Source organism: Anomaloglossus baeobatrachus, chromosome 8, assembly GCF_048569485.1.
Source record: "Anomaloglossus baeobatrachus isolate aAnoBae1 chromosome 8, aAnoBae1.hap1, whole genome shotgun sequence".
In the NCBI taxonomy this organism is placed as follows: Eukaryota; Metazoa; Chordata; class Amphibia; order Anura; family Aromobatidae; genus Anomaloglossus; species Anomaloglossus baeobatrachus.
In genome coordinates, this window is record NC_134360.1 from 85335865 (window position 1) to 85480043 (window position 144179).

The 144179-nt window shown below is 51.3% G+C and overlaps 1 protein-coding gene across 1 annotated transcript; it reads right to left on the reverse strand.

Moving 5' to 3' along the window:
- Positions 1-7222: 7222 nt before the first annotated feature.
- DDX17 (DEAD-box helicase 17) lies at positions 7223-81022 on the reverse strand. Its single transcript, XM_075321860.1, has 13 exons — positions 80796-81022; positions 67557-67692; positions 42319-42415; positions 42091-42224; positions 40448-40513; positions 40222-40363; positions 38801-38961; positions 38441-38613; positions 38233-38343; positions 38087-38148; positions 18621-18680; positions 15914-16150; positions 7223-8498 (listed from the first exon to the last, which is right to left on the reverse strand). Exons 1-13 carry the CDS (start codon positions 80828-80830, stop codon positions 8101-8103), a joined length of 1812 nt encoding a protein of 603 aa, XP_075177975.1. The 5' UTR covers positions 80831-81022; the 3' UTR covers positions 7223-8100.
- Between the last annotated feature and the right edge of the window lie 63157 nt (positions 81023-144179).

A 144179-nucleotide genomic window follows, 5' to 3' on the forward strand; every position in this document is an offset into this window, starting at 1 on the left:
AGCTCCAATTGGGAGACCCAGACAATTGGGGTGTATAGCTTCTGCCTCCGGAGGCCACACAAAGTATTACACTTAAAAGTGTAAAGCCCCTCCCCTTCTGCCTATACACCCTCCCGTGCATCACGGGCTCCTCAGTTTTAGTGCAAAAGCAAGAAGGAGAAAAGCTAATAAACTGGTTAAAGTAAATTCAATCCGAAGAATTATCGGAGAACAGAAACCCTTCAACATGAACAACATGTGTACACGAAAAAACAACAGCCCGAAGGGAACAGGGCGGGTGCTGGGTCTCCCAATTGGAGCTAGAAGAAAAGGAATTTACGGTAAGTAAACAAAATTCCCTTCTTCTTTGTCGCTCCATTGGGAGACCCAGACAATTGGGACGTCCAAAAGCAGTCCCTGGGTGGGTAAAATAATACCTCGTAATAGAGCCATAAAACGGCCCTTTCCTACAGGTGGGCAACCGCCGCCTGAAGGACTCGTCTACCTAGGCTGGCATCCGCCGAAGCATAGGTATGCACCTGATAGTGTTTGGTGAAAGTGTGCAGGCTCGACCAGGTAGCCGCCTGGCACACCTGCTGAGCCGTATCCTGGTGCCGCAAAGCCCAGGACGCACCCACGGCTCTGGTAGAATGGGCCTTCAGCCCTGAGGGAATCGGAAGACCAGAAGAACGGTAGGCTTCGAAAATTGTTTCCTTGATCCACCGAGCCAGGGTGGATTTGGAAGCCTGTGATCCCTTACGCTGACCAGCGACAAGGACAAAGAGTGCATCCGAGCGGCGCAGGGGCGCCGTACGGGAAATGTAGATTCTGAGAGCTCTCACCAGATCTAACAAATGCAAATCCCTTTCACATTGATGAACTGGATGAGGACAAAAAGAAGGTAAGGAGATATCCTGATTGAGATGAAAGGTGGATACCACCTTCGGAAAAAAATTCCGGAACCGGGCGCAGTACCACCTTGTCCTGGTGAAACACCAGGAAAGGAGCTTTGCATGATAGCGCTGCTAGCTCAGACACTCTCCGAAGTGATGTGACCGCAACTAGGAAGACCACTTTCTGCGAAAGGCGAGAAAGAGAGATATCCTTCAAAGGTTCGAAAGGTGGCTTTCTGAAGGGCCATCAGAACCCTGTTTAGATCCCACGGTTCTAACGGCCGCCTGTAAGGAGGGACTATGTGGCAAACCCCCCGCAGGAACGTGCGTACCTGAGGAAGCCTGGCTAGGCGCTTCTGAAAGAACACAGAGAGCGCCGAGACTTGTCCCTTAAGGGAGCCGAGCGACAAACCTTTTTCCAATCCGGATTGAAGGAAGGAAAGAAAAGAGGGCAAGGCAAATGGCCAGGGAGAAACTCCCTGATCAGAGCACCAATACAAGAATATCTTCCACGCCCTGTGGTAGATCTTGGCAGACGTTGGTTTCCTGGCCTGTCTCATAGTGGCAATGACCTCTTGAGATAACCCTGAGGACGCTAGGATCCAGGACTCAATGGCCACACAGTCAGGTTGAGGGCCGCAGAATTCAGATGGAAAAAACGGCCCTTGGGACAGTAAGTCTGGTCGGTCTGGTAGTGCCCACGGTTGGCCCACCGTGAGATGCCACAGATCCGGGTACCACGACCTCCTCGGCCATTCTGGAGCGACGAGAATGGCGTGGCGGCATCTGACCTGATCTTGCGTAACACTCTGAGCAACAGTGCCAGAGGTGGGAACACATAAGGAAGTTAAAACTGCGACCAATCCTGAACTAAGGCGTCTGCCGCCAGAGCTCTGTGCTCGTGAGACCGTGCCAAGAATGCTGGGACCTTGTTGTTGTGCCGGGACGCCATTAGGTCGACGTCCGGCCTCCCCCAGCAGCAACAGATCTCCTGAAACACGTCCGGGTGAAAGGACCATTCCCCTGCGTCCATGCCCTGGCGACTGAGAAAGACTACTTCCCCGTTTTCTACGCCCGGGATGTGGACTGCGGATATGGTGGAGGCCGTGGCTTCCACCCACATCAAAATCCGCCGGACTTCCTGGAAGGCTTGCCGATTGCGTGTTCCGCCTTGGTGGTTGATGTAAGCCACCGCTGTGGAGTTGTCCGAATGAATTCGGATCTTGCTTGCCTTCCAGCCACTGCTGGAAAGCTTTTAGGGCAAGATACACTGCCCTGATCTCCAGAACATTGATCTGAAGGGAGGCCTCTTGCTGAGTCCACGTACCCTGAGCCCTGTGGTGGAGACAAACTGCTCCCCACCCTGACAGACTCGCGTCCGTCGTGACCCCCGCCCAGGATGGGGGTAGGAAGGATTTTACCTTCGACAATGAAGTGGGAAGAAGCCACCACCGAAGGGAATCCTTGGCTGCCTGAGAGAGGGAGACGTTCCTGTCGAGGGACGTCGACTTCCCGTCCCATTTGCGTAGGATGTCCCATTGAAGAGGACGCAGGTGAAACTGCGCGAAAGGGACTGCCTCCATTGCTGCCACCATCTTCCCCAGGAAGTGCATGAGGCGCTTCAGGGTGTGTGACTGACCTTGAAGGAGAGATTGCAACCCTGTCTGCAGTGACCGCTGCTTGTTCAGCGGAAGCTTCACTATCGCTGAGAGGGTATGAAACTCCATGCCAAGATATGTCAGCGATTGGGCCGGTGTCAGATTTGACTTTGGAAAATTGATGATCCACTCGAAACACTGGAGAGTCTCCAGAGTAGCGTTGAGGCGGTGTTGGCATGCCTCCTGAGAGGGTGCCTTGACAAACAGATCGTCTAAGTAAGGGATCACCGAGTGTCCCTGAGAGTGGAGGACCGCTACTACCGTTGCCATGACCTTGGTGAAAACCCGTGGGGCTGTCGCCAGGCCGAAAGGCAGTGCCACGAACTGAAGGTGTTCGTCCCCTATGGCGAAACGCAGGAAGCGCTGATGCTCTGGTGCAATCTGCACGTGGAGATAAACATCTTTGATATCGATCGATGCCAGGAAATCCCCTTGGGACATTGAGGCGATGACGGAGCGGAGGGATTCCATCCGGAACCGCCTGTTTTTTACGTGTTTGTTGAGCAGTTTTAGGTCCAGGACCGGACGGAAAGACCCGTCCTTCTTTGGAACCACAAACAAGTTGGAGTAAAAACCGTGACCCGGTTGCTGAAAAGGAACCGGAACCACCACTCCTTCTGCCTTCAGAGTGCCCGCCGCCTGCATGAGAGCATCGGCTCTCTCGGGAGGCGGGGATGTTCTGAAGAATCTAATCGGAGGACGAGAGCTGAACTCTATCCTGTAACCGTGAGACAGAATGTCTCTCACCCAACGGTCTTTTACCTGTGGCAGCCAGGAGTCGCAAAAGCGGGAGAGCCTGCCACCGACCGAGGATGCGGCGTGAGGAGGCCGAAAGTCATGAGGAAGCCGCCTTGGTAGCGGTACCTCCGGCGGTCTTTTTAGGACGTGACTTAGACCGCCATGAATCGGAGTTCCTCTGATCCTTCTGAGGTCTTTTGGACGAGGAGAATTGGGACCTGCCCGCGCCCCGAAAGGACCGAAACCTCGACTGTCCCCTCCTCTGTTGGGGTATGTTCGGTTTAGCCTGGGGTAAGGATGTGTCCTTTCCCTTGGATTGTTTGATGATTTCATCCAATCGCTCACCAAACAAGCGGTCGCCAGAAAATGGCAAACTGGTCAAGCACTTTTTGGAAGCAGAATCTGCCTTCCATTCCCGCAGCCACAAGGCCCTGCGTATTGCCACCGAAGTGGCGGACGCAACCGCCGTCCGGCTCGCAGAGTCCAGGACAGCATTAATGGTGTAGGACGCAAATGCCGACGTCTGAGAGGTTAAAGACGCCACTTGCGGCGCAGACGTACATGTGACTGCGTCAATTTGCGCTTGACCCGCTGAGATCGCTTGGAGTGCCCATACGGCTGCGAATGCTGGAGCAAAAGACGCGCCGATAGCTTCATAGATGGATTTCAACCGGAGTTCCATCTGTCTGTCAGTGGTATCTTTGAGTGAAGCCCCATCTTCCACTGCAACTATGGATCTAGCCGCCAGTCTGGAGATTGGGGGATCCACCTTGGGACACTGAGCCCAGCCCTTGACAACGTCAGAGGGGAAGGGTAACGTGTATCCTTAAGGCGCTTGGAAAAACGCTTATGGACAAGCTCGGTGTTTCTGGACTGCCTCCCTGAAGTCAGAGTGGTCCAGAAACGTACTCTATGTACGCTTGGGGTACCTGAAACAGAATCTCTCCTGCTGAAAAGCTGACTCCTCAGCCATTGGGGCTGAGGGAGAAATACCCAACATTTGATTAATGGACGCTATAAGATCATTCACTATGGCGTCACCATCAGGTGTATCCAGGTTGAGAGCGGCCTCAGGATCAGAATCCTGATCAGCTACCTCCGCTTCATCATACAGAGAGTTGCTGAGACCCTGAACAATGTGATGATGTCCAGGGAAGCTCCCAGCGAGCTCGCTTAGGAGGTCTGGGACTGCGGTCCGTGTCAGAGCCTTCACCCTGGGACCTATGAGACACCCCGGGAGCACATTGTTGGTCCAACGGGGGGGGGACCAGGGTGCAAGATTCAACAGTGCCCATGGTCTGAGATACCGGTCTGGACTGCAAGGTTTCGAGCATCCCAGCCATAGTCTCAGAAAGTCTATCAGCAAAAACTGCCAACTCCGTCCCCGTCACCTGGACAGTGTTAACAGGTGGGTCTCCCTGGGCCACCATTAGCAGAGGTTCCGGTTTAGTAAGTGCTACAGGGGCCGTGCATTGCACACAATGAGGGTCTGTGGAACCTGCCGGTAGTATAGCCGTACATGCGGTACAGGCAGCATAGTAAACCTGTGCTTTGGCACCCTTGCTTTTTGGGGACAACATGCTGTTATCTCCTCTGAGCAATCCAGGAGGGTATATAGCCAAAAATCAATAGTGCGACCGTACAGTGCAATGTATAGCATACAAGCATATAAATATATATGTACACTTCGGCACTAGTGGGGTCAGCACCTCAGGTGCTGCTTATGTGATCACCAGAATCCCTGTCTGGGACCCCCAGAGCTTGTCTCCCCTCTCCAGCAACAGAAAAGCTGACAGGAATGGCTGCCGGCGTCCTGTGGAGAGGAGGGGGCCGTGGGCGTGCCCTAGAAAGTGCGGGAATCCGGCGTCCCCACTGTGCTCAGTGAGAGGGGTGGAGTATGCAAAGCATGCTCCAGCTCTCAGCGCTGACGTCCTGTGCAGCGTCACGCCCTTCCCCTGACTGGCAGGCCTGTGGGCGGGAAACAGTGAGACTAGGCCGCAAAAGCCGGGGACTAAAGTGATAAGCGCGGCCGGCGTATAAGCGCGGTCGGCGCGGAAGTCCCCGGCGCACTAACAGTCCCAGCCGCGCCGCAGTGTAAAAATGGCAGCGGCGGTCAGCGCGGCAGTCCCCAGTAAACTAACACACCCAGCTACGCTGCAGTGTGTAATGGCACAAGCACGGTCAGTGCCGCCATCCCCGGTGCACTAACACACCCAGCAGTGCTGCAGTGTGTCTGTGCGCGGTCCCCACGGGGACACAGAGTACCTCAAAGTAGCAGGGCCTTGTCCCTGACGATACTCGGCTCCTTGTCCAGCAGAATCCCCAGGGGCTGTGGATGGAGCACGGTCTCAGTGCCTGGAGACCGATTAGGATCCCACTTCACCCAGAGCCCTAAGGGGGATGGGGAAGGAAAACAGCATGTGGGCTCCAGCCTCCGTACCCGCAATGGGTACCTCAACCTTAACAACACCGCCGACAAGAGTGGGGTGAGAAGGGAGCATGCTGGGGGCCCTTTAGTATGGGCCCTCTTTTCTTCCATCCGACATAGTCAGCAGCTGCTGCTGACTAAACAGTGGAGCTATGCGTGCATGTGTTCCTCCTTCGCACAAAGCATTAGAACTGAGGAGCCCGTGATGCACGGGAGGGTGTATATGCAGAAGGGGAGGGGCTTTACACTTTTAAGTGTAATTCTTTGTGTGGCCTCCGGAGGCAGAAGCTATACACCCCAATTGTCTGGGTCTCCCAATGGAGCGACAAAGAAAATAAGCATGTTCCTACAAAAGACCTCCATACAATTTTTTATATGAATCAAGCTACAGAAATGTATCAATTTTATAATAAAAATACACTTTATTTCATACCGCGACTAAGCGGTAGCGAAACACGTCGAGGTGCAGGGTGGTGTCTGCACGGGGTCTCTAGCAAACACCTGGGTACGTTATTTGAACCATATTGGTCCTGGGTGAGGTCGCACCCCTCCTCATCTAACAGGCTTTGGCATGTCAGCAGCCTGTTAGTGGGTCACCGGTTAGGCTCACATTCCTATCGGCCATTTGAAATGGAATATACCAATGTTCTGCATATCAATTTGATTCATTTGTGATGTGTTATAACTACTATTATGACTTATGAGTTTATATGCTTACCTGGTGATCTATTCTTCATTTATGGAGGGCTGTGATGGTCATTATTGAGACATTATTAATTCCCTTAGACGCTGTGATTTGGACACCCCCCCCTGCAATTTGCAGTTTTAACATGTGCACGTCTTTGTACTTTTTTCTGCTCAATTTTGTATCCCTGTGAAATCATGTTATTATCATGTATGAAATAAAGTGTATTTTTATTAAAAAATTGACACATTTCTGTTACTTGATTCATATAAAAAAATTGTATGGAGGTCTTTCAATGTGCTCTTAGGACCCTTGAATTCTGCAGAAATTCTTTTGTAACCTTGGCCAGATCTGTGCCTTGCCACAATTCTGTCTCTGACCTCATGATTCTCATTAGGTCTGACATGCACTGTGAGGTCTTATATAGACAGGTGTGCGCCTTTCCAAATCAAGTCCTATCAGTTTAATTAAAACACAGCTGGACTCCAACGAAGGAATAGAACCATCTCAAGGAGGATCACAAGGAAATGGACAATATGTGACTTAAATATGAGTGAGCAAAGGGTCTGAATACTTATGACCATGTGATATTTCAGTTTTTCTTGTTTAATACATTTGCAAAAAATTCTACATTTGTTTTTTTTCTTTCAAGATGGCGTACAGAGTGTACATTAATGAGAAAAAAAAACTTTTGAATTTATCAATTGTCTGCAATCTAACAGAGTGAAAAATGTAAAGGGGCCTGAATACTTTCATTACCCACTGTATATTACATGCCATATAGTTCTACCTACCTGACATGATTTTTTTTTTTTTTTTTAAAAGAAAAGCAAGTAGACCGTTCTTTTTTGAGACATTTTTATTTACAAAAACCAAATGGCACCAATCGTGGAATTGGTGTGGGAGGGAGGAGGGGAACAAAGCTTCACTCTTAAAGCAACGAAGACTGCACTAGCAATATGATTACTAGAATGTGTCATTTGTGAGCAGAAAAAAAAAAATATATATATTTCTTTAAAGTAAGGTAAACCTTCACTAGTACGAATGTAACCACTCTAGGGAGATGGAACCTACCTTTATAAATTAGATTTCCAAAACCCACACCCTATTATCACCTGAGATTTTGGTGAAGGCAGCAATTCTATGGCAGTATCGCTTCAAGAGATTAAAAACCGACCAAGCTAAATAGTGGGCAGCTTGGAACAGGAATGAGATGGGTTAAAAATAGGCAAAATCTACATATGAACAATGGAAATAAACACTGATCAATAACAGCTGAAGGATGGGAATATAGGCTCATATTCAGGATATTTACCTACCTGGAAAAAAAAAATGTAAAACAGAAAAAAAAAAAAAAAGTATTTCTTGTACAAAACATCAATACAGCAACAAATGTTTCAATGTCTCACAGATGGAAATGGCTACACGGAGGTAAAGGGATGTTTTCACACATGAAACAGAAGACCAACTGCTCATCCGATCTCCCCCATCATAGGCCTCCACACAAGAAAAAAACTAAAAAAAATCATGGTCCTAAAATAATGTCAACAGTATAGAAACTGAAGATGAGGTATTGTGAGATTGAAGATTTTACCTCAAATTCGATTTCTTGCAGTTGACAAAAGCAAATCTGAATGAAATTCAGTTTAAAAATAAAAAGTATCTGGCATAACAAACAGCTAGAATAAAAAAAAGAAAGTGAGCCAACTAACTAAAGAATCATTTTCGTGCAGGGGGTGGTGGGGGTGGGGGAGGGGGTGGGTATTGATAACTAGCTGCTTGATTCATATAGTTCAGTAAAGGAGTACCGGGCGGGGCGAACTGCTGGGACATCAGCGGCTGTGGTGCTTGGCCATATGCTGCTGCACCATAGCTGCCAGTTGCCCCTGCTGTAAATGCGCCCTGCCCGTAGCCATACTGGCTAGGCTGGAAGTTGGAATTCTGGCCTGTGTAACCATATCCCTGACGACCCCCAGTTCCGTTGCTGGTCATTCCATCACGGTTATTTCGTCCGTCGCGTCTACCATCTTTGCCACGCATTCTCCGGTCACATTCTTCTTGGTACATCATGTTTGGGTTATTGTTGCTTGGAATAGTACGGTATCTAGATCGACCTCCTAAAGATGAGATGAAGACACAGAGCACTTAATATTTTAGCTTTTAAAAACGATCCGAATCTATATTGCAGGTCTACTAGACCTGAAATTATAATCTCTGGCTCATAAAACAATTGATAATGGCAGGCACGGCTAACAATACTGCAGCAAATAGCCCAATAACTGACCGCTGGAATCAGAATCTAAGCCATTACACTATGCTTCTCTCAGATTAGGTGGCAAAAGACAGATTCCCTTTAAATTTTTTTAGTTCCTATGCATTATAAGGCCTTGGTAGAATGTTTACCTTAGGCTACCCCTTCACACATCCGTGCATTAAACCCATACGTGTAACGGTCCATGGTGCAGGTTCTGCATAGCCGTCTGTGTGTCCCTAACCAGATTTTATACAGGAGATTTTTAACCCAGATTCAGCATAGTGTGTAGGTGCCCAGTTACGAGATATATCGTGAAGGGGCAACTGGGCAGATATACAAATGGCCATTTCTATATGATAAATATCTAATTTTTCTTAGATTTTCCTTGGCAGTAATGCAGGTCCATGTGCACACATTCATGGTTTCCATACTTCAGCATTATTAGAGTGCAAACTGTCTTTTTTCTGATTTTTATACTTGTCTGTCTCAGACAATGCGGTCTCCAGTGCTGCTGTTGCTTCTGGGTCCCGCTCATGATACCTCATTAATTATTCATTCCACTGACTGCAGACCCAGAAGCAAGTGTGACAGCAGAGACAGGTAAGCATACAAATTTATGCTGTCAGGGTGCTAGCCGGATGTTACACGGATAGTGTTCTCCGTGTGCTATCCATATAGCACACGGACAGCATGAAGTTGTATAATTACCTGTCTTCGGCACTGCTGTCGCACATGCTTCGGGGTAAGCAGTCAGGGTAGTGAATATTCATGAGGCATAATGGGTGGGACCTGGAAGCAACAGCAGCAACAGCAGCACCAGCGACAGAGAAGTATAAAAGAAGGGAATTTTGTTTACTTACCGTAAATTCCTTTTCTTCTAGCTCCTATTGGGAGACCCAGACAATTGGGTGTATAGCTTCTGCCTCCGGAGGCCACACAAAGTATTACACTTTAAAAAGTGTAACCCCTCCCCTCTGCCTATACACCCTCCCGTGCATCACGGGCTCCTCAGTTTTGGTGCAAAAGCAGATAGGAGGAAACTTATAAATTGGTCTAAGGTAAATTCAATCCGAAGGATGTTCGGAGAACTGAACCATGAACCAAAAGAACAATTCAACATGAACAACATGTGTACACAAAAGAACAACAGCCCGAAGGGAACAGGGGCGGGTGCTGGGTCTCCCAATAGGAGCTAGAAGAAAAGGAATTTACGGTAAGTAAACAAAATTCCCTTCTTTGTCGCTCCATTGGGAGACCCAGACAATTGGGACGTCCAAAAGCAGTCCCTGGGTGGGTAAAAGAATACCTCGATAAAAAGAGCCGAAAACGGCCCCTTCTTACAGGTGGGCAACCGCCGCCTGAAGGACTCGCCTACCTAGACTGGCATCTGCCGAAGCATAGGCATGCACCTGATAGTGTTTCGTGAAAGTGTGCAGACTCGACCAGGTAGCCGCCTGACACACCTGCTGAGCCGTAGCCTGGTGCCGCAATGCCCAGGATGCACCCACGGCTCTGGTAGAATGGGCTTTTAGCCCTGAAGGAATCGGAAGCCCAGAAGAACGGTAGGCTTCAAGAATCGGTTCCTTGATCCACCGAGCCAAGGTTGACTTGAAAGCCTGCGAACCCTTACGCTGGCCAGCGACAAGGACAAAGAGCGCATCAGAACGGCGCAGGGGCGCCGTGCGAGAAATGTAGAGCCGGAGTGCTCTCACTAGATCTAGCAAGTGCAAATCCTTTTCACATTGGTGAACTGGATTAGGGCAAAATGAAGGCAAGGAGATATCCTGATTGAGATGAAAAGGGGATACCACCTTAGGGAGAAATTCCGGGACCGGACGCAGAACCACCTTATCCTGGTGAAAAACCAGGAAGGGGGCTTTGCATGACAGCGCTGCCAACTCCGACACTCTACGGAGCGATGTAACTGCCACTAGAAATGCCACCTTCTGCGAAAGACGTGATAGAGAGACATCCCGCAGTGGCTCGAAAGGTGGTTTCTGAAGAGCCTTTAGCACTCTGTTAAGATCCCATGGTTCCAGCGGCCTCTTGTAAGGTGGGACTATGTGGCAAACTCCCTGCAGGAACGTGCGGACCTGCGGAAGCCTGGCTAGACGCTTTTGAAAAAACACGGAAAGCGCCGATACTTGTCCCTTGAGAGAACCGAGCGACAAACCCTTGTCCATTCCTGATTGAAGGAAGGAAAGAAAAGTGGGCAAGGTAAACGGCCAGGGGGAAAAACCCTGATCAGAGCACCAGGATAAAAAGATCCTCCAAGTCCTGTAATAGATCTTGGCGGACGTTGGTTTCCTGGCCTGTCTCATAGTGGCAATGACCTCTTGAGATAACCCTGAGGACGCTAGGAGCCAGGACTCAATGGCCACACAGTCAGGTTGAGGGCCGCAGAATTCAGATGGAAAAATGGCCCTTGAGACAGCAAGTCTGGGCGGTCTGGGAGTGCCCACGGTTGACCCACCGTGAGGTGCCACAGATCCGGGTACCACAACCTCCTCGGCCAGTCTGGAGCGACGAGGATGGCGCGGCGGCAGTCGGACCTGATTTTGCGTAACACTCTGGGCAGCATCGCCAGAGGAGGAAACACATAAGGCCGTCGGAACTGCGACCAGTCCTGAACTAATGCGTCCGCCGCCAGAACTCTGATCTTGAGACCGTGCCATGAATGCCGGGACTTTGTTGTTGTGCCGAGACGCCATGAGGTCGACGTCCGGCGTTCCCCAGCGGCAACAGATCTCTTGAAACACGTCCGGGTGAAGAGACCATTCCCCTGCGTCCATGCCCTGGCGACTGAGAAAGTCTGCTTCCCAGTTTTCTACGCCCGGGATGTGAACTGCGGAGATGGTGGAGGCTGTGGCCTCCGCCCACAGCAGAATCCGCCGAACTCCTTGGAAGGCTTGACGACTGCGTGTGCCGCCCTGGTGGTTGATGTACGCAACCGCCGTGGCGTTGTCCGACTGTATGCGGATCTGCCTGCCCTCCAGCCACCGATGGAACGCCTTTAGGGCTAGATACACTGCCCTTATCTCCAGAACATTGATCTGAAGGGAGGACTCTGTCGGAGTCCAGGTTCCCTGAGCCCTGTGGTGGAGAAAAACCGCTCCCCACCCTGACAGACTCGCGTCCATCGTGACCACAGCCCAGGATGGGGGCAGGAAGGATTTTCCCCTCGACAAAGAAGTGGGAAGAAGCCACCACTGAAGAGAGGTTTTGGCTGCCAGTGAAAGAGAGACGTTCCTGTCTAGGGACGTCGACCTCCTGTCCCATTTGCGGAGAATGTCCCATTGAAGTGGACGCAGATGAAACTACGCAAAGGGAACTGCCTCCATAGCTGCCACCATCTTCCCTAGGAAGTGCATGAGGCGCCGCAAGGGGTGTGACTGGGCCCGAAGAAGAGAGTGCACCCCTGTCTGCAGCGAACGCTGTTTGTCCAGCGGAAGCTTGACTATTGCTGAGAGAGTATGAAACTCCATCCCGAGGTACGTCAGTGATTGGGTCGGTGTCAATTTTGACTTTGGGAAATTGATGATCCACCCGAACCTCTGGAGAGTCTCCAGAGCAATGGTCAGGCTGTGTTGGCATGCCGCCCGGGAGGGAGCCTTGACTAGGAGATCGTCTAAGTAAGGGATCACTGAGTGGCCCTGAGAGTGTAGGACCGCCACCACGGATGCCATGACCTTGGTGAAGACCCGTGGGGCTGTCGCCAGGCCGAAAGGCAGTGCCACAAACTGAAGGTGTTCGTCCCCAATGGCGAAACGCAGGAAGCGTTGATGCTCTGGTGCAATCGGCACATGGAGATAAGCATCCCTGATGTCGATTGATGCTAGGAAATCTCCTTGTGACATCGAAGCGATGACCGAGCGGAGAGATTCCATGCGAAACCGTCTGGTTCTCACGTGTCTGTTGAACAGTTTGAGGTCCAGAACAGGACGGAATGATCCGTCCTTTTTTGGCACCACGAACAAGTTGGAGTAAAAGCCGCGACCACGTTCTTGAAGAGGAACGGGGATCACAACTCCTTCTGTCTTCAGAGTGTTCACCGCCTGAAAAAGTGCATCGGCTCGCTCGGGGGGCGGAGATGTTCTGAAGAAACGAGTCGGAGGACGAGAGCTGAGCTCTATCCTGTAACCGTGAGACAGAATGTCTCTCACCCATCGGTCTTGGACATGTGGCCACCAGGCGTCGCAAAAGCGGGAGAGCCTGCCACCGACTGAGGATGCGGTTTGGGGAGGCCGAAAGTCATGAGGAGGCCGCCTTGGAGACGGTGCCTCCGGCGGTCTTTGGAGGACGTGACTTAGACCGCCATGCATAAGAGTTCCTCTGGCCCTTCTGAGGCCTGTTGGACGTGGAGGATTGGGACTTGGCTGAGGGCCGAAAGGACCGAAACCTCGACTGAATCTTTCGTTGCTGCGGTCTGTTTGGCTTGGACTGGGGTAAGGACGAATCCTTTCCCTTGGATTGCTTAATAATTTCATCCAATTGCTCGCCAAACAAACGGTCGCCAGAAAATGGCAAACCGGTTAGGAACTTCTTGGAAGCAGAGTCTGCCTTCCATTCGCGTAGCCACATGGCCCTGCGGACTGCCACCGAATTGGCGGACGCTTGGCGCCACGGTCGGCGCGGTAGTCCCGGCCGTCCTAAAAATACTGTACTGTACTGCTGTACTGTATACTGTACTGTACTGCTCGCAGAGTCCATACTGTACTGTACTGCTCGCAGAGTCCAGGACGGCATTCATGGCGTAGGATGAAAATACCGACGCCTGAGAAGTCAAAGACGCAACTTGCGGAGCAGAGGTACGTGTGACCGCATTAATCTCAGATAGACAAGCTGAGATAGCCTGGAGTGCCCACACTGCTGCAAAGGCTGGGGCAAAAGACGCGCCTATGGCTTCATAGATGGATTTCATTAGGAGCTCTATCTGCCTGTCAGTGGCATCCTTGAGCGATGAACCATCTGCCACTGATACTACGGATCTAGCCGCCAGTCTAGAGACTGGAGGATCCACCTTGGGACATTGAGCCCAACCCTTAACTACGTCAGCAGGAAAAGGGTAGCGTGTGTCATTAAGACGCTTAGAAAAGCGCTTGTCCGGAAATGCTCTGTGCTTCTGGACAGCATCTCTGAAGTTAGAGTGATCGAAGAACGCACTCAGTGTACGTTTAGGAAACCTAAACTGGTGTTTCTCCTGCTGCGAAGCAGACTCCTCTATAGGTGGAGGTGGGGGAGAAAGATCTAGCACCTGGTTGATGGACGCTATAAGATCATTTACTATGGCGTCCCCTTCCGGTGTATCTAGATTGAGAGCAACGTCAGGGTCAGAGCCCTGAGCTGCGACCTCCGCTTCATCCTCCAGAGAGTCCTCAAGCTGAGACCCCGAACAGCGTGATGAAGTCGGGGAAGGTTCCCAGCGAGCCCGCTTAGCCGGCCTGGGACTGCGGTCCGTGTCGGAGTCCTCCCCGTGAGACTCAGGTGTCACTCCAGGAGCACGCTGCTGCGCAGACCGAGAGGGGCCTGGGGGCGATGAACTCACAGTGCCCGAGGCCTGTGTAAGGACCGATCTGGACTGCAAAGCTTCTAGTATCTTAGCAGACCATCTGTCCATAGACTGAGCCATGGATTGTGACAGCGACTCAGAGAGTTTCTCAGCCAAAGCTGCAAACTCTGTCCCTGCCACCTGGACAGTGGAGGCCGGGGGTTCTACCCGAGCCGAGGGCCCCACCAGTGCCCGAGGCTCCGGCTGAGCGAGTGCAACAGGGGCCGAGCACTGTTCACAGTGCGGGTAGGTGAAACCTGCAGGTAACATAGCCGCACAGGAGGTACAGGTTGCAAAATAACCCTGTGTCTTGGCACCCTTGCTCTTTGCGGACGACATGCTGTTGTCTCCTCTGAGCGTGATCACTGAGGGTATATAGTCAATGCAAAAAACAATGCGGCCGAACAGATAAAATGTATACAGATATTATATAAATATATACACTTCGGCACCCTGGGGGGACCAGCACCGGTGACCGGTGTGGCTTATTGACCGCCCAAAGCGGTTGTGTGTCCACCAGATTCCCTGCCTTGGGCCTCCCAGAGCTGCAGAGCTCTTCCTGAAATCCTCCACCGGCAGAATGATTGTAAAAATAGCTGCCAGAGCTCTCAGGGGAGGAGGGGGCCGTGGGCGGCGACTAATAAAGTGCGGGAATCTGGTGCCCCACAGTGATCAGTGAGGGGGGAGGAGGACACCAAAGTATGCTCCAGCCCTCACTGTCGACGTCAGGTCGACCGTCCCGCCCTTACCCCTGACTGGCAGGCCCGGGGGCGGGAGTTATGGTACTAGGCCGCAGAAGCCGGGGACTAAATTTAATACCGCGGCCGACAAACAGGCACGGTCGGCGCGGTAGTCCCGGCCGTCCTAAAAATACAGCAGCCGCTGCAGTGTCAGTGACACGAGCGCTCCATACACCGTCCCCAAGGGGACACAGAGTAGCTTTTGGATGCAGGGCCTGTCCCTGATGATATTAAGTCTCCTGTCCGGCAGATTCCCACAGGGGCTGCGGAGGGAGCCCGGTCCCAGTGCCTGGATGACCAGTTAGGATCCCACTTCTCCCAGAGCCTCTAAGGGATGGGGAAGGAAAACGGCATGTGTCTCCAGCCTCTGTACCCGCAATGGGTACCTCAACCTTAACAGCACCGCCGACTTAGTGGGGTGAGAAGGGAGCATGCCGGGGGCCCTGGGGCCCTCTTTTCTTCCATCCGATATAATCAGCAGCTGCTGCTGACTAATATGTGGAGCTTGAGTGAATGTGTGCCTCCTTCAACACAAAGCACAAAACTGAGGAGCCAGTGATGCACGGGAGGGTGTATAGGCAGAGGGGAGGGGTTACACTTTTTAAAGTGTAATACTTTGTGTGGCCTCCGGAGGCAGAAACTATACACCCAATTGTCTGGGTCTCCCAATGGAGCGACAAAGAAAATGCATTTAATTTCAGTGAATAAGTGTCCTCCGCTTCGTGTCACAAGGATCACATCAGTGTACAGTCCATGTCACATCCGTGCTACCTGCCAAAAGGGACATGTTGCGGAGCGGCGCACACAAACACGTTAGTGCTTCACACAGACACACGGTCCGTGTCAAAACACAGATGTGTGAGCAAACCAATTGATTTTTGTCTACAGTTGTCCGTGTGGAACTGGACACCACACGTACCGGAAACAAAGACGTGTGTAGGGGGCCTGATCAGAACAAGAAACACCCTTATACAAACAAGAAACACTCACCTCCTCCACCACCACCACGTCCATGATCCACCAACTGCATAAGTTTAGGATTAATAGTCTGGTTAGCTTCTTGAAGCACCTTGACCAGCTCACGAGCTTGTTTAAGGTTTCCGGGGGTGAAGAAAGTGTATGCTGTGCCTTTATTTGTGCTACGGGCCGTGCGTCCAATACGGTGCACGTAATCCTCTGAGCTATTTGGGTAATCATAGTTAATGACGAACTTGACATCTTCCACATCTGTTCAGTGATCAGGATAATTGAGGTGTTGTGGGGAAAATAGAATATAATTGAGGAAAAGGACAAAAGAAAAAAAAAATACAAAGTTAGGGAATTTAGGCAACAACTAAAATAAAAAAACAGTCAAAAAAAATACCCCCCCTCCCACAATTAAAAGGCAAAATAAAAGGACATCGGGAGGGGTAAAAAAAAAAAACAACTAAATAACCAAAAAATCAACAATCAGATCCCTTCACTATGAATATTCTAAAGGATACTATGAATTGTATGAGTAGTCCCATATGATCCAACTTTTACAGGTCCAACCAATAAGTAAAAATTATAGTATCCTATTTTGCCAACTTATACTGTATATTCTTTAACAGGTCTATTTTCTAAGGGAAAGCTATATAACTTTACAGACATTAAATACTTAATCCAGTGTATGACTAGTTTTCTAAACCTCCACATTCAGTCCTACGCTCACACTAAATCCCTATAAGAAATACAGAGTTTAATTGAAATGCACACAACTTCACAATCATTTGGTTCCTTATTATGAAGCTGAAGTCGAGCTACTCCATGGGATTCATCCTCGGGTGAGCTGTTGTCCGGACCGATGCACACTCCCTCAGTGAGGTGGGGAACCAGCTCTGTCGCTAATCCCATCCTTTTGGCATTTAGCGGTCCTACCGCCCTCATCCATGGACACACGGCCACCGGAGCAGGGAGCATGCATCAATTGTCCAGGCGCAGCAAGAGGTCCCAACGCGTGCTCTGGCTTGGCTAGATGCTTCTGTGGGAGAACCACTAGCTCCAGCTCCAACTCCAGCGAGCCTGTTAATATGCGAAGAGAGAGCCAATCCTCCACCACTCATCTGCTGTGAACAGTTAACAAAGCTGTGAAGTGGGAGCCCCACAGTTTAATATGCCATTCCCACTATCATTAGAAATAACACAATAGTGGCCTTGTATAGGTCTGTTTCTTATTACAGGAGATTCATTTAGAAATGCTGCAGGCCATTTTAGCTTTGTGGAAGGAAAAAAAAAAAAGTAGGGGGAAAAAAAAAAAAAAAAAAAAAGTGGCTAGCGGCTTGAAAATAATGTGGGCTTCTTCAGGCTGGGAATTTGTAAATAAGGAAAAAGTTGATATAAAAGTGGCATCTGTTTCTTAAAGCCACCATGATAATAGACATCAAAACATACCTTGCAGCATTCTAGCTCATTTTAAGAGAGAGAGAGAAGGGCTAATACATTTGGAAATGGAGGAAGTCACAGGAGTCTGTAGAAAAATAATCAGCAGAAGGGGCTATTCTTCTGCTCGAAAGCCAAGTGACTTCCCATGTCTTCCTTGGCTTGGAACTTTCCCACAGTTGCTCAGCAGATAGCATAGTGGGAAGCACCAGGTGATCTCCCTTCTAGAAAGGTGGTCCTTCTACTGAATATGGCATCATACCAGCAGCCATAAGGAAAAGGGGGGTGTAGACCCATCTCAGCCGTCAGGGTGGAAAGCACACATTTTGCACCCCGATGTAGAGTGGGAAAGTTAGGGGGTGGAGATGCAGACCCAAAAACTGCCTCTTCAGTACAAGACCTTTGCGAGGGAAGAGTGTAAGAAGCCAGTGCCCTTTTAGCGGGGCAGCTTCCAGTGTTCATCCCCCCTCTATTTTCGACAGGCAGCTGGCCCTGTACTGAGAGTGATCTGCAGCCTCTGTCAAAAACAAACAAAAAAAGATAAGATTTAATATTACAAAACTACTTTAAAAAGTTATATATCTTATATATAAAATCCCTAAAAGTGAGCAGAATGATTTAACTACCAGTAACAAAAACTTACCTGTCACCTAAGGCAAAATGACATGCACAGCAGCTAGCCATGCACTGATGTACCAAATATTACTAAAAAGAAAGCAATGTATCTAATACTAAAGGCCCTATACATAAAAAAAATTACATATCGTCTCACTCTAGTGAACCACCTTTCCATTGGGGAGAAGGAGACCAGGAAGTTTTCGGAACATGATAATGTTTTGTCAGTTAGCCAATGGTGACCTTCCACCAGGAGCAAACTCTCCAATCCTCAGTACCATAACACATGCTAAAATCAGGCTCATCCTTCCATAAAGTAGGAAAATAATAGAATAAAACTAAAAAGACTAGAAAGTCTGTAAGTAACAAGAAACAGACTCATTTTTTTTAGGTTTTGATTTTTTTTGTAATATTTTTTTCTAAAATACAATAAAAGCATGGATGGGCACTGACCAGAAAAAAAAAAAAAAAAAAGTATGGGAAGATAGTAATATACCTCCTGGGTTATATAACAATTAGGCCATCCAAATAAAACTAAGACTCAAGTATAATAAGGAGGTCCTTCCTATTTGCTCCCTGTGACATATCCTAAGTCTTTATGTAGACTTAACGGAAGCGTCAACTCTATAGCTTTATCTGTCAGGGAATATATCAGCTACGTTCAACCTGTAATGTTACAAACCTAGACCTCGCGAGGCAACATCTGTGGCGATCAGAATCGGAGCTTTGCCAGAGCGAAATTCTGCAAAAGCAAAGAAGGAAAACCGTTACATATGATTCAACTTAAATATTGTTCTATCATTTGAGGCCAATATACAAAACCTCCACAATACAGATTTCTTCAACAGAAAAAAAAAAACAAAAATACAAGTGAACAGAATTCAACAAAGATATGATAAAAAAAGAGAATTTTGTTTACTTACCGTAAATTCTTTTTCTTATAGTTCCGTATTGGGAGACCCAGACCTTGGGTGTTTAGCTTCTGCCTCCGGAGGACACACAAAGTACTACACTTAAAAGTGTAGCTCCTCCCTCTGAGCTTATACACCCCCTGGTGAGCCAGTCCCAGCCAGTTTAGTGCAAAAGCTGAAGGAGAATAGCCACCCACAAGTAGAACAGAGCAAGAGCCGGAACAACCGGAGACTCTGTCCACGACAACAGCCGGTGAGAACACGCGGAACAAGAAATTGCCAACAGGCAACAGGGAGGGTGCTGGGTGTCCCAATACGGAACTATAAGAAAAAGAATTTACGGTAAGTAAACAAAATTCTCTTTTTCTTTATCGTTCCTTTGGGAGACCCAGACCTTGGGACGTTCCAAAGCAGTCCCTGGGTGGGAAATAAACAGAAGAAGGGAATTTTGTTACTTACCGTAAATTCCTTTTCTTCTAGCTCTTATTGGGAGACCCAGACGATTGGGACGATTGGGGTATAGCTACTGCCCTCTGGAGGCCACACAAAGCACTACACTAAAAAGTGCAAGGCCCCTCCCCCTCTGGCTATACCCCCCCCGTGGTATCACGGGTTCTCCAGTTTTAGTGCCAAAGCAAGAAGGAGGAAGCCAATAACTGGTTTAAACAAATTAACTCCGAATAACGTCGGAGAACTGAAAAACCGTTCAACATGAACAACATGTGTACCCGCAAACAACCAAGAAATCCCGAAGGACAACAGGGCGGGTGCTGGGTCTCCCAATAAGAGCTAGAAGAAAAGGAATTTACGGTAAGTAACAAAATTCCCTTCTTCTTCAGCGCTCTATTGGGAGACCCAGACGATTGGGACGTCCAAAAGCTGTCCCTGGGTGGGTAAAGAGATACCTCATGTTAGAGCTGCAAAACAGCCCTCCCCTACGGGGATGTCACTGCCGCCTGCAGGACTCTTCTACCTAAGCTGGCATCCGCCGAAGCATAGGTATGCACCTGATAATGTTTGGTGAAAGTGTGCAGACTCGACCAGGTAACTGCCTGGCACACCTGTTGAGCCGAAGCCTGGTGTCGTAGCGCCCAGGACGCACTCACGGCTCTGGTTGAATGGGCTTTCAGCCCTGAAAGAACCGGAAGCCCTGCAAAACGGTAGGCTTCCAGAATTGGTTCTTTGATCCATCGAGCCAGGGTGGCTTTAGAAGCCTGCAACCTCTTGCGCGTACCAGCGACAAGAGCATCGGAACGGCGTACGGGCGCCGTGCGTGAAATGTAGATTCTGAGTGCTCTCACCAGATCTAGCAAACGTAAATCATTCTCATACCGGTGAACCGGATGAGTGCAAAAGGACGGTAAGGAGATATCCTGATTAAGATGAAACGAGGATACTACCTTAGGGAGAAACTCCGGAATGATGCGCAGCACTACCTTGTCCTGGTGAAACACCAGGAAGGGAGCCTTGGATGACAGAGCTGCCAGCTCAGACACTCGCCGAAGCGATGTGATCGCAACGAGAAATGCCACCTTCTGTGACAGGCGAGAAAAGGAAACTTCCTTCAGAGGCTCGAAAGGCGGCTTCTGGAGAGCAACTAGAACCCTGTTCAGATCCCATGGATCCAACGGCCGCTTGTACGGGGGTACGATATGACAAACCCCCTGCGGGAACGTGCGCACCTTAGAAAGACGTGCTAGACGCTTCTGAAAAAACACAGATAGTGCTGAGACTTGCCCTTTGAGGGAGTCTAGCGACAAGCCCTTTTCTAACTCCTATTGTAGGAAGGAAAGAAAGATAGGCAATGCAAATGGCCAGGGAGACACTCCCTGAGTAGAGCACCAGATTAAGAAAACCTTCCACGTTCTGTGGTAGATCTTAGCAGACGTGGGCTTCCTAGCCTGTCTCATGGTGGCAACGACCCCTTGGGATAATCCTGAAGACGCTAGGATCCAGGACACACAAGCCACACAGTCAGGTTCAGGGCCGCAGAATTCCGATGGAGAAAACGGCCCTTGAGACAGTAAGTCTGGTCGGTCTGGTAGTGACCCCGGTCGGCCGACCGTGAGATGCCACAGATCCGGGTACCACGATCTCCTCGGCCAGTCTGGTACGACGAGTATGACGCGGCTGCAATCGGATCTGATTTTTGCGCAGTACTCTGGGCAAGAGTGCCAGAGGCGGAAACACATATGTGAGCCGGAACTGCGACCAATCTTGCACTAAGGCGTCTGCCGCCAGAGCTCTGTGATCGCGCGATCGTGCCATAAATGCCGGGACCTTGTTGGTGTGCCGAGACGCCATTAGGTCGACGTCCGGCCCCCCCCCCCAGCGGCAACAGATTTCCTGAAACACGTCCCGGTGAAGGGACCATTCCCCCGCGTCCATGCCCTGGCGACTGAGGAAGCCTGCTTCCCAGTTTTCTACGCCCGGGATGTGAACTGCGGATATGGTGGATGCTGTGTCCTCCACCCACATGAGGATTCGCCGGACTTCCTGGAAGGCTGCTGACTGCGTGTCCCTCCTTGGTGGTTGATGTATGCCACCGCTGTGGAGATGTCCGACTGGATTCGGATCTGCTCCCTTCTAGCCACTTTTGGAAAGCTAATAGGGTAAGATACCCTGCCCCGATTTCCAGCACATCGAACTGAAGGGTGGACTCCTGCTGAGTCCACGTCCCCTGAGCCATGTGGCGGAGACAAACTGCTCCCCACCCTGACAGACTCGTATCTGTCGTGACCACTGCCCAGGATGGGGGCTATGGCAATGAGGTGGGAATAAGCCACTATTGCAGAGAGTCCTCGGCCGTCAGGGAAAGGGAGACTTCCCGTCCAGGGAGGTTGACTGCCCATCCCATTGGCGGAGAATGTCCCATTGCCGTTGGCGCAGATGAAACTGCGCAAAGAGAACTGCCTCGATGGCTGCCACCATCTTCCTTAGGAAGTGCATGAGGCGCCTTAAGGGGTGCGACTGGCCTTGAAGGAGAGACTGCACCTCTGTCCGCAGTGAACGCTGCTGGTTCAGCGGAAGCTTCACTATGGCTGATAGAGTATGAAACTCCATGCCGAGATACGTTAGTGATTGAGTCGGAGACAGATTTGACCTTGCCAAATTGATGATCCACCCGAAAGTCTGGAGAGTCTCCAGCGTAACATTCAGGCTGCGTTGGCATGCCTCGAGGGAGGTTGCTTTGACGAGTAGATCGTCCAAGTACGGAATCACCGGGTGTCCGTGAGAGTGCAAGACTGCTACCACTGCTGCCATGACCTTGGTGCCCACCCGTGGGGCTGTCGCCAGACTAAATGGCAGAGCTACGAACAGAAGATGTTCGTCTCCTATCACAAAACGTAGAAAACGTTGGTGCTCCGTAGCAATTGGCACGTGGAGATAGGCATCTTTGATGTCTGTTGAGGCAAGGAAGTCTCCTCGAGACATTGAGGCAATGACGGATCGGAGGGATCCCATCCGGAACCGCCTGGCGTTCGCATGCTCGTTGAGCAGTTTCAGAACCAGAACAGGACGGAAGGAACCGTCCATTTTTGGAGCCACAAAGAGATTGGAGTACAAACCCTCGCCCTCGTTCCTGAGGGGGGACAGAGATCACCACTCCTTCTGCTCTTAGAGCGTCCACCGCCTGCAGCAGGGCATCTGCTCGGTGGAGAGGTGGAGCCGTTCTGAAGAATGGAGTCGGAGGACGAGAACAGAACACTGTCCTGTGCACGTGAGCACAATGTCCGTCACCCACCGGTCTGTGACCTGTGGCAGCTAAATGTCGCCAAAGGCGGGGGAGTCTGCCATCAACCGCGGATGCGGAGAGAGAGAGAGAGAGCTGAGAGTCCTGAGGAGACCGCCTTGGTAGCGGTTCCTCCGACTGCCTTCCTTGGGCGAGATTGAGCCCGGCCGGAATCTGAGCCCGTCTGAGGTTTTGTAGCCCTTTTGTACAAGGACAATTGGGACCTGCCGGATCTTGGGAAAGACCGAAACCTCGACTGTACTTTTAGGACAGCATTAACCGGGTAAGTCGCAGTGCAGACATTGCGGGTTACGGACGCCTCTGCGGTACAGATGTCCCTGCTCAAGGTCAGCTGCGCAAGAACAGCAGAAAAGGTTAGGTTGCCAATACGGCTGTGGATGCCGGAGCAACCGACACGCCGATAGCCTCCTAGACAGATTTCAACCAGAGTCCATCTGTCTGTGAATGGCATCTTGAAGTGAAGCCCCATCTCCAGCGCAACTATGGCTCTATATGCAAGCCTGGAGATTGGAGAATCCACCTTTGGACCCTGGGTCCAGCGCTGACCACGTCAGGGGAAAAAAGGGATAACGTGTATCCTAAAAACGTTTGGAGAAGACGCTTATCTGGTAAGCGTGGTGTTCCTGGACTGCTTCTCTGAAGTCAGCGTGGCCAGAAAAATACTCAATATCTGCGTGAGACACTGAGAAGGAACTTCTCCTGTTCGTCTCCTATCTCCACTGGGGGAGCCGAGGGAGAAAGATCCAACCTTCCATTGATGGACGGTATAGGATCATTCTGTATGGCGTTACCACCCGGTGTATCCGGATTGAGAGCGATGTCAGTATCAAAGCCCTGAAGAGCTGCCTTTTGTTCAAGTAGATTGCCCATGGGTGCAAGTCTCTATATTATGACTACTCCGTCCCTGTCCATGGACAGGGTTGACAGGAGGTTTCTTTGGCCACAACTAGTAGAGACCCCGGCAGACGAAGTGCTAGAGACCCCGGCAGACGACGTGCTACAGGGAGCATGCACACAATGGGACGGTGTCATGAACAGCATCCCATGTAGTAAAAACAGCGCTGAAATCTGTGTTGCTTTTTTGCCGCTGCCGACTAGATATCTAGAAGTATATAGCCAAGATTGGTGGCCGTACATTGCAATGTATAGCATACAGGCATAAAGTACAAATGACCACTGCAGCACAAGCAATACAAGCAGCATAGAAGCCTGTGCCCTGGCACCCCTGCTCTTCTGCTGCTGTATACTAGTCATCTAGGGGAATATAGCCCAGAAGAGTGACCCTACAGTGCAATGTATAGCATACAAGCACAAGTACAAATGAACACTGCAGCACATGCAATCCAAGCAGCATAGAAGCCTGTGCCCTGGCACCTCTGCTCTTCTGCTGCTGTAGACTGGTCATCTAGGGGAATATAGCCCAGAAGAGTGACCATACAGTGCAATGTATAGCATACAAGCACAAGTACAAATGCACACTGCAGCCCATGCAATACAAGCAGCATAGAAAAAAACCTGTGCCCCAGCACCCTTGGTTTTCTGCTGCTGTAGTCTAGCCATTCCAGAAGAATATAGCTAATACTAGCGACTGTACAGTGCAATGTATAGCATATCAGCATAAACACAAATGAACACCTCAGTCGTGCAAAACAAGCAGCCTAGAAAGCCTGTGCCTTAGCACACCTGCTTTCCTGCTGCTGATGTGTCGCTCCCCCAGCGGGCATATAGCGACCTATGTAGTTAAAAACAACACATGTATACACTGCAGTTATATCGTGGTCAGCACTATTGTGCCTCTTACCGCCCGCCTATAAGCGGGTGTATGATCGCCACTGTCCTGCCTTGGTGCCCCGAGCTCTGCAGTAATGGCTGCCGGCTTCTTCCCCAGCTCGTGTGAGTAGGGGCGGGCCGTGGGCGTGCCCCAAGGCAGCGCGGGAATCCGGCGTCCGACAGTGTGCAGTGAGAGGGCTGGAGCATGTAAAAAGGCTCCAGCCCTCGGCGCTGCTGATTGCTCAGCGCCTGTCCCCTTCCCTGAGTGACAGGGAGGGGGCGGGAACGAAGCGGCACTAGGCCGCAGAAGCCGGGGACTGGAGTTATAAGCGCCGCCGCCGTAAAAGCGCGGTCGGCGCCCAGTCCCCGGCGAACTACAAGTCCCAGCCGCGCCGCCGCTCCCGAAGCGTCCGGCGCGGTAGTTCCCAAAACACAAAGTCACTCAGCAAAGCTGCAGTGACTGTAACCCATTACTGTCCCCGGCGCACTAGCACACCCAGCAAGTCTGGAGTGTGCTGTGCCTGTGTGTACGGGGACACAGAGTACCTGTAATGGTGCAGGGCCATGTCCCTGAACGGTACTCCAGCTCCGTATCCAGCAGGTTCAAATGGGTCTGTGGATGGAGCCCGGCGTCAGAGCTTTGAGGCCGGCAGGATCCCACTTCCACAGAGCCCCCAAGGGGATGTGGAAGGAAAACAGCATGTGGGCTCCAGCCTCCGTACCAGCAATAGGTACCTCAACCTTACAACACCATCCAGGGGTGAGAAGGGAGCATGCTGGGGACACTATATGTGTCCTCTTTTCTTCCATCCGAAATAGTCAGCAGCTGCTGCTGACTAAAATCTGTGGAGCTATGCGTGGATGTCTGACCTCCTTCGCACACAAAGCTAAAACTGGAGAACCCGTGATACCACGGGGGGGGTATAGCCAGAGGGGGAGGGGCCTTGCACTTTTTAGTGTAGTGCTTTGTGTGGCCTCCAGAGGGCAGTAGCTATACCCCAATCGTCCCAATCGTCTGGGTCTCCCAATAGAGCGCTGAAGAAAAACTAAGAAGTAGGCAGAACCTAACTTCACAAATGGGCGACAGCCGCCTGAAGGATGCATCTGCCCAAGCTCGCATCTGCCGAAGCATGAGCATGCACTTGGTAGTGCTTCGAGAAGGTATGCAGACTAGCCCAAGTGGCAGCCTGACAGACTTGTTGAGCCGTAGCCTGGTGCCTAAAAGCCCAAGAGGCAGCGACAGCTCTGGTCGAATGTACCTTGATCCCCGGGGCGGGGGAGGCACCTGAGTACTCTGGTAGGCGTCCGAAATGGTCGATCTAATCCAACGGGCTAAGGTCGGCTTAGAAGCAGGGAGGCCCTTGCGCCGACCTGTGGTTAGCACAAAAAGAGGTGCACCTCCTGAGCGCAGCGGTGCGAGACACATAGATCCGGAGAGCATGCACCAGATCTAGAGTATGCAGCGCTTTTTCAAAGCGATGAACAGGGGCCGGACAGAAGGAAGGTAAGGTAATTTCCTGGTTAAGGTGGAAGGGAGAGACCACCTTAGGAAGAAAGTCCGGAGTCGGACGGAGAACCACCTTGTCTTGATGAAAAACTAAAAGAAGGGAATTTTGTTTACTTACCGTAAATTCCTTTTCTTCTAGCTCCAATTGGGAGACCCAGACAGTGGGTGTATAGCTACTGCCTCTGGAGGCCGCACAAAGAACTACACTTAAAAGTGTAAGGCCCCTCCCCTTCTGGCTATACACCCTCCCGTAGGAGTACGGATTCCTCAGTTTTAGTACCAAAGCAAGAAGGAGGAAAGCCAATAACAGTTTCAAAAACAAATTCAATCCGATAACAAGATCGGAGAACTTAAGAAACAACATGAACAACATGTGCACCCGAAAAACGAAACCCTAAGAACAAATAGGGCGGGTGCTGGGTCTCCCAATTGGAGCTAGAAGAAAAGGAATTTACGGTAAGTAAACAAAATTCCCTTCTTCTTTTTCGCTCCTAATTGGGAGACCCAGACAGTGGGACGTCCAAAAGCAGTCCCTGGGTGGGTAAAAAGATACCACATGAACGGGCTGTCAGACAGCCTCTTCCTACAGGTGGGCCACCGCCGCCTGAAGGACCTGTCTACCTAGGCTGGCATCTGCCGAAGCGTAGGTATGCACTTGATAGTGTTTGGTAAACGTGTGCAGACTCGACCAGGTAGCCGCCTGGCACACTTGCTGAGCCGTAGCCTGATGCCGCAATGCCCAGGACGCACCCACGGCTCTGGTAGAATGGGCCTTCAGTCCAGATGGAATCGGAAGCCCAGCAGAACGGTATGTGTGAAGAATTGGTTCCTTGATCCACCGCGCCAGGGTGGATTTGGAAGCTTGCGATCCCTTATGCTGCCCAGCGACTAGGACAAAGAGCGCATCAGAACGGCGTAGAGACGCCGTGCGAGAAATGTAAATCCTGAGTGCTCTCACCAGGTCCAACAGATGTAAACCCTTTTCAAATTGGTGAACTGGATGCGGACACAAAGATGGCAAAGTGATATCCTGATTGAGATGAAAGGAAGAAACCACCTTGGGAGAAAACTCTGGAATTGGACGCAGTACTACCTTGTCTTGGTGAAACACCAGGAAGGGAGATTTGCAAGATAACGCCGCTAGCTCGGACACTCTTCGAAGAGACGTGACCGCCACAAGAAAAACTACCTTTTGTGAAAGCCGAGAAAGGGGAACCTCTTTCAAAGGCTCGAAAGGCGGCTTCTGGAGAGCAATGAGAACCTTGTTCAGATCCCAGGGTTCCAATGGCCGTCTGTAAGGAGGAACGATATGACAAACTCCTTGGAGAAACGTGCGTACTTTAGAAAGCCGTGCCAAGCGCTTCTGAAAGAATACGGATAGCGCGGAGACTTGACCCTTAAGAGAGCTAAGCGACAAACCTTTTTCCAACCCAGACTGCAGGAAGGAAAGAAAAATTGGCAATGCAAATGGCCAGGGAGAAAACCCTTGAGCCAAGCACCACGCTAAGAATATCTTCCACGTCCTGTGATAGATCTTAGCTGAGGATGGTTTTCTAGCCTGTCTCATTGTGGCAACAACTTCATGAGATAAACCTGAGGCCGCTAGGATCCAGGACTCAATGGCCACACAGTCAGGTTCAGGGCCGCAGAATTCAGATGGAAAAACGGCCCTTGAGACAGCAAATCTGGACGGTCTGGTAGTGTCCACGGTTGGCCTACCGTGAGGTGCCACAGATCCGGGTACCACGACCTCCTTGGCCAGTCTGGAGCGACGAGAATGGCGCGGCGGCAGTCGGACCTGATTTTGCGGAGCACTCTGGGCAACAATGCCAGAGGTGGGAACACATACGGTAGCCGGAACTGCGACCAATCTTGAACTAAGGCGTCTGCCGCCAGAGCTCGGTGATCGTGAGACCGTGCCATGAAAACCGGGACTTTGTTGTTGTGCCGTGACGCCATCAGATCGACGTCCGGCATCCCCCAGCGGCGACAGATCTCCTGAAACACGTCCGGGTGAAGGGACCATTCCCCTGCGTCCATGCCCTGGCGACTGAGAAAGTCTGCTTCCCAGTTTTCTACGCCTGGGATGTGGACTGCGGATATGGTGGATGCCGTGTCTTCCACCCACGTCAGAATCCGCCGGACTTCCTGGAAGGCTTGCCGACTGCGTGTTCCCCCTTGGTGGTTGATGTATGCCACCGCTGTGGAGTTGTCCGACTGAATTCGGATCTGCTTGCCTTCCAGCCACTGTTGGAAGGCTCGCAGGGCAAGATAGATTGCTCTGATTTCCAGAACATTGATCTGCAGGGTGGACTCTTCCTGAGTCCACGTCCCCTGAGCCCTGTGGTGGAGAAACACCGCTCCCCACCCTGATAGGCTCGCATCCGTCGTGACCACTGCCCAGGACGGGGGAAGGAACGACTTTCCCTGTGACAATGAGGTGGGGAGAAGCCACCAACGCAGAGAGTCCTTGGCAGTCAGAGAGGGAGACAGTCCTGTCGAGGGACGTCGATTTCCCATCCCATTGGCGTAGAATGTCCCATTGTAGAGGGCGCAGATGAAACTGCGCGAACGGGACTGCCTCCATTGCTGCTACCATCTTTCCTAGGAAATGCATGAGGCGCCTCAGCGAGTGCAACTGGCTCTGAAGGAGAGATTGCACTCCAGTCCGTAGCGAGCACTGCTTGTCCAGTGGAAGCTTCACTATCGCTGAGAGAGTATGAAACTCCATGCCAAGATAAGTCAGAGATTGGGTCGGGGTTAGATGAGACTTTGGAAAGTTGATAATCCACCCGAAACTCTGGAGAGTGTCTAGTGCCACCTTCAGACTGTGTTGGCATGCCTCTTGAGAGGGTGCCTTTATAAGCAGGTCGTCTAGATACGGGATGACCGAGTGACCCTGCGAGTGCAGAACAGCTACTACTGCTGCCATGACTTTGGTGAAGACCCGGGGGGCTGTTGCCAGACCGAAAGGTAACGCTACGAACTGCAGGTGTTCGTCGTGTATGACGAAGCGTAGGAAACGCTGATGCTCTGGTGCAATCGGCACGTGGAGATACGCATCTTTGATATCTATTGATGCTAGAAAATCTCCTTGAGACGTTGAGGCTATGACGGAGCGTAGGGATTCCATCCGGAACCTCCTGACTTTTACGTGTCTGTTGAGCAACTTTAGATCCAGGACGGGTCGATACGATCCGTCCTTTTTTGGGACCACAAACAGATTGGAGTAAAAACCGTGACCTTGTTCCTGAAGAGGGACGGAGGTCACCACTCCTTCCGCCTTTAGAGCGGCCACCGCCTGCAACAGAGCATCGGCTCGGTCTGGTGGTGGAGAAGTTCTGAAGAAACGAGTTGGCGGACGAGAACTGAACTCTATCCTGTACCCGTGAGACAGAATATCCCTCACCCAACGGTCTTTGACGCGTGACAGCCAAATGTCGCCAAAGTGGGAAAGCCTCCCACCGACCGCGGGTGTGGGAATCGGAGACCGCAAGTCAGGAGGACGCCGTCTTGGCAACGGTTCCTCCGGCTGTCCTTTTTGGGCGTGACTGAGACCTCCAAGAATCTGAGCGTCTCTGGTCTTTTTGAGTCTTTTTTGACGAGGCGAATTGGGACCTGCCCGGTCCTCGAAAGGACCGATAACCAGACTGACCCTTCCTCTGTTGGGGTTTGTTTTGTCTGTGTTGCGGTAAGGATGAGTCCTTACCCTTGGAGTGTTTGATGATTTCATCCAAACGCTCTCCAAACAATCGGTCACGAGAAAAAGGCAAATTGGTTAAGCACTTCTTGGAATGAGAATCTGCTTTCCAATGTCTCAACCACAGGGCCCTACGCAAAACAACGGAGTTGGCTGACGCCACTGCCGTGCGGCTTGTAGCGTCAAGAACAGCATTAATCGCGTACGACGCGAATGCCGCCATTTGCGAGGTCAATGGTGCTACCTGCGGGGCAAATGCACGTGTGACTGAGTCGACTTGCGCAAGCCCGGCTGAGATAGCTTGGAGTGCCCATACGGCCGCAAAAGAAGGCGCTAATGACGCTCCAATCGCTTCATAGATGGATTTCAGCCAGAGCTCCATCTGCCTGTCAGTGGCATCTTTAAGTGCCGCTCCATCTTCAACTGCAACCAAGGATCTAGCTGCAAGCCTGGAAATTGGAGGATCCACTTTTGGACACTGGGTCCAACCCTTGACCACCTCAGGGGGAAAAGGATAGCGTGTATCTTTAAGCCGTTTAGAAAAACGCCTTTCAGGATAAGCGTGGGGTTTCTGGATTGCGTCTCTAAAGTCAGCGTGGTCCAGAAAAGTGCTTAATGTACGCTTAGGGTATCTGAAATGGATTCTCTCGTGCTGCGAAGCTGACTCCTCTACAAGAGGAGCTGGTGGGGAAATATTTAACATCTTATTGATGTTAAATATAAGATCATTAACTATGGCGTCACCATCTGGTGTATCTAGATTGAGAGCGGTCCCAGGATCAGAATCCTGGTCAGTTACGTCCGCCTCATCACCCATAGATTCATCTCGCTGGGATCCTGACCATTGAGATGAATGTGAAGGCCCGTCATAGCGAGCCCGCTTAGGCTGCCCTGGGCCATCGTCCGAGTCAGAGTCTTCACCCTGAGGTGTATATGCCCGTCCCGGAGCTTGGAGGTAATTCAGCTGAGGGGGACCAGGGGGCAATGATTGCACAGTGTCCGTGGCCTGAAGTACAGGCCTAGCTCGCAATGTGTCAAGAATTTGTGACATAGTGAGAGACATTCTGTCAGCAAAAGCTGCAAACTCAGTTCCTGTCACTTGGACAGCATTCACAGGTGGTACACCCTGGGTCACGTCCAGCAGAGGCCCCGGCTGTGCAAGCGCCGCAGGGGCCGAGCACTGCACACAATGGGGGTCCGTGGAGCCTGCCGGTAGAAAAGTCCCACATGCGGTGCAGGAAGCATATAATGTCTGTGCCTTGGCACCCTTGCGTTTTACGGACGACATGCTGCTGGCTCTCTGCAATGTGAGAGAGTCTATAGCCAAAGGGCGACCAGCGCTATGTAATACCAAGTATTTTACATACTAAGAATACTACTGGCACAAGAGGGGGTGAGCCCTGAGGGCTGCTTACCGCCCGCTGAATAGCGGGTAAGAGGCGAAGAATTCCTTGTCTGGGTCTCCCCGGCTCCCCTCTGCAGCTCAGCGTGTCAGCAGGAATGGCTGCCGGCGTCTGTGGAGAGGGGCGGTCCGTGGGAGTTCCCAAACAAAAGTGCGGGAAACAGTGTCCCCTCTGTGCCGATTGTGAGGGCTGGAGTATGTAAAAACGACTCCAGCCCTCGGCGCTGATGCACTGGCCAGCGTCCCGCCCCTCTCCTGACTGGCAGGTCTGGGGGCGGGAACGAACGGAAGCAGGCCGCAAAAGCCGGGGACTCGAGTTATCAGCGCGGCCGCCGTAAAAGCGCGGGCCGCGCTGAAGTCCCCGGCGCACCACAAGTGCCAGCCGCGCCGCAGTCCCAGCGGCCGGCGCGACCGATTCCCAGAAGTGTGCCTGCTTCAGCGAAGCTGAATGAGGCCATGGCACAAGCGCCGCAGCGCTGATGTCCCCCGGCGCACTACAACACCCAGCATGCTGCGGTGTGAGCGCCAAATGCACGGGGACACAGAGTACCTTGAGGAAGCAGGGCCATGTCCCTGATGTACTCCGCTCCATCCAGCATCTTCTCCAGGGGCTGTAGATGGAGCACGGTCTCAGTGCCTGGAGACCAGTAAATCCCACTTCACCCAGAGCCCTGTAAAAAGGGATGGGGAAGGAATCAGCATGTGGGCTCCTGCCGCCGTACCCGCAATGGGTACCTCAACCTTACAAACACCTCCGACATACAGTGGGGTGAGAAGGGAGCATGCTGGGAGCCCTGTATGGGCCCTCTTTTCTTCCATCCGACATAGTCAGCAGCTGCTGCTGACTAAAAACAATGGAGCTATGCGTGCGTGTCTGACCTCCTGCGCACAAAGCTAAAACTGAGGAATCCGTACTCCTACGGGAGGGTGTATAGCCAGAAGGGGAGGGGCCTTACACTTTTAAGTGTAGTTTTTTGTGCGGCCTCCAGAGGCAGTAGCTATACACCCACTGTCTGGGTCTCCCAATTAGGAGCGAAAAAGAAAAGGTGACTCCGAGGAGAGCGCAGCCAAATCAGAGACTCTCCTGAGAGAAGTTATGGCAACCAGAAAGGCCACTTTCTGAGAAAGACGATACAAAGAAACCTCCCTAAGAGGCTCAAAAGGGGGTTTCTGCAATACCGTGAGGACCAAGTTAAGGTCCCAGGGATCCAAGGGCCGCCGATGAGGCGGAATGATGTGAGATGAACCTTGCATGAAGGTGCGGACCTGAGCCAGCCGAGCGAGACGCCGCTGGAACAGAACTGACAGAGCTGAGACTTGTCCCTTGAGAGAGTTGAGGGACAGTCCTAGCTGCAGACCGGACTGTAGAAAAGACAGAAGGGTCGGCAAAGAGAATGGCCAAGGAGAATGGCCGGTAGAGCGACACCAGGACAGGAAAATTTTCCAAGTCCTGTGATAGATCTTGACGGAGGAAGACTTACGGTCCCGAGTCATAGTGGAGATGACTTCAGGAAGAATACCAGAAGCCGTCAAAATCCAGGACTCAAGAGCCACGCCGTCAATTTGAGGGCCGCAGAATTCAGGCGGAAAAACGGACCTTGCGAGAGAAGGTCTGGACGGTCCGAGAGATGCCACGGCATCTCTACGGACAGTTGGAGCAGGTCCGGATACCAAGCTCGCCTGGGCCAGTCCGGTGCAATGAGGATGACTCGACGGCCCTCCATTCTGATCTTGCGCAGGACTCTGGGCAAGAGAGCTAGAGGGGGAAACACGTAGGACAGACGAAACTGGGACCAGTCTTGAACCAGAGCGTCCGCGGCGAAGGCCTGAGGATCGTGGGAGCGAGCCACGTAAACAGGAACCTTGTTGTTGTGACAGGATGCCATTAGGTCCACGTCCGGAGTGCCCCATTTGCGGCAGATTGACTGAAACACTGCCGGATGCAGGGACCACTCGCCACCGTCCACGCTTTGACGGCTGAGATAATCTGCCTCCCAGTTTTCCACGCCTGGGATGTGGACTGCGGATATGGTGGACTTTGAGTTCTCCGCCCATTGAAGGATGCGTTGGACCTCCATCATTGCCAGGCGGCTGCGTGTCCTGCCTTGGTGATTGATGTAGGCAACCGCTGTCGCGTTGTCTGACTGGACTCGAATGTGCCTGCCCGCCAACAGGTGGTGAAAAGCTAGGAGAGCTAGAAGCACGGCTCTGGTTTCCAGCACATTGATTGAAAGGGCTGACTCGGACGGAGTCCAAGTGCCCTGCGCTCTGTGTTGGAGACATACCGCTCCCCAGCCGGATAGACTGGCATCCGTGGTGAGAATCACCCAGGACGGGGCCAGGAAGGAGCGCCCTTGGGACAGGGAGAGGGGCCGAAGCCACCACTGAAGAGAGCTCCTGGTCCGTGGCGACAGAGCCACTAACCTGTGTAAGGAGGAAGGCCGCTTGTCCCAACAGCGGAGAATGTCCAGCTGCAGGGGGCGCAGATGGAACTGGGCAAAGGGAACAGCCTCCATGGACGCCACCATTTGACCCAGCACCTGCATCAGATGCCTGAGGGTATAACGGCTGGGCCTCAGCAGAGCGCACCGCTAGCTGGAGTGACTGCTGTTTGATTAAGGGCAACTTCACAAGTGCCGGCAAAGTCTCGAACTGCATCCCTAGGTACGTGAGACTCTGGGTCGGAGTCAGAGTGGATTTGGGAAGATTGACAAGCCACCCGAATTGGGCTAGAGTGGCGAGAGTGAGCGAGACACTCCGCTGACAGTCTGCGCTGGATGGAGCCTTGACTAGAAGGTCGTCCAGGTAAGGGAGCACTGCAAACCCCTGGAGGTGCAGAACCGCAATCACTGCTGCCATGACCTTGGTGAATACCCGAGGGGCCGTGGCTAACCCGAAGGGGAGAGCCACGAATTGGAAATGATCTTCTCCTATTGCAAAACGTAACCAACGCTGGTGTGAAACTGCAATTGGCACATGCAGATAGGCATCTCTGATGTCGATGGACGCCAGGAAATCCCCTTGGGTCATTGAGGCAATGACTGATCGCAGAGACTCCATGCGAAAATGCCGCACCCGAACATGCTTGTTAAGAAGCTTGAGATCCAGGATGGGCCGGAAGGTACCGTCCTTTTTGGGAACTAGGAAGAGGTTTGAGTAAAAACCTCTGAACCGTTCCCGAGCGGGAACTGGTACAATTACTCCATTTGCCTGCAAGGATGCCACGGCCTGTGAGAAGGCGGAGGTCTTGGAGCAGGGGGGAGTTGACAGAAAAAATCTGTTTGGCGGGCTGGAAGAGAATTCTATCCTGTAGCCGTGAGATATGATATCTCTCACCCACTGATCGGAGACTTGTTTTAACCAAGCGTCGCCAAAGTGGGAGAGCCTGCCACCGACTAAGGACGTTGCTGGAGCGGGCAGAGAGTCACGAGGAGGCTGCCTTAGTGGCAGAACCTCTTGCGGTCTTCTGCGGACGCGCTTTTGGGCGCCAGTTGGATTTCTGGTCCTTAGCTGAGTTAGCGGACGAGGCGGAGGGCTTAGAGGACGACCAGTTGGAGGAACGAAAGGAACGAAACCTCGACTGATTCCTACCCTGGGCGGGTTTCCTGGTCTTGGTTTGTGGCATGGAAGTACTCTTCCCGCCAGTAGCTTCCTTAATAATTTCATCCAGCTGTTCACCGAACAGCCGGTAACCAGCAAAAGGGAGCCCAGCAAGGAACGTCTTTGAAGAAGCATCTGCCTTCCACTCTCGAAACCACAAGATCCTGCGGATAACGAGGGAATTAGCCGAAGCCACCGCAGTGCGGTGAGAAGCCTCTAGCATGGCAGACATGGTATAAGATGAAAAAGCTGAAGCTTGAGAAGTTAAGGCAACCATCTCAGGCATAGATTCCTTGGTGAGGGAATGCATCTCCTCTAGAGAAGCAGAGATGGCTTTGAGAGCCCACACTGCTGCAAAAGTCGGGGAAAACGCGGCCCCCGCCGCTTCATACACAGATTTGGCCAGAAGGTCAATCTGACGGTCAGTGGAATCCTTAAGTGAGGTGCCGTCAGCCACCGACACAACGGTCCGGGCTGAGAGCCTAGACACCGGGGGGTCTACCTTTGGGGAGTGAGACCACTCCTTGACCACCTCAGGTGGAAAGGGAAACCGGTCATCAGAACCACGCTTTGGAAAGCGTTTGTCAGGACAGGCCCTGGGTTTGGTCACAGCGGTCTGAAAACTGGAGTGGTTAAAGAACACACTCTTTACTCTCTTAGGCGAGGTAAACTGGTGCTTTTCTGCCAGAGAGGGTTGCTCCTCTGATACTGGCGGATTGAGATCCAGCACAGAATTAATAGAAGCAATCAAGTCACTAAGATCTGAGTCACCCTCGGAAAGTTCGATGGGGTACATGGAGTTAGCCTCCGAGCCCCCCGTAAGGGCATCCTCCTCATCTTGCGAGTCAGCTCTTGAATCAGAGCCGCGGGAGGAGGAGGGGGAGGAAACCCTGCGCCTTCTCTTAGGAGGACGGGGTCTGGGACCTGATGATGAATCCCTCTGTGAGCTCCGATGGACGGAGGTCAGAGGATAGGGATCCTAAAGGACCCTTAGCAAGAGCATTAGAGGCACCCTGTGAGGAGGGCTGATGCATATTCATCAAAGTCCTGGACAAAAGTCCCATGGACTCAGCAAATGACTGGGATATAGACCTAGAGAAGAACTCTACCCAGGCCGGGGGTTCAGCCACAGGTGCAGAGGCAGCCGGAGAGACCACTGGGGGCGAGACTCCAGGCTGTGGTACCGCCAAGTTAGAGCAGACATCACAATGTGGATAGGTGCTCGGCTCAGGCAGCAGGAGCTTACATGCAGCGCATACAGTATAAAGCTTTGGAGCCTTGCTCCTCGTGTGAGACATGCTGCTGGAGTGGGGGCTCTGCAAGAGAATGAACCCCAGGGAGAATATACAGAAGTCCACAACCAGAGACCGGCTGTGGCTTACCAGACCGCTGGAAGCGGTGTTGTGTGCCCTCCAGATCCCGAAGCCCGGACCCCCAGTGCACAGCACCTCAGCAGGGATGCAGAGTGCAGAAAGGCCCAGTGCAGAGTGAACTCTGCCTAAGAAAATGGCCGCCAGAGCGAAGAGAGGGGGCGGGACTTGGGGGCGTTCCTGTAGGAGAGCGGGAACTGGAAGGCCATAGAGACCTGCAGGGAAGGAGACCCGCCCCAGCAGTGGGGAGTGTCCCTCCCCTGTGCAGGACGGCCGCCGGGAGGAGCCGTGCCTGTCCCTCTGCATGAGTGACATGCGAGGGTAGTTAACAGAAACTAGGCCTCCGGCAAAGCCGGGGCCTAAATTTAAGCGGCGAGGCCGACGCGCAGGCACCATCGGCGCGGTTCTCGGGCGAAGGCTAGAGAACCCGCCGGAAATGCCAAAATAAATACATTCAGCATACTCTCCCCATACAATAAAGAACAGGGACCCTCAACACATAAACGTCTCAGGTACTTAGCTGCTGAGACGCAGGGCCAGGTCCCTGGGGATGAGTGCTCCGGTCCTGCAGAATCCTCAAGGGGCTGTGGATGGAGACCAGTCTCCTGCCAGGCATGGAGACCGTGCTGGCTCCCACTTCAAGCCAGAGCCCAGGAGGGATGGTGAAGGAGCACGGCATGTAAGGCTCCAGCCTTGGAAATCAACCTTACAACACCGCCGACACAGTGGGGTGAGAAGGGACATGCCGGGGGTCCAGACGTGGACCCGCACTTCTTCAATCTCTTCCAAAGAAAAAAATCATGAGAATGCATGTGTGGATGTATGCCTCCTGAACACAAAGCGATAAACTGGCTGGGACTGGCTCACCAGGGGGTGTATAAGCTCAGAGGGAGGAGCTACATTTTTAAGTGTAGTACTTTGTGTGTCCTCCGGAGGCAGAAGTTAAACACCCAAAGTCTGGGTCTCCCAAAGGAACGATAAAGAAATAACTTTTTATAATGTACTGAGCAACGGAACGTGGCTTTGTCATAACTTGGGAATGAAACAAGAGCTAGCAGTCTACCACCTGTCCTCTGATCAGCTAGTCCCCCCTGGTGTGAACAAGTAATTGAACTGGTACATCTGCTGGAAAGCAGACACAAATAATGGGCTCTGTATGTACCAACAGCTGAGAAACGACAAATATATCACCTCCAGATTCAGCTCTACCTGGCTTGAAAAGACTGCAATTAAGACTTCCGAGCCGATGTCCAGTTATGAATAGCTTTTTTTTTTTCTTTAAGTTTTTTACATAGTGTCAACCTTGTGGCAACAGCAGCATATACCCATGGTCCTGTGTCCCCCAATAAAGCAAGAGAGAAATTGGGGCTCTTGTGGCAGGTATAGTTATGGGGTATATTTTCCTGCGTTGTGACAAAGTGGTGAACATAATGCACCTACTCACAGCACTGTGAGGCTTTTGCTTATGAGATACAAATTAAAACCAGGCAGATGGATAATGATACATATGCCATATTTCCTATCTATGGAAAGCTAAAATCATGATAGGAGATATGGAATTAATATCTCTGGCCTGGGACCTTCAGGGGGAAGATAGCCTCAAAGTAAGGTATCCATAATGTTTTACTATTACTTTGAGAGACACTCCCACAAGAGAAATATTTGAAACTTAGATCATGTTGCAAACTGCATATCTGCAAATGAATAAAGGACCAAAGATTGCAGACAAACTTAGTCGGTGCCTTAAGTTAATAAGATTGCACTAACTATTAAATATAAAATATTTCCCCCCTATGTCATGTGTGTCCATAGCCTTTAATTCTGTGTGAAGAAAAGTATGGCTCTGAAGTTTATCTATTAACACGTTGGTACAGCATTTAGGCCCATTTGGATTTTGTAAACAAAAAAAAAAAAAAAAAAGTTAGGTACTGTAAAACCTAATTAAAAATAATCTTTTAGCACTGAAACCCACCTATTCTAGTCATCTGCAGCCACAACAAAAACATTTGCATTCTTCTATAATTATTCCTACTGAAAATTCCAAAATTACCCAGTTTGTTGCATAATGGATTCCAGTATGACTCCTTGACTATCATATACCTGAATAGTTTTAGGTTATAAAATGACAACTTACCATTCAAAACCCAGTCTCGCTCCTGTTGACTCTTGTCACCATGGATACACATTGCAGGCCATCTATAAGAATAAGCAAAAAAGTAAACTTTAAAAGGCCAAGCAGAAAATAAAACAAAACCGTACTAGCATCTTTTTGTGGCTTACCCATCTCGCCTCATTCTGCGGGTGAGATCATCACAGCGACGTTTGGTTTCTACAAAAATAATAGTTTTGTTTTCTTTTTCTGCCATGATTTCTTCCATTAGCTGAATAAGCCTGAAAATAATAGCGCATAAACACATTTTAAATAATTATACAAATCCAAGCGGGGGGGTGGGGGTGGGGAAATAAAATATAATAAGGAAAAACCTACTTGTGATCTTTTTCACTCTCCTGGCAAACATCAACGATTTGAAGGATATTATGATTGGCAGAGAGCTCCAAATTTCCCACATTAATCTGCACATAATCCCTCAAGAAGTCTTCAGCTAGTTGACGCACCTCTTTGGGCCACGTGGCACTCCACATTAAAGTTTGCCTGTCGGGCTAGGCAGAATAAACGGGCTCAATTATTACATGTTAAGGGATAAAACCTTTTCAGGATATTTGGACAAGTCATATACAACAGCGACAAGTCTAATAGAGGATTACGTCTAAAATTGCAAAAAAATAAAAAAAATAAAAAAAATTAATATATTTATTTTCACAAAACATAATATATACATCTAAGTACCCTGATCTGGTCCACAATCTTGCGTATCTGTGGTTCAAAACCCATGTCAAGCATTCTGTCGGCTTCATCCAGCACTAGGTAGGTACAGCGCCGCAGATTTGTTTTCCCAGCTTCCAGAAAGTCAATGAGCCGTCCTGGAGTGGCAATGCAAATCTCCACACCTAGGTATAGGACAGAGGAAAAAAACAAAAAGAAACCAATTATTACATGTAGTCTGTGGGTATAAGTAGTGGAAAATGGAAGAAATACTGAAAAAGTTGTATAAAAACAAAAAACACTTAAACTAATGCCAATGTGACCATTACCTAAATTACAGGGCACAGTACAGAATAAGAAGGATTGCAGTCTCCAGATAGAAGATACTTTAAGACCTTGATCACATGAACGGACAAGTGCAATGAAGCAAAATCTGATATTGAATGTTAATCAATGAGGCCGAGCAAATCAGCGATTTTTTTTCTCATGATTTGAGAAAACAGTCGCAGCATGCTGCAAGTGGATGCGTATATCGGATGAGACTCGCCAATACAAGTCTATGGACGAGAGAAAAAAAAACAAAAACGGACAGCACACAAACTATCCGTATGGAGTCTGTTTTTAAGGATACATCACCATTCTGTATCCTAGAACACTGTATATGGTCCTGAAAATGACTATAATAATAGGTACTGAGAAAAAAAAAACGCATGTCTTACGGATGCTAGGTAGGGAAAAAAAACAAAACAAAATAGCAATCACATGGCACTCTCATGACATATGAAATAATCAGATTCCCCTCGTCCAGCATGAAAATCGGACCAATATTTTAAACGCTGGTGTGACTCCATCCTAAACAGTGAAGGGGCTGAGCTCAGCCTGTGTCTGCCTCCTTCAGACACTAAGCTAAAACTGACCAGCTTGACTCTGGTTAATGGATGCATCCTACTGAGGAGGAGCTAACTGTTTTTGCATAGTGTCAGCCTCCTGGTGGCAGCAGGATACACCAATTTTTCCTGTGTCCCCCAATGAAGCGATAGTGAAAGTGAACCAGTCTTGAGACTCATGATGTCTAAATGCCGGGTAACATGAGTTAGAGCCTGGCTGCACAATTGCTACAAGGTATCTTTCTCTATGAAGCGGTCCAGCAACTGTAGGGAGAAACCAGACTAGTCCGATCACGTCTTCTCACCCTGCTCCAGTTGATTGATAGATCTCTCCTTATGTACAGAGACCTCTCAATCAACTGTGAGAAGTCAGTCGGGGACCACATTAGACTAAGGTCTCTTCCTATTGTCACCAGACAACTTTTCAAACTTTGTTCTCTCTGAAACCCACCATGTTTGAGGGAAGAACATAAATGTTTGCAATCACATAGGCTGGCAGCATGAATCTAACAAAAGATTCCCTTTAATACGAATATTTTCCCTCTATACTTTTATTACCTCTTTCAAGATCACGTATCTGTGGACCCTTAGGAGCGCCACCATAAATGCATGTGCTCTTCAGCCGAGATGATTTCCCATAGTCATCAGCTACTTGCTGTACTTGCTGAGCCAATTCTCTGGTTGGTGCAAGGACCAAACACTGCAAGCCACAATACATACAAAAATAATTATCTCTAGGATTTGTCTCACCATTAGAAATATTGTAAGGGGGCTATTTACGTACGATTGGCCCATCTCCTCGCTCCAGATAAGGCTGGTGGTTGATGTGCACCATCGCTGGCAGCAGATACTTTAGAAAAATAAAATTAGTAGTTCAGAAAAACAGAATTTAACCACACTATACATATACACATTGGATATATAGAATATATTCACCAAACTAGTAATATCTATAATACCGTGATGCCTAGTGAACCTGGCCCCACAGCTCTGCCAAGATAGCCAACACTAAAGACCATACTTTCAATTAAATAATTGCATTAGTAACCCTAACAGACAAACCCATTTTACTTTAATATCCAATGTGATTTTTCATCCTTTTACGACCTATGACATACTGGTACATCATAGGTTGTTTCCCAGCCTTTGATGCGGGCTCGTACGCTGAGCCGGCATATTTCTTTGCACATGACGGCTGATCTGATTAGCCGACGTGTGCCTCCAACAGCTACGGGTGGATAGGAGATCTGCTCCACACTGTTAATTAAATCTCATTATCAATTTCTGACAGCAGAATTTAACACGTGCTGGAAGGGAACGCGTCATTCTCCGCTTACATCCATCGGCGGCCCTGTGATCACCGGTCACCAATGGATTGTCATGACAGCCGAGGATCAGCTGATGACCCGTGTCTGTGATGACGAACTTCCTGTGAATGCCGGCTGCATCTACATACTCCTACTGACCTGGAGAATCATACTGCCAGATCAGTTTTATTATATGGTGATCATGGTAAATAAAAAAAAAAAAACACAAAACAATTGTGGACTTGTACTAGAAAAAAGGAAAGGGAAAAAAACAAAAAAAAAAAAAAAAAAGTCCACTACAGTGGAACCTTGGTTTACGAGAACAATCCGTTCTGGGAATGTGCTTGTAAACTAAGTTACTCGTCTAGCAAAGCAAAATTTCCCATAGGAAATAATGCAAGCTCAGACAATTCATTCCACAACTTGTTTGTTTAATGTCCCATCCTTGTCCCTATTGTGCCATTCCACACACGCACACATATTATGCTCACCTTACCTTCCGTTCCCTCGCCGGCCTCCTGGTTCTTGTAGTTCGCCGGTACAGGATGTGTATCGGGTAACCATCGAGACCTATGCCGGAGCTTCCATTGCCAGCCGCTTCTCAAAGGAATGAGCCGCTTGCCTTTGATTGGTCAGCGCGCTGCCTTTGAGAAGTGGCTGACAGCGGAAGTTCCTCCATAGTCACGATGGTTACCCGATATACATCCTGTACCGGCGAACTGCAAGATCCAAGAGGCCGGCATGCGGTGAGTATTTGCTCGTACAGCAAAGCTTGCTCGTAAACTGAGTTACAAATTTACAGCAAGCTTTGCTCATATAGCGAAATGCTCACACACCAAGTTACTCGTAAACCAAGGTTCCACTGTATATGGAAAAATTAATGGTTTCATTCAAAAGTACAACTCGTCCCGCAAAAAACAATCCCTCATATAGCAACATTGCCAAAAAAAAAAAAAAAAAAAAAAAAAAAAAAAGCTATGGCTTTCGGAAGAAGGGGAAGAAAAAGCAAACGGAAAGTCACCAGGTAGTGAAGGGGTTAAATAGAGGTCAAAACATTTCTATTCTGAGTACAGTTATGTTTTGTTTTCAGTTGTAATATTTAGAATAGAAAATAAAATACCGCAAGTGTTTTCCCAGATCCGGTCTGGGCAATTCCCACCATGTCTCGACCGCTCAATGCAAGTGGAAATCCCTGGCACTGGATAGGGGTAGGTTCCTTAAATCGCTGATCCATAATAACGTCCATAACATACTCTGCAGAGTAAGAAAATATCCCAAGGTGACACAGCAGTAATACATCTTGTACGCAGAGCTCTCATTGCCATATAGTGGTAGCATATGAACTTACGAGGAAAGTTAGCCTGCTGAAAATCATAGACGGGTTTGGGGCAGTTTATCCCTCGGACTGTAATCTCTTTCTTCCTGCGCAGTTCTTCAACTTCATGCTGTATACCAACAGAAAATAATTAGAGGGACAAAATGTACATTATACAAATGTGGATTTATTGAAAAAAACCTTCTCGGTTGATTAAAAGGAACCTGTGATGTGGAAAAAAGCTAATAACCTACAGCTATGGGATTAATCTGCAGGTTAATAGCATTCTAAGGCTATGTGCGCACACTGCGGATTTGTTTCTCCAGCGAAAAACCTGGCAGAAAAACGCACAGACCTGCAGAGAAACTGCACCAAAAACGGATGAGTTTTTACCGCGGTTTGCGGCGTTTTTGGGGCAGACTTACCACGTTTTTGCCTGCGGTTTTTTAACATTGAACACAAGGAAAAAAGTGACATGCTACTTATTTTTGCTGCAGAAATTCTGCAGTAAAACCTGTAAGGAAAAAAACGCAGTGTGCGCACAGCATTTTGGATTGCTCATTGACACTGCTAGGGAAGGACTGCATGAAGCTTATGAACAAAAACTGCACCAATTGTGCAGCAAAAACCAGTGTGTGCACAGGGCCTAAACCTGCCCAGCGCCTGCACATTAAAGGGAACCTGTCAGTTCCCATATGAGCTCTAACCTACAAGCAGGGTGATGTGTGGCCTAGTAACCCCTTCCTACCCATCCCTGAGTTGTAATATGATTTTATAAAAAAGAGAATTTTGTTACTTACCGTAAATGCTTTTTCTTATAGTTCCGTATTGGGAGACCCAGACATTGGGTGTATAGCTTCTGCCTCCGGAGGACACACAAAGTACTACACTTAAAAGTGTAGCTCCTCCCTCTGAGCTTATACACCCCCTGGTAGCCAGTCCTAGACAGTTTAGTGCAAAAGCTGAAGGAGAATAGCCACCCACAAGTAGAACCGAGTAAGAACCGGAACAACCGGAGACACTGTCCACGACAACAGCCGGTGATAACACACGGAACAAAAAAAATTGCCAACAGGCAACAGGGAGGGTGCTGGGTCTCCCAATACGGAACTATAAGAAAAAGAATTTACGGTAAGTAACAAAATTCTCTTTTTATTTATCGTTCCTTTGGGAGACCCAGACCATGGGACGTTCCAAAGCTGTCCCAGGGTGGGAATAAACAGAAAAAACTAAGTAGGCGGAGCCTAACTTCACAAGTGGGCGACAGCCGCCTGAAGGATGCGTCTGCCCAAGCTCGCATCTGCCGAAGCATGAGCATGCACAAAAAGAGAGGTGCACCGCCTAAGCGCAGCGGTGCGAGCCACATAAATCCGGAGAGCACGCACCAGATCTAGAGTATGCAGCGCTTTCTCAAAGCGATGAACAGGGGCCGGACAGAAGGAAGGCAAGGAAATATCCTGGTTAAGGTGGAAAGGAGAGACCACCTTAGGAAGAAAGTCCGGGGTCGGACGGAGAACTACCTTGTCTTGGTGAAAAACAAAAAAAGGTGACTCCGAGGAGATCGCAGCCAAATCAGAGACTCTCCTGAGAGAAGTTATGGCAACTAGAAAGGCCACCTTTTGAGAAAGACGATACAAAGAACCTCCCTAAGAGGCTCAAAGGGGGGTTTCTGCAATACCGTGGAGGACCAAGTTAAGGTCCCAGGGATCCAAGGGCCGCCGATAAGGCGGAATGATGTGAGACGCACCTTGCATGAAGGTGCGGATTTGAGCCAGCCGGGCGATACGCCGCTGGAACAGCACTGATAGAGCTGAGACTTGTCCCTTGAGAGAGTTAAGGGACAGTCCTAGCTGCAGACCGGACTGTAAAAAAGACAGAAGGGTCGGCAACGAGAATAGCCAAGGAGAATGGCCGGAAGAGCGACACCAGGACAGGAAAATTTTCCAAGTCCTGTGATAGATCTTGACGGAGGAAGACTTACGGGCCCGGGTCATAGTGGAGATGACTTCAGGAGGAATACCAGAAGCCGTCAAAATCCAGGACTCAAGAGCCACGCCGTCAATTTGAGTGCCGCAGAATTTGGGTGGAAAAACGGACCTTGCGAGAGCAGGTCTGGACGGTCCGGAAGATGCCACGGCATCTCCACGGACAGTTGGAGCAGGTCCGGATACCAAGCTCGCCTGGGCCAGTCCGGTGCAATGAGGATGACTCGACGGCCCTCCATTCTGATCTTGCGCAGGACTCTGGGCAAGAGAGCTAGAGGGGGAAACACGTAGGACAGACGAAACTGGGACCAGTCTTGAACCAGAGCGTCCGCGGCGAAGGCCTGAGGATCGTGGGAGCGAGCCACGTAAACTGGAACCTTGTTGTGACGGGATGCCATTAGGTCCACGTCCGGAGTGCCCCATTTGCGGCAGATTGACTGAAACACTGCCGGGTGCAGGGACCACTCGCCACCGTCCACGGATTGACGGCTGAGATAATCTGCCTCCCAGTTTTCTACGCCAGGGATGTGGACTGCGAATATGGTGGACTTTGAGTCCTCCGCCCATTGAAGGATGCGTTGGAGCTCTAACATTGTAAGACGGCTGCGTGTCCCGCCCTGGTGATTGATGTAGGCAACCGCTGTCGCGTTGTCTGGCTGGACTCGAATGTGCCTGCCTGCCAACAGGTGGCGAAAGGCTAGGAGAGCTAGAAGCACAGCTCTGGTTTCCAGCACATTGATTGAAAGGGCTGACTCGGACGGAGTCCAAGTGCCCTGAGCTCTGTGGTGGAGATGTACCGCTCCCCAGCCGGATAGGCTGGCATCCGTGGTGAGAATCACCCAGGACGGAGCCAGGAAGGAGCATCCTTGGGACAGGGAGAGGGGTCGAAGCCACCACTGAAGAGAGCTCCTGGTCCGTGGCGACAGAGCCACTAACCTCTGTAAGGAGGAAGGCCGCTTGTCCCAACAGCGGAGGATGTCCAGCTGCAGAGGACGCAGATGGAACTGGGCAAAGGGAACCGCCTCCATGGAGGCCACCATTTGACCCAGCACCTGCATCAGGCGCCTGAGGGAATAACGGCGGGGCCTCAGGAGAGAGCGCACCGCTAGCCGGAGAGACTGCTGTTTGATTAAGGGCAACTTCACAAGTGCCGGCAAAGTCTCGAACTGCATCCCTAGGTACGTGAGACTCTGGGTCGGAGTCAGAGTGGATTTGGGAAGATTGACAATCCACCCGAATTGGGCTAGAGTGGCGAGAGTGAGCGAAACACTCCGCTGACAGTCTGCACTGGATGGACCCTTGACCAGAAGGTCATCCAGGTAAGGGAGCACTGCCAACCCCTGGAGGTGCAGGACCGCAATCACTGCCGCCATGACCTTGGTGAATACCCGAGGGGCCGTGGCTAACCCGAAGGGGAGAGCCACGAATTGGAAATGATCCTCTCCTATCGCAAAACGTAACCAACGCTGATGTGACACTGCGAATGGCACATGTAGATAGGCATCTCTGATGTCGATGGACGCCAGGAACTCCCCTTGGGTCATAGAGGCAATGACTGATCGCAGGGACTCCATGCGAAAATGCCGCACCCGAACATGCTTGTTGAGAAGCTTGAGATCCAGGATGGGCAGGAAGGTACTGTCCTTTTTTGGAACTAGGAAGAGATTTGAGTAAAAACCTCTGAACCGTTCCTGAGCGGGAACTGTGACAATCACTCCGTTTGCCTGCAAGGACGCCACGGCCTGCGAGAAGGCGGCGGCCTTGGAGCAGGGGGGAGTTGAGAGAAAAAAATCTGTTTGGAGGGCTGGAAGAGAATTCTATCCTGTAGCCGTGAGATATGATGTCTCTCACCCACTGATCGGAGACTTGTTTTAACCAAGCGTCGCCAAAGTGGGAGAGCCTGCCACCGACTAAGGACGTGGTTGGAGCGGGCCGAGAGTCATGAGGAAGCTGCCTTAGTGGCAGAACCTCCTGCGGTCTTCTGCGGACGCGCTTTTGGCATAAGATGAAAAAGCTGAAGCCTGAGCAGTTAAGGTAACCATCTCAGGCATAGATTCCTTGGTGAGGGAATGCATCTCCTCTAGAGAAGCAGAGATGGCTTTGAGAGCCCACACTGCTGCAAAAGTCGGGGAAAACGCGGCCCCCGCAGCTTCATACACAGATTTGGCCAGAAGGTCAATCTGACGGTCAGTGGAATCCTTTTTTTTTTTTTAAATCAGATACTTTTTTATTAAAACAGAATACATACAACAGAATAACAAATCGGCATCCAAATTAAATTTATCACATCTATTACCCCTTTAACTCCCCCTCCCCCACCCCGGCAGCAACACTTCTCCCCGATACTACATCCCATTTAGTACACACTTAGAATACCCTCCAACTGTAGTATAGCAACCATCCCCTTGTGCAAGAGGAACAACTAGTAACACAAATAAAACAAAACACACACATCAGAGGTCTCAGACGACTATCCCCGTCCCATATCAGTTTACTGGTCCATCACTCGTCCTATCCGCATTGCAGCCAAGGAGACCATAGCTTCTCAAACATTTTAACATTCCCCCTTCTTTCATACACTCCCTGTTCCAGCTGAAGAATACATTTCACCCTTTTAATGTACTCTCCCCTGGTCGGGGGGGGTCTTTTTTAATCCAGGACCTGGCGATTAGCTTTCTTGCCGTATACAGCAGCCTAGCAATGACAATTTTCATAGTATTTTCCACCCCAAGCTCCTCAACATATCCCAAGTTCCCTGGGGAGGACACACCCATATGTTCTTCCTATCTTGTGGATAACCTTAGTGCAAAAGGAGACCAGTCTCGGACAAGACCACATCATGTGAAAAATACCTGCGTCAGATCCCTGACACCTTGGACACTCCGAATTCCTTTTCAACCCCATTTTAAACATCAGTAAGGGAGACCTATATACCCGGTGAATCACGTATAGGTGAGACAGTCTGGCCGGTTCGCTCATGGAAAGTTTAGGGACATACTCCAGGATACTCTCCCACACCTCCTCCGTTATCGGCCCAACTTCCTCCTCCCATTTAGATTTAGCTTTAATTGGGTAGTCTAAAAGAAAGGTATGTAGTATATCTTTATATGTGCCAGAAATGATCCCTTTAGTGCTTCCTCCGCCCTTACACACATACTCCAGTACCAGGTCAGTCTGTATGGCCACACTTTTTTTAGCCGTTTGGGGTGCAATCGCATGTTTTAATTGACTGTAGTGGAGCCAGCCGGACGCCGGTAACTGAAACTCACTCTGTAACTGCGGGAATGATTTCACAATTCCCCCGTCCAATATCTGATGCATGTATACTACACCCTTGCGTCTCCACTCCTCAATATTACCCATTTTCTGAATCTCCGGGAGATTACTGTTATCCCAGATAGGTGTAAACTTGGTTAACCGGGTCACCCCTCTCACCCTTTTCAGCCTATCCCAGGTCTTATAAATAAGTGCCATTGTAGGAGATGTTCTACCCAGGAGCCCCACCGCACCATCCTCTAGTCCCATTACCAATGGACTTCTACCCACTATGTATTCCAGTACTTCTTTAATGCCCCCATCTTTCTCTCGATCAGACCAGCCCCTGAGGTGTTGACATTGCGCCGCTATATAATACAATTCCGGATTTGGGATTGCTAGACCCCCCTCATCTTTCGGCCTTTGTAAAGTCTCTAATCGCACCCTAGGCTGCTTTTTACCCCACACTAGGTCCCTAAACAGCGAGTTTATCCCTTTAAATATTTTCCTTGAAATACAAACAGGGGCATTGTGCAGTATGTATAGGAGTTTAGGCATTACTACCATCTTTAGCAAATTAACCCTTCCAACAACTGACAAATGTAGCTTGTTCCAGGCATCCACCTTGGCTCTCAATTTTTTAAGGAGCGGCCATAAGTTCACCTGTATGTATTTTTCTACTGGCAGAGATATCTGGATACCTAGATATTTAAATTCGTCCACATTCTTCAATTTTTTTTTTAACTTCGTTTTATTAACAGTTTCAAACATGGTATAGCTGACATTTACAATGTGAGAAATAGCTCAGTACATGGATAGTGCTATACGTTCACAACACTGAAGAATCATATAGAGTCCATAGTATCTGTTGTACTCAAGATAAAATAGTATTATCCATTCTTCTTATCATTTGCATATATATATATACAGTTTTATATTAAGCATAAGAACTGCTCTAACGATCAGCATGACCATATTTTAAGAAACAGGGTAGAAAAGGGAATAAAAAGGTGAAAAAGAAAGAACAACAACAGCTACATTGCATCACCTTACCGCAAGATACCGTAGGATAGCTTCCATCTCCCAACATCTAGTGGGAACCACCTCTATTCGCATAGATTCCTCTAAGCCTCTGTAAGTGTGTCTGGAGAAGAGTTCCATAGACCCCAAATTTTGTTAAATTTTTCCGGGCACCCCCTGTTGTAGTATACCACCCGCTCATAGACTATAGTTGCATTGACTAATTTAACCCAGGACCTCACAGTTGGACTCGAATCCCCCATCCACCGCAAGGCTATTACTTTTCTAGCCAAAAATAATGCCCCTCTGAGGAATGTTATCATATAATGATCCCAGGACTCTTCCTCCATTACCCCAAATAGGCATATCAATGGGTCGCATGAAACAGGAATTGACACAATCAATGATAGCAGAGATGTCACTCCCCTCCAATACGAGGATATATTGGGACAGCTCCAGATCATATGTATGAAATTTGCCCCTGAGAGATGACACCTCGGGCACTCCGATGTGTGAGAACGGCCCATACTAAATAATCGAGTTGGAGTAAGGTATGCCTGGTGGACAATGTAGCATTGAATCAATTTATTATTAACTGATGGGGATACCGCAGTCGGAGATTCCAATATCTCTTCCCATTCCTCTCCCTGTAGAGAGGGAATTAGAGATCTCCATCTATCCTGGGCTGGCAAGGGGTCCGACTCCACCCCCACCGACAACAGGTAAGTATATATGGCTGAGATTAAACCCCGAGGTCCCTGTGATTTTAGGATACCTATCATCGGGAGTGTTGATATCAGTTTCCCCGTTCCAATTTTCTGCATATGGGACTGAATCGCTGTACGAATCTGCAGGTATCTAAAAAATTGCGACCTTGGGATATTACATTCAGTTTGGATCTGGTCAAAGGATTTGAAGGTTGTGGTTCCCGGGGCATATAGATCACCCAGTGTAATGACATTGTGAGTGATCCAAAATTGTGCTGAGGGGTGATCTCTCAGAGTATGGAAGTGGCTATTCCCCCATAGTGGGAGTTCCGCCACCACTCCCTCAAAATGTGCCACTCTCTTAGCTTGTCGCCAGACCAATCTTGCCAACTTGAGGAGGGGTAGTTGCCGTGATATTCTCAGTCCATCTGATTCCAAAAAACCCACCAAACAGTCAGTCCCGGCCGCGTGTGCCAAGTGACTCTCGGAGTTCGGCAGTTGACAACCAGGCATCCAGGCCACTAGTGCTTTAAGCTGCCCCGCCAGATAGTACAGGAAGAACTCCGGCAAAGCCATCCCTCCCAGTCTCTTGGATCTCTGTAAAATGGATAACCGGAGTTTGGGTCTGGATCTGCCCCATATGAAAGAAGTAGTAAGCGAGTTCAGCGTAGAGAAAAAGGATTTGGGTACTGATACTGCACTATGTTGTAGTGTGTAACTGAGTTTTGGAAGTAATATTTTGATTAAGTTGATTCTGCCAACTACCGACAGGGGTAACTTGCTCCACGAGTTATATTTAAGTTTGACGTGTTCCAGGAGTGGTGTTATACATGTCTGATAGTCTAGTGTATGGTCCTTCTGTATGTGTATTCCCAGGTACTTGAAGCTAGTCACCACTTGCAGAGGTGACCTACCCTCCATTGAAATTCTAGACCCCTGTGTTAATGGCATCAGAGCCGACTTATCCCAATTGATGTGCAGTCCCGAAAACTCCCCAAATTTATCTATAGTATCTATAACCACAGGCAAGGTCTCTTGTACTCTGTCCAAAAAGACAACCATGTCATCCGCATACAATCCTATTCACATTCTTCAATTTGTTAGCCCCAGTATCCTCATTTGTCCAGGCTACTTCCCCATCCACTTTAAAGAGGCTCGATTTAGACCAATTAATGGTCAGTCCCGAAACTTCTCCAAATCTCTCTATTATCCGCATGGCATGATCCAATGAGGCTGATGGATCCCCCAAGAAAAGTAATAAATCGTCAGCATAAAGAGCTATTTTCTCCTCTAAATGCCCATACTTAAATCCATGGATCTCCTTTGATTTCCTAATGGCCGCCGCTAGAGGCTCTATTGCAATAGCAAATAGGAGCGGCGATAGTGGGCAGCCCTGTCTCGTTCCCCGGTGCAACTCAAACGCTGTGGAGGTCATACCGTTAACTCTAACTTTAGCAGTAGGCCTATTATACAACAGCTGCACCCACTTTACAAACCGTGGACCAAAACCCATATGCTGCAACACTTTCCACAGATACCCCCACTCAACACTATCGAACGATTTCTGGGCATCTAGCGAAGCGATCACCCTCCGGCCAGGGTTGTCAGGCGGCAACTGTAGATTAAGATATAATCTCCTGATATTAGCAGCTGTTGACCTATTGGCCATGAACCCTGATTGGTCCATATGTATTAGGTTAGATATAACTCCAGTCAGCCGGTTTGACAACACCTTAGCCAGAAGCTTCACGTCCGCTGTTAATAACGAGATTGGTCTATATGAGTCTGGAAGCCTCGGATTTTTATCCTCCTTAGGAATTACTACTATTATTGCTTCTCTCATAGATTCAGGCAATACACCTTCCCCCTCCGCCACCTCAAAGACTTTCAATAGTTTGGGTAATAGGATTTCTTCTAACTGTTTATAAATTTCAACTGGTAGCCCGTCTGCTCCCGGTGCCTTGTCATTGCTCATGCCATGCAGAGCGCCCTCCAGTTCATCAATAGTAATAGGTGACTCCAGTTTATCTCTATCCGCCACAGACAACACCGGAAGCTCACCTCGCTCAAGAAATGAGTTCACCTCTTCCACCCTCATCTCTCCGCTAGAAGAATATAGCGTGCGATAGAAATCTTTAAAGACCCCAAGGATCTCCTCAACCTTAGTGACCTGTGTCCCCTCCACCGTGTCCATACCATGCACAAATGAGCTACTCCTTTGAGCTGCAGCTATGACCGATAATAGATGACCAACTTTTTCCCCCTCCTCATAAAAATGCAATTTTTGGAATGCCTGCTTCCTTACCGCCTTCTTCAAAAGCATCTTATTAACCTGTTCATGCGCCTGCCTAAGATTTTGCTTCGCGTCCGTAGTAGTACTCCGGATTGCTTCCAGCTCTGCCTTATCTAAGGCCTCCAGGCTATCTTTCTCATCCTGCCTTGTCTGTGTTTTACGTCTACAGATATCCCTGAACAGGAGCCCCCTGAGGTATGCCTTCATCGCATCCCATACCACCAGCGGACCAGTGCTACCCTCGTTGTGGATAAAGAAATCCCCAAGATCCCATTCTATATTCCCCATATTAATATGACGGATCCATGCTGGATGAAGCTTCCACTCTCCCCTCCTTCCCCCTGTCAGGGTCCCCCGTCGTATGGACACTAGAATTGGGCTATGATCTGAAATCACTCTTGTCAGATATTGCACGTCGCCTATCATTGCATCCATCAGATCACTAGCTAGAGCCATGTCAATGCGGGACAGAGTGTTATGCGAAGCCGAATAACAAGAGAAGCAGGATACCCTCCCATTCCTCACTCGCCAGGCATCCACCATTCCAAGTTCCCCAATAAGAGTGCCAAACAAAGTCATAGAACTATCCTGAATACCTGGAGGTCTACTACTCCTATCCCAGTACAGGTCTATTACATTATTGAAGTCCCCCACCAGTAAAAAAGGGATTACTCCCCCCTTCTCAGAGAACTCCCTTATCTCCCTTAGTTTGGTGCACTTATATGGAGGTGGTATATATATTGCAGCTATACACATGAGTCTGCCAAATATTTTACACTTGACGGCCACACACTGTCCCTCTTTATCCACATACACTTCTATCTCTTCATATTGCACAGAGTTATGGATCAGCAGTGATACACCCCTTGCATAGTTGGAAAAGGTGGAATGATAGGCCTTCTGCACCCATCTCCTATTTAAAACATGTGTTGTCTCCTTTGTGAGATGAGTTTCTAGTAGACATATTACTGACGGGTTCTGGTCTTGAACATATTTAATTAATGCCGCTCTCCTAGACCTATCTGATAACCCTCTAATATTCCAACTCAACACCTTAATTCTATCCCCCATTATCCCACCCAGTAAAACCATCAAACCTTGTAGTATCTGCCCATGCTGCCTCCACCCTACCCCTTTCCCCCCTCCCCCCCTGCTCCCCTCCCCTCCTGCTCCCTACCACTTCATGTTTTTGAGTACTCCCGTGAAGCATCGGGTTTTCCAAACCTGGTCCATAATCCCTACTAAATTCCCCCCTACCTCCCTCGCCTTCCCCTCTTAGACACATTTTAAAACTTGTCCCTTTTCCAACAATTCTCCACTCCCACCCTGTCTATGTATAATCATATTCCACTCAAACAATATAACAGTAAAATGGCGAACAGTAATTAAACTGGAATCTCAAATTGTAAATACCACCACTGCGCCTAATTAGGCAGTCCCCATGTCCTGCGAAGCTCACATCAAACCCTTCGCATTCCCCCTGCATACTACCTCAATCCCAAAGGGAAGGAGGAAAAAGAAAAAAAAGAAAAAAAAAAAAAGGGGGAGAAAAGAAAGAAAAAACAAGAAGGGTCCCCTGTAAGCTCCTAAGGATGTTGTAGAGCCTCAGCCGGCCTTCTCCAACACACTGCAGATTCAGACAGTCAGCTCATTCCTTCAAACGGATCCGCTTTTCGTTTGCGTCCAACCACTGCATGGCTTCCTCCGGAGTTGTAAAAAAGTGCACCCGCTCCAACGCCATCACTCTTAGCTTTGCCGGGAACATCATTGAGTATTGTACCCCCATCTCTCGCAGGCGCCTCTTTACTCCTGTAAAAGTCATACGTAGCTTTTGAACAGAAATGGAGTAGTCCGGGTATATGGAAATTCTCTGGCCGTCAATCATAAGATCCTCCATGTCTCTTGCCTTTCGCAGTATAGTGTCCCTGTCTCTGTAGTTGAGGAGCTTGGCTAGCATAGTGCGAGGGCCCCTGCCTGCTGGTTGTGGCTGCATCGGGACTCTGTGTGCACGTTCCACAGCATAGAGCTTGGATAAGACATTAGCACCCATTTTCCCCCTGAGCCAGTCTTCTACATATTCAGTGGGTTTCTTCCTTCCGCTTTCTCAGGGATGCCGACAATTCGGATGTTATTTCTTCTAGAGCGGTTCTCTAAATCATCATTTTTTGCCATGATTTCAGCTATCTGCTGTGCAAATGTTTTTTCAGACTTTTGTAGTTTTGTAATATGATCCTCTGTTATCCCCACTCTCTCCTCTACAGCCGTTGTTCTCAGATCTGCTTCTTGAGGTCTTTCTTAATGTCAGCAACCTCTGCCTGTAATCCCTTAACTTGCTTTGTCAGGGTAGTCAGAGCTTCTTTACAAAAAGACACCACTGCAAAAATGTCCTTTAAAGTGGGGTTTTCTGGAGCCTCCTCTGCACTATGTGCTTTCTCAACTTCTGTATTATCTTGCTGCTTTTCACCAACCCCCATCTCATCAGAGCTGGCATTGTCTTCTCCCTCCTCTCCTATCTCACCTCTGTTATCTATATGCTGAAGTGATTTCTCTGGAATCCAGGCAAATTTCTCCAGCCTTGCAGCGATCTGCATCCTCTCCTGACAGGCTGCATTAACTTTCTCAGCTTCCTGCCTTATCATGGCACCATCTTGAGAACTAGGGACTTTCCCGCCTCCATTATCTTTTTGCCTGGACGGACCATGGCACTCTGCATCCACCAGACTCACCCCAGACAAGTCCTCACCACCTTATCTTCCTGACAGCCGGCTGAGGCAGTGATAACAGCGGTATTCAGGGATTTATCAAGGGTGTTTGCAGGAGAGCTCCACAAACACGTCTCTTCACAGTGCCGTCCAGGCCACGCCCCCCGTCAGTGGAATCCTTAAGTGAGGTGCCGTCTGGCACCGACACAACGGTCCGGGCTGAGAGCCAAGACACCGGGGGGTCTACCTTTGGGGAGTGAGACCACTCCTTGACCACCTCAGGTGGAAATGGAAACCGGTCATCAGAACCACGCTTTGGAAAGCGTTTGTCAGGGCAGGCCCTGGGTTTGGTCACAGCGGTCTGAAAACTGGAGTGGTTAAAGAACACACTCTTCACTCTCTTAGGCGAGGTAAACTGATGTTTTTCTGCCAAAGAGAGTTGCTCCTCTGACACTGGCGGATTGAGATCCAGCACAGAATTAATAGAAGCAATCAAATCACTAAGATCTGAGTCACCCTCAGAGAAATCGAAGGGATACATAGCCTCCGAGCCCCCAGTGAGGGCATCCTCCTCATCTTGAGAGTCAGCTCTTGAGACAGAGCCGTGGGATGGGGAGGGGGAGGAAACCCTGCGCCTTCTCTTAGAAGGACGGGGTCTGGGATCAGATGATGAATCCTCCGTGAGCTCTGATGGACGGAGGTCAGAGGATAGGAGTCCTCTGTCAAGAGTATTAGAGGCACCCTGTGAGGGGGGCTGATGCATATTCATCAAAGTCCTGGACAAAAGTCCCATGGACTCAGCAAATGACTGGGATATGGACCTAGAAAAGGACTCTACCCAGGCCGGGGGTTCAGTCACAGGTGCAGCAGCAGCAGCCTGAGAGACCACTGGGGGTGAGACTCCAGGCTGTGGCACCGCCAAGTTAGAGCAACCATCACAGTGTGGATAAATTCTCGGCTCAGGCAGCAGGAGCTTACATGCAGTGCATGCAGCATAAAGCTTTGGAGCCTTGCTCCTTGTGTGAGACATGCTGCTGGAGTGGGGGCTTTGCAGAGAATGAACCCCAGGGAGAATATACAGTTAGGTCCAGAAATATTTGGACAGTGACAATTTTCGCGAGTTGGGCTCTGCATGCCCCCACATTGGATTTGAAATGAAACCTCTACAACAGAATACAAGTGCAGATTGTAACGTTTAATTTGAAGGTTTGAACAAAAATATCTGATAGAAATTGTAGGAATTGTACACATTTCTTTACAAACACGCCACATTTTAGGAGGTCAAAAGTAATTGGACAAATAAACCAAACCCATACAAAATATTTTTATTTTCAATATTTTGTTGCGAATCCTTTGGAGGCAATCACTGCCTTAAGTCTGGAACCCATGGACATCACCAAACGCTGGGTTCCCTCCTTCTTAATGCTTTGCCAGGCCTTTACAGCCGCAGTATTCAGGTCTTGCTTGTTTGTGGGTCTTTCCGTCTTAAGTCTGGATTTGAGCAAGTGAAATGCATGCTCAATTGGGTTAAGATCTGGTGATTGACTTGGCCATTGCAGAATGTTCCACTTTTTTGCACTCATGAACTCCTGGGTAGCTTTGGCTGTATGCTTGGGGTCATTGTCCATCTGTACTATGAAGCGCCGTCCGATCAACTTTGCGGCATTTGGCTGAATCTGGGCTGAAAGTATATCCCGGTACACTTCAGAATTCATCCGGCTACTCTTGTCTGCTGTTATGTCATCAATAAACACAAGTGACCCAGTGCCATTGAAAGCCATGCATGCCCATGCCATCACGTTGCCTCCACCATGTTTTACAGAGGATGTGGTGTGCCTTGGATCATGTGCCGTTCCCTTTCTTCTCCAAACTTTTTTCTTCCCATCATTCTGGTACAGGTTGATCTTTGTCTCATCTGCCCATAGAATACTTTTCCAGAACTGAGCTGGCTTCATGAGGTGTTTTTCAGCAAATTTAACTCTGGCCTGTCTATTTTTGGAATTGATGAATGGTTTGCATCTAGATGTGAACCCTTTGTATTTACTTTCATGGAGTCTTCTCTTTACTGTTGACTTAGAGACAGATACACCTACTTCACTGAGAGTGTTCTGGACTTCAGTTGATGTTGTGAATGGGTTCTTCTTCACCAAAGAAAGTATGCGGCGATCATCCACCACTGTTGTCATCCGTGGATGCCCAGGCCTTTTTGAGTTCCCAAGCTCACCAGTCAATTCTTTTTTTCTCAGAATGTACCCGACAGTTGATTTTGCTACTCCAAGCATGTCTGCTATCTCTCTGATGGATTTTTTCTTTTTTTTCAGCCTCAGGATGTTCTGCTTCACTTCGAGAGTTCCTTAGACCGCATGTTGTCTGGTCACAGCAACAGCTTCCAAATGCAAAACCACACACCTGTAATCAACCCCAGACCTTTTAACTACTTCATTGATTACAGGTTAATGAGGGAGACGCCTTCAGAGTTAATTGCAGCCCTTAGAGTCCCTTGTCCAATTACTTTTGGTCCCTTGAAAAGAAGGGAATTTTGTTTACTTACCGTAAATTCCTTTTCTTCTAGCTCCAATTGGGAGACCCAGACAATTGGGGTGTATAGCTACTGCCTCCGGAGGCCACACAAAGTATTACACTTAAAAGTGTAAGGCCCCTCCCCTTCTGGCTATACACCCCCCGTGGGATCACGGGCTCCTCAGTTTTAGTGCAAAAGCAAGAAGGAGGAAAGCCAATAACTGTTTTAAATACAAATTCAACCCGAGAAACAGCCTCGGAGAACTGAACTGTTCAACATGAACAACATGTGCACCCGAAAAAAACAAACTTCCTAAGAAAACAGGGCGGGTGCTGGGTCTCCCAATTGGAGCTAGAAGAAAAGGAATTTACGGTAAGTAAACAAAATTCCCTTCTTCTTTGTCGCTCCTAATTGGGAGACCCAGACAATTAGGACGTCCAAAAGCAGTCCCTGGGTGGGTAAAAGAATACCTCGTGATAGGGCCGTCAAACAGCCCTTTCCTACAGGTGAGCCACCGCCGCCTGAAGGACTTGTCTACCTAGGCCGGCATCCGCCGAAGCGTAGGTATGCACCTGATAATGCTTGGTAAAAGTGTGCAGACTCGACCAGGTAGCCGCCTGGCACACCTGCTGAGCCGTAGCCTGGTGCCGTAATGCCCAGGACGCACCCACGGCTCTGGTAGAATGGGCCTTCAGCCCTGATGGAATCGGAAGCCCAGCCGAACGGTAGGTGTGAAGAATTGGTTCCTTGATCCACCGCGCAAGGGTGGATTTGGAAGCTTGCGACCCTTTACGCTGACCAGCGACAAGGACAAAGAATGCATCCGAGCGGCGCAGAGACGCCGTGCGGGAAATGTAGATCCTGAATGCTCTCACCAGATCCAATAAATGCAAACCCTTTTCAAATTGGTGAACTGGATGCGGACACAAAGACGGTAAAGTGATATCTTGATTGAGATGAAAGGAAGATACCACCTTGGGAAGAAATTCTGGAATTGGACGCAGAACTACCTTGTCCTGGTGAAACACCAGGAATGGAGATCTGCATGATAACGCCGCCAGCTCGGACACTCTCCGAAGAGACGTGACCGCCACTAGAAAGGCCACTTTCTGTGAAAGACGAGAAAGGGAAACCTCCTTCATAGGCTCGAAAGGCGGCTTCTGGAGAGCAATTAGAACCTTGTTCAGGTCCCAGGGCTCCAATGGCCGCTTGTAAGGGGGGACGATATGACAAACCCCTTGCAGGAACGTGCGTACCTGAGGAAGTCGCGCCAGGCGTTTCTGAAAAAATACGGATAGCGCGGAGACTTGACCTTTAAGGGAGCCGAGCGACAAACCTTTTTCCAACCCAGACTGCAGGAAGGAAAGAAAAGTAGGCAATGCAAAAGGCCAGGGAGAAACTCCCTGAGCAGAGCACCAAGATAGGAATATCCTCCACGTCCTGTGGTAGATCTTGGCGGAGGATGGCTTCCTAGCCTGTCTCATGGTGGCAACCACTTCATGAGATAAACCTGAGGCCGCTAGGATCCAGGACTCAATGGCCACACAGTCAGGTTCAGGGCCGCAGAATTCAGATAGAAAAACGGCCCTTGAGACAGCAAGTCTGGACGGTCTGGTAGTGCCCACGGATGGCCTACCGTGAGGTGCCACAGATCCGGGTACCACGACCTCCTTGGCCAGTCTGGAGCGACGAGAATGGCGCGGCGGCAGTCGGACCTGATTTTGCGGAGCACTCTGGGCAACAATGCCAGAGGTGGGAACACATACGGTAGCCGGAACTGCGACCAATCTTGAACTAAGGCGTCTGCCGCCAGAGCTCGGTGATCGTGAGACCGTGCCATGAAAACCGGGACTTTGTTGTTGTGCCGTGACGCCATCAGGTCGACGTCCGGCATCCCCCAGCGGCGACAGATCTCCTGAAACACGTCCGGGTGAAGGGACCATTCCCCTGCGTCCATGCCCTGGCGACTGAGAAAGTCTGCTTCCCAGTTTTCTACGCCTGGGATGTGGACTGCGGATATGGTGGATGCCGTGTCTTCCACCCACGTCAGAATCCGCCGGACTTCCTGGAAGGCTTGCCGACTGCGTGTTCCCCCTTGGTGGTTGATGTATGCCACCGCTGTGGAGTTGTCCGACTGAATTCGGATCTGCTTGCCTTCCAGCCACTGTTGGAAGGCTTGTAGGGCAAGATAGACTGCTCTGATTTCCAGAACATTGATCTGAAGGGTGGACTCTTTCCGAGTCCACGTACCTTGAGCCCTGTGGTGGAGAAACACTGCTCCCCACCCTGATAGACTCGCATCTGTCGTGACCACCGCCCAGGATGGGGGTAGGAACGACTTTCCTTTTGACAATGAGGTGGGAAGAAGCCACCACCGGAGAGATTCCTTGGCTGCCTGAGAGAGGGAGACCTCCCTGTCGAGGGACGTCGACTTCCCGTCCCATTGGCGGAGAATGTCCCATTGTAATGGACGCAGATGAAACTGCGCAAAAGGAACTGCTTCCATTGCTGCTACCATCTTCCCTAGGAAGTGCATGAGGCGCCTCAAGGGGTGCGACTGGCCCTGCAGGAGAGATTGCACCCCTGTCTGTAGCGAGCACTGTTTGTCCAGTGGAAGTTTCACTATCGCTGAGAGAGTATGAAACTCCATGCCAAGATATATTAGTGATTGGGTCGGGGTTAGATTTGACTTTGAAAAGTTGATGATCCACCCGAAACTCTGGAGAGTCTTCAGTGCCACGTTCAGGCTGTGTTGGCATGCCTCTTGAGAGGGTGCCTTGATAAGTAGATAGTCTAAATACGGGATCACAGAGTGACCTTGCGAGTGCAGGACTGCTACTACTGCTGCCATGACCTTGGTGAAGGCCCGAGGGGCTGTCGCCAGCCCGAAAGGTAGAGCTACGAACTGCAGGTGTTCGCTTCCTATAACGAAGCGTAGAAAACGCTGATGCTCTGGTGCAATCGGCACGTGGAGATAAGCATCCTTGATGTCTATTGATGCTAGGAAATCTCCTTGAGACATTGAGGCGATAACGGAGCGGAGAGATTCCATCCGGAACCTCCTGGTTTTTACGTGTTTGTTGAGCAGCTTTAGATCCAGGACGGGACGGAACGACCCGTCTTTCTTTGGCACCACAAACAAATTGGAGTAAAAACCGTGGCCTTGTTCCTGAAGAGGAACGGAAGTCACCACTCCTTCCGCCTTTAGAGCGGACACCGCTTGCAGCAGAGCATCGGCTCGGTCGGGCGGTGGAGAAGTTCTGAAGAAACGAGTTGGAGGACGAGAGCTGAACTCTATCCTGTACCCGTGAGACAGAACGTCTCTCACCCAACGGTCTTTGACCTGTGACAGCCAAATGTCGCCAAAGCGGGAGAGCCTGCCACCGACCGAGGATGCGGAGAGAGGAGACTGAAAGTCATGAGGAAGCCGTCTTGGTAACGGTTCTTCCGGCTTTTTTTTTTTTTTTTTTTTTTGGGCGTGATTGAGTCCGCCAAGAATCTGAGCTCCTCTGATCCTTTTGAGTCCTTTTGGACGAGTAGAATTGGGACCTGCCTGAGCCTCGAAAGGACCGAAAACCAGACTGTCCCCTCCTCTGTTGGGGTTTGTTTTGTCTGGGTTGCGGTAAGGCTGAATCCTTACCCTTGGAGTGTTTAATGATTTCATCCAAACGCTCACCAAACAATCGGTCACGAGAAAAAGGCAAACTGGTTAAGCACTTCTTGGAAGAAGAATCTGCCTTCCATTCTCTCAACCACAGGGCTCTGCGTAAAACCACGGAGTTGGCTGACGCCACCGCCGTACGGCTCGTAGAGTCTAGGACAGTATTAATCGCGTAAGACGCGAATGCAGACATTTGAGAGGTCAATGGTGCCACCTGCGGAGCAGATGTACGTGTGACCGTGTCGACCTGTGTAAGGCCAGCTGAAATAGCTTGGAGTGCCCATACGGCTGCGAATGCTGGCGCCAACGACGCTCCAATAGCTTCATAGATGGATTTTAACCAGAGCTCCATCTGTCTGTCAGTGGCATCTTTAAGTGCCGCCCCATCTTCCACTGCAACTAGAGATCTGGCTACAAGCCTGGAGATTGGAGGGTCCACCTTGGGACACTGTGTCCAGCCCTTGACCACGTCAGGGGGAAAAGGATAGCGCGTATCTTTAAGCCGTTTGGAGAAACGCTTATCTGGATAAGCGTGGTGTTTCTGGATTGCGTCTCTAAAGTCAGAGTGGTCCAGAAAAGTGCTTAATTTACGCTTGGGATACCTGAAATGGAATTTCTCCTGCTGTGAAGCTGCCTCCTCCGCAGGAGGAGCTTGTGGAGAAATATCTAACATCTTATTGATGGACGCTATAAGATCATTCACTATGGCGTCACCATCCGGGGTATCTAGATTGAGAGCGGCCCCAGTATCAGAATCCTGATCAGTTACATCCGCCTCATCACACAGAGAGTCGTCCCGCTGGGACCCTGACCAGTGTGATGAAGTTGAGGGTCGCTCATAGCGAGCCCGCTTAGGTTGTCTGGGACTGTCGTCCGAGTCAGAGCCGTCACCCTGGGGTGCATGTGACACCCCCGGAGCTAGGAAGTGTTCCAGCTGAGGGGGACCAGGGGGCAATGAACCAACAGTGCCCATGGTCTGAGTTACTGGTCTAGACTGCAATGTTTCAAGAATTTTAGACATAGTCATAGACAATCTGTCAGCAAAAGCTGCAAACTCCGTCCCTGTCACCTGGACAGCATTCACAGGTGGTTCTCCCTGGGTCACCTCTAGCAGAGGCCCCGGCTGAGCAATTGCCACAGGGGCCGAGCACTGCACACAATGGGGGTCAGTGGAACCTGCCGGTAGAGCAACCCCACATGCGGTACAGGCAGCATATAAAGTCCGTGCCTTGGCACTTTTGCTTTTTGCGGACGACATGCTGTTGTCTCCTTGAGAAATCTAAGGATGGTATATAGCAGAAAATCACCAGCGACCGTACAGTGTAAAGTATTGCCAGCACAAAATACAAACTACATTATGGCACAAGTGGGGGAGAGCCCTTGAGGGCTGCTTACCGCACGCTGAAAAGCGGGTGTGAGGTCGTAGAATCCCTTGTCTGGGTCTCCCAGCCTCCCCTCTGCAGCTCAGCGTGCAGGCAGGAATGGCTGCCGGCGTCCTGTGAAGAGGGGCGGACCGTGGGCGTGCCACAAACAAAAGTGCAGGAAACTGCGTCCCACTGTGCCTAGTGTGAGGGCTGGAGTATGTAAAACAGACTCCAGCTCTTAGCGCTGCTGGTCTGTACAGCGTCCCGCCCTCCTCCTGACTGGCAGGTCTGGGGGCGGGAACGATACGAACTAGGCCGCAAAAGCCGGGGACTGTAGTAATCTAGCGCGGCCGTCATATATGCACGGCCAGCGCGGAAGTCCCCGGCGCACCACAAATCCCAGCCGCGACGCAGTAAACACTGACCCCAGCGGCCGGATCGGCCGATCGTACTAAGTCTCCTCACTCAGCAGAGCTGTAGTGAGTAACGGCACAAGCGCAGCAGCGCTGTTTACCCCGGCGCACTAACACACCCAGCAATGCTGCAGTGTGCGTGCGGTAAGCACGGGGACACGGAGTACCTTAATGAAGCAGGGTCCTGTCCCTGAGGAAACTCCGCTCCGTATCCAGCAGATCCTCCAGGGGCTGTGGATGGAGCACGGTCTCAGTGCCCGGAGACCGGTCAAGTCCCACTTCACCCAGAGCCCTAATGGGGATGGGGAAGGAATCAGCATGTGGGCTCCAGCCTCCGTACCCGCAATGGGTACCTCAACCTTAACAAACACCGCCGACCGCAAGTGGGGTGAGAAGGGAGCATGCTGGGGGCCCCCGTATGGGCCCTCTTTTCTTCCATCCGACAGTCAGCAGCTGCTGCTGACTAAACAGTGGAGCTATGCGTGCATGTCTGACCTCCTTCGCACAAAGCATAAAACTGAGGAGCCCGTGATCCCACGGGGGGGGTGTATAGCCAGAAGGGGAGGGGCCTTACACTTTTAAGTGTAATACTTTGTGTGGCCTCCGGAGGCAGTAGCTATACACCCCAATTGTCTGGGTCTCCCAATTAGGAGCGACAAAGAAAGAGGAGGCTATGCATTACAGAGCTATGATTCCTAAACCCTTTCTCCGATTTGGATGTAAAAACTCTCATATTGCAGCTGGGAGTGTGCACTTTCAGCCCATATTATATATATAATTGTATTTCTGAACATGTTTTTGTAAACAGCTAAAATAACAAAACTTGTGTCACTGTCCAAATATTTCTGGCCCTAACTGTATAGAGGTCCACAACCGGAGACCGGCTGTGGCTTACCAGACCGCTGAGCGCGGTGTTGTGTGCCCTCCAGATCCCGAAGCCCGGTCCCCCAGTGCGCAGCACCTCAGCAGAGATGCAGAATGCAGGATGTCCCAGTGCAGAGTGAACTCTGCCTGAGAAGAGGGCGTTCCTATAAAAGAGCGGGAACTGGAGGGCTATAGAGACCTGCAGGGAAGGAGGGACGCCTTAGCAGTGGGGAGTGTCCCTCCCCTGTGTAGAACGGCCGCCGGGAGGAGCCGAACCTGTCCCTCTGCATGAGTGACATGCGAGGGCAGGAAAACGAAACTAGGCCTCCGACGAAGCCGGGGCCTAAATTTAATCGGCGAGGCCGACAAGCAGGCACCATCGGCGCGGTTCTCTGGCAAAAGCTGGAGAACCCGCCGGAAAAGTTAAAAACAATCACATACAGCATACTCTCCCCATACAATAAAGAACCGGGACCCCCAACATAAACGTCTCAGGTACTTAGCTGCTGAGACGCAGGGCCATGTCCCTGGGGATGAGTGCTCCGGTCCAACAGAATCCTCAAGGGGCTGTGGATGGAGACCGGACTCCTGCCAGGCATGGAGACCGTGCTGGCTCCCACTTCAAGCCAGAGCCCAGAAGGGATGGTGAAGGAGCGCGGCATGTAAGGCTTCAGCCTTGTAAATCAACCTTAACAAAACCGCCGACACAGTGGGGTCAGAAGGGACATGCCGGGAGTCCAGACATGGACCCGCTTTTCTTCAAACTCTTTCCAAAAGTCAAACAAATCAGATGAGAATGCATGTGTGGATGTATGACCTCCTGAACACAAAGCGATAAACTGGCTAGGACTGGCTACCAGGGGGTGTATAAGCTCAGAGGGAGGAGTTACACTTTTAAGTGTAGTACTTTGTGTGTCCTCCGGAGGCAGAAGCTAAACACCAAATGGTCTGGATCTCCCAAAGGAACGATAAAGAAAGAAGGGAATTTTGTTTACTTACCGTAAATTCCTTTTCTTCTAGCTCCTATCGGGAGACCCAGACAATTGGGTGTATAGCTTCTGCCTCCGGAGGCCACACAAAGTATTACACTTTAAAAAGTGTAACCCCTCCCCTCTGCCTATACACCCTCCCGTGCATCACGGGCTCCTCAGTTTTGGTGCAAAAGCAGGAAGGAGGAAAAACTTATAAATTGGTCTAAGGTAAATTCAATCCGAAGGATGTTCGGAGAACTGAACCATGAACCAAAAGAACAATTCAACATGAACAACATGTGTACACAAAAGAACAACCAGCCCGAAGGGCACAGGGGCGGGTGCTGGGTCTCCCAATAGGAGCTAGAAGAAAAGGAATTTATGGTAAGTAAACAAAATTCCCTTCTTCTTTGTCGCTCCATTGGGAGACCCAGACAATTGGGACGTCCAAAAGCAGTCCCTGGGTGGGTAAAAGAATACCTCGATAAAAAGAGCCGAGACGGCCCCCTCTTACAGGTGGGCAACCGCCGCCTGAAGGACTCGCCTACCTAGACTGGCGTCTGCCGAAGCATAGGTATGCACCTGATAGTGTTTCGTGAAAGTGTGCAGACTAGACCAGGTAGCTGCCTGACACACCTGCTGAGCCGTAGCCCGGTGCCGCAATGCCCAGGACGCACCCACGGCTCTGGTAGAATGGGCTTTCAGCCCTGAAGGAAGCGGAAGCCCAGAAGAACGGTAGGCTTCAAGAATCGGTTCCTTGATCCACCGAGCCAAGGTTGACTTGGAAGCCTGCGAACCCTTTCGCTGGCCAGCGACAAGGACAAAGAGCGCATCTGAACGACGCAGGGGCGCCGTGCGAGACACGTAGAACCGGAGTGCTCTTACCAGATCCAAAGAGTGCAAATCCTTTTCACATTGGTGAATTGGATTAGGGCAAAATGAAGGCAAGGAGATATCCTGATTGAGATGAAAAGGGGATACCACCTTAGGGAGAAATTCCGGGACAGGACGCAGAACCACCTTATCCTGGTGAAAAACCAGGAAGGGGGCTTTGCATGACAGCGCTGCAAGCTCCGACACTCTTCGGAGTGAAGTAACTGCCACTAGAAAGGCCACCTTCTGCGAAAGACGTGATAAAGAGACATCCCGCAGCGGCTCGAAAGGTGGTTTCTGAAGAGCCGTTAGCACCCTGTTAAGGTCCCAGGGTTCCAGCGGGCGCTTGTAAGGTGGGACTATGTGGCAAACTCCCTGCAGGAACGTGCGGACCTGCGGAAGCCTGGCCAGGCGCTTTGAAAAAATACGGAGAGCGCCGATACTTGTCCCTTGAGAGAGCCGAGTGACAAACCCTTGTCCATTCCGGATTGAAGGAATGAAAGAAAAGTGGGTAAGGCAAACGGCCAGGGAGAAAAACCATTATCAGAGCACCAGGATAAGAAGATCCGCCAAGATCTGTAATAGATCTTGGCGGACGTTGGTTTCCTGGCCTGTCTCATAGTGGCAATTACATCCTGAGATAATCCTGAAGACGCTAGGAGCCAGGACTCAATGGCCACACAGTCAGGTTGAGGGCCACAGAATTCAGATGGAAAAACGGCCCTTGTGACAGCAAGTCTGGGCGGTCTGGAAGCGCCCACGGTTGACCCACCGTGAGATGCCACAGATCCGGGTACCACGATCGCCTCGGCCAATCTGGAGCGACGAGAATGGCGCGATGACAGTCGGACCTGATCTTGCGTAACACTCTGGGCAGCATCGCCAGAGGAGGAAATACATAAGGCAGTCGAAACTGCGACCAATCCTGAACTAATGCGTCCGCCGCCAGAGCTCTGTGATCCTGAGACCGTGCCATGAAGGCCGGGACCTTGTTGTTGTGTCGTGACGCCATGAGATCGACGTCCGGCGTTCCCCAGCGGCGACAGATCTCTCGAAACACGTCTGGGTGCAGAGACCATTCCCCCGCGTCCATGCCCTGACGACTGAGAAAATCTGCTTCCCAGTTTTCTACGCCCGGGATGTGAACTGCGGAGATCGTGGAGGCTGTGGCTTCCACCCACTGCAGAAACTGAGGAGCCCGTGATGCACGGGAGGGTGTATAGGCAGAGGGGAGGGGTTACACTTTTTAAAGTGTAATACTTTGTGTGGCCTCCGGAGGCAGAAGCTATACACCCAATTGTCTGGGTCTCCCAATGGAGCGACAAAGAAAAAAAGTTTTATTACTTACAGGTTCCCTATGTAAATAAGGAGAGGGTCTAGTCCCCTGGGCGTTGCATGCTTTCTGTGGTGTCACGCCCCTGGGCATGATACCGAGGACTTACATGAGTGACATGCGCTTGTGAAGTCGGCAAGTAAACACACGGATATGAAGGCTGCACAAATGGCAAGCGTGCACGATCTCCAAGAGCTTTCCGTGGTATCACACCCCTGTGGGTGTGATTCCATGGATTTACAGGACCAACGTCACCGTCAGCTGGAGATCCTGTACGTGCGCGCTTGCCGTTCGCGCAGCCGTCATATCTGGGTGTTTACTTGCCAGCTTCACAAGCGCACTATCAGAAGACTCCTGTGGTTCCGACGATGCGCAAAGCGCGTCTAAAGCTGTCAAGTAAACACCCAGATATGACGGCTGCGTGAATGGCACGTGTGGGATCTCCAGGAGCTGACGGTGACGCCGCACATATAAATCCATGGTATCACGCCCACAGGGGTGTAATACCACGGAAAGCATGCAAACACCCACGGAGCGAGGCAACGCCCAGGGGACTAGACCCTCTCCTATTTACATAGGGAACATGCAAGTTATAAAATGTTTTTTTATAAAATCATATTACACAATATTACAACACAGGGATGGGTAGGAAGGTGTTACTAGGCCACACAACACCCTGCTTGTAGGTTAGAGCGCATATGGGACCTGAAAGGTTCGCTTTAAATCTCGCTGCTCGGATTAAGTGAACTGTACTCCTCTGGGCAGCGTTCCAGTTATGTCGGCGGCGTTATTCCAGTGCTGTCACTTCAGCAGAAGTCAAGTGACCCCAATGATGCCACATACAGACTCCTGCCGGGATGCTGCATGTATCGTGCACTTCTCAGTGATATGGAAGAGAGAAGTGTTGGAATAACTCTTTAAAGACTCTCAATACCTTTAGGAATTTCTTTTATTTTTGTTTAAATGGTCACGGTTTTAACAAACTTTGCAAAAATAGTCCAGGTGACTAAGAAATGTTATCTACTTTATTGTAGAAATCTTTATCTTTCATCACAAAATTATTTGACTCCAGAGTGGGATTCCCTGTCTCACACCGTGCTGGAGTCACCGTCACGCAGCTCAGGAATGCTGTATGACCGCTTTAGAGGGGGAAGAAAAAATAAAACGGCAATGGTAGCCACGCGGCGCATATGGTATCACAAGGCTCACTCACAGCAAGAAGTCTTCTTCAGAGAGACGTAAAAACAGTGAAATAAAAACAAAAATGGGCTCAAAAGGTCACAAGTTGCCGAGATTGGGTTTTACTTACCATTGCCATGTGAAGTACTTCGGGATGCTCAGTGTAAAAGTTCTTCTCAAACTTAGGAAGCTCATTTAAATCCCAGCGTTTCTTACGAAGACGTTCTCCAGGGTTACCAAATTTTGGAAAACGAGAGCCACCGGCACTACAGAGGTAGACAAAGAGACCATAAGTTATTGAAGAGGATGTCAAATATATTTTAATGAATACATTAAGGGAGTTATATAAAATAAATTGTCCAATACATTGATACTGATGACCAGGGTGTGTGGCATGTGCCCCTCTCTGGACCGGACCGCTGAGGCCTAGACTGACTGTATAATAATGGTGGGTTGGGCAACTATACCAGGGAGCCTATAACTACCCAAACTACCCACAGCACCCAAAAGCTGCTTGGGCTGTAACTTGCAAGCAATAGTCTCTCTCAGTTATAGAGAGCAGTAAGACTGCAGAGCTTGCACATGGGATTTCAGCTGCCCGTGTCTGAAACGCATCTATTTGTCTTCCCCTGCTGATTGCAGTCCCTTGCTGGGCCTGAGCCTTCAGACTGATATTTTTCCCAGAGGAGGTTGCAACCAAATTTTTCAGTGTGAAATGCTAGCTAAGGCAAGGTGCGCACGTTGCGTAATTACATGCAGTTACGCTGCGATCTGCACCACAGCGTAACTGCATGCGTCCTGCGTCCCCAGAATAATCTATGAAGATTATGCAGGAGACGTGCGCACGTGGCGTATTAGAGCGCAGCGCTTCGGCTGCTGCCCGAAGCGCGCGTTCTAAGAAGTGACATGTCACTTATTCCGTGCGCTCTGCATGCAGCCCCTGCTCTGTCTATGGGAGGGGCTGCAGTCAGAGCGCATGAAAACGGCTTTTTTTTCATTACGGACTCTTTCTGCAGCGATTTGAAGCGCACGTGTGCTGTTCAAATCGCTGCAGAAATTTCTGCAGGGACAAACGCTACGTGCGCACATAGCCTAAGACTAAGGTGTCTAACCAGGTCACACAGATCTCACTGCCGACACCTACTGTAATTATTAAAGCAGGGAAAAGAAAGGCGAGCACAGTTGTGGTGTGTCATTACATACACTGCTTTGTGTCTATCCCAGGCATTACAATAAGCCCTAGTACCTGGAATAGATGCATGGCTTTGTATGTGACATACTGCAGCTCTCCTCGCACAGCACTGTCATATCATTCATATAATGGCCATTGCTGGAAGTAGTAACCATTTCACCCTAATGAGCATTAAAAATGTTCAGCCAGACACTTTTATCCCATCTGAGCACGCTCTGTTTAAAAAAACGAAAATCGTCGCTGGATTCTGTCATAGGACGGATCCTGCGCCCATAGGCTTCCATTCTACAAGACGATGCACAGCGACGAATCCAGTGCCGCCCGTTTTTTTCGACGGTGACAAAAAAACATTCCTCTGGACATCGCTTCCGTCGGCTGCAAAGACATTTTTCGACGGATCCGTCGTACGATGGATGCAACATCAGGCCATCACAATCCGTCGCTAATACAAGTCAATAGTAAAAAAAAAAACCAAAACAGATCCAAATCCGTTTTTTCACATTTCAACAGATTGCGACTGATGGCAAAAAACTGATGTGTGAACATACCCTTAATGTGCTTCTGATTAGGTGATCACCTGAACCAAATCTTATTTAACAAGTAAAAAAAAAAACAAAAAAAAACACTGCCGTGGTCTTCACAATCATCTTGCAATAGGACAAGCTGGATGGCAAAACAAGGCTAGTAATATCCCAAAAGTAATAGGAAGGAAAAAATAACTTTTAAACATGCCAAAGGAGTTGAAAAGAAATGTCTTGAGTGAGGAAAAGAAGGGCTCAATTCTGACTTTACTGGCAAAGGGATACAGTGAGCGTCATGTTGCCTCCATCCTTAAAATTTCTAATACGGCAGTCCATTACATTGGGGACAATAAAGCTACAGACCAGCAGAGGGCGAAAGCGACTCTTCACTGACCAGGATGACCGTCACATTATTCGAATGTCACTCAACAACTGCAGGATGACATCAAGTGACCTACAAAAAGAATGGCAAATGGCAGCTGGGGTGAAGAGCACGGCAAGAACAGTTCGTAATAGGTTCCTAGAGGCAGGGCTCAAGTCATGTAAAGCTAGAAAAAAACGCCTTTCATGAATGAAAAGCAAAAAGGAGAACCAGGCTGAAGTTTGGCAAAGACCATAAGGATTGGATTAAGGTAATCTTCTCTTATGAGTCTAATTTTCAGCTTTGCCCAACACCTGGTCAAATAATGGTTAGACGGAGACCTGGAAAGGCGTACAAGCCATGTGTCTTGTACCCACTGTGAAATTTGGTGGAGGATCGGTGATGATCTGGGGATCCTTCAGCAAAGCTAGAATTGGGCAGATTAAACTTTGCAAAGGACGTATGAATCAAGCCACATACAAGGTTATCCTGGAAAAACAGTTGCTTCCTTCTGCTCAGGCAATGTTCCCCAACTCTGAGGACTGTTTTTTCCAGCAGTACAATGCGCCATGCCACACAGCTAGGTCAATCAATGTGTGGATGAAGGACCACCACATCAAAACCCTGTCATGGCCAGCCCAATCTCCAGACCTGAACCCCATTGAAAACCTCTGGAATGTAATCAAGAGGAAGATGGATAGTCACAAGCCATCAAAGAAGAATTGCTTACATTTTTGCACTAGGAGTGGCATAAGGTCACCCAAAAGCAGTGTGACAGACCGGTGGAAAGCAGCCAAAACGCATGAAGGCTGTGATTAATAGATTTACCACAAAATATTGATTTCTGACCTCTTCCTGAGGCAAAACATTATTAGTACTGTTGGTTCTAAAGGATTATAAACTTGTTTCTTTGCATGATTTGAGGTCTGAAAGCAATGCATTGTTTTGTTATTGTGACGATTTCTCATTTTCAGAAAATACCGTATATGCCGGCGTATAAGACGACTGGGCGTATAAGACGACCCCCAACTTCTGCCCTAAAAATATAGAATTTGGGATATACTCACTGTATAAGACTACCCCGCTCCCAAATGAAAAAAAGTCTGCTTTGATTAATTTTAATTCCGCGAGAGCCGTACAATATGTTTTTAAAGGGCCATTGACAGATCAATCGCTCCAATGTTCACTTAGTACAGCAAGGAATGCTCCTCCCTGCTGTATAAAGCCACAACTGGACTGAAACAATGGTACTACACTCTGCTACAAACAGACAAACACACACAACTCTGCTACAAACAGACAAACACACACAACTCTGCTACATACAGACAAACACACACAACTCTGCTACATACAGACAAACACACACACACAACTCTGCTACATACAGACAAACACATACAACTCTGCTACATACAGACAAACACACACAACTCTGCTACATACAGACAAACACATACAACTCTGCTACAGACAAACACATACAACTCTGCTACATACAGACAAATACACACAACTCTGCTTCTCTGTGGGGCCTGCACCCGCGGCTCGGCGGGTACAGCACCCGCGGCATCGGCGGGGGGGGGATTGGCAGGGCATACATCTGGGGGGTTAGAAGCAGCTCACCGGGGCCCATAATGGGGAGGCGGGGAGGGCATTTACCCGATTAGGTCACGGTGGAGAGGGGGCCCACACAGCGCCGGACAGAAGCTCGCCTCCTTCATCTGTGGGACTGAGAAGGCGGTAGCTCCACCCACAGATGAAATTCAAAACAGGATGTCTGCGCGCCTTAAAGTGACGGCGCCGCAGATTGCTGCCGAGGACTGCGGTCCCCGGAACTCGGCCGGGGGCAGCAGAACTATAAAGGCGAGTGAGCCCCGGCCAAGGGACAGGAGAACTGACGAGGCCGAGTGGGCCCCCCCGGCTCTCCAGGGCCCCGGCATTTGCCCATAGACAGGTAGGAGCCCTGTCTGCGAGCCAGATACGGCCATCAAAAGAGCCATATCTGGCTCGCGAGTCATAGGTTCCCGACCCCTGCTGTATGATATATACCGTATTTTTCACTTTATAAGACGCACCTGATTATAAGACGCACCCCCAAATTTGGTGAAGGAAAAGAGAATTTTTTTTTTTTAATGTTAAATGGGGTCCATCTTATAATGCCAGTGTCCCTCTAACAAATCATATAGGGTATATGTCCCTCATAGCCCCCCATCCTAAAATTAGCCCCCTTAATCTGGATATGGCCCCCTTATATTGAATATAGCCCCCTTGTGATGGCACACGTTCCCCTGTGCTGCCTATGGTCCCCTATGGATTGCACACGTTCCCGTGTTAGATAACGCCCCCATGCTGCTGCCCATGGCCCCTATAGATCGCACAAGTCCCCCTGTGTTACATATCGCCCCCATAGTGCTGCCCATGGCTCCTATATAGATCGCACAAGTCCCCCTGTGTTAGATATCGCCCCCATAGTGCTGCCTATGGCCCCTATATAGATCGCACAAGTCCCCCTGTGTTAGATATCGCCCCCATAGTGCTGCCCATGGCCCCTATATAGATTGCACAAGTCCCCCTGTGTTAGATATCTCCCCCATAGTGCTGCCCATGGCCCCTATAGATCGCACAAGTCCCCCTGTGTTAGATATCGCCCCCATAGTGCTGCCCATGGCCCCTATATAGATCGCACAAGTCCCCCTGTGTCAGATATCGCCCCCATAGTGCTGCCCATGGCCCCTATAGATCGCACAAGTCCCCCTGTGTCAGATATCGCCCCCATAGTGCTGCCCATGGCCCCTATAGATCGCACAAGTCCCCCTGTGTCAGATATCGCCCCCATAGTGCTGCCCATGGCCCCTATAGATCGCACAAGTCCCCCTGTGTTAGATATCGCCCCCAGGCTGCTGCCCATAGTAAAATAAAACCCTCTTTCCTTACCTCCTGCAGCGCTGAGCTCCCTCCTGTCTGGCTCCGTGCTTCTGTTCTTCTTCCACTTCCTGGTTCTCAGTGCGGTCATGTGATCGGCACAGCAGGCTGAGATCTCTGCCTGCCTGATCACAGTGGAAGCAGGGACACGGGGAGAAACGCTGGAGGGGTAAGTAAGGCTAAGTTCACACATCCTGTGTTTTCAATCCGTCAGGTCCGTCAGCAACGGATCAGTCATTTTCAAGATGTCAACTGATGTGTTTTTCACAGGATTCCTTTCACAGGAATCCTGTGAAAAAACGGATCAGTTGCGTCCGTTACATCCGCTGTGCGTCCGTTTTTTGACGGATCAGTCATGATCCGTCTGTGTTTGGGACAGCCCAGTGGGCGTGCCAAGCATGCTGGGCATGCTCAGTAGAGCATGACGGAATCCTGCGCTGGATTCCGTTGTAAGACGGATTACGACGGAATCCAGCACCATAGACATGCATTACAAGCTTGACGGATGGCGACGGATTCCTGCGCGGCGCGTTAATTTTGACGGCCCGAAAAACGTTACATTCTGCGTGCCTCCCCGCTCGGCGGTCAGTCAAAAACGACGGACCGCGACGCAGCGGATGCAACGCAGGGTCATCAGTTGCAATCCGTCGCTAATAGAAGTCTATGGGGAAATACAGGATTCCTGCAAAATATTTTGCAGGTTACCGTAATTCCCCAAGGCGACGGATTGTGACTGATGCAAAACACAGGATGTGTGAACTTAGCCTAAAGCTTTTTTATTTTAGAATGAGCAGCAGCCTGGGGGCCAAATCTAACACAGGGGTGGGCATGTGCGATCACACTGGGACGCAGGCTCATATAATATGCACCGCTGCCCCAGCCCCTCACTGCGTGCGATTTCAGCACCATTGGAGATGGACAGCGGCTGTGCATATTATATGAGCGGGTGCAGGAGATCAAAGGCTGCGTTCCCCTGTGCTCCAGAGCTGCTGCCCCCACCTCCCCTGGACGCTGCAGTGTACATATATATATACACACCCCCCCCCCCCCCCCTCGTATATCCGGCGTATAAGACGACCCCCCACTGTAGCCATTTTTTTAAGGGGGTAAAAAGTCGTCTTATACGCCAGTATATACGGTAAATACAAAATTTATTGCTTGGAAATTCGGAGACCTTGTCAGTAGTTTATAGAATAAAAGAACAATTTACATTTTACTGAAAAATATAAAGAGAAAAATCAGAAAAACTGAAAATTTTGCAGTGGTCTCTTCATTTTTGCCAGAGCTGTATTTTAAATGTCATCATAGACCCTGATTCCTGCAATGTGTCACATACTGAGCTGATAGCTACAATGTTGATATAGTCACCGTTTTATGTGCTGCAGATCTACCATTTCTCTGAATGCTGAGCTCTGTATAACCCCGCCAACACCACTGATAGCTTACTGTGTACACTGTGCATAGGCAGAAAGCTGCTAATCAGTGGTGGGGGCAGGGTTATACAGAGATCATGAATATGGAGGACTGCATTACAACAGGTTTACTAGTTCTCTGGTGATAATCTCCTGCTAATAAAACAGTTGATATTGTCAGGTGCGGCAGACATTAGTCTAAGGCTGGATTCACACGATGGTATGACATCCGATGCGAGTGCATTGGATGCGATATGCTAATGACACTCGGCTCCTGCTGAGATGCGAGTGGGAGCAGAGTGTCATGCAACTGTGATCGGATCACAGCTGCGGAGGAGAAGGAGGGATAATCCTCTCCACAGTCAGCTGATGCGATTATCACACTTCACTTTGATATCAACCGAGTGCAGTCCAATGTTTCAATCGCACCCATAGACTTGTATGGATGCGGGCGACACGTCGATTGCTGACAATTGTAGCATCCTGAGACTTTTCTCTCATCCAGAATCTGGATGAGAAAAAAAGCTGATCATCTGCTCTCCCTCATTGAATAACATTGGTCCAAGTACAATGCAAGATTTTTACCAACTTGTGCAGGTAGTTGCAAGCTCTGTAAAAATCTATAAGGACTGTGCCAGCACTGGAGACAGCAGCAGGACACCACCTAGACTAGTACAGCCTGCAGTACAGAAATTAGCAAAAAAAAAAAAGGGCAGTGGTCCCCAACCTGTGGCTTGGGAATCACATGTGGCTTGCGGCGGTCCCATAACGTGTGGCTCCCTACCAGCTTGGTGTGTTAGCACCAGATCTGGCAGACTGCTGAAGAGCAGGTCTCCAGCTGGTGATATATATGAGTAGCCCCACACAGAGGAGATGTGGATGGAGGTAGGAACCTCTGAATATTGGTATACTGTCTCGGTATGGAGATTTCTGTGGAAAAGCTTTGGCTGTCAATATACTTTGTAATGGGGCCTCTGGGTGTCACTACTGAGGGGCGGTAGTTAAATGTGGGCCACAACCCTCTCAGAGCTGAATGTGGCTCCAAAAGGTCAGAAAGGTTGGGCACCATTGCTCGAATGGTAGGTTCACACAACCTTTTTCTCCTTCATCGGGAAAACCAGTCCGATCAGACTCATCAGTTTTCTAGAATGTGGATGGGTTGGGGGCGGATAAGGTTCTCTACCATTTCCACTCTGTCAATCCATAATTTTATTTTCATGGATCTTTTCATGGAAATTGGGACAAAAAAAATAAATAGGTAAATATCCGACACGTGGACAACTCCCATAGAATATTATAGGTCTGAGTACTATCTGTGAAAACAAGAGAAAATCAATATTGATTTCGAAAAAGGATAGTAAATCATTTCTCTGTAGAAAGTGGAGGAAGCCTTAATCTAACGTGAAATGCCTCCTCTACAACTGGCAGTGGGTGTTTTGCATTACAACTATTCAAGAAATTATTTCTTGGATATTCAACAATTACTCAACAAGCTCAGCCAACAAACCCACACTATCACAACAGATGATAAAGTCGAGCAAAAGTCAACATTTCCAGTTGAAAATTCACTTCTCTGATATCTGTTGGCTGTGATGGGTCATTGAATGCAATAATTACACAATTAACCACCTAAGGCTACATTTACCCGACAGCTCCATTTTTGGGGTCTGCAAAACACGATCCTGTTTTTCCACAGATGCATCCGTGTGACAACCGTTCAGTATACGGTCCGTGTGACAACCGTTCAGTATACAGTCCGTGTGACAACCGTTCAGTATACAGTCCGTGTGACAACCGTTCAGTATACGGTCCGTGTGACAACCGTTCAGTATACAGTCCGTGTGACAACCGTTCAGTATACGGTCCGTGTGACAACCGTTCAGTATACGGTCCGTGTGACAACCGGTCAGTATACGGTCCGTGTGACAACCGGTCAGTATACGGTCCGTGTGACAACCGGTCAGTATACGGTCCGTGTGACAACCGGTCAGTATACGGTCCGTGTGACAACCGTTCAGTATACGGTCCGTGTGACAACCGGTCAGTATACGGTCCGTGTGACAACCGGTCAGTATACGGTCCGTGTGACAACCGGTCAGTATACGGTCCGTGTGAAAACCGTTCAGTATACGGTCCGTGTGACAACCGTTCAGTATACGGTTCGTGTGACTTCCGTCTTTTTTTTTTTTTCAGACCACAAAAAACTCCCCCAAAAAACAGAAGGAGCGTTAAAATCTGTCCACAGTGTCTGGCCAGATGCTTGTCCCCATATGAAGGCTATGGGTGTGCAGGTCTATATCGTACTGTAAAATAAATTTAAAAAAACAAAAACAAAAAAAAAAAAACAGCGTGCCCACCCCTTAATTTTGATACCCAGCCAACAAAGCCTCACAGCTTGCCGCATCCATTAGATGCAACAGTGACGGGACTCTACCCGGCTCTTCCGGCTGCCCTGGTGCGTTGGCAATCGGGGTAATATATGGGGTTGATACCAGCTGTGTAATGTCACCTGGCATCAAGCTCTGGGGTTAGTGATGCCAATGATCCATACTCTCTGTCCCAGTCAATGAAGAACAGAATGTTCCCCATTGGCTCGGAGAGCAGTGCAGTGACCTGAGCTAACATTAATAGGTCAGCCCAGGTCACCGCAGGGCATGACAAGCGCTGACTTCATGAGGTTAGCAAGGTACATTACCTGCAGTGATTGAAGCCACTGCCCTCCTGACATCAGCGCTTTTCATTGATTTCCATTGTCCGCTGTGTTCACTAGCAAAGTATTGCGAGAGGCCTGTGACGTCACCTCTAGTCACAGTCTTGGGCCGTCTGTGAGAGGTGATGTGAGAACGCGGTGGGCATATAAGTCAGTGATGAGCGCTGACGTCAGGCGTGTAGCAGTCTTCGTCACAACAGATAATGAATTTAACTAACCTCCTGACGGCAGCACTTGTCTTCCCCGCAACTGCTGACACTGCAGGGACACCCGCTTCCGTGCGGCTTCCGGGGATTTTGCGGACTCATTGACTTGTATTGTGTCATGGTCCGCAATTATGGAACAGAATAGGACATGTTCCATAACGGTAGACATACAGCATCCGATGTGTTTTTTGTAGGAACTGATGGCACACGGAAGTGCTTACGTGTGCCATCCGATCCTACACAAAAGACATTGAAAAAAAGGTCTTGTCAGTAGGTCCGCAAAACAACAGGAACTGACCAGGACAAACAGAACGGTCGTCTGAATCAGCCCTAAGGAAGGGCATGTGTACACCACGTTTGTTTGAGGTGGTCAAAAGAGATACATTTTCTTGTGGACTTCACTTCAGGAAACGCTCCTTCTGGGGAAGTTTATAGTTTCCTAAAGGAGTTTAGAAGAGTTTTCCCGGAAGTGTTTTCCTTTCTTTGCAGCTTTGTGATTGGACAGTAACTAGCTTGGAAAAGTTTCCATCAGAAGTAGCTTCAAAGTATAGACATGAGCTTTATTTTCTCCCACCAGGCATTTTTCAAACCCAGAAAAAAAAATTGCTTAAAACAATGAACATATGATCAGCAAATGGCAGTACAATAACGAGGAATTGTCTGAGAGGCCCTGCGCACACACCTGAAGTCTACAGGAAACGTAAGAAGGAGTTTTCTGCTTCTAATTTTTGCTCTTTCCAACCCGCACAAGGTTAAAATAAATCCTTATTCTCCCCTCCAGTGCGGCCGATCCGCCACTGTAACTGTCTTAGGTTAATACTACCCTGGTGTCCAAATCGTTAGAGCCACGGAGCTCAGTGATTGGCTGACTGCAAACTGTGAAGGTCATGACTGCCCCATGTTCAGTCACCTGTATATATATATATATACACACACAGGGAACACAGGGGAATCACGACAGTGAGCACAGGTCACATGACCGCCCACCGAGTGTTACGGGGGGACCGGCAGATTAGGACCAGGGGGTATATATCCTAATCGCCAGTCGGGGCCCACCGTGCTCCAGATGACAAAGGAGCTGCTGGCACCTGAGGGTTAGGCGGAGACTATAGAGCTGGATGGCTCTGAGATAACCCAGGAACTCTGGGAACCGGTCACATGTGTTGGGACACGTCAGACCGGACGACAACCCGATTAGCGTTTTGGTGCACCTAGCGCTACACCAACCACGTGTGCAGGAAACACGTCAGGCCGGGTGGTAACCAGGTAGCGTTGACCGGAAGACCGCCACGAAAGCGCCCTGTCGGCCACGTGTGTAGGACACGTCAGGCCGAGCGGTCCTCCGATTAGGGTTTCTGGCCACCTCTCAACTGGCCACGTGTGTGTAGGACACGTCAGGCCAGATGGGTACACCAGTAGCGTTGACCGGGAAGCCGAGGAGGATAAGGAACACCCTGTTAACTCCACAGGGGTCCTGGGGTACGCTGTCCGTGTGCGTAGGGGGCACAACCGGACAGGTGGCGCAGCAGGTGCGTTGTCCGTTGCGTAGGGGGCACAATCGGACAGGTGGCGCAGCAGGTGCGTTGTCCGTGTGCGTAGGAGGCACAATCGGACAGGTGGCGCAACAGGTGCGTTGTCCGTGTGCGTAGGGGGCACAATCGGACAGGAAGCACAGCAGCCGCAGCCCAGTTAACGCCACTGGGCTGCTATAGCAAGACTGGAACGGCAGGAGGGAAGCACGGCGCCTGACCCTGATGTGCCGAGCCACGAATCTTGGCGTGACAGGCACCGTACGCCTAACCCTACCTACCGCTTCCCAACATAGGCTTATGCCGCAATGAGGCTCTAACGTGGAGGTGTGCTCTGACTGAGCAAAAGTGAAGACTGCGCACCTCCATGTTGTCTCCAGCCCCTTTTATAACCTGGGTCCGTCCCAAACCCAGGGTGGAACCACCAAGGTCCAATAGCAGAGTGCCATGTCATCAGTGACGTCACATGCGACCTATCCGGAACCGCCACGTCATTGATGACCTCATGGCAGCCACGCCCCAAACACTTCACCAGTCATCGTCTGACGACCAATACTGAGGTGCCAGATCATAGGGGCGGGCCTCTGCGAGCCAGTCCGGAGTTGCCACGTCATCAGGACACCTGACACCCTCTGCCCTATCAGGGCCTGCCACCTCACGGACATGCTCAGTGAGGTCCTTACTAAGTGCCTGAGCATGCCCAGTATCCTGAGCAACAGGCTCAGAAAGCAGACTATCAGTTTGAGCATGCTCAGTAGGCACATCCCAGAACTTAGACACAGCACGAAGTCCAAGTACCTGTGCAAAGAGGCTGTTAGGGTTAATTGTGGGAGCATGCTCAGTAGCCTGAACTGAGGACTTAGTCTCAGACATAACACAATCAGGCTGAGCATGCTCACTAGGCAAAACACCGGGCTTAGACTCTGGCTGGGGTAAATCGGCGCACGCATGCGCACTAGCCGCCTCTCCACACTTAGACGTGGTGGAAGGAACACCCAACTGGACGACCCGAGGCACGGCCAAGAACGGCAGCCGGCGCCTGGGAGCAACAGGAACCGCAGCAGGCTGCTTGCGGCTATGGCGACGCCGGTTCGTAACACCGAGCATAGAGAGGAATCGCGACAGTGAGCACAGGTCACATGACCGCCCACCGGGCATACAGGGGAATCACGACAGTGAGCACAGGTCACATGACCGCCCACCGGGCATACAGGGGAATCACGACAGTGAGCACAGGTCACATGACCGCCCACCGGGCATACAGGGGAATCGCGACAGTGAGCACAGGTCACATGACCGCCCACCGGGCATACAGGGGAAGGGCATACAGGGGAATCGCGACAGTAGCACAGGTCAAATGACCGCCCACCGAGCATACAGGGGAATCACGACAGTGAGCACAGGTCACATGACCGCCCACCGGGCATACAGGGGAATCACGACAGTGAGCACAGGTCACATGACCGCCCACCGGGCATACAGGGGAATCACGACAGTGAGCACAGGTCACATGACCGCCCACCGGGCATACAGGGGAATCGCGACAGTGAGCACAGGTCACATGACCGCCCACCGGGCATACAGGGGAATCGCGACAGTGAGCACAGGTCACATGACCGCCCACCGAGCATACAGGGGAATCGCGACAGTGAGCACAGGTCACATGACCGCCCACCGGGCATACAGGGGAATCGCGACAGTGAGCACAGGTCACATGACCGCCCACCGAGCATACAGGGGAATGGCAACAGTAGCACAGGTCACATGACCGCCCACCGAGCATACAGGGCAATCACGACAGTGAGCACAGGTCACATGACCGCCCACCGGGCATACAGGGGAATCAGGACAGTGAGCACAGGTCACATGACCGCCCACCGAGCATACAGGGGAATCGCGACAGTAGCACAGGTCACATGACCGCCCACCGGGCATACAGGGGAATCGCGACAGTGAGCACAGGTCAGACGACCGCCCACCGGGCATACAGGGGAATCGCGACAGTAGCACAGGTCACATGACCGCCCACCGAGCATACAGGGGAATCGCGACAGTAGCACAGGTCACATGACCGCCCACCGAGCATACAGGGGAATCGCGACAGTAGCACAGGTCACGTGTCCGGGCATACAGGGGAATCGCGACACAGCAATACAGGAGCAGCGCAGATCAGAGCATTTTCTGCACATCCAACAAAAACGCATTTCATTATGGCTTCCATTGCTCTCAGGCCGAGATCACACAATGCAGAACATCTCTTGTGTACACGGTGTTGTTGCGGCTCGCACTGTTGTCTCCGCAGTGAGCCCCGCCGCAGGCTGCACATGAATGCGGCAGTGAGCGCCGTGCTGTATAATGGCTGCGGTATGCGGAGTGTGTGACGTGGAGGCGCGGGCTCCGCACACAGCCGGCCATGGCGGGGACGTGGTACATAACGGACCCGGGGCAGCCATTACCCGCCACTGCACACAGCAATCATCCACAATGACTGAGCACAAGCACACGGCTCTCACCCGCCCCGGTCACGATCCATAAAGCTTCCCCTCATCCTGCCGTCGCCGTAAAACGATGAAAATGTGGGAAACAGCCTGGAGCCGGACGGGACCACAAGTAGACCGTGAAAGGGCAGCTAGTGTGCTTCTCGGGCGAAATCGCGGGCACTGGAGACGCGGACCGGTAACAGCTATGCTCCTCTAGCGCACTAGCACAAAATGGCCGATGTCGTCTTCCTTCCTTCACTCGTTAACGCGAAATGGAGCTACGCTGTTTACGTAGCGTAATTAACACGGGCGAATCAGTAAGAACTTCCCACGGAATGCGTAGATCAGTTTTAGAATACAGGACAGCCTCCAGCATGACGTCATTCGGAACTATCGAGTTTGAAGTAGGCGTGTCTAGTTGTCATTGACGCGGCAAGAAGACGCGGGCTCCTATTGTGCCTGCTAGTGATCGGCAGCGCCCTCTGCTGAGCCTGCAGGGACCTGCATTACCCTCTACTGAGCCCACTGGGGACCTGCAGCGCCCTCTGCTGAGCCCACTGGGGACTTGCAATACACTCTACTGAGCCTGCGGGGACCTGCTTTATACTCTACTGAGCCCACTGGGGACCTGCAGCGCCCTCTACTGAGCCCACTGGCGACCTGCAATACACTCTACTGAGCCTGCAGGGACCTGCTTTATACTCTACTGAGCCCACTGGGGACCTGCAGCACCCTCTGCTGAGCCTGCAGGGACCTGCAATATACTCTACTGAGCCCACTGGGGACCTGCAGCGCCCTCTGCTGAGCCTGCAGGGACCTGCTTTATACTCTACTGAGCCCACTGGGGACCTGCAGCGCCCTCTACTGAGCCCACTGGCGACCTGCAATACACTCTACTGAGCCCACTGGGGACCTGCAGCACCCTCTGCTGAGCCTGCGGGGACCTGCTTTATACTCTACTGAGCCCACTGGGGACCTGCAGCGCCCTCTGCTGAGCCCACTGGGGACTTGCAATACACTCTACTGAGCCTGCGGGACCTGCAATATACTCTACTGAGCCCACTGGCGACCTGCATTACACTCTACTGAGCCCACTGGCGACCTGCATTACACTCTACTGAGCCTGCGGGGACCTGCAATATACTCTACTGAGCCCACTGGGGACCTGCATTACACTCTACTGAGCCCACTGGCGACCTGCATTACACTCTACTGAGCCTGCTGGGGACCTGCAATATACTCTACTGAGCCCACTGGGGACCTGCATTACACTCTACTGAGCCCACTGGGGACCTGCATTACACTCTACTGAGCCCACTGGGGACCTGCATTACACTCTACTGAGCCTGCTGGGGACCTGCATTACACTCTACTGAGCCCACTGGGGACCTGCATTACACTCTACTGAGCCCACTGGGGACTTGCAATACACTCTACTGAGCCTGCGGGACCTGCAATATACTCTACTGAGCCCACTGGCGACCTGCATTACACTCTACTGAGCCCACTGGGGACCTGCATTACACTCTACTGAGCCTGCTGGGGACCTGCAATATACTCTACTGAGCCCACTAGGGACCTGCATTACACTCTACTGAGCCCACTGGGGACCTGCAGCGCCCTCTGCTGAGCCCACTGGGGACCTGTAGCGCCCTCTACTGAGTCTGCGGGGACCTGCAATACACTCTACTGAGCCCACTAGGGACCTGCATTACACTCTACTGAGCCCACTAGGGACCTGCATTACACTCTACTGAGCCCACTGGGGACCTGCATTACACTCTACTGAGCCCACTAGGGACCTGCATTACACTCTACTGAGCCCACTGGGGACCTGCATTACACTCTACTGAGCCCACTAGGGACCTGCATTACACTCTACTGAGCCCACTGGGGACCTGCATTACACTCTACTGAGCCCACTAGGGACCTGCATTACACTCTACTGAGCCCACTGGGGACCTGCATTACACTCTACTGAGCCCACTGGGGACCTGCATTACACTCTACTGAGCCCACTGGGGACCTGCATTACACTCTACTGAGCCCACTGGGGACTTGTATTACACTCTACTGAGCCCACTGGCGACCTGCAGCGCCCTCTACTGAGCCCACTGGGGACCTGTAGCGCCCTCTACTGAGCCTGCGGGGACCTGCAATACACTCTACTGAGCCCACTGGGGACCTGCAGCGCCCTCTACTGAGCCTGCTGGGGACCTGCATTACACTCTACTGAGCCCACTAGGGACCTGCATTACACTCTACTGAGCCCACTGGGGACCTGCATTACACTCTACTGAGCCAACTGGGGACCTGCATTACACTCTACTGAGCCTGCTGGGGACCTGCATTACACTCTACTGAGCCCACTGGGGACCTGCATTACACTCTACTGAGCCCACTGGGGACTTGCAATACACTCTACTGAGCCTGCGGGACCTGCAATATACTCTACTGAGCCCACTGGCGACCTGCATTACACTCTACTGAGCCCACTGGGGACCTGCATTACACTCTACTGAGCCTGCGGGGGCCTGCAATATACTCTACTGAGCCCACTAGGGACCTGCATTACACTCTACTGAGCCCACTGGGGACCTGCAGCGCCCTCTGCTGAGCCCACTGGGGACCTGTAGCGCCCTCTACTGAGTCTGCGGGGACCTGCAATACACTCTACTGAGCCCACTAGGGACCTGCATTACACTCTACTGAGCCCACTAGGGACCTGCATTACACTCTACTGAGCCCACTGGGGACCTGCAGCGCCCTCTGCTGAGCCCACTGGGGACTTGCAATACACTCTACTGAGCCTGCGGGACCTGCAATATACTCTACTGAGCCCACTGGCGACCTGCATTACACTCTACTGAGCCCACTGGGGACCTGCATTACACTCCACTGAGCCCACTGGCGACCTGCATTACACTCTACTGAGCCTGCGGGGACCTGCAATTTACTCTACTGAGCCCACTGGGGACCTGCATTACACTCTACTGAGCCTGCTGGGGACCTGCAATATACTCTACTGAGCCCACTAGGGACCTGCATTACACTCTACTGAGCCCACTGGGGACCTGCATTACACTCTACTGAGCCCACTGGGGACCTGCATTACACTCTACTGAGCCTGCTGGGGACCTGCATTACACTCTACTGAGCCCACTGGGGACCTGCATTACACTCTACTGAGCCCACTGGGGACTTGCAATACACTCTACTGAGCCTGCGGGACCTGCAATATACTCTACTGAGCCCACTGGGGACCTGCATTACACTCTACTGAGCCTGCGGGGACCTGCAATATACTCTACTGAGCCCACTAGGGACCTGCATTACACTCTACTGAGCCCACTGGGGACCTGCAGCGCCCTCTGCTGAGCCCACTGGGGACCTGTAGCGCCCTCTACTGAGTCTGCGGGGACCTGCAATACACTCTACTGAGCCCACTAGGGACCTGCATTACACTCTACTGAGCCCACTAGGGACCTGCATTACACTCTACTGAGCCCACTGGGGACCTGCAGCGCCCTCTGCTGAGCCCACTGGGGACTTGCAATACACTCTACTGAGCCTGCGGGACCTGCAATATACTCTACTGAGCCCACTGGCGACCTGCATTACACTCTACTGAGCCCACTGGGGACCTGCATTACACTCCACTGAGCCCACTGGCGACCTGCATTACACTCTACTGAGCCTGCGGGGACCTGCAATTTACTCTACTGAGCCCACTGGGGACCTGCATTACACTCTACTGAGCCTGCTGGGGACCTGCAATATACTCTACTGAGCCCACTAGGGACCTGCATTACACTCTACTGAGCCCACTGGGGACCTGCATTACACTCTACTGAGCCCACTGGGGACCTGCATTACACTCTACTGAGCCTGCTGGGGACCTGCATTACACTCTACTGAGCCCACTGGGGACCTGCATTACACTCTACTGAGCCCACTGGGGACTTGCAATACACTCTACTGAGCCTGCGGGACCTGCAATATACTCTACTGAGCCCACTGGCGACCTGCATTACACTCTACTGAGCCCACTGGGGACCTGCATTACACTCTACTGAGCCTGCGGGGACCTGCAATATACTCTACTGAGCCCACTAGGGACCTGCATTACACTCTACTGAGCCCACTGGGGACCTGCAGCGCCCTCTGCTGAGCCCACTGGGGACCTGTAGCGCCCTCTACTGAGTCTGCGGGGACCTGCAATACACTCTACTGAGCCCACTAGGGACCTGCATTACACTCTACTGAGCCCACTAGGGACCTGCATTACACTCTACTGAGCCCACTGGGGACCTGCATTACACTCTACTGAGCCCACTAGGGACCTGCATTACACTCTACTGAGCCCACTGGGGACCTGCATTACACTCTACTGAGCCCACTGGGGACCTGCATTACACTCTACTGAGCCCACTGGGGACCTGCATTACACTCTACTGAGCCCACTGGGGACCTGCATTACACTCTACTGAGCCCACTGGGGACTTGTATTACACTCTACTGAGCCCACTGGCGACCTGCAGCGCCCTCTACTGAGCCCACTGGGGACCTGTAGCGCCCTCTACTGAGCCTGCGGGGACCTGCAATACACTCTACTGAGCCCACTGGGGACCTGCAGCGCCCTCTACTGAGCCTGCTGGGGACCTGCATTACACTCTACTGAGCCCACTAGGGACCTGCATTACACTCTACTGAGCCCACTGGGGACCTGCATTACACTCTACTGAGCCCACTGGGGACCTGCATTACACTCTACTGAGCCTGCTGGGGACCTGCATTACACTCTACTGAGCCCACTGGGGACCTGCATTACACTCTACTGAGCCCACTGGGGACTTGCAATACACTCTACTGAGCCTGCGGGACCTGCAATATACTCTACTGAGCCCACTGGCGACCTGCATTACACTCTACTGAGCCCACTGGGGACCTGCATTACACTCTACTGAGCCTGCGGGGACCTGCAATATACTCTACTGAGCCCACTAGGGACCTGCATTACACTCTACTGAGCCCACTGGGGACCTGCAGCGCCCTCTGCTGAGCCCACTGGGGACCTGTAGCGCCCTCTACTGAGTCTGCGGGGACCTGCAATACACTCTACTGAGCCCACTAGGGACCTGCATTACACTCTACTGAGCCCACTAGGGACCTGCATTACACTCTACTGAGCCCACTGGGGACCTGCAGCGCCCTCTGCTGAGCCCACTGGGGACTTGCAATACACTCTACTGAGCCTGCGGGACCTGCAATATACTCTACTGAGCCCACTGGCGACCTGCATTACACTCTACTGAGCCCACTGGGGACCTGCATTACACTCCACTGAGCCCACTGGCGACCTGCATTACACTCTACTGAGCCTGCGGGGACCTGCAATTTACTCTACTGAGCCCACTGGGGACCTGCATTACACTCTACTGAGCCTGCTGGGGACCTGCAATATACTCTACTGAGCCCACTAGGGACCTGCATTACACTCTACTGAGCCCACTGGGGACCTGCATTACACTCTACTGAGCCCACTGGGGACCTGCATTACACTCTACTGAGCCTGCTGGGGACCTGCATTACACTCTACTGAGCCCACTGGGGACCTGCATTACACTCTACTGAGCCCACTGGGGACTTGCAATACACTCTACTGAGCCTGCGGGACCTGCAATATACTCTACTGAGCCCACTGGGGACCTGCATTACACTCTACTGAGCCTGCGGGGACCTGCAATATACTCTACTGAGCCCACTAGGGACCTGCATTACACTCTACTGAGCCCACTGGGGACCTGCAGCGCCCTCTGCTGAGCCCACTGGGGACCTGTAGCGCCCTCTACTGAGTCTGCGGGGACCTGCAATACACTCTACTGAGCCCACTAGGGACCTGCATTACACTCTACTGAGCCCACTAGGGACCTGCATTACACTCTACTGAGCCCACTGGGGACCTGCAGCGCCCTCTGCTGAGCCCACTGGGGACTTGCAATACACTCTACTGAGCCTGCGGGACCTGCAATATACTCTACTGAGCCCACTGGCGACCTGCATTACACTCTACTGAGCCCACTGGGGACCTGCATTACACTCCACTGAGCCCACTGGCGACCTGCATTACACTCTACTGAGCCTGCGGGGACCTGCAATTTACTCTACTGAGCCCACTGGGGACCTGCATTACACTCTACTGAGCCTGCTGGGGACCTGCAATATACTCTACTGAGCCCACTAGGGACCTGCATTACACTCTACTGAGCCCACTGGGGACCTGTATTACACTCTACTGAGCCCACTGGGGACCTGCATTACACTCTACTGAGCCTGCTGGGGACCTGCATTACACTCTACTGAGCCCACTGGGGACCTGCATTACACTCTACTGAGCCCACTGGGGACTTGCAATACACTCTACTGAGCCTGCGGGACCTGCAATATACTCTACTGAGCCCACTGGCGACCTGCATTACACTCTACTGAGCCCACTGGGGACCTGCATTACACTCTACTGAGCCTGCGGGGACCTGCAATATACTCTACTGAGCCCACTAGGGACCTGCATTACACTCTACTGAGCCCACTGGGGACCTGTAGCGCCCTCTACTGAGTCTGCGGGGACCTGCAATACACTCTACTGAGCCCACTAGGGACCTGCATTACACTCTACTGAGCCCACTAGGGACCTGCATTACACTCTACTGAGCCCACTAGGGACCTGCATTACACTCTACTGAGCCCACTGGGGACCTGCATTACACTCTACTGAGCCCACTGGGGACCTGCATTACACTCTACTGAGCCCACTGGGGACCTGCATTACACTCTACTGAGCCCACTGGGGACTTGTATTACACTCTACTGAGCCCACTGGCGACCTGCAGCGCCCTCTACTGAGCCCACTGGGCACCTGTAGCGCCCTCTACTGAGCCTGCGGGGACCTGCAATACACTCTACTGAGCCCACTGGGGACCTGCAGCGCCCTCTACTGAGCCTGCTGGGGACCTGCAGCGCCCTCTACTGAGCCTGCTGGGGACCTGCATTACACTCTACTGAGCCCACTAGGGACCTGCATTACACTCTACTGAGCCCACTGGGGACCTGCATTACACTCTACTGAGCCCACTGGGGACCTGCATTACACTCTACTGAGCCTGCTGGGGACCTGCATTACACTCTACTGAGCCCACTGGGGACCTGCATTACACTCTACTGAGCCCACTGGGGACTTGCAATACACTCTACTGAGCCTGCGGGACCTGCAATATACTCTACTGAGCCCACTGGCGACCTGCATTACACTCTACTGAGCCCACTGGGGACCTGCATTACACTCTATTGAGCCTGCGGGGACCTGCAATATACTCTACTGAGCCCACTAGGGACCTGCATTACACTCTACTGAGCCCACTGGGGACCTGCAGCGCCCTCTGCTGAGCCCACTGGGGACCTGTAGCGCCCTCTACTGAGTCTGCGGGGACCTGCAATACACTCTACTGAGCCCACTAGGGACCTGCATTACACTCTACTGAGCCCACTAGGGACCTGCATTACACTCTACTGAGCCCACTGGGGACCTGCAGCGCCCTCTGCTGAGCCCACTGGGGACTTGCAATACACTCTACTGAGCCTGCGGGACCTGCAATATACTCTACTGAGCCCACTGGCGACCTGCATTACACTCTACTGAGCCCACTGGGGACCTGCATTACACTCTACTGAGCCCACTGGCGACCTGCATTACACTCTACTGAGCCTGCGGGGACCTGCAATATACTCTACTGAGCCCACTGGGGACCTGCATTACACTCTACTGAGCCTGCTGGGGACCTGCAATATACTCTACTGAGCCCACTAGGGACCTGCATTACACTCTACTGAGCCCACTGGGGACCTGCATTACACTCTACTGAGCCCACTGGGGACCTGCAGCGCCCTCTGCTGAGCCCACTGGGGACCTGTAGCGCCCTCTACTGAGTCTGCGGGGACCTGCAATACACTCTACTGAGCCCACTAGGGACCTGCATTACACTCTACTGAGCCCACTAGGGACCTGCATTACACTCTACTGAGCCCACTGGGGACCTGCAGCGCCCTCTGCTGAGCCCACTGGGGACTTGCAATACACTCTACTGAGCCTGCGGGACCTGCAATATACTCTACTGAGCCCACTGGCGACCTGCATTACACTCTACTGAGCCCACTGGGGACCTGCATTACACTCTACTGAGCCCACTGGCGACCTGCATTACACTCTACTGAGCCTGCGGGGACCTGCAATATACTCTACTGAGCCCACTGGGGACCTGCATTACACTCTACTGAGCCTGCTGGGGACCTGCAATATACTCTACTGAGCCCACTAGGGACCTGCATTACACTCTACTGAGCCCACTGGGGACCTGCATTACACTCTACTGAGCCCACTGGGGACCTGCATTACACTCTACTGAGCCTGCTGGGGACCTGCATTACACTCTACTGAGCCCACTGGGGACCTGCATTACACTCTACTGAGCCCACTGGGGACTTGCAATACACTCTACTAAGCCTGCGGGACCTGCAATATACTCTACTGAGCCCACTGGCGACCTGCATTACACTCTACTGAGCCCACTGGGGACCTGCATTACACTCTACTGAGCCTGCGGGGACCTGCAATATACTCTACTGAGCCCACTAGGGACCTGCATTACACTCTACTGAGCCCACTGGGGACCTGCAGCGCCCTCTGCTGAGCCCACTGGGGACCTGTAGCGCCCTCTACTGAGTCTGCGGGGACCTGCAATACACTCTACTGAGCCCACTAGGGACCTGCATTACACTCTACTGAGCCCACTAGGGACCTGCATTACACTCTACTGAGCCCACTGGGGACCTGCATTACACTCTACTGAGCCCACTAGGGACCTGCATTACACTCTACTGAGCCCACTGGGGACCTGCATTACACTCTACTGAGCCCACTGGGGACCTGCATTACACTCTACTGAGCCCACTGGGGACCTGCATTACACTCTACTGAGCCCACTGGGGACTTGTATTACACTCTACTGAGCCCACTGGCGACCTGCAGCGCCCTCTACTGAGCCCACTGGGGACCTGTAGCGCCCTCTACTGAGCCTGCGGGGACCTGCAATACACTCTACTGAGCCCACTGGGGACCTGCAGCGCCCTCTACTGAGCCTGCTGGGGACCTGCAGCGCCCTCTACTGAGCCTGCTGGGGACCTGCATTACACTCTACTGAGCCCACTAGGGACCTGCATTACACTCTACTGAGCCCACTGGGGACCTGCATTACACTCTACTGAGCCCACTGGGGACCTGCATTACACTCTACTGAGCCTGCTGGGGACCTGCATTACACTCTACTGAGCCCACTGGGGACCTGCATTACACTCTACTGAGCCCACTGGGGACTTGCAATACACTCTACTGAGCCTGCGGGACCTGCAATATACTCTACTGAGCCCACTGGCGACCTGCATTACACTCTACTGAGCCCACTGGGGACCTGCATTACACTCTACTGAGCCTGCGGGGACCTGCAATATACTCTACTGAGCCCACTAGGGACCTGCATTACACTCTACTGAGCCCACTGGGGACCTGCAGCGCCCTCTGCTGAGCCCACTGGGGACCTGTAGCGCCCTCTACTGAGTCTGCGGGGACCTGCAATACACTCTACTGAGCCCACTAGGGACCTGCATTACACTCTACTGAGCCCACTAGGGACCTGCATTACACTCTACTGAGCCCACTGGGGACCTGCATTACACTCTACTGAGCCCACTAGGGACCTGCATTACACTCTACTGAGCCCACTGGGGACCTGCATTACACTCTACTGAGCCCACTGGGGACCTGCATTACACTCTACTGAGCCCACTGGGGACCTGCATTACACTCTACTGAGCCCACTGGGGACTTGTATTACACTCTACTGAGCCCACTGGCGACCTGCAGCGCCCTCTACTGAGCCCACTGGGGACCTGTAGCGCCCTCTACTGAGCCTGCGGGGACCTGCAATACACTCTACTGAGCCCACTGGGGACCTGCAGCGCCCTCTACTGAGCCTGCTGGGGACCTGCAGCGCCCTCTACTGAGCCTGCTGGGGACCTGCATTACACTCTACTGAGCCCACTGGGGACCTGCATTACACTCTACTGAGCCCACTGGGGACCTGCATTACACTCTACTGAGCCCACTGGCGACCTGCATTACACTCTACTGAGCCCACTGGGGACCTGCATTACACTCTACTGAGCCCAATGGCGACCTGCATTACACTCTACTGAGCCTGCGGGGACCTGCAATATACTCTACTGAGCCCACTAGGGACCTGCATTACACTCTACTGAGCCCACTGGGGACCTGCATTACACTCTACTGAGCCCACTGGGGACCTGCATTACACTCTACTGAGCCTGCTGGGGACCTGCATTACACTCTACTGAGCCCACTGGGGACCTGCATTACACTCTACTGAGCCCACTGGGGACTTGCAATACACTCTACTGAGCCTGCGGGACCTGCAATATACTCTACTGAGCCCACTGGCGACCTGCATTACACTCTACTGAGCCCACTGGGGACCTGCATTACACTCTACTGAGCCTGCGGGGACCTGCAATATACTCTACTGAGCCCACTAGGGACCTGCATTACACTCTACTGAGCCCACTGGGGACCTGCAGCGCCCTCTGCTGAGCCCACTGGGGACCTGTAGCGCCCTCTACTGAGTCTGCGGGGACCTGCAATACACTCTACTGAGCCCACTAGGGACCTGCATTACACTCTACTGAGCCCACTAGGGACCTGCATTACACTCTACTGAGCCCACTGGGGACCTGCATTACACTCTACTGAGCCCACTAGGGACCTGCATTACACTCTACTGAGCCCACTGGGGACCTGCATTACACTCTACTGAGCCCACTGGGGACCTGCATTACACTCTACTGAGCCCACTGGGGACCTGCATTACACTCTACTGAGCCCACTGGGGACCTGCATTACACTCTACTGAGCCCACTGGGGACTTGTATTACACTCTACTGAGCCCACTGGCGACCTGCAGCGCCCTCTACTGAGCCCACTGGGGACCTGTAGCGCCCTCTACTGAGCCTGCGGGGACCTGCAATACACTCTACTGAGCCCACTGGGGACCTGCAGCGCCCTCTACTGAGCCTGCTGGGGACCTGCAGCGCCCTCTACTGAGCCTGCTGGGGACCTGCATTACACTCTACTGAGCCCACTGGGGACCTGCATTACACTCTACTGAGCCCACTGGGGACCTGCATTACACTCTACTGAGCCCACTGGGGACCTGCATTACACTCTACTGAGCCCACTGGGGACCTGCATTACACTCTACTGAGCCCACTGGGGACCTGCAATATACTCTACTGAGCTCACTGGGGACCTGCATTACACTCTACTGAGCCCACTGGGGACCTGCATTACACTCTACTGAGCCTGCTGGGGACCTGCATTACACTCTACTAAGCCCACTGGGGACCTGCATTACACTCTACTGAGCCCACTGGGGACCTGCATTACACTCTACTGAGCCCACTGGGGACCTGCAATATACTCTACTGAGCCCACTGTGGACCTGCATTACACTCTACTGAGCCCACTGGGGACCTGCATTACACTCTACTGAGCCCACGGGGTACCTGCATTACACTCTACTGAGCCCACTGGGGACCTGCATTACAATCTACTGAGCCCACTGGGGACCTGCATTACACTCTACTGAGCCCACTGGGGACCTGCAATATACTCTACTGAGCCCACTGGGGACCTGCATTACACTCTACTGAGCCCACTGGGGACCTGCATTACACTCTACTGAGCCCACTGGGGACCTGCATTACACTCTACTGAGCCCACTGGGGACCTGCATTACACTCTACTGAGCCCACTGGGGACCTGCATTACACTCTACTGAGCCCACTGGGGACCTGCATTACACTCTACTGAGCCCACTGGGGACCTGCATTACACTCTACTAAGCCCACGGGGGACCTGCATTACACTCTACTGAGCCCACTGGGGACCCGCATTACACTCTAATGAGCCCACTGGGGACCTGCAATATTCTCTACTGAGCCCACTGGGGACCTGCATTACACTCTACTAAGCCCACGGGGGACCTGCATTACACTCTACTGAGCCCACTGGGGACCTGCATTACACTCTACTGAGCCCAATGGGGACCTGCAATATACTCTACTGAGCCCACTGGGGACCTGCATTACACTCTACTGAGCCCACTGGGGACCTGCATTACACTCTATTGAGCCCACTGGGGACCTGCAATATACTCTACTGAGTTCACTGGGGACCTGCATTACACTCTACTGAGCCTGCTGGGGACCTGCATTACACTCTACTGAGCCCACTGGGGACCTGCATTACACTCTACTGAGCCCACTGGGGACCTGCAATATACTCTACTGAGCCCACTGGGGACCTGCATTACACTCTACTGAGCCCACTGGCGAACTGCAGCGCCCTCTACTGAGCCTGCTGGGGACCTGCATTACACTCTACTGAGCCCACTGGGGACCTGCATTACACTCCACTGAGCCCACTGGGGACCTGCATTACACTGTACTGAGCCCACTGGGGACCTGCAATATACTCTACTGAGCCCACTGGGGACCTGCATTACACTCTACTGAGCCTGCTGGGGACCTGCATTACACTCTACTGAGCCCACTGGGGACCTGCATTACACTCTACTGAGCCCACTGGGGACCTGCATTACACTCTACTGAGCCCACTGGGGACCTGCATTACACTCTACTAAGCCCACGGGGGACCTGCATTACACTCTACTGAGCCCACTGGGGACCCGCATTACACTCTACTGAGCCCACTGGGGACCTGCAATATACTCTACTGAGCCCACTGGGGACCTGCATTACACTCTACTAAGCCCACTGGGGACCTGCAATATACTCTACTGAGCCCACTGGGGACCTGCATTACACTCTACTGAGCCCTCTGGGGACCTGCATTACACTCTACTGAGCCCACTGGGGACCTGCAGCACCCTTTACTGAGCCCACTGGGGACTTGCAGTACACTCTACGGAGCCCACTGGGGACCTGCATTACACTCTACTGAGCCCACTGGGGACCTGCAATATACTCTACTGAGCCCACTGGGGACCTGCATTACACTCTACTGAGCCTGCTGGGGACCTGCATTACACTCTACTGAGCCCACTGGGGACCTGCATTACACTCTACTTAGCCCACTGGGGACCTGCAATATACTCTACTGAGCCCACTGGGGACCTGCATTACACTCTACTGAGCCCACTGGGGACTTGCATTACACTCTACTGAGCCCACTGGGGACCTGCAGCACCCTTTACTGAGCCCACTGGGGACTTGCAGTACACTCTACTGAGCCCACTGGGGACCTGCATTACACTCTACTGAGCCCACTGGGGACCTGCAATATTTTCTACTGAGCCCACTGGGGACCTGCATTACACTCTACTGAGCCCACTGGGGACCTGCATTACACTCTACTGAGCCCACTGGGGACCTGCAGCACTCTTTACTGAGCCCACTGGGGACTTGCAGTACACTCTACTGAGCCCACTGGGGACCTGCATTACACTCTACTGAGCCCACTGGGGACCTGCAATATACTCTACTGAGCCCACTGGGGACCTGCATTACACTCTACTGAGCCTGCTGGGGACCTGCATTACACTCTACTGAGCCCACTGGGGACCTGCATTACACTGTACTGAGCCCACTGGGGACCTGCAATATACTCTACTGAGCCCACTGGAGACCTGCATTACACTCTACTGAGCCCACTGGGGACCTGCATTACACTCTACTGAGCCCAATGGGGACCTGCAGCGCCCTTTACTGAGCCCACTGGGGACTTGCAGTACACTCTACTGAGCCTGCTGAGGACCTGCAGCGCCCTCTGCTGAGTCAAGTGGGGACTTGCAATGCCCGCTGCGGACTTCAGATCATGCACACTAGACCTCTCTGAAGCCGGAACATGTACACCCGACTTCATGGTGCGCATGACCGGAAATGCAATGACTTCTGATCATGTGCACTTAGCCTAAAGCTGGAGTCATCAGTGGTGATAACGGACACAGGTACGCACATCACCACCGATGATGCTGTGGGGGTTAGGTTGCTTTCACACATCAGTTTTTTGGCATCAGGCACGATCCGGCGAAAAAACGGATCAGTTGCATCAGTTTTTCCAATCAGTTCCTTCAGTTTGTTGACGGATCCGTTGTGATACTGAGCATGCTCAGTTAAAAAAAACGGATCCAACGGCCGTATCCATTTTTTGTGCCTCCTTAAGCCGGATCCGGCGTCCATAGGTTTCCATTATAAAACACGCCGTACGGCGCCGGATTCGTCGCAATGTGGTTTTTCACCGGAGACAAAAAACGGTCCCCTCAGCGTTCCATCCGGCCGTCGAACAAGCAAAAAACCGGATGGAACGAAAGGCCATCCGGCACAATCCGGCGCTAATAGAAGTCTATGGAGGAAAAAACGGATCTGGCGGCAACAGACCCCGGATGCGTTTTTTCAGGTTTTTGCCGGATTGTGCCTAATGGCAAAAAACTGATGTGTGAAAGCAGCCTTACTCGTTACTGGGCCGCGGTTCTGCTCTCTGGGATATCACAGCGGCGGGGCCGGTTCCGTGACTCGGAGGTGGTCATTAAATGCGGGTTATTTACAGGGAAATAAAGTAGTCTTTCGTGACGCCACCTGTGGTAAGCAACAAGATAGGTGCCACCGCTGCTATTCAGCTTTCCTAGGGTCGTTGGTAATGCAGCTGGGTTGGTATCGCTCTCCACCGGTAGAGCTGGGCCTCAGGCTGTGTGCACACGTTACGTTTTTTACCGCGGAAACGCTGCGTTTAGAACCGCAGCGTTTCAGTGGCAAATTGCATGCGTTCAGCTTTCCCAGCAAAGTGTATGAGAAAGCCGAAAAATCAGTGCACACGCTGCGTTTCTAAACGCAGCGTTTTGGATGCCAAAAATCGGTGCGGAAAGAAAAGCAGCATGTCACTTCTTTTGTGCGTTGTGGCTGCGTTCTCTCCCCCATTGAAATCAATGATGCGGGTCAGAACGCAGCTACACCGCAGTGAGCTGCTTTTTTGTTGCGGTCCACGGGCTTTGTCGGCATACAGAACGCAGGCATTTACCTGGAAGTGAGGTCAAGAGGTTTCCTGTTGACCTCACTTCCTGGCAAAGTTCAGGAAAGCCCCCGGTGTCGCCAAAGTGCCCGCCCCGACCCCCCCCTCCCGAAAATCCAACATGGCCGCACGCACAGCAGCGCACCGGCCGCTGTACTCCTCTGTTTCTGTCGCATGTGCAATAACACATGCGACAGAAAACTGCTCCCCAGGCCCTGCCAGGTCACCCCTATTCCTGCCCGGTGTCCCCCGGTAACCCCCGTTCCTGTCACAGCGCTGATCCCCCGCGGCCCCCTCCTCCTTCACAGTGCGCGCCGGTCACATGTGCCGAGCAGCTGACAGCTTCCTGTGTTCAGTGTGAGCTGCGCTGGCTGCTGCTCGGCACTGTTCAGCTGTGACCCGGGGAGAGTGGGTGCAGATTCTTTGCGCCCACTCTCCTCAAATGGAGGGTCTGCACTACTAGAAAATGGGGGACACGTTCCCTGAGCATGCCCCCCATATTCTAGAAGGTCCAGAGGCGACCTGGGACATCCAAAATGGATACTGCGGACCCAATTTTTTTTCTTTTCTTTTCAATAAATTGGTGAAAGAGGATATGTTTTTGGGGAGTGTTTTTTCAAATAAATTTTTTTTTGGTTGTCAATTTTTTTGCTTTTACTGTCAATTAGTTATGTCTGGTATCAAATAGATGCCGTGACATCACTAATTGCTGGGCTTGATGCCAGGTGACATTACACATCTGGTATCAACCCCATTTATTACCCCAGGGCGCGGGATGAGTTGGGGCGAAGCGCCAGGATTGGCGCATCTAATGGATGCGCCACTTCTGGGGCGGCTGTGGCCTGCTATTTTTAGGCTGGGAAGAGTCCAATAACCATGGCTCTTCCCATCCTGAGAATACCAGACCCCAGCTGTCAGCTTCACCTTGGCTGGTAATCTAATTTGGGGGGGACCCCACGTTTTTTTTTTTAATTATTTATAAATAAAAAAAAAGCAGCTTGGGGAGCCCTCCAAATTGATCACCAGACAAGATGAAGCTGTCAGCTGTGGTTTGCAGGCTACAGCTGTCTGCTTTACCCTGACTGGCTATCAAAAATAGGGGGGACCCCACGTCATTTATTTTAATTTTTTTTTTTTGGGCTAAATACGAGGCTAGGCACTCTTTAGTGCCACATGAAAGGCACTAAAGGGCGCCAGCTTAGAATATGCAGGGGGGGTGGGACGTTATGTATATGTTTGACATCCATTGACACATTTTAGGCTGTGTGCCCACAATCAGGGTTTGCAGCGTTATGGGCGCAGAGTGTTTTCCCTGCGTCCATAACGCTGCGTTGTGCAGTAGAAGCACAGTGGAAGGAATTTTAGAAATCCCGTGCCCACTGTGCTTCTCTTCTCAGCAGCATAAACTGACCTGTGGCGCAGCTTCCCGAGCCTCAGCATGTCAATTTATGCTGCAGAGACAAGAGTGTTCTCTGCAGGTAGAATAGAGCTCCACAGCAGCCTGAACCCAAATCGTGGGCATGGGCAGCTGCGTTCTCCTGTGGACAACACTCACATCTCTGCAGGAAGGTGACACTGTGTACTGGATGTACTGTGGCACTGTCACTGGATCATGTGGTCAAAAACGCACCTGAAGAAAACGCATGGAAAACGCACGAAAAACGCATGCGTTTTTGATGCGTTTTTCTAAAACGCATTGTTTACAATTCTCCCCTCTGCCAGAGGGTGCGTTTTTTTCTGCGCTGGAAAAAACGCAATGTGTGCACATAGCCTCAGGGCTGTTAGGAGTAGTACTCTATGATGTCGGGATGCAATGGCGGGGTGCAGGGCCGATGGCGCAGATGACAAAGGCTATGTGCGCATGTGTGTGCTCTGCACCGCACCGAAAATGTGCGCTTCAGAGCGCAGCTGAAAAGCTGCGTTCTGAAGCGCATGGTGCCGGCAGATTCGTGCGCTCTGCATGCTGCCTCTCCCGATAGACAGCATGCAGAACGCACAAAAGAAGTGACATGTCACTTCTTAGAACGCAGCGATTCGGCAAGCAGACGAATCGCTGCGTTCTAACATGCCACGTGCGCACGGCTCCTGCACAATCTCCATAGACTGTGCAGGGGACGCAGGACGCATGCAGTTACGCTGCGGTGCAGAACGCAGCGTAACTGCATGTAATACGCACACGTGCGCACATACCCTAACTGGGCAAAACGGGTGCAGTCAAGAGATGTTTACTCACTGTTGTCCCAAGTTACACAACCAGTCAGATGAAACCCACGGAGTGCCGTATTCCGCTGTGATGGGCTCCAGCCGATCCCGGATAATTTGCTGGCACAACTCGGTACATCCTTCAGTATCCTTTCCTGGCTGTCTGCCTGCCCTGACCTGTCCCGCGCCTACACACACAGAGCCCCGAGCCAGTGTCCACGGAACCTACAAAAGGGGAGCCTGTCGGCATAGTCCCTTGGTCATATGTGGTCACCTTTTCACCTTTTTCTATTATGATTCTTTATTATATATTCTTTGATACATAAAATACATTTTTTACCTTAAGCCATTTAACTCTCTGATTGCCTTCTTTTTTCGGTTTTCATAATTGATTATGGAGTGGCTTTATGATTAATGGGTTACTTACATTATGAGATGTTGTGCACTTTTTTATTTTTGTTGAATTTTGAGTAGCCCAAAGGCTGGCCCATCGAATCCTCAGCCTGGCCCTCCTTCCGCACAACATCAGTATTCTAAGGAAACATATGACCCCAAAGCAGGTTACTCTGAGGAACTATTTATGGGACCCTTTGACCTTTCTTGCCTCTCACCGCACAACACCACCAACGCAGGTGAGGCCGTGGTGTGCAGTGATGCACAGATCTTTGAGCACCCAAGGCCAGAAGAAAGCCATGTTGTTTGCCGTGACATGCTGGGCAATCAGGTGGGTGTGTTGGAGGATGATGAGACACAGTTGCCCTCAGGTCAGCCTGAAACCTCCATTACCGAAGATGTTGACCATCAGGAATTTGAAGACGACCTGATCGATGATGAGGTGACTGATCCAACATGGACAGGTGGCATGTATTGCGAGAGCAGCAGTGCAGAGGAGCATGTGCCCATAGTCCGCAAAAAGGCTGTAAGAGATAGGGTTTCGACCACTACCATAGGTCAATCGACTCTGCACATGACACCACCACCTGTAGCATCTCAGAGTTCAAGGGTCCGTGCATCACCTGTGCCATCTCAGAGGGTCCGTGGTGCGATTGTGTGGGAGTTTTTTTTCCAAGAGTCCTTTGGACAAAACGGTTGTCATTTGTCAAATCTGTCAGACCAAGCTTAGCAGAGGCAGAAATACTTCCAGCTTGGGCACCTCCAGCATGAGAAACCATATGTTAGCCAAGCACACCACTAGGTGGTTGACAGCTGTAGGTGAAAAACACGATTTCCAGACTCAAAACTCTGCCACTTCCCCTGGGCTGCCTGCTTCCCAAACTGGTGTGCAAGAAGGTGGCGCTGATGCCTCCTTCTCCCAACCTGATCTTGGCCAAACTCAATAATCAACGACCACATCCGCTTCGGTGTCCCAGCGTTCCGTTCAGTTGTCCATACCACAGACCTTCGAAAAGAAGCGAAAATACCCCGTTAAGCACCCAAGGGCAGAAACCATAACTGCACAAATTGCACGATTGATAGCCCTTGAGATGTTGCCGTATCGGCTTGTGGGAACAGAGGCTTTCCGCGACTTTTGGCGGTGTTAGAACATCGGTACTCTGTGTCTAGCCGCCACTATTTTTCTCGTTGTGCCGTTCCCGCGCTCCACAATCACGTGTCCGTAAACATCAAACGGGCTCTCACCAACGCCATAACAGGGAAGGTCCACTTAACCACAGACACATGGACAAGCGGAAGTGGACAGTGACGCTACATCTCACTGATGGCCTACTGGTTGAACCTGGTGGCGGCTGGTACAGAGTCTGAGCCGGCAAGATCCCATATAATTCCCACACCCAGAATAGCAGGGCCCACTTCAATCACAGTTTCAGTAGCCTCCTACACAGCAACAACTCCCTCCTCCTCCTACTCTTCATCTGGCTCCTGTACATCCTCCTCAACATCCGCCGGTGTCCAACTGTCGCCATCATTCCCCAGCTGGGATCTCTGCAGCACTGCCTCGGCTAAGCGGCAACACGCTCTACTGAAGCTCATCTGTATTGGTGACAAATTGCACACGGCACCTGAGCTTTTGAAAGCAATAACTGAGCAGACAGATGAGTGGCTTGCGCCGTTGGACCTCCGTCCAGGGATGGTAGTGTGTAATAATGGTCGTAATCTGGTGGCGGCTTTAAAGCTTGGAGGAAAGCTTGTACACGTTCCTTGTATGGCCCACGTTGTAAATTTAGTAGTTCAGCACTTTCTGAGAAAATACCCTTGGATACCAGACCTACTTACCAAGGTACGACGTATTAGCGCCCATTTCCGCAAGTCATCTCCATCTTTTGCTGGACTGGCAGTGCTGCAGCAGCGCTTACACTTGCCTCGTCACAGACTAATATGTGACCTTCCTACGAGATGGAATTCAACCTATCATATGTTGGCCAGGATCCATGAGCATCAGAGGGCGGTATCCCAATTCCAGCTGGAACATGCCCGTCAGACGCAGCTGCCAGACATAAGTACTGCAGAGTGGGTGTGGATTACAGACATTTGTCAGGTCTTGGAGAATTTTGATTACTGTACTAACATTGTGTAGAAAAGAAAAGGATGTCCAGCTCTTCAGGCAAAGAATCACGTCTTTATTTCATCATGCAGACACAGAGAATGACATGACCAGCACTACGCGTTTCAGGTGAAAACACTCACCCTTAATCATGATGCTGGGGAGACGGCGCTACAGAGTTTATATGCAAATGCTGATTAGTGGAACAGATGTTTAAATCACTTGAGCACCTTACATACTCGAAAATAAAGTTACCATGAAAATTATTACATACATATAAGATAAAAATACAATACAGGTATCGATGGTTTTCTGGACTGGATTGGGAATGTATATAAATTCTGACATACCGGTTATGGTGCGCCAATATACATGTGCAGGTGTAACATCTACAAGTAAATGCACATAAAATATTATATTACTAGAAGGTGGCCCGATTCTACGCATCGGGTATTCTAGAATTTACGTATTGTGTAGTTCATGTATGATTTTTGTTATAGATATAGAAATATATATATATATATATATATATATATATATATATATATATATATATATATATATGTTGTTGTGTGTAGTTACCAAGTGTTTGTGTAGGGCGCTGTACATGTTCTGGGTGTTGTCTGGGTGTGGCGGGGGTGAGAGCGGTGTTGTATGTGTGTTGCGTTGTTTGTGGAGCGCTGTGTGTCTGTCGCGTTGTGTGTGTGTGTGTTGCACGGTTTGTGTGGGTGTGGTGTGTTTTGGGGGGAGGTATGTTTTGTGCAATGTGTGTGTTGTGCGGTATGTGCGTATATTTATGTATGCCGCGGTGTTTGTGTGTTGGGTGTTGTGTGTGTGCAGCGTTGTCTGTGTGTGTGGGTGTCTGTGTATGGCGGTGTTTGTGGTTCCCTGTGTGTGTGTGTGTGTGTGTGTGTTGGGGGGAGGTGTGCACCTCCCATCGTGCTCCATCCCCCATGCTGCGCACCCCCCATCATGCCCCATCCCCTATGCTGCGCACCCCCCATCATGCTCCATCCCCCATGCTGCGCACCCCCCATCGTGCTCCATCCCCCATGCTGCGCACCCCCCATCGTGCTACATCCCCCATGCTGCGCACTCCCCATCGTGCTACATCCCCCATGCTGCGCACTCCCCATCGTGCTACATCCCCCATGCTGCGCACCCCCCATCGTGCTACATCCCCCATCGTGCTACATCCCCCATCGTGCTACATTCCCCATGCTGCGCACTCCCCATCGTGCTACATCCCCCATGCTGCGCACCCGCCATCGTGCTCCATCCGCCATGCTGCGCACTCCCCATCGTGCTACATCCGCCATGCTGCGCACTCCCCATAGTGCTACATCCCCCATGCTGCGCACTCCCCATCGTGCTACATCCCCCATGCTGCGCACTCCCCATCGTGCTACATCCCCCATGCTGCGCACCCCCCATCGTGCTACATCCCCCATCGTGCTACATCCCCCATCGTGCTACATCCCCCATGCTGCGCACTCCCCATCGTGCTACATCCCCCATGCTGCGCACCCGCCATCGTGCTCCATCCGCCATGCTGCGCACTCCCCATCGTGCTACATCCCCCATGCTGCGCACTCCCCATCGTGCTACATCCCCCATGCTGCACACTCCCCATCGTGCTACATCCCCCATGCTGCGCACTCCCCATCGTGCTACATCCCCCATGCTGCGCACTCCCCATCGTGCTACATCCCCCATGCTGCGCACTCCCCATCGTGCTACATCCCCCATGCTGCGCACTCCCCATCGTGCTACATCCCCCATGCTGCGCACCCCATCGTGCTACATCCCCCATGCTGCGCACCCCCCATCGTGCTACATCCCCCATGCTATAATAGTTCTCCTATTATACTCAGAGAGGAGTATAATAGGAGGACTGTAATAGGAGGAGTAGTCCTGGGGGGAGAGGAGTATAATGCCGGCTCCCTGCACATGTGTACCGGGAGCCGGTGTACACTGGTAACTATGATACACATCGGGTAACTAAGGGACCTTAGTTACCCGATGTGTATAATGGTTACCAGCGTTCACGGGCTCCGTCAAGATCCCAAGGTTATGTCTGGCGCTGCTGGGATCGTGACGGAGCCGGTGTACACTGGTAACTATGATACACATCGAGTAACCAAGGGACCTTAGTTACCCGATGTGTATAATGGTTACCAGCGTTCACAGGCTCCGTCAAGATCCCAGCATCGCAAGGTTATGTCTGGCGCTGCTGGGATCGTGACGGAGCCGGTGTAGAAGCAAGCGATATCCCAGGATGTTGTGAGTGTGTGGATGTGATGTGTGAGGTGTGTGTGAGAGTGAGTGTGATCTGATGTGTGTGTGTGTACTCACCTGGGAGTCGGAGCTCCGTGTCAGTTGGGCCAGAGCGAGCGTGCATTGCGTGAGGGGGGCGGGGCCTGCAGAGAGCCGGGGCGAGAGGCCAATCCGTGGGGGGGGGCGGGGCCATGGCGAGCCCAGCGGCCAATCAGCTTTGTGTCACCGTAAGGACACAATTTTGGAGCATGACAGACAGACAGACAGACAGACAGAATAAGGCAATGATATATATAGATTGCTTACATAAATAACAATCCTTTCAACCTAAAATTTAAGGTGGATTTTCAACAATGCACTGTGAATTTTCTGGATTTGCTTAAATACTGGGCAAATTGAAACATGCACTCACAGAAAAAAAGTATCAGGAAATACGATCTTGCATGCAGCAAGTCATCATCCTTCACACACTGTTAAGGCCATACCAGTAGGGGAAACGCAACGAGCATATAGAAATTGCAACTCTCAAACAATTCTACAAACTGAAGTAAATATGTGGCGCCCCTGAGGCTTCCGTCGCCACAGAGACATTGCACCCCAGTCAGAGGTGTGATGTCCCATCCTGGGTAAGGAAAGGGGTACATGCCAGTTCACAGGTAAAACTGCACTACACCCATTGCTAGGCACACACTGGTACAAGGGATAGTGGCAGTAACCCTCCCATGCTGCATGCTGGGAGGGGTCGTAAGACCCATCCCTGCTCCCATAGGGTGGTAGCTTAGCAACCGGGGGGTGGGGAGAGCCAGCCGAGTGTAGAGCAGAGAGGAATGTCAGAGTTTCAGTTTACCTCAGAGAGTGAGAGAGTGAGGAGCCAGCATGTAGCTGTGAAAGAGAAAGGCGCTCTGTGAGTTCAGAGTGTCCGCAACAGAGAAAGAAAGCAACAGAGAAGGAGAGAAACAGAGAGTAGAAGAAGAGCTCTAGTCAGGCAGGAGCTAAAGAAAGAAGAAAGTGACGCTTCCTGGTGAAGACCCTGGGACTTGGAGGGTCCAGGTGACACCAAGCAGGGAACGAAGGGATTCCAGGGCCACAGATAGCTTCAGAGCTGGTGGCCAGTGAAGTCAGCTGAGAAAGGACACAATTAGAGGGGTGCACTGGCATCAACCCCCAGATCTACCCGGGATCGGCGGAGGTCCCTGACGGTGGTCCCAGCAGTCCAAAGGCTCCTGCAGGCCTTGACAAGAACTGTGAGTAAAGACCTTGAAACTGCACCCCTGGTGTTGCCTCAGTTATTTCTCTGCATAGACACGAATAAGCACCAACAGTGTCCCCGGGGCACCGCTCCACCTGTGGGGAGCAGTACCACCATTGCTGCCATATCATCACCCCGGAGGCCTCACACAGCAGCGGCGGCTTAATAGCCACAAACCACAGGTGGCGTCACGAAATAAAAAACTTTAATTACTCCCAAATCACCAGCCATATTTAACTGATACCCACCAGGGCCACGGAGTCGGGCCCCGCCACCACTGATTACCCCCGGATTAGTCCGGCCCGGCACCGGGTGTCCCATAGCCCTGGGGTGGGCGAGTCAATTACCATTAATTTAAGACTTAAAAAAGAGGCTATAAAAACTGGATGCTCAGTAGAGCACAAAAAATTGTAAAATTAAAAAATACCTCAACAAAAACTGCCACCCAGATCTTGTCTAAAAATCAATCAATTGCCAACTCAGCCATTACTTTAGCATTACAATATAGCAATCAGTTTGCGAACATACGAAAAATTTTCTTCCGCAATCTAAGTATATTAAAAACAGATACAACGTTGAAAAAAAATCTCAACAATAATTGCAGAATAGTTGCCAAAAGAGCAAAGTCACTGGGTGATAAATTATCCCCGAGTGACATTAACAATAAAAAATCGAATCTCTCAGGCACCAATTGGTTGTCTTTGAAGGGTTCTTACCAATGTGCGAGAAAACAGTGTAAACTACGTCCACTGACTCCTAGAAAAACTACATCTTTTGATAACAGCAATGCTAGTAACAGCTATGTAATAAAAACTTTTATTAACTGCAGAAGCACATGTATAGTTTACTTGGCAGAATGCACAACCTGCAAATTAAAATATATTGGAAGCACAAAACGGGAACTTCACATACGCATAAAAGAACATCTATATATATAATTGCCTTATTCTGTCTGTCTGTCTGTCTGTCTGTCTGTCTGTCTATCTGTCTGTCTGTCATGCTCCGAAATTGTGTCCTTACGGTGACACAAAGCTGATTGGCCGCTGGGCTCGCCATGGCCCCGCCCCCCCACACGGATTGGCCTCTCGCCCCGGCTCTCTGCAGGCCCCGCCCACCTCACGCAATGCACGCTCGCTCTGGCCCAACTGACACGGAGCCCCGATTCCCAGGTGAGTACACACACACACATCAGATCACACTCACTCTCACAATCACTCTCACACACACCTCACACATCACAACATGCTGGGATATCTCTTGCTTCTACACCGGCTCCGTCAGGATCCCAGCAGCGCCACACATAACCTTGCGATGCTGGGATCTTCACGGAGGCCGTGAAAGCTGGTAACCATTATACACATCGGGTAACTAAGGTCCCTTAGTTACCCGATGTGTATCATAGTTATCAGTGTACACCGGCTCACACTCACTCTCATACACACCTCACACACACATCACATCGCATCCACACATCAAGGTCCTGCAGCGGCGGAAAATACAGACACATAACAGCACACACATAACAGCACACACATACACACACAAATCAGATCACACTCACTCACACACACACATCACATCGCATCCACATACTCACAACATCCTGGGATATCGCTTGCTTCTCGGCGGCGATACTGTGCTGTTGTGATCTTCCAGGACCTGCCGGAGGATCACATGGCCAGAAGCATGTGATATCCCCGGATGTTGTGAGTATAAGCGCGTATGTGCGATATCGTCAGTGTCTGTGTGTGTGAGTGTATGCGATCGGGTGTGTGTGAGTGGATGCGATCGGGTGTGTGTGAGTGGATGCGATCGGGTGTGTGTGAGTGGATGCGATCGGGTGTGTGTGAGTGGATGCGATCGGGTGTGTGTGAGTGGATGCGATCGGGTGTGTGTGAGTGGATGCGATCGGGTGTGTGAGTGTCGGCAGAGGAGCACGGCGTGCTGGAGGAGGCTGGGAGCAGAGAGGCTGATCATGGGGAAGGCTGGGAGGAGAGAGGCTGATGCTGGGGGAGGCTGGGACGAGGGAGGCTGATGCTGGTGGAGGCTGATGCTTGGGGAGGCTGATGCTGGGGGAGGCTGGAAGGAGAGAGGCTAATGCTGGTGGAGGCTGATGCTTGGGGAGGCTGATGCTGGGGGAGACTGGGAGGGGAAGGCTGATGCTGAGGGAGGCTGGGAGGAAGGAGGCTGGGAGGAGAGAGGCTGATCCTGGGGAAGGCTGGGAACGGGAGGCTGATGCTGAGGGAGGCTGGAAGCAGAGAGGCTGATGCTGGGGGAGGCTGGAAGGAGAGAGGCTGATGCTGGTGGAGGCTGATGCTTGGGGAGGCTGATGCTGGGGGAGACTGGGAGCGGAAGGCTGATGCTGAGGGAGGCTGGGAGAGGGAGGCTGGGAGGAAGGAGGCTGGGAGGAGAGAGGCTGATCCTGGGGAAGGCTGGGAAGGGGAGGCTGATGCTGGGGGAGGCTGGAAGGAGAGAGGCTGGAAGGAGACAGGCTGATGCTGGTGGAGGCTGATGCATGGGGAGGCTGATGCTGGGGGAGACTGGGAGCAGAAGGCTGATGCTGAGGGAGGCTGGGAGGAAGGAGGCTGGGAGGAGAGAGGCTGATCCTGGGGAAGGCTGGGAAGGGGAGGCTGATGCTGAGGGAAGCTGGAAGGAGAGAGGCTGATGCTGGGGGAGGCTGGAAGGAGAGAGGCTGAGGCTGGGAGGAGAGAGGCTGATGCTGGGGAAGGCTGATGCTGAGGGAGGCTGGGAGGGGAAAGCTGATGCTGGGGAAGGCTGGGAGGACGGAGGCTGGGAGGAGAGAGGCTGATCCTGGGGAAGGCTGGGAGAGGGAGGCTGATGCTGGAGGAGGCTGGAAGGAGAGAGGCTGATGCTGGCGGAGGCTGATGCTGGGGAGGCTGGGAAAGGGAGGCTGATGCTGAGGGAGGCTGGGAGAGGTAGGCTGAGAGAAGAGAGGCTGATGCACACACACACACACACACACACGCGCGCGCACTGCACAACACACCACACACACACACACACACACTGGGAACCACAAACAACTGCCCTACACAGACACCCACACACACAGACAACGCTGCACACACACAACACCCAACACACAAACACCGCGGCACACACAAATATACGCACATACCGCACAACACACACATTGCACAAAACATACCTCCCCCCAAAACACACCACACACACACAAACCGCGCAACACACACACAACGCTACAGACACACAGCGCTCCACAAACAACGCAACACACGCAACACACATACAACACCGCTCTCACCCCCCGTCACACCCAGACAACACCCAGAACATGTACAGCGCCTACACAAACACTTGGTAACTACAGACAACAACATCTCTCTCTATATATATATATATAACAAAAATCATACATGAACTACACAATACGTAAATTCTAGAATACCCGATTGTCACAAACCACCGGGGGGGTCACTCAGAAATCCCCCGCGCTGGCTACCAGTACGTCACAATCGGGGGGTAACAAGTGGGGGTCACCCCTCCTTTATACCTCCCGACCGACAGACAGAGCACGTGACGCGCTCTCTAGCGCCCCTCTTATAGTCAGGCCAATTATGGAATTGCCCGACAATAAGCAAGGAGGCCGCTATACTACTTATGCCGATTATTGAAGGGTCCCCGGTGAGAGTAGGGTATATATTCCCCCGACCTCCGCGGGCGGAATATATAAAATCTCCCCGAATCTCACTGGCCTCCCCACAATAATCCTTGGCACAATTCGCTGCCACCAACCGATTTACGGTAACTATTAGCCGAACACACAGACGTGGGATTCAAGATCGAGATAACAGAACAGCCCAAGATTAATTATATAATTTAATCAGCCTAAAGCACACTAGAAACTACAATATATACAATAGGGAATCTACAGAATATACATATGTCAGAGTACAGTTACAATCAAAGCATGGGTTACAAACAGGCATACACAGTTCCAGCAGTTACCTTGTTGCGTCTGGCCACAGGGGGGCGCTGTAGACCAGGTTTCCAGGAACTCCCTCACAGGTCTTTCCCAACCAGGCCCCCGAGCAGAAGAACACTGGAAAATGGCCGAAGTAGGGTTATCAACCTGGGCAATCCAGGTCCCCTCCTACCTTAGTGACCTCACAGGGAAGCACTGCCACTCCCCCTGCATGGATCAGAATTATCCAGCAAAGGGGATATTGGCCATAACTTTGCCTGGGAGCGTCGTAGGCAGACGCCAATGCTCTCATTGTGACAGTTATGAATTTAGCTACAGAACGAGGGGACTCATGACCTGTCTGCCAGTTCCCCATTGGCTGATATCACGCCTGGGGCATTTCCCAATGTCCTGCTCCCATAAAAAGGGGGTGCCGGCATCGTCCACATGCGGAGACACCATTTTTATGGTTGCCATATTTATCGGAAATATGGCTTGCGAGATATGAACCATTTTTTACTGGAGTCGTTCTGTCTGGCTATTTCCATAGCCTTGCTAACTAGCTAGCAGCTCCTACTACAGGGTGACGGCAGGGAGTCATCCTGTGTCCATTGTCCTAAAGCCACCTAATTTCCATATCACAGGACATGGCCATGGGATTTGTTGCTAAACCAGTTGTGTGAAGGAAAGGGGGGGTGACACCAGGAGAGGGCTTCCTGACATACTTGAATATCATGATTTATCGTCATATCTCCGGATTTACCTCACACCTCCCCCCTTTTGAGGGCGCTAGGGGGCAGCACACTCCGGTGTTCCCCCGTGCGCCCGTCCGCGACCTCTCCTTGTCGGGACAGCCCGTCTGCGTTACCGTGGTCACGGCCCCTTTTGTGGCGAATGGTGAAGTTGTATTGCTGGAGCGCAAGGCTCCATCGCAACAATCGCCCATTCGTCCCAGAGACGGTGTGCAACCAGCTGAGGGGATTGTGGTCCGTCTCCACGATGAAGTGGCGCCCGTATAGATAGGGTTGCAGACGCTGCAGGGCCCACACTATGGCCAGGCACTCCTTCTCCATCGTGGAATAGGCAACTTCCCTTGGTAACAGCTTCCTGCTCAGGTACAAGACTGGGTGCTCTTGGCTCGCAGAGTCCACCTGGCTGAGCACCGCACCGAGGCCGAAGTCACTGGCGTCGGTCTGTACTACAAACGGCCGCGTGAAGTCGGCTGCCTGTAGCACGGGCGGGCTGGACAGGGCGTCCTTTAGGGCCCGGAAGGCTGTCTCGCAGTCCATTGTCCAATCGACTGCAGAGGGCAGCTTCTTCTTGGTGAGGTCCGTCAAGGGCTTTGCCAGGCTACTATAGCATGGAACAAACCTCCTATAGTACCCAGCGGTCCCCAAGAAGGACATCACCTGCTTCTTGGTCCTGGGGGTGGGCCAGGATGCGATGGCCTCCACTTTCTCAGGCTCGGGCTTCAGTGTTCTCCCGCCTACCCGGTGACCGAGGTACTGGACCTCGCTCATGGCCAGCTGACACTTTCCCGGCTTGATGGTCAAACCTGCCCGGTGGATCCGCCTGAGCACCTGTGCTAGATGCTCTAGGTGGTCCTCCCAGGTGGGACTGAAGACGGCAATGTCATCTAGGTACGCGGCCGCGTACCCTTCAAGTCCCTTGAGCAGGGTGTTGACCATCCGCTGGAAAGTGGCAGGGGCATTCCTCATCCCGAATGGCATCACCGTGGACTCGTACAGTCCAAATGGGGTAATAAAGGCAGAGCGTTCCCTGGCCTTGCGAGTCAGGGGGATCTGCCAATATCCCCGGCTCAGATCCATGATGGTCAGGTACTGAGCCCCGGCCAACTGATCGAGCAGGTCATCGATGCGTGGCATTGGGTACGCATCGGCGACCGTGACCGCATTGAGCCCCCTGTAGTCCACGCAGAACCGAGTGGTTCGGTCCTTCTTAGGGACGAGGACTACAGGCGAGGCCCAAGCGCTGTTGGATGCCTGGATCACCCCCAGCTTCAGCATCTCGTCAATCTCCTGGCGCATGTGTTGCTGCACCTCCAGGGAGACCCGATATGCTGAACGCCGGATCGGGGGATGATCCCCAGTGTCCACGTGATGGACAGCCAAGTCAGTCCTTCCGGGCTGGTTGGTAAACAACCCCCGGAAGGGGAGGAGGGTGGCCCACAGCTGGGACCGTTGGTCTTCCAAGAGCTGGTGGCCAACCTCCACATCCTCGATGGATCCGCCTGCCCTAACCTGGGCTAGCATATCCAAGAGGGTTTCCGCTTCTCCCTCCTCGGGCAGGTTGCACACGGGGAGCGCACATGCCTCCCGCTCATGATGTGCCTTCATCATGTTCACATGGAAGGGCTTCCGCCTTCCACGGGCAGGGTCCAGGGTGACCAGGTACGTTACAGGGTTGAGCTGCTGGTACACGAGGTATGGGCCTTCCCAGGCTGCCTGAAGCTTGTCCTGTGGTACGGGGACCAGTACCCACACCTTTTGACCCACTTGGTAGGTCCTCTCACAAGCGTTCTGGTCGTACCAGCGCTTCTGATCGGCCTGGGCTTGAGCCATATTGTCGTGTACCAGTTGCGTCAAGGCCTGCATTTTGTCCCGGAAGCGCATGACATACTCGATAACCGACACTCCAGGGGTGGCCAAATCCCCTTCCCAAGCCTCTTTCACCAGAGCCAGGGGGCCCCGCACACGTCGCCCGTACAGGAGCTCAAACGGTGAGAATCCTGTTGAGGCCTGTGGAACCTCCCGGTAAGCAAATAACAGGTGTGGGAGATACCGCTCCCAGTCACGCCCATGGGAGTCGACCAACATCTTAAGCATCTGCTTTAAGGTGCCATTGAACCGCTCGCACAGGCCATTAGTCTGTGGATGGTACGGGCTGGCCACCAGATGTCGCACCTGGACTTGCTTACAGAGGGCCTCCATCAGCTGGGACATGAATTGGGTCCCCCGGTCAGTGAGCATTTCCTGGGGAAAACCCACTCGGGAGAAAATCTCCAGCAATGCGGTGGCCACCTTGTCAGCCCGAATGGACGACAAGGCCACTGCTTCTGGGTACCGGGTGGCATAGTCCACTACCGTCAGTATGAAGCGTTTCCCGGAGCTGCTGGGGATGGCCAGCGGGCCGACCAGATCCACAGCCACCCTCCTGAAAGGCTCATCGATGATTGGCAGAGATACCAGTGGGGCTTTGGGGCGTGGCCCCGCCTTCCCCACTCTCTGACAGGTTTCACACGAACGGCAGTAGGCAGCCACATCGGCCCCCATTTTTGGCCAGTAGAAATGCTGGTTTAACCTGGCCTTGGTCTTAGCGATCCCTAGGTGTCCGGCCATCGGAATCTCATGTGCGATCCGCAACAACTCCGTCCGGAACGGATAGGGTACCACCAACTGTCGGTCCCTGGGCCACGCCTCCGGTGAACCCTGCTGGACCGTGGCCCGGTACAGCCGTCCTTGGTCCCAGACCACTCGCTCCGGGTCCGAGTCCGAGGGAGGCTGTGCCGCCTGCTCCTTAAGAGCTTTCAGGCTGTCGTCAGCTTCTAACGCTGCCTGAAACCCCTGACTAGATGTGGCCAGAATCGACGAGACTGTCACATCTTCAGTCAGTACCCCGGGACCTGTGTCCTGGCCTCCACCTGACTCGGCTGCCACTTGGTCAGAAGGGGAAGAGCTATCGGACCTCCGGGAGGCCCCTTGGCTTCCAGCACTCCCACTGCGGGTGACAGCGGCCACAGCCGCTGCGACCGTGGGTCGTGCCTGCTCCTCCTCCGTTCCTGACCAAGTCGCCGGTTCAGGCAGACCTACCTGGCTTCCTGACACCCCGGTTGTGGGGGAACCATGCACCGAGATCTTACCTGGGAGCACTTCCGCTCCTGGACCGGCCCCAATCTCACCTGCCTGTTCCCCTCCTGCAGCAACAGAACCCCGCTGTGAAATCTCTGGGGACCCCACATTTGCTGTGGTAGCCCCCACCCCACACACTGGTCCTCCCCCTGCAGCACCCTGCTCTCTGCTTATCCCTGCAGAGGGCAACAGATCCCAGCTCACTGGCTGGTTACTTGTAGAGGCATTGTCACACCTTTCTCTGACCCCCTCCCCTGTCACAGCTGCAGCTGCGTGTGTGTCTATGGTGTCTGTGCAAGCAGAAATATCAGAGTTCACTCCCTCCTCCCTTACATCATTCATAGATAACACATTAACATTGTTAGGAGTCATGTCAGTACGGGCTGAAGGTTCAGCCCTTGGGGGGGGCCCAAACTGGGAGGTTATCTGCCCCAAATCTGTCCCAAGTAGCACGTTTGCAGGGATCCGATCAGTTACCCCCACCTCCCTCACCCCCCGCCCTGCGCCCCAGTCCACATAAATGTCAGCAACAGGCAGCGCCGGGTCAATGCCTCCAATCCCGGAGACAGCGAGGGTTTTTCCAGGGATCAAGTCTTGGGGGGACACCATCTCAGGCCGCACCAGAGTCACCTCCGAGGCGCTGTCTCGCAGTCCTATGGTCACAGACCGGCCGACGGTGACAGGTTGGAAGCTGTCCAGGGACCTACCACCACCCCCACCCACACAATACACCTTGGGCGGCCCTTGGGACGGGGACGGAGCCGGGGCCTTGGGACGCTGAGGGCACATGGCCTTGAAGTGTCCAGGTAGGTTGCACTGGTGGCACCGTCTTGGTTCCGCCACGGGCCTGGAGAGGGGAGTTGAGGGGGACACCCCCTGCAGTCTAGGGGCAGGTGGGGCAGTCGCAGAATTCATCTTACCCCCTCTCCAGGTGCTGCTGGTGGCCGCTCTCCTGGCCTCAGGGGCCCGGTTGTTGGTGTAGTCATCGGCAAGGGCAGCTGTAGCCGTGGACCCCTTTGGCTTCTGGTCTCGGATGAACTGGCGGAGATCCTCAGGGCAGTTCCACAAGAGTTGCTCCGTGATGAACAAGTCCAGGATCTCCGGTCCGGTGGAAAGCTGCAGGCCTTGGGTCCAGTGGTCGGCAGCTCGGGCAAGTGCCCGCCTGTGGTCAGCCCAGGAGTCCTTTGGTCCCTTCTGTAGGCTCCGGAACTTCTTGCGGTAGGACTCCGGGGTGAGGTTGTACTGTTGGATCAGGGCCCGCTTGATGGTGTCGTAGCCCTGATCTGCCTCAGCAGGCAAGTCCCCAAGGACATCCAGGGCCTTACCCCTTAAACGGGGGGTCAGGTATTTGGCCCACTGGTCCTTGTTCAGATGGTGCTGCAAGCAAGTCCGTTCAAAAGCAGTCAAGAAAGAGTCCAAGTCTCCATCCTTCTCCAGCACTGGGAAGTCCTCAACACGGACCTTTGGAAGTTTGGTGTCTCGAAGGTCACGTGTGGCTGATGAGGGCCGGAGCTGAGCTAGCTGCAGCTGGTAGTCACGGTCTGCCTGTCGCTCTCGCTCTCGCTCTTCACGCGCTGCCTGCCGCTCTCGCTCCGCAGCCTCACGCTCTGCGTGCCGCTCCGCAGCCTCAGCGTCACGCGCTGCCTGCCGCTCTGCCCTGCGCTCTGCCAGGAGTTCCTTGTAGCCCTTCTGGTCTCCAGCCTGGAGAAGGGCCATAGCCATTTGAAGAAGGCTATCCGAGCCTCCCAGGCTCGGTGGAATGGCACGTGGTGATCTGCGGCCCGCTGCGGAGCCTGGTGCTTCACTGTCCATTGCAGAGCGGAGGGCTGGCATCTGGCTCGTTGAGGAACCTTGGGTGAGCTGCTCCTCATCTTGTCCAGCAGTGCCAGGTTGCGCAATGTCCTCGGCAGAACGGTTTTCTGGCGTCGAGCTCCTGGAGGACTCGTGGGCAACCTCCTCATTGCTGTCCACAGCACCGTCCTCCCTCTCTTCGGCTCCTGCCTTAGCATTGGCCAGTTGCATAGCTCTGCTCCTGGTGCCATCAGCCATTCTTGCAGACTTTTGGTCACTGACACAGAACTGACACCTGATGCCTCCACACACCTTACAGTATCTGCACTCTGACACTCTAGTGTTGAGCTAGTCTGAAGACCCCAGCAGCCACAGCTGCTGCAGGCAGTCTTTAGTGTCTGGGAGTATGGGTCTCACACTCACACACACTATTATCTCGATCCCACCGCTATGCCACCAATATGTCACAAACCACCGGGGGGGTCACTCAGAAATCCCCCGCGCTGGCTACCAGTACGTCACAATCGGGGGGTAACAAGTGGGGGTCACCCCTCCTTTATACCTCCCGACCGACAGACAGAGCACGTGACGCGCTCTCTAGCGCCCCTCTTATAGTCAGGCCAATTATGGAATTGCCCGACAATAAGCAAGGAGGCCGCTATACTACTTATGCCGATTATTGAAGGGTCCCCGGTGAGAGTAGGGTATATATTCCCCCGACCTCCGCGGGCGGAATATATAAAATCTCCCCGAATCTCACTGGCCTCCCCACAATAATCCTTGGCACAATTCGCTGCCACCAACCGATTTACGGTAACTATTAGCCGAACACACAGACGTGGGATTCAAGATCGAGATAACAGAACAGCCCAAGATTAATTATATAATTTAATCAGCCTAAAGCACACTAGAAACTACAATATATACAATAGGGAATCTACAGAATATACATATGTCAGAGTACAGTTACAATCAAAGCATGGGTTACAAACAGGCATACACAGTTCCAGCAGTTACCTTGTTGCGTCTGGCCACAGGGGGGCGCTGTAGACCAGGTTTCCAGGAACTCCCTCACAGGTCTTTCCCAACCAGGCCCCCGAGCAGAAGAACACTGGAAAATGGCCGAAGTAGGGTTATCAACCTGGGCAATCCAGGTCCCCTCCTACCTTAGTGACCTCACAGGGAAGCACTGCCACTCCCCCTGCATGGATCAGAATTATCCAGCAAAGGGGATATTGGCCATAACTTTGCCTGGGAGCGTCGTAGGCAGACGCCAATGCTCTCATTGTGACAGTTATGAATTTAGCTACAGAACGAGGGGACTCATGACCTGTCTGCCAGTTCCCCATTGGCTGATATCACGCCTGGGGCATTTCCCAATGTCCTGCTCCCATAAAAAGGGGGTGCCGGCATCGTCCACATGCGGAGACACCATTTTTATGGTTGCCATATTTATCGGAAATATGGCTTGCGAGATATGAACCATTTTTTACTGGAGTCGTTCTGTCTGGCTATTTCCATAGCCTTGCTAACTAGCTAGCAGCTCCTACTACAGGGTGACGGCAGGGAGTCATCCTGTGTCCATTGTCCTAAAGCCACCTAATTTCCATATCACAGGACATGGCCATGGGATTTGTTGCTAAACCAGTTGTGTGAAGGAAAGGGGGGGTGACACCAGGAGAGGGCTTCCTGACATACTTGAATATCATGATTTATCGTCATATCTCCGGATTTACCTCACACCGATGCGTAGAATCGGGCCACCTTCTAGTCTATATGATATAACACACAAAAAAACCTCTAGAGGCACTTCTCAGTTATCTAAACATTTTATCAATAAACATCAGGGCACAATTGACACTCTGCGGGTATATGGCATAGAGAGGGTACACAGGTCGCATAGAGGGGGCGATATGGAAAAATTTTTGCGCAAAAGAGAGGCCTGGTGGATATTCAAGCTGGGAACTACCTTTCCTCATGGTTTGAATCTTCGCAGAGACCTCATGATTTTCTATTAAATAACAAACAGTGAAGGTCTGCCTTGGTGCTATATTGTGGCGAAAAAATCTTTGCACCTCATAAATCTATTGTTAATTACAAATTCATCAATACTTACCTGATGCATGTGCATTAGGTCTAAAATATCCATCGATAATTAACCACTTGCAAAATAAGAACTCACCCTTAAACAATGTGACCTATGATTTTAGTCCACAATACGTGCGGCTTATGTGGTTTCTGTGTGTCATGTTTGCTCAGCCATGGTGCGATTTTCTTTGCCTTGTCTGTGGCGCATGGATTCTCTCACATTGGTTGGAATGCATGTTAGCCGCAGGGTGCGTTTTAGTTCCCTTTAAAATTGTTGAAATTTAATCCCAAATGCCGAAATTAGAAACGAATGTATTGCAAATTCAGCTGTGGCACTCTTAGAGTTTAGTTACTCTGTCAGCATCAACTGATAGTTATAAATCACAATATGATTTGGTGGCTTCTGCTTTAATATAACATATATTTTCATCTCATTCATTTGGGTACAGCCTAATTAATAAACGGGGGGAAAAAAAATTTTCCTATAAAAATTGAGAATTAGTTTTTCTATCTAAAATATAAATTCATTGGAGTATAGTATTTGCACAAAATATGGGTTTTTTTTAGGCAACTCTGGTTATTTTGCACCTAAAATTGTGCTTAAAGGTAGCATGATTTTTTAATAGCACATGGGGGGGAGATGAATATATTATTAAAAAATCTCCCATGTTCAAATTTGAAAGTTTGCACATTGTATCACAATCGAGTATAAATGAAGAAGGGAAATGTATGCGTATATGCACACATACATGTGCAAGTATACACATAAACAATTCTTGTGTGCATCCTCATATATGTGCAGATTTATTTATGTATGTAATATGAGTAAATACTCATGTATTTGCACATATTTTATGTGCATTTACTTGTAGATGTTACACCTGCACATGCACATTGGCGCACCATAACTGGTATGTCAGAATTTATATACATTCCCAATCCAGTCCAGAAAACCATCGATACCTGTATTCAGGGCTGTATTTTGCCTTAGTGCTGCCCTAGGCACTTTAAGTGGTCGCGCCCCTTAGTGACAACGTAACACTGAGTTTTCGCACACGACATCTGTTTAAGGCAGATCTACTCTGTAAAACACTTGAAAAAGTATCAATGAGAAACGAAGGGCACTAACCCCCCCCCCAATGGGGATCACCACAGGCACATCAAAACATAGCATGAGTATAAAATAAAATATTCCCACCAAACCGTCCCCACTTATATACTGTGACTGTCACACTGCCCCTAATAAACTACACACTGCCCTCCCTTATAAATTATACCCACCACACCTTCCTCAATTATGAAATATGATCTGCACATTGACCTCACATCATGCTGCCCCCTCCTCACAATGTCCCATGCATGCTGCCCCTTCCTCACAATGTCCCATGCATGCTGCCCCCTCCTCCCAATGTCCCATGCATGCTGCCCCCTCCTCCCAATGTCCCATGCATGCTGCCCCCTCCTCCCAATGTCCCATGCATGCTGCCCCCTCCTGACAATGTCCCATGCATGCTTCCCCCTCCTCACAATGTCCCATGCATGCTGCCCCCTCCTCACAATGTCCCATGCATGCTTCCCCCTCCTCCCAATGTCCCATGCATGCTGACCCTTCCTCACAATGTCCCATGCATGCTGCCCCCTCCTCACAATGTCCCATGCATGCTGCCCCCTCCTCCCAATGTCCCATGCATGCTGCTCCTTCCTCACAGTGTCCCATGCATGCTGCCCCCTCCTCACAATGTCCCATGCATGCTGACCCCTCCTCACAGTGTCCCATGCATGCTGCCCCCTCCTCACAATGTCTCATGCATGCTGCCCCCTCCTCACAATGTCCCATGCATTCTGCCCCCTCCTCCCAATGTACCATGCATGCTGCCCCCTCCTCAGTGTCCCATGCATGCTGCCCCCTCCTCACAGTGTCCCATGCATGCTGCCCCCTCCTCATAATGTCCCATGCATGCTGCCCCCTCCTCACAGTGTCCCATGCATGCTGCTTCCTCCTCACAGTTTCCCATGCATGCTGCCCCCTCCTCACAATGTCCCATGCATGCTGCCCCCTCCTCACAATGTCCCATGCGTGCTGCCCCCTCCTCACAATGTCCCATGCGTGCTGCCCCCTCATAATGTCCCATGCGTGCTTCCCCCTCCTCACAATGTCCCATGCATGCTTCCCCGTCCTCACAATGTCCCATGCATGCTGCCCCCTCCTCACAATGTCCCATGCATGCTGCCCCCTCCTCACAGTGTCCCATGCATGCTGCCCCCTCCTCACAGTGTCCCATGCATGCTGCTCCCTCCTCACAGCTTCCCATGCATGCTGTTCCCTCCTCACAATGTCCCATGCATGCTGTTCCCTCCTCACAATGTCCCATGCATGCTGCCCCTCTCCATGAGCTCCTAATTCTGCCTTCCTCTTTTTCATAATGACACCTCCATGCTGCCCCACTCATCCTAAGACCACCACACTAACGCTTATGCTGAGACACCCCTCCCACACACACACACACACACACACACTACCCCACTCTTGATATTGACTCCCCTACATTGCTCCACTCCATTCTGAGCCCACACATGCTGCCCCTTCTCCATAATGAGCTCCCAATGCTGCCCCCCTCTCATTCTGAGTCCTTACACTCCCCCGCCATCGATTTTGTCATTGCACTATCCCTCAACCCTTGTCCTCTGTCTCTAGGATTGGCCCCTCTCTCCCATTCCCCCAGCAGCAGTCGCTCTCCCCCGCCTTCACCAGCAGCCTCTCCCCCAGCATCAACCTCTCTCCCCCAGCCTCCCCCAGCATCAACCTCCCCCAGCATCAGCCTCTCTCCTCCCAGCCTCCCCCAGCATCAGCCTCCCACAGCATCAGCCTCCCTCCTCCAAGCCTCCCCCAGCATCAGCCTCCCCCCTCCCAGCCTCCCCCAGCAAAAGCCTCCCCCTCCTAGCCTCCCCCAGCATCAGCCTCTCTCCTCCCAGCCTCCCCCAGCATCAGCCTCCCTCAGCATCAGCCTCTCTCCTCCGAGCCTCCCGCAGCATCAGCCTCTCCCAGCATCAGCCTTCCTCAACATCAGCCTCTTTCCTCCCAGCCTCCCCCAGCATCAGCCTCTCTCCTCCCAGCTTCCCCCAGCATCAGCCTCCCTCAGCATCAGCCTCCCTCCTCCCAGCCTCCCCCAGCATCAGCCTCTCTCCTCCCAGCCTCCCCCAGCATCAGCCTCCCTCAGCATCAGCCTCTCTCCTCCGAGCCTCCTGCAGCATCAGCCTCTCCCAGCATCAGCCTCCCTCAGCATCAGCCTCTTTCCTCCCAGCCTCCCCCAGCATCAGCCTCCCTCAGCATCAGCCTCCCTCCTCCCAGCCTTCCCCCTCCCAGCCTCCCTCAGCATCAGCCTCCCTCCTCCCAGCCTCCCCCAGCATCAGCCTCCCTCCTCCCAGCCTCCCCCAGCATCAGCCTCCCCCAGCACCAGCCTCTCTCCTCCCAGCCTCCCCCAGCATCAGCCTCTCTCCTCCCAAACTCTCCCAGCATCAGCCTCCCCCAGTATCAGCCTCTCTCCTCCCAGCCTCCCCCTCTCTCCTCCCAGCCTCCCCCTCCCTCAGCATCAGCCTCTCTCCTTCCAGCCTCCCCCAGCATCAGCCTCCCTCAGCATCAGCCTCCCTCCTCCCAGACTCCCCCCCTCCCAGCCTCCTCCAGCATCAGCCTCCCTCAGCATCAGCCTCCCTCCTCCCAGCCTCCCCCAGCATCAGCCTCCCTCAGCATCAGCCTCCCTCCTCCCAGCCTCCCCCAGTATCAGCCTCCGCCAGCATCAGCCTCCCCAGCATCAGCCTCTCTCCTCCCAGTCTCCCCCAGCATCAGCCTGCCTCAGCATCAGCCTCTCTCCTCCGAGCCTCCCCCAGTATCAGCCTCTCCCAGCATCAGCCTCCCTCAGCATCAGCCTCCCTCCTCCCAGCCTCCCCCAGCATCAGCCTCCCTCCTCCCAGCCTCCCCCAGCATCATCCTTCCCCAGCACCAGCCTCCCCCAGCATCAGCCTCTCTCCTCCCAGCCTCCCCCAGCATCAGCCTCCCTCAGCATCAGCCTCTCTCCTCCCAGCCTCCCCCAGCATCAGCCTCCATCAGCATCAGCCTCTCTCCTCCCAGCCTCCCCCAGCATCAGCCTCCCTCAGCATCAGCCTCTCTCCTCCCAGCCTCCCCCAGCATCAGCCTCCCCCAGCATCAGCCTCCCTCCTCCCAGCCTCCCCAGCATCAGCCTCCCCCAGCATCAGCCTCAGGAAGGAGCTGATTGGCGCGCCTGTGACCCCGGAAGTGCAGGCGCCGGCAGTTCCGGGGTCAATCAGCTCTCTGTGCCCGGCCGCTGCAGTTTGTCTGCATTCGCGTCTTAATTGACGTGGATACAAACAAATAAAGGTGCGCCTCTCCCCCCTCCCCCCTCCGAAAATACAGCGGATTTAATGAATGTGTAAAAAAAAAAAAAAAAAAATTTTTTTTTTTTACTGCTAGAAGGTGCCGCCCCCTGCATCCTGCCGCCCTAGGCACGGGACCACGGGTGCCTAATGGTAAATACGGCCCTGCCTGTATTGTATTTTTATCTTATATGTATGTAATAATTTTCATGGTAACTTTATTTTCGAGTATGTAAGGTGCTCAAGTGATTTAAACATCTGTTCCACTAATCAGCATTTGCATATAAACTGTGTAGCGCCGTCTCCCCAGCATCATGATTAAGGGTGAGTGTTTTCACCTGAAACGTGTAGTGCTGGTCATGTCATTCTCTGTGTCTGCATGATGAAATAAAGACGTGATTCTTTGCCTGAAGAGCTGGACATTCTTTTCTTTTCTACATTATATCGGGCTGTGGCAGTGCCTGTCCGCGCTCCAGGACGGAATCGGGATTGAGCTTTTACACGGTGAGCTGATTCACACAATTGGATATTTACTAACATTGTGGGCAGTGATGATGCTGTTATCACCATTACCATTCCACTGATTTGTTTATTGAAACGCTCTCTGGATGGTCTGACTGACCAAAGTGTTAATGTACCCGAGGTGTCTGTGGATCCAGACTCCACAATGGTTGCTATTAATCCACACAACCTCGGCCAACAAGCTCAGGCCACCTTTGGTCAGCATTATGAGGGTGAGGATAAGGAGGAAGATGAAGAACAGGAATGCTTTGAAGTTGGTAACCAAGGGATTGACAACCCAAGCTTCAGGGCTGTCCAGCATGGATGGCCTGAGGAGGAGCAGGAGGAGGAGAGAGAGACTGAGGAGGAGAGGAGGTTTAGGGAGAGAGAATGTATTCTTAGCAGTGACACACAAAGGTTTCCAGTTCGGAGTCTGGGACACATGGCACAGTTCATGTCACACTGCCTTTCTAATGACTGTCGGTTAGTCCACATTTTGACAGACAACAAATACTGGTTATCTACCTTCATTGACCCACGCTACAAAGACAAATTCGCTTCGCTACCTGTTGAGGCAAATAAGGATTGTACTACGGAAACATTCAAGACGGCTGTAGTGGAGCAGTTGATGAAACAATTACCCTCAGATCATGCTGGCGTCAAAGGTAGCGTGTCATTTCACGCAACAGGATTACAAGAGAAGGCTATGCATAGTAGGGGCAACACAAGCGGGGGACTAATGTGCCAAAACTGGTCCATTTTCCACAAACCGTCAACTGCGAATCAGATACCGGTTGGGGGAACTATGACAAGGAGGTAACAGTTAGGTAAGATGGTGAGGGACTATGTAGGTGACCGTATCAGCGTGTTTTCAGAGTCTACAATTCCCTTTAACTATTGGGTTCCCAAGCTCAGCAGTTGGCCAGACCTCTCCTTATACGCTTTGGAAGTGCTAGCTTGCCCTGCTGCGAGTGTGTTGTCCGAGCGTGTTTTCAGCTCAGTGGGGTCAATAATAACAGATACTCGCACACAACTATCCACAGAAAGTGCAGACAGTTTGACGATGATCAAAATGATCCATGCATGGATTTCCCCAGAGTATCTCAGGCCGCCTGTTAACAAGACCCAATAATAAGTGTAGCCTCAAAATTTGTATTTGTTAAGTTCAAATAAATTCCATTGTTTCTCATTCAAGACTATTTTGTCTTCTATCATCTAATGACACCGCATGACTAATCTAACTTGTTATGCTGCTGCGATGCAATTGTTTGGCCCAATCACTCAGGGCAATATTTTTCAAGCCTTTGTACATTATGCAATGGCACAAATACTGTCAAGGCTACACTGTCTAGAACAATTGGTCAGGCAGTCTTTATGTGTGTTCTTTATTGATGCTGTGCTCCACGGTGTATTACACATGGCCCCCTGCGGAATCAGAATTTTTTTAGCTCCTTGGCATATTATACTCGGTTGCAAATCCTACCAATTTTTTAAAAAAAGCTGTTGAGAGCTATTGGGAGTACCTTCTGATGCTGTGCTCCACGGTGTCTGAACCATTATTCCCTGGGGAAAAGGAATTTATTAAACTCCTTGGCATGTTATGCCCTGTTGCTTATCCTACCATTTCTTTTTAATAACAGCTGTTGAGAGCTATTGGGAGTACCTTCTGATGCTGTGCTCCATGGTGTCTGAGCCATTATTCCCTGGGGAAACTGAATTTATTAAACTCCTTGGCATGTTATGCCCTGTTGTAAATCCTACCATTTTTTTTTTTTTTTAAAAAAAAGCTGTTGGGAGCTGTTGGGAGTACCTTGTGATGCTGTGCTACATGGTGTTTGAACCATTTACCCCTGGGGAAACTGAATTTATTAAACTCTTTGGCATGTTATGCCCTGTTGCAAATCCTACTAATTTTTTAAAAAAAAGCTGTTGGGAGTACCTTGTGATGCTGTGCTACATGGTGCTTGAACCTTTCCCCCCTGGGGAAACGGAATTTACTAAGCTCCTTGGCATGTTATGCCCTGTTGCAAATCCTACCAATTTTTTTTAAAAAAGCTGTTAAGAGCTAGTGCGAGTACCTTTTGATGCGGTGCTCCATGGTGTTTGAACCATTCCCCCTCTGGGGAAACTGACTTTTTTTAAATCCTCAGTGTTAGCTAGTGGAATAAAGCCTGAGTTCCAGAGTGAAACAACTGCCACTTCCACGGTGCTGCATGCTTCACAAACTGCGGTCTATGAAGCAGGCGATGATGCCTCCTGCTCCCAACCTGCTTTTGGTCAGATGCAATCATCATCAACGACATCAGCTTTGATATCCCAGCGTGGCGTTCATTTGTCCATAAAACATACATTACGGAATCATTTGAATAGACTTTGAATAGAGGGCCACTTTAGCCGGTGGTGTTGGTGGAGGAGGAGGAGGAGGGCAAGGCCAACACCCAAATGGCCACATAGCACTGTAAAGTGTTATGGAGTACGTATTCCAACTTTCACAAATTTCAAATGACTGCCATCCCTCCCCAATGTATGTTACAGGACCCACCTGAGAGCCCTAAGAAGTCTGAGATTTAAAAACAGCCAGTGGCCCTTAGAGGGCCACTGGAGCTGGTGGTGCTGGTGGAGAAGGAGGAGGTCAAGATCAACTTCCCAACGGGCACATTGTAGCTGACCTTTTAAAGTGCTGTCAAATATGTCCCAAAAAAGGAGGTGTGAGACAGACACCAATATAATGTACACTTAAGTTACAGCCCTTTCTAATCAAAACAGAAGGAAAAATGTAAAAAACGAAACGTGTGAACTTTTGCTAAAGTGGGTTTTTTTGGAGGTCGGGGCTTGATTTGACGTTTTATTACAGTGATTAGGCACTAGAAACTGTTTCTTAGCAATTTCCCCTCTTTTACTTTGGTTTGAGAGCTGTTCAGGTGATTAAGAAAACGCTGCGTGCTGCTCTGACCACGTTATTCAAAGACACCAGAAATGCAGTCAGGCACCTTCTACAGGCTGTGCCCACACTGTTTCAGCCTTTTCCCATCCATTTCAGCCTTTTCTTCAGTCACCACAGGTCACCGACAGGTCCGACATAAAATTATTCTGGTTTTCCATAGACTTACATTGGAGGTCGAATATTCGCGAATACTCGAATAGCGGCAAGGTATTCACCGGATATTCATCAAATCGAATAATAGGGTATTTGATCATCCCTAATTGTGACGCCCTGGACTAGCCAGGTGGTCACAGTTAGGCCCCCGCACAACACCCCCCCCCCAAAAAGGGTACCATCAGCCAACCTAAAACCCTGAGTCACCCCTCTCAGGTTCTGACGTACACACCAGTGGGGCCGAGCCAGGCGGTTGGCTCCACCCACCAAGGAGTTCGGAGGACCCTGAGGCAGGAAAAACAGAGGAGTTCCCCGTGGGGAGTGAAAGGGAGAGGAAGGAGAGGAGCAGGGAGAGTGACAGAGGAGAAGAGAACGTCTGTCAGGAGTCCGGGTCGAAGCCCAGACACCCTGTGGCCAGGAGGCAGACGGTGGTGGCCGCCTGCAGGAGCTGGGATTACAGCTGGTGGAACCGTAAGGACCGGGGATGGGCGGTGGCCCGCCGGTACCGCACCGGGGAACTGATTGGAAACCGGAGCACCAGGAGGGGTACTCAGACCCAGTACGAGGCCCAGAAACAACTGGGCTGAGTCAAATCAACTGATTGAGGACTGGACTTGAGGTTCCTTCCCATCCAAGGCCTGACTGAAGACAACAGCCCACCCCAACAAGGATAGAAAGCCACTGCAAAGGCATAGAGATCCAAAGGGTCAGCGTCTGCAGGCAAACGTGTTCCTCAGCATACATCTGGCTGGGGAGCGGACTACCGTCACTGAAGCGTAGGCAGTCAAACACATACACAAAAGGTGCAGGAGAAAGGAGGCAACCACCCGCCCGAGAAAAAGGGGAGTCACGCAGCCGGCTGCGGGCACCGTCCACCATCTTGATTGGTTTACCAGAGACTCCAGCGTATCTGTGATAGTGAGTACACCAGTGCCCTCGTGCCGAGCACCGCGCCACACCGCATCAACACTGCCCTACACCAACAATTTACAGCGACCCCACGGGCCCCGGGACCATCACCCCCACTCACGGAGGGGTTAACACCAAGCTGCGTAACACCGGCCCCGGGAGCCTAGCCAACGGCAGCGGTGGTGTCCATCCATTCACCACAACCCGTTGGTGGCGTCACAAACTCAAATTTCCCCTACAAACAACCGCGGCTCCGGCCATGGACCTCCCCACCGAAGTCCCTACGTGTAGCGCCAAACCCCTTTCAGAGCGACATGACCCCCGGGTCCGCGAGGAGCTCGAGCCACCCACCGACGAGCAAGGATCCGAGCGGCTCGGCAGCCGGCCGAGCCCCGGGGCGGTACACATCAACTCTTCTGGCGTCATGAACAGGATTGAACCCATCCACTTACCTGTGGAAGTGCGCCTTGAAGTTATCGTCAGCGGCGTCCCGCTGAAAAATTCCAGAATCCGCCATCTTGTCACTATCCCTGTGGTGCGAAGTTTCCCGCCAGACTTGCCTTTCCCGCGAGAGTGAAGTCTCGCCCCCAGAGAAGAGAGCGGTGCAGAAAGAGAGGAGAGTGCCCCGAAAAGACCAAGGGGGGCGGGTGAAGATCCTGCCTCATGTGATTGAAGGGATAAAGGGCAGGGACTCCAGGACTCTGCCACTCGTCCGGTTCCTGGACACACAAGCTGCAACATGTCCGCCCCGTCAGGCAAGCCCGAATTCCCGGAGCCCGCGCCCGGAACAGCGGCGTGGGTGGAAGCCCGGACGACCCTGATGTGCTGCCGTCTCCAAGCACAGGTGCGCTTCCTCATGGAGCAATGGGCGACCGAAATTGAGGGGATAGCCGCCGCCGTGTGGGCACGTGAGATGGTGGCAGTTTTGGAGAAAAGGGTATGCGACCCACGCCCCTGTGTCCTGGAAGTACCGGCCGCTGCGGTGAGGGACCCGGTCTGCTCCTGCCCTCCATGCTGCCTCCCCCACTGCCCGTAGTGGTTGTCGCTGCCTCTCCGCCCGGTTCCCCACCCTGTCACCGGTGGCGGAGCCTGTCCCTGACGCCTGTGAGGAGCTGCCTGTGGAGGCAGCACGCGGATGGCTGTACGCTCGGCCTCTACCACTCCCGCTCCCGTGGAAGGACCCTTCCCGGAGGATGCCAGCGCCCGACGTGGTCCCGCCGGTCCCGGAAGCAACCGTTCTGCAGAAGGCCCAGGCCCCGGCAGTCCGTCTGGCCAAGATGACGGCAGCTGAGACCCAAAGACCCGCCCAACAGGAAAAGCTGACCGCTTCCCGAACCCAGGCCTCGGCTGAGGCAGTGCAGGGTTGCCGCTGCAAGGCAGCACCGAAGGCCGCGACACAGCGGGGTTCCCCAGTGGAGGTGCCGGTCGTAGGCGGCACGGGGGAGCTCTGGCTGGGCCCAACCCGTGCACAAGGAGAGCATGCAGACGTTCCGTACTGGCAGTGGCAGCAGCGCTAACTGGGCCGGGAGATTGCAGCCTGGGAGAAGAGAAGGGCAGAGGTCCTAGCCTGGACAATCAAAGAAAAGGAGAATCTGAGGAGTGCCATTTACCAGGTGCGGGGCCCGAAGTACGAGGGCCAGGTCCGGCGGTTTGACCCCCAGCATGGATGGGGGTTCATCTTTGAACCGGGCCTGGAGGCCGAAGTTTTTGTCTCCCGTCGAGACGTATACCCTCACCTCCCAACGGGCCACCCGGATCGGGATCTGGAACCCGGAGAACTAGTTAGATACACCCGCCATTGTGGGGAGAGAGGCTGGTTCGCCCTTTATGTGCATAGGAGGGCACACAAAGAAGGCCCGAGGTGCTCCCAGTCCCCTCCCCCACCGTACAGCTCTGAGGTTACAGTGGAGGAGGAATATGAAGAGGATGAGTAACAGGCAGCAGATCCCGGCTGCTAACTAGTTGTCCCCGTTGGGACCATACAGCCCCTTTGTTTTGCCCCTTTTCTAAAAAAATAGACAAGGGCGAGAACTGGCAGGCCACCCAAAAACTTTTGGGCTTGTAAATAGACCCTTGACCGGCCTGTCCTGTCCCGCAGCCTCCGGAGAGGCAGACTGGAGGAAGGGCCTGCGGCAGGGGAGGCCGAGGTCCCGTCACCATTGCAACTGGTAACAACCCTCCGGGTCTGGGGTCCCCTGGACGTGGGGCCCCTGAGAGACTGCAGCTGTGGAGTTCTGTACCCGTCCATAGAGCAATACCTGGGCCCGTTCCTGGACTGGGGAAAAGGGGTGCTGCCCGTTTTATAGGGGCAGCATCAAGGCTAGGTTTGTTTGGGTGGGTGACTGAAGGACCCAGTCCCGTTCCCATTATTAATAAAAATGTTTTATAATGCAACGGTTAAAGAATGTGCCTCCCGTAAGGGGAGATTGAACAGAAAAATGCTTAATTTGTGAAAAGTTAGTATACTTGTACCTGTTCTGTTTTATCTTTTTCAGAATACAAAATAAACAGATGGTGGATGGGCAGCCCGCAGACGGTCTGCATTAAACGAAGGGGGAATGTGACGCCCTGGACTAGCCAGGTGGTCACAGTTAGGCCCCCGCACAACACCCCCCCTAAAAAGGGTACCATCAGCCAACCTAAAACCCTGAGTCACCCCTCTCAGGTTCTGACGTACACACCAGTGGGGCCGAGCCAGGCGGTTGGCTCCACCCACCGAGGAGTTCGGAGGACCCTGAGGCGGGAAAAACAGAGGAGTTCCCCATGGGGAGTGAAAGGGAGAGGAAGGAGAGGAGTAGGGAGAGTGACAGAGGAGAAGAGAACGTCTGTCAGGGGTCTGGGTCGTAGCCCAGACACCCTGTGGCCAGGAGGCAGACGGTGGTGGCCTCCTGCAGGAGCTGGGATTACAGCCGGTGGAACCGTAAGGAGCGGGGATGGGCGGTGGCCCGCCGGTACCAAACCGGGGAATCGATTGGAAACCGGAGCACAAGGAGGGTACTCAGACCCAGTACGAGGCCCAGAAACAACTGGGCTGAGTCAAATCAACTGATTGAGGACTGGAGTTGAGGTCCCTTCCCATCCAAGGCCTGACTGAAGACAACAGCCCACCCCAACAAGGATAGAAAGCCACCGCCAAGGCATAGAGATCCAAGGCACCGCATCAACACTGCCCTACACCAACAATTTTAAGCAACCCCACGGGCCCCGGGACCATCACCCCTACCCATGGAGGGGTTAACACCAAGCTGCGTAACACCGTCCCCGGGAGCCTAGTCAACAGCAGCGGTGGTGTCCATCCATTCACCACAACCCGTGGGTGGCGTCACAAACTCAAATTCCCCCTACAAACAACCGCGGCTCCGGCCGTGGACCTCCCCACCGAAGTCCCTACGTATAGCGCTAAACCCCTTTCAGAGCGACGTGACCCCCGGGTCTGCGAGGAGCTCGAGCCACCCACCGACGAGCAAGGATCCGAGCGGCTCGGCAGCCGGCCGAGCCCCGGGGCGGTACATAATTATCACAAATAAAGATCAAATCGTCTATATACCTGGCATACCAGGATATTGTCAGGGCCAGGTGGACGGGCAGACCCAGGAGGTGGATCCACTGGGCCGAACTCCTTGATGATGGTAAGGGGTCCGGTAGCTGGAGCACTACAAGTAGCAGAGCAGTCCGTGCACAAATGGAGAAGTCCCTGGGACCACGGAGTCACTGAAGGTAGTCCGGGTGACGGAGCTCAGGTTCGGAAGCCGAGATGATATCAGGCGGAGTCCGGAACCTTTGGAGCGAGATGACGGGTCACCGCAGGGATCCGAGATGGTACGGACTGTCAAGATGGCAGATGGACAGCGTTCGGGTTTCGGGATTCGGCAGGACCGGATGGCGAGGCAGGATCGGCTCTAGAAGAGAGAGAGGTGAGTATCTCACGAGAACACAAGGAGACCTGACTCCTAGCTTGAGAAACACGAAGATCAGGCCCCGCCCACTTGGACATTAAACCCCTTTATACCCTGTACCTGTGTGCTTCATTTCCTGTTAATGGACGCTGGCCCTTTAAGAAAGGGTCGAGTGCCAGAAGCCAGAGCAGGAAGCTGAGAGGAGGAAGCAACAGAGCCGGGCTGGGGCTGAGAAGCCGACGGGCGCCGGGAGCGGGGACCAGGACGCCGGGGACGCGCCGGCAATGGATGCTGGGGAGCGGGGAGCGGCGGTGACCGGACCGAGGAACCGGGGAGCGAGGCAGGTGAGCCGGGGAGCAGCGCAGGGGACCCGGGGAGCGTGACAGTACCCCCCCCCCCACGCCCCCCTCCCCGCAACCGGGACAGGAAGGCACGGATCAGCGGAGTGCCCACATTCTCCCGGGGCTCCCAGGACCTATCCTCAGGACCATACCCTGCCCAGTCCACCAGGAAGAACTGTCGACCCCGTACGGTCTTCATGGCCACGATATCTCTTACCGCATAGATGTCATCATCGGCAATTGGAGGAGGAGCCGAACTGGCAGCAGCGGAGAAGGGACCAAGGACAACCGGCTTGAGCAGGGAGACGTGGAAGGAGTTGGGTATCCTCATCGTGGCCGGGAGCTGTAGCTTGTAGGAGACCTCATTGATCTTGGTGAGGACTTTAAACGGTCCGATGTAGCGAGGACCCAGCTTGTAGGATGGTATCTTCAATCGGACGTACTTGGAAGCAAGCCAGACTAGATCTCCAGGAGAGAAACACGGAGGGTCCAGTCGTCTCTTGTCTGCGTGTTTCTTCATCCGCAGGGAAGCACGCCCAAGGGACGCCTTGACAGAGTCCCAAATGGTTGCAAAGTCACGGGCTACAGCATCAGCAGCAGGGACGTCCGAAGAAGGGGACACAGGCAATGGGACGGAGGGTTGAAGTCCGTAAACGACATGGAAGGGAGAGCTGGAAGAGGACTCACTGATGTGGTGGTTATGGGAGAATTCAGCCCAAGGAAGAAGCGTGGACCAGTCGTCGTGATGGGCGTTGACGTAGTGTCGTAAGAAGGAGGTCAAGATTTGATTGACCCTTTCCACTTGGCCATTAGACTGAGGATGGTAGGCAGAAGAAAAGTCCAGAGTCACTCCCAGATGTTTGCAGAGAGCCCTCCAGAAGCGGGAGGTGAACTGAGTTCCTCTGTCGGACACGATGTGTGATGGAAAGCCTTGCAAGCGGAAGATGTGATGTATATAGGCGTCCGCGAGTTCCTGAGCAGAGGGCAGTCCAGCCATAGGGACGAAATGAGCCATTTTAGAGAACCGATCCACCACGACCCATATGACTGTGTGTCCGGAGGACAATGGCAAGTCCGTAATGAAGTCCATCGCTATGTGTTGCCACGGAACTGAGGGTATAGGCAGAGGCAGAAGACGGCCATATGGCAGGTGTTTGGGCGTCTTGTTCCTGGCACAAGAGGAGCAGGCAGAGACAAAAGCAGCGATGTCCGTGCGAAGGGATGGCCACCAGTAGTGACGTACAATCGTGCTCCATGTTCTCTTCTGACCAGCATGACCGGCTGTTTTCGAGGCATGGCCCCAGTGTAACACTTTTTTCCTGTCGGTCTCAGAGACATAGGTCTTCCCGGGCGGTATCTGGGCCAGGGTGACAGGGGCCACCAGAATGATTTTACTAGGACAGATGATGGGTTGGGATGTCTCCTCCTCCTGCTCCATGGGCATGAAAGACCTGGACAAGGCATCAGTGCGTACATTCTTGTCCGCGGGTCGGAAATGGAGCTAGAAATCGAACCTGGCAAAGAATAAGGACCACCTGGCTTGCCGTGGGTTCAGTCGCTGAGCGGACCGCAGGTATTCCAGGTTCTTGTGGTCCGTGTAAATGATTACGGGGTACACTGCTCCTTCCAGAAGGTAGCGCCATTCCTCCAGAGCCAGTTTGACTGCCAATAGCTCTCGGTCACCGATGGTGTAGTTGCGTTCAGGCGCTGAGAAGCTCTTTGAAAAGAAACCGCAAGTCACCATCTTCCCGGAGGAGGACTTCTGCATGAGCACTGCTCCGGCTCCCGAGGAGGAGGCGTCCACCTCCAAGGTGAACTGGCGGTTTAACTCCGGACGGTGGAGTACAGGAGAGGAGGCGAATGCCCGCTTCAGAGAGCCGAACGCGGCGTCGGCCGCAGGTGACCAGTCCTTTGGATTAGCCTCCTTCTTGGTCAGGGCGGAGAGAGGAGCAGTCAGAGCAGAGAAGTGAGGGATGAACTGGCGGTAGTAGTTGGCGAATCCCAGGAAGCGTTGGATTGCCTTCAGTCCAGAAGGAGGAGGCCAGTTGAGAATGGAGGAGACCTTCTTTGGATCCATCTGCAGTCCGGTATCGGAGATGATGTACCCCAGGAAGGGGAGAGAAGACTGCTCAAAGACACACTTCTCGTACTTGGCGTACAGACGATTCTCTCTCAATCTTTGTAGAACCAGCTGCACGTTCTCTCTGTGGGTCTGGAGGTCCGGAGAGAAGACAAGGATATCATCCAGATACACTACCACACAGACGTAGAGAAGGTCCCGGAAAACGTCGTTCACCAGTTCTTGAAAGACGGCTGGTGCGTTACACAGGCCGAAGGGCATCACGCAGTATTCATAGTGCCCATCGCGTGTATTGAACGCGGTCTTCCATTCGTCCCCAGAGCGGATGCGGACCAGATTGTAGGCACCCCGAAGATCCAGCTTGGTGAACACACGAGCTCCTCTAAGCCGGTCAAACAATTCGGGGATGAGCGGCAGAGGGTACTTGTTCTTTACGGTGATTTGGTTCAATCCCCGGTAGTCTATACATGGGCGTAGGTCGCCCTCTTTCTTCTTCACGAAGAAGAAGCCTGCTCCAGCAGGAGAGGAGGATCTCCGAATGAATCCCCTTGCCAGGCTCTCTGTGATGTAAGTAGACATGGCCCTTGTTTCGGCTGGAGACAATGGATATATCCGTCCTCGAGGTGGTGTTGTTCCTGGGAGCATTTCGATGGCACAATCGTAAGGACGATGTGGCGGAAGTACCTCAGATTCTTTTTTATCAAAGACGTCTGCGAAGGACCAATAGGCCGAGGGCAGTCCCGGTAGGTTCTCTGGAACCGGAGGTCGTCGGATGGGTTGTATGGTCTTCAGACATTTCTCATGGCACGAAGAACCCCATCGGGTGATTTCACCAGTGCCCCAGCTGACTGATGGTTCGTGTGTCCGTAACCAGGGAAGTCCCAGCAGGATTTGATGGGACATGTGTGGGAGGACATAGAGAGCAATGTTCTCGGTGTGCAGGGCACCGATACGCAGTTCGACCGGCCTGGTGATCCAGGAGATGGTGTCAGAGAGGGGTCTCCCATCCACAGAGGCAATCACTAGGGGCTTGTCTAGTGGAGTAACAGGCACCTGGTACTTGTCCACCGTGGCCTGCTGGATGAAATTGCCTGCTGCCCCGGAATCGAGGTACGCCTCAGCCGTGAACCGCGTCTCTCCCGTAGTCACTTGCACAGTCCACGTAACCGGGTCTGAGAGAGTCCCAGCACCTAGGGTGGCCTCTCCTACCAACCCTAGGCTTTGAAGTTTCCCGGCCTCTCTGGACAGGAGCGTAGCAGGTGTGTGCCCTCTCCGCAGTAGAAGCAGAGGCCCTTGGCGAGCCGCTCTGCTCGACGTTGTTCAGATTGCCGCACACGGTCGATCTGCATGGGCTCGTGGACGGAGGCACCAGATGCCGTTGACGGAAGTACGGCAGGCTTCTGCGGAGGAGAGGAATGCCATACGGGACGTCTCTCACGGGACACCTCTTTGGATCGCTCCTGAAAGCGAATGTCCACTCGAGTCGCTAGGGTAATCAGGGCATCCAGGGTGGTCGGTACGTCACGACCCGCCAGCTCATTTTTGATTCGACCCGAGAGTCCTTCCCAGAAGGCGGCGGTTAGGGCCTCGTTGTTCCACCCGAGTTCCGAAGCCAAGGTGCGAAAACGGATTGCGTATTGACCAACCGTCAGAGTCCCCTGACGTAACCGGAGAAGAGAGGAAGCAGACGCGGAGGCGCGTCCGGGCTCGTCAAAGGTGCCACGGAATGCCTGCAGGAACTCCTGGATGTTCGTGGTCACAGGATCCCCCTTCTCCCACAAGGGGTTCATCCACGCCAGTGCCTCACCCTCTAGATGGGACATGATGAAGGCGACCTTTGCTTGGTCGGAGGCAAACAAATGCGGCAGCTGCGTGAAATGGAGGGAGCATTGGTTTATAAATCCCCTGCAGGTCTTGGGATCTCCGGCGTACCGGGGTGGTGAGGCCAAACGAAGTCTGGAAGCGTCCGAAGAAGTCGCCACGGGAGCTGGAGCCGTGGATTGTCTAGTGGAAGCCCGGGACGTTGCAGACGTAACTGACGCTTGTAGCGTGTTCAGGCGGGCGTCCACAGAAGACATGAATTGCAGCATGCGGGTCTGAGTCTCACGCTGACGTGTGAGTTCCTCCTGTACGGCTGCTAGTGCTTCAGCGGGATCCATGGCCTGATCTTACTGTCAGGGCCAGGTGGACGGGCAGACCCAGGAGGTGGATCCACTGGGCCGAACTCCTTGATGATGGTAAGGGGTCCGGTAGCTGGAGCACTACAAGTAGCAGAGCAGTCCGTGCACAAATGGAGAAGTCCCTGGGACCACGGAGTCACTGAAGGTAGTCCGGGTGACGGAGCTCAGGTTCGGAAGCCGAGATGATATCAGGCGGAGTCCGGAACCTTTGGAGCGAGATGACGGGTCACCGCAGGGATCCGAGATGGTACGGACTGTCAAGATGGCAGATGGACAGCGTTCGGGTTTCGGGATTCGGCAGGACCGGATGGCGAGGCAGGATCGGCTCTAGAAGAGAGAGAGGTGAGTATCTCACGAGAACACAAGGAGACCTGACTCCTAGCTTGAGAAACACGAAGATCAGGCCCCGCCCACTTGGACATTAAACCCCTTTATACCCTGTACCTGTGTGCTTCATTTCCTGTTAATGGACGCTGGCCCTTTAAGAAAGGGTCAATGACCGCGCGCGCGCCCTAATGCGCATGCGCGCGGCCCGAGTGCCAGAAGCCAGAGCAGGAAGCTGAGAGGAGGAAGCAGCAGAGCCGGGCTGGGGCTGAGAAGCCGACGGGCGCCGGGAGCGGGGACCAGGACGCCGGGGACGCGCCGGCAATGGATGCTGGGGAGCGGGGAGCGGCGGTGACCAGACCGAGGAACCGGGGAGCGAGGCAGGTGAGCCGGGGAGCAGCGCAGGGGACCCGGGGAGCGTGACAGATATAGACAATTTGAATGGATTGGTGGGCATGTATAAAACAGTTTCCTCCACCAAGCCATGTATAAGTTAGCTAAGGTGGGAGAGAAGCAAGCACCCATTGGGCAACCTCGTGTCTGTAGATAGGTATGTGCCATTGAACACAAAAAAGTTGTTTGTTAATAGAAAATGCACAACATTAACAATGAAAGAAATTAAATCTTTGGCATAGCTGCTATATTTATCCAAAATGTATTGCACAGCAATTAATGCAAGGCCATGTGGAATGCAGCTGTATAGTGCTGCAACATCACTGATGATAAACTGATGATTTTTCTCCCATTTAAGATCCTCCAGGACTCCCAGCAGCTGTTTACTGTCACGAATATAGCTGCTTGTTTGTACAACAAAGGGTTTTATCAACCCATACGGATATATTTTCACATAACGATCTGATACCTGCCATGATAGGCCTGAACTTTGGTGGAAATATATCTTTCTGTACTTTTGGTAGGGCATGGAAAAGAGGGCATACTGGATCAGTAATGAGAAAATTAGAACACATACGAGATTCTATTCCGGAGACAAATGGAAACTCCAAATCTGTGTCAGGCTTGTCTAAGCACTTTTCTGACATACATAAGGGCAACATGGACTCGTTACGAGTCCATGGTATAGAAAGGGTTAATCTGCCCTTGCGAGGATGCAATTGGACACATTTACTCAGAAAATGAGGAGCACATTGGATACTAAAACTAAACACTCGCATTCCAATGGGTTTAAATTATAAAAATGATTTATTTTATTTATACTAAAAATTTATGTAAGCATTATTTTTATCTTTATATTTATTTTTATCATTAAACTAAATAAACATAATAATTGTAAAATACAGCATACTATCAGTATAAATGCGTTTTTTTTGCATGATTACTTATAGATTTTTGTGGTATATATTCACACTATGCATAACAATTGCAAAACGCAACATATTAATATTACATATATGTGTTCTTTTTACTGATACATAACCACACATGGACTCATTAAAGTCTTTGGCATGATAAGAGTTAATCTGCCTTTGCGGGGGCAGGGCTGGACTGGCTATAGGGCAAGTCTGGCAAATGCCAGATGGGCCGGTGCCTGTAGTGGGCCGCTCAATCTTCAGTCACCGCCGTATTTTAAACTAAAGCAACACTTCCATGTTTCTCAAGCAGATGTTGAATACCGAGGCGTTTTTTTTCTTGACCCATGTTCTGTGTAGTTTTACAGTAATTTCCTGGATATTTTTTCTATGGTTTTGACATCTTTGGTTTTTCTTTTAGTATTTTCCCATTGTTTTTGTCAAATATTTTTTACTGCACTTTTAAGAAAAAGCGATGATAAACACAACAAAAGCTGTCTGGGTATCTCTTGAATCTCTTGAACCCTCCCATTGATCTGCATTGTAAAGTACAGAGCGTCTTTGGAGTGGAAGACACCAGAAGAATGGACCGGTCACTTCTTTTAAACACTTAGTGGTTTTAGGAACCTGAAGTGGTTAAAAAATGGTCAAAAGCCTGAACCTGTGCACAGCATGTAGAGGCATATGGTAATTCATTTGCGTATTTTTCATAGTGGTTTCCATGGTGGCATCTGCCCCCAAAAATGTTATTGCACCTTCCCTAAGTGGTACGCACCCAAAATTACTACCAGTGAAATACAGCTTCCCTGATCACCTCTCTGTAGAATAGGTCATCAATATTAGTTCAGGGGGATGTGATTTTGTATCCCTGCCCATCAGCTATGTGACCGCAGCATTATGTGGAGAGTGCAGCATCCTCTTCATTATCTGTGAGACCCAGCTCTGTAGGAAAATAGCGGCTTCACCAGGTCCAGCTACTAAGAGAAATAAATAGGACTGAGCTGTAATACTGGATGCAGCCGTGACTACGTGTTACATGGTCGTGTGAGGCTCCTTTCACATTGCGTTTTTCTCTACATCCACAGGTCCTGTTGGGGCATCCGTCCGGACCGCCCCTCCCCCACTCTGCAAAGCGTGCTCCGGACGCATGCGCCCGACAGGGCCATTCACTGTTATGGAGCTCACTGCGTTAGCGTGTGCTCTGTTTTGTGCCATTTTGTGCACATATACGTTTCTGCAGACGGACACCCGAACGTAGACCACCTACGTTCGGGTGTCCGTCTGCAGAAACGTATATGTGCACAAAATGGCACAAAACAGAGCACACGCTAACGCTTGCGCTCCATAACAGTGAATGGCCCTGTCGGGCGCATGCGTCCGGAGCACGCTTTGCAGAGTGGGGGAGGGGCGGTCCGGACGGATGCCCCAACGGGACCTGTGGACGTAGAGATAAACGCAATGTAAAAGGGGCCTTACACAATCTACAAGTGCACAAAGATATTACACATTCAACACGCAAAAAGTGGCCTGTACACCCGCAAATACCAGGGCTGAATTTTAGTCCCAGTCCGTCCCTGGCTGGGAGGTAATTAAATACATTTATTTGGTAAATGTGAAGTATACTGCTCGCACTCTAATGAGTTTAAATCACAAATGATTCATTTCATTTATTAATACTAAAATTGCATGTAAACATTACCTTTGCCGTTAAACACAGTTAATACTACAAGTGCATAACAATACACAATTTCAGTATACTGTATATGTGTGGTCTTTTTGTTCCTTTTTTTTTTACACATGGATTCTTTGTGATGCATGTTCACATTGCAAATGCAAAATATGACATATCATGTATAGGGTATGATCATGCATAAATCCTCTGTGGTATGTTTACATTGCAAATGTTAAGTATAGTATATTGTGTATAAAGTACGATCATCCATGGGTTCTCTGTGGTATGTGTTCACGTTGCAAATACAGAGTATAATATATTGTGTATAAAGTATGATCATGCATAGAGTCTCTGCAGTGTATATTCACATTATAGCTGCAGAACATATCAGTATACATGCATCTTTAGCATGTATCATTGATGTATGATCATGTATAGATTTTTTTTTGGTGTATTTTCACATCACTTATATATTTTAAAGCTATATTCAAATTCTGTATTTATATTTATATTTCCTATTCCTTATTTCTATTTTTATATAACTCTTGATATTTTCTTGCAATAGGTGTCATGTTTTTCCAAGCCTGATTGTTCAGCTCACAGCAATTAATCACACATGGGCATCAAGTCTACTCCAATCATCCTGCATATTCATTGTATAACTTTTTTCTTGTTTTTTGTATTTAAGATGTTCAGTTTGTTTTGTAAGGTTGTTATGATTAAGGGCCAGTTTTATGTTAGGCCTGAAACGCGTAGACCCTTGTCTACATGCTGAGCGTTTTATCCACTGTATGTTTTTTATGGACTTTTCACAATAAAGCTTCAGAGTTTTTCCAAGATGGTTGCTGGCTTTTTCCACTTCTCTTGTAAATCATTCACCAGTGCCTCCCTACTTGAGAATTCCAACACAGGCGAGGGGTGGTGGTGAGAGCTAAGTGTCCAAGGGACACATGCATGGAGGGTGAACCGGTATTTCACCTGTTCTGGAATTGCCCATTTGCACAAGAAGTTTGGAGAAAGGTGGGCCTACTGTTAAAATAGGCTGGTGGTCTTAAAGATTTTAACCATTTTTATGTATGTTATGGTCTTTTTATCTGCCCAACTTTAAAGCAGTTTAGAATTGCATGGCTCATTATAAATTTTTTTAAAAATGCCATATGGAAGACTAGAAATATTCTGCTGTTCAAACGTGATGTGATTGATTCTACTAAAGGCCACGTCTCACTAAGCGAGATCGCTAGCGACATCGCTGCTGAGTCACGGTTTTTGTGCCGCAACAGCGATCTTGCTAGCGATGTCGCTGTGTGTGACATCCAGCAACGACCTGGCCCCTGCTGTGAGGTCGCCGGTCGTTGCTGAATGTCCGGGACCATTTTCTTCAAAGACGATGTCCTGCTGGGCAGGACGCATCGCTATGTTTGACACTGTGTGACAGGGTCCCAATGACAGCAGAGATCGTTATACAGGTCGCTACTGTGACCTGTATCATTACTGAGTGGTTGGTAAGGTCTGACTGTGTGACATCTCACCAGCGACCTACCAGCGACTTACCAGCGATCCTTATCAGGAAGTATCGTTGTCGGGATCGCTGGTAAGTCGTTGTGTGTGACTGGGCCTTAACTGTGTTAAATTGGCTTTGAGTGAAATGTACATCTATTATCCCAGAGAAAAAACTGTTTGGGGTAAATGAAGCAAACTCAATGTGGTGTTTACCAATGTGGAACACAATGGTTTAAAGTTTTTCCTATGTTATATCTTTTAAAAGATCTTAAACACTAAATATATGTATGTTGTATTTTAATATGATTTTATGTACTGATGTACTAAAAACATTGTTTTATGTATTTTAGTGATTTTAAAAGATCGAACCCTTGCATTTTATGTATTTATATAACCAAAAGAAAGCTTGGTTTTACCAGTGTTTTTATGTAAATATCTCTTTCTGTTTGTAACATAACGTATGTTTAATAAAATTGCATTGAAACCTTGGCCTTTTGGCTAAGATCAAGTGTAGTCTCCTAACGGTTCTGCCTTGGTCTTGGCTGGAAGGTGCCCAGGGTACCCAGCTCCTTGGCCTGGGGGGATCGCCTAGCCTCACGGTGTGGCTTCACCCCTCCTGTTGCTATTAGCGATTTGGCTTAGTCTCTGGGCAATGAGAGGTGATCACCTTACTCTTTACATTGCATGGATGGTGAAGGTTGTATTTTTGGATGAGATGGCGGAAGTTCAGATGAATAAGGAGGATGTGCGAGTGCCAGAATTCGCAATGGTGGAGAACGCTGTCCGTCTTGTGGTCCGGGAGGATCTTCGAGGATGCAAGGGATGCAGTTTCATTATGAAGGGCATTTTGCGGTCTACTCTGCAGGTGGGAAAGGAGAATGTGTTGGCAGTCATGGACTACCCAAGGAAGGGGGTTTATGACATTGTCTTCATTGATAAGAAACATTATAATTTGTATTTAAGAAGATTGAAGACCTTTTCTTCGGGTCCTGGAGGACTTTTAGAGGGAGTGAGGGTGATCCCTCATTTTCCTCCCAAGGAAAAAATGGTTGTCATCAAGATGTATTCACCGTTGCATGCAGAAAAAGATATAGTGGCTTGGCTTGGACTTTACTGCTCTTTGGTGGCACCCAAAGGCAAGATCTTTAATGAATTTGGTTTTTGGACTGCTAAAAGGAAGTTTTTTTGTACAATTTAGAAGAGATGAGAAGGGAAGAATGTCTATTCCTCCTGCAAAATTTAAACTTGGAAAAGTGAATGGTGAATTCTTCTTTAATGGGCTGACTGAATTTTGCATGGATTATAACGTTATGGACATAGAAAGGAGTCATGTGATGGGAAGGTATGTGGTGTCTGTGGATCTCAAACTTACATGTTTAAGGATTGCTCTGGACAGACTATGTGTAACTTTTGTTTAGCTTTGAGCCATAGGTTTAAGGATTGTCCTAGGAGAAAAAATGGAGCTGACTTTGAAAAACCGGAGGAGGATGCAACCCAGAAGGAAAAGGCAAGTGTGACCCTAAGGGTAGAAGAAAAGAAGGTGGATAAGGCCCAGAAGGGATAGGCAAGTATGGCCCCAGGGCCGAAGAGAACTAAGGAAGTTACAGTTGAAAATGCTGAGGTGAAGAAGGACGTTGTACCGCATGGATCTGAGGTAAAGAAAGTGGGTGATAGGCAAGTGGGGGATATTAATGACTTGAATAGTGTAATTTTCTATGTTAAACCAGAAATTGAAAGCCTTAGATTGGAGGGAGTGGAGGTGCTGGATCTCTTTTGTAAAGTGAATCGACATATTATGGAAGACAGGGACAGGTTCTTCACCACCTATGAGATTCCTCCAGCCTTAGCTTTGGTGGTAAAAAATACTTTTGCAGATACCTATTTTAATGTAAGCTTGATGGATTATCTGTGTTATTTCATGTGGAAAGGGAGTAGCAAACCATGAGTGATGGTTTTTCTTTGGTTGTTCAGGTAATTTTGTTTGGGATATTCATGTTGAGAGGGAAAATTTGATGTCTATTCCTTTTTGTATTATTTGTATAATTGATCAGGTTTTACGTGATGATTTCAAACTCGTGTTGTTTTATACAATGTTTTATTTTTTCGAGTACTTGTTTTCTGATTAAATCTAATTAACACCGTCACTGTACACCACCTATGTTTCTAATTGCTGGATTCTTTCCATTCCTTCTTAGGCGGGCTTTGCACGTTGCGACATCGCAAGCCGATGCTGCGATGTCGCACGCGATAGTCCCTGCCCCCGTCGCAGGTACGATATCATGTGATAGCTGGCGTAGGGAAAATTATCACTACGCCAGCTTCACACGCACTCACCTGCCCTGCGACCGTCGCTCTGGCCGGCGACCCGCCTCCTTCCTAAGGGGGCGGGTCGTGCAGTGTCATAGCGACGTCACACGGCAGGCGGCCAATAGCGGCGGAGGGGCGGAGATGAGCAGGATGTAAACATCCCGCCCACCTCCTTCCTTCCGTATAGCCGCCGGCGGCAGGTAAGGTGATATTCCTCGCTCCTGCGGCTTCATACACAGCGATGTGTGCTGCCGCAGGAACGAGGAACAGCATCGTACCTGTCGCGGCAGCGTAATTATGAAAAAGTCGGAGCCGGCACCGATGATACGATGACGCTTTTGCGCTCGTTAATTGTATCATTTAGGATTTACACACAACGATGTCGAAAGTGACGCCGGATGTGCGTCACTTTCGATTTGACCCCACCAACATCGCACGTGCGATGTTGCAACGTGCAAAGCCGTCCTTAGTTCCAGCTGCAGTCTGTCGACACTGAATGGTGGATTCTGACCGTCTGTTTGAATAATTTCCTCTTAGTGAAAACAGACAGTCACACTGTAACAACAAGTTTGTACTCCTGCTAGTTTTGCAGAAAATTGTGACATTTCCATTTTGTGTGAAATTGGCTTTAAAATGCATTTGGAGAATGTTCGCAGACATTTCTGGATTAAAATGTAGCAGAACAAATATTTTTGCGCTTTCCTGCTCAGTCCATCAAATGTCATCTAAATCTTAGGTAACAAGTTTGTACCTCTGTTAGTTTCAGAGAAAATTACGACGATTTCAGTTTTGGGTGAAATTGGATTTAAAATTGCTTTAAAATGCATTTGGTGAATATTCACAGATATATCTGGATTAAAAGGTAGCATAACGAAACTTTTTGCGCTTTTCTGCTTAGTCCATTAAATATCATCTAAATCAAAGGGGTACTTTGCACACTACGACATCGCAGCTGCGATGTCGGTGGGGTCAAATCGAAAGTGACGCACATCTGGCGTCGCTGTCGACATCGGAGTATGTGAATCCTTTTTGATACGATTAATGAGCGCAAAAGCATCGTAATCGTATCATCGGTGTAGTGTCTGACATTTTCATAATTTCGCTGCAGCGACAGGTACGATGTTGTTCCTCGATCCCCTGCGGCAGCACACATTGCTGTGTGAGAAGCCGCAGGAGTGAGGAACATCAGCGTACCTGCGTCACCGCGGCTCATGCCAGCTATGCGGAAGGACAGAGGTGGGCGGGATGTTTACGTCCCGCTCATCTCCGCTTCTATTGGCCGCCTGCCGTGTGACGTCGCTGTGACACCGCACGACCCACCCCCTTAGGAAGGAGGCGGGTCGCCAGCCAGAGCAACGTCGCAGAGCAGGTATGTGCATGTGAAGCTGCCGTAGCGATAATGTTCGCTACGGCAGCTATCACAAGATATCGCTGCTGCGACGGGGGCGGGGACTATCGCGCTCGGCATCTCTGCCATCGGCTTGCGATGTTGTAGTGTGCAAAGTACCCCTAAGAGATGTTTGTATGTTTGAAAATTGCGACAATTTCCATTTTGTGTGAAACTGGCTCCAAAATGCACTTGGTGAATGTTTGCAGATATCTCTGGATTATAACGTAGCAGAACTTAGGTTTTTGTGGTTTTTCCCTCAGCCCATCAAATGTCATCTAAATCTAAGTGAACAAGTTCATTCCTCTGTCTTTCGCAGAAAATTTTGACAATTTCTGTTTTGTTTGCCATCAACTTTAAACTAGCTTTAAAATGAATTTGGTGAATGTTCTCACATATCTCTGGATTAAAGCGGTGGAGAACTACATTTTTTGTGGTTTTCCACTCAGTACATTAAATGTCATCTAAAGGGTACTTTACACGCTGCAATATCGGTACCGATATCGCTAGCGAGCTCACCCACCCCCGTCGGTTGTGCGTCACAGGCAAATCGCTGCCCGTGGCGCACAACATCGCTAACACTTGTCACACGGACTTACCTTACCTCCGACGTCGCTGTGGCCGGCGATCCGCCTCCTTTCTAAAGGCCGCTTTACACGCTACGACATCACTCAAGCGATCTCGTTGGGATCACGGAATTTGTGACGCACATCCGGTCGCTTTAGCGATGCCGTTGCGTGTGACACCTATGAGCGATTTTGCATCGTTGCAAAAACGGGCAAAATCGCTCATCGGTGACATGAGGGTCCATTCTCTAATATCGTTGCTGCTGCAGTAACGAAGTTGTTCGTCGTTCCTGCGGCAGCACACATCGGTACGTGTGACACCGCAGGAACGAGGAACCTCTCCTTACCTGCCTCCGGCCCGCAATGCGGAAGGAAGAAGGTGGGCGGGATGTTCGACCCGCTCATCTCCGCCCCTCCACTTCTATTGGGAAGCGGTTCAGTGACGCCGCTGTGACACTGAACGAACCGCCCCCCTTAGAAAGGAGGCGGTTTGCCGGTCACAGGGCAGGTAAGTAGTGTGATGGAAAAAACAAAAAAGCACTAAATGTGCACTACAGCACTAAAAATTCCAACTGTACTTATTAGAAATATGAGATTTTTGGCAAAAAATTACAATTTTTTGAGCCACCCCGCCATATTTTAGTGTTAGGACTGCCCCAACAGAGATTTGCCGTGAAGTGGCAGGGTGGCTCAAGAAATTGCAATTTTTTGCCAAAAATCTCATATTTATAATAAGTACAGTTGGAATTTTTTAGTGCTGTAGTGCACATTTACTGCTAGCTTTTTTTGTTTTTTCTTCATTGAATTGGTCGGTGGCTGACCCCCACCTTGCTATGCACCCAAATTTGGGATGCATTCCACCTGTCTAGATTTTGGCGATTGGTGACTGTTCACATTCAGTCATCAGGCCCTGTCCACAGGCTATTTACTTCATGCAGCATTTGCTTGGAACTGTCCCGCCCACAGCCATGATCATGGGTACGGGATTGAAATAGACCAGGTGAGTGCTGCTAAGAGCAGTTCTACTATTTCATATGTGAGGCCGTTTGGCACATTTTATAAAAATATTTTAGTGTTAGGACTAGAGATGAGCGAACCGGTCCCGGTTCGGCTCGAGGTCGGTTCTCCGAACGGAGGTCCCGTTCGAGTTCGGCTCGTTGAACGTTCGACGAACCGAACTCGAACTGCATAGGAAACAATGGCAGGCAATCACAAACACATAAAAACACCTAGAAAACACCCTCAAAGGTGTCCAAAAGGTGACAAACAACTCAAACACATGGGAAAGTGACAAGGACATATACTCATGCGAAAACAAAACAGCTGGACAAGGAAAAAGAGGAGGACACACAGATATATGAGTATATGCAAGGAAACATCGATTCCATTATTGTGCAACTTGAGCCCTGCTCATTTTAGGCTTCCAATCTTGATAAATTGCCTGAGCTCGCCACGTACGCCTTGGGGATCTTGTCGTGTCCTGCAGCCAGCGTTCTCTCGGAACCTGTCTTCAGTGCTGCTGGGGGTCTGCTGGCAGATAAGCACACGTGTCTGTCCACTGACAATGTGGACATGGCTCTCAGAGGACTTTTCTTCCCCTGGGTCAGCCAGGGGACGGGAAAGGCACGCGTATTTTGGAGAGTGCTTCATGCAAAGCATCTTTTTCATCTTGAAAATTGGGTCAATTGATGCCAGTCAAGTGGGGTGTGTGTGGCCCAATTAGTGGCAACGAGAGAGACTGTGGTTGGAGTCCCCTCGCTGTGTTTCTAAAAGAACCAAGATGAACAAGTCATGGCTCTCAGAGGACGTTTCTTCCCCTGGGTCAGCC

Excerpts from the sequence above, each read along its gene's own strand:
- DDX17 (XM_075321860.1), bottom strand. The coding sequence starts at position 80,830 with ATGAGGGGAAGCTTTATGGATCGTGACCGGGGCGG. Across the intron at positions 38,962-40,221 it reads GATACGTGATCTTGAAAGAG|GTGTGGAGATTTGCATTGCC; the intron begins GTAATAAAAGTA and ends TCCTATACCTAG. Across the intron at positions 38,344-38,440 it reads GAGAGTGAAAAAGATCACAA|GCTTATTCAGCTAATGGAAG; the intron begins GTAGGTTTTTCC and ends TATTATTTTCAG.